A 102,199-nucleotide genomic window follows, 5' to 3' on the forward strand; every position below is an offset into this window, starting at 1 on the left:
ATCAAAATGACACAGCGCAGGCGTTACATTGAATAAAATTCTTTTTTTTCCACACATATATTTGAACACTGTAAAAAATTCAAAAATGCCCCTCCCCTTGACGGCTTCTTTATTGCAGCACATTTCTCTTCTTTTGTTTTCAGTGTCTCTTTTTCAAATGTCCGCTTGTTTAAAAAAAATAATAATAAAAAAAAAAACATTGTTGCATGTGCATTTTGGCAGTAAGACAAGTCTTGAACGAGCTGACAGCCGAGAGAATAGATGGGTCAAACTGGACAACCATGATTGTTGAGGTCCTTAAGAGTCTTGTGCTCTTCTTTTGCCCCACCCTGCCTATTCCTCACCGCCAGCACAGTCATGTGATGATCACATGCCGGAGGCTCCCAGTCCCATGCTGGCGGTGTGGCTCATACAGGGCAGCGTCTGAACGGTTTTGGGGAAGTCGTGGGTGAGGATTCGTCCGTTCTCTCCGCCGCTCCCGTTGCCGCTCATCCTGGTCAGGGTGGAGCAGCGCATGGCGTCGTTGATGGATTGCTGTGGAAACAAACAGTTCACGGTCAGTCTGCACGTCACATTTCTATGCATTTTTTGCATGCACTACATGTTAAAGTTTATGCAACAGAACTAGCTGCGTACAGACACTTTCTTTCACCTGTAGAAGAATACAAATAAGTTTGACATCACTATCTGAATGTGGTGCTGGTACACCAAGACAATGAAGAGAAGCAGTGGCTGTTAGGAGTCATAAGGTTCTACTTTTTACCACCTTTATCTAGGCCTCATTGATTTTCAAGAATGGTAACTTGGTGGTGGTGGTGGCTGATATGCACCAGTGTCCTAATTTGCAAAAGGAGGAGGAGCAGAGTGAAGTGTGGGTAGTTAGAATGGAAGATAGTCTTCTTGCATTGGTTCAATAGGTTCATTCTCCATGCAGTAAAAGCCAGTGATCCCAAAAAACGATCTAATGGTGTTGTGTGTGTGTGTGTGTGTGTGTGTGTGTGTGTGTGTGTGTGTGTGTGTGTGTGTGTGTGTGTGTGTGTGTGTGTGTGTGTGTGTGTGTCAGCCTGCCTCCAATACTCTATAGCTGATTAAACTGGGCAAAGCAAGCGCAACCTGGAGCAACCGGTGAGCGCTGCATGAGGACTGGAAAAATTACAGCGCGCTCTAATTGGAACAGCGTTGTTGTTTCTCTGAAGCCAAACAGCATAAAGGAACCTCTGCACTAATAGGCTCCTCGCCAATCTCATCTGCATACTGATCAGGTGCGTCTTTGTGGGCTGATTAAAACATACTCATGTAGAAGATCACTCCTTGTCTCGGCTCTCCCTTGCTCTTTGCTGATTACAAGAATGGCTTTGATGTCGGGTGAATGACTCAGAGGTTATTTGTTTGTAAGCTGAGCCACAAGGCAGAGGAGGAGAAACCTCACATCTCCAAAAATAAAAGGACAGAGCAACAAGTCTGTACTGTTTAACATTCTAAACACACAACATTTTGAGTTAAACCGTTCTGGGTTAAAACAATAATGGAACACATGTGAGCTGCACCAGACCTGCCTGATGAGATACATATAAAGGATGTTCACCACAATGGGCCCTGCATTTGCGAGACAGTCAGCAAAAAGAGAGGAAGGAGCAAGGGAGATGTTTGCTCAGAGTGACAGATAGATGTACCACTGTGATTCAAATTGCCTTCATACCTGAGCTGCAAAGTGAAAGTCCTTCACTTGAATTGTGTGCTGTGGAAATATTGTAAAATGATAATGAGTGTTGAAATGGTATTTAACAAGAGGCCTGACATTAAAAGGTATGTGCACTGGCTTTAAGGAAATTAAAATTCTCTATTGTTGTTAACCCTTTAACACAGAGCGTATAGCAGATGACACCTTGCATTACCGTAACTACACAATGGTAATTCACGGTTTCTAAAAGCTAACCCTGGATTTCCACTGGACGCGGAACGGCCGCGGAACGGTAGCGACGCGGTTGTGCTTCGTCCTCTGCCCATCGTCAATCCCCACCGGGCGCGTTGTGGCAGCGGCGCGGTGCCTTGGGAGCCAGCGGTGTTCACGGAAGATCGCGCGATAATCTTGAACGGACGCGAGTTCGCGAGATCCCGCTATAGACTGTGTGTATAAAGGAAACAACAACAACACAGCTTCTTTTTTTCATTCTCCGACGTGGAAGAACTGTTGATTTGGTGTCATAAATGATTTTATGTTTCTCCACTTCAACAATCAGTCTCTCGTCAAACATTGTGACTCTCCGAGACGCTCTGATTAATTGACTGTTGACCTGGCAGCACCGGTCATGACGTAATGTTGATGTGAAGTTGTGACAGGCTATGACCTGCATATTGTGTTTTATTTTGAAAGGGGGGCGGAAATGTTTTACTTTGATTTTGTGTCGCTTTTCCTGTCTGGTGCGAACTGCTCTGTTGGAATTTTACGAGGTTCAGCAGCGGCAACGAAAAAAATAGAACTGCTACTTATCGATATCGCTGCGGTGCCGCTTCTGGGAAGCTGCTGAGAAATGAGAGAGCGAGGTGGAACTGCTCTATTTGATTAGAATGGAGGCGATTTGCAACGGCGACCGCGCCGCTGCCGTTCCGCGTCCAGTGGGAATCCAGGGTAAGAGTTTGCGGTAGTTTCACTTGTGTTGTTGCAGGAAGCCAGCGAATCAGTGTATTTGTCACCAGAGGAGAGAGTTGGAAAAAGTTTCCATTTTTACATCACCCCAGAGAGTGAGAGTGAAGTATTGTTTTTGGTGGCTCTGTGTTTCTATGCTTCCACACTTGCACTTGCCAATATGACCAACAGAGGCCGCCAACAGAGGCTTGTTGAATGGATGCAGTCTGCCACCTCTGATTGCCTCGTTTGTCCTGTTTTTGGACTTTTAGACAAAGACTAAAACAAATGTTTAACATTTTAAATATGTGTTATACTGTTCAAATTTCAAATTTAACACACAAATCTGGTATTCATGAACAACTAAAGTGTCCTTTACAAATTTCTCTAAATACATTTCAAATTGTTGATACAGTAACATGCCATAAATTATGAATTACTGCCAGATATTGAAGGTTATTCTGGAAAAATGGATAAAAGCACTTACTAACAGGACATTTTCTGACCCTTTTATGGTTAAAATAAGAAAAAAAAAAAGCCAGACATTTTTGAGGCTTAGGTGTTACAGGGTTAAATGTGGATACATGAGATGACATAAAGCTAATGAAGTCTTCTTTATAAATGAAGTGTGATTGTTCAGGCATATTAAGGGGATGTGGTGTAAGTTAAAAACTTTACTTGTTAACACAAAAACAACAGGCAGAAGGGCAATTTTAAATCAAGTGTTTCAACAACACTGCAAGAGATCAGTGACAGAGACTGAGCGAGGGAGTGGCAGAGGTAGAGAGAGGTACAGGAGAGCGTTTGCACTGCGGTGGAAGCCTTGAGAGGCCCTACTGTGATCACGGGTTAGATGGGCGGAAGTGTGAAGAGGCGGATGTCATCATCATCATCATCAAGGCTTCATCACAGCATTTCCTACCCCATGGCTGTGCTCTGCTCTTATATCTTAACAGTGTTGTTGGCGTACAGGCCGTAGCTCTGCAACTCTGTGTAGGGGGCACCAGCACCACTGTCTAAGGCTGAGCAGTGAAAGGCCTGAGCGGCTGAGGCGGCAGCAGCTCGCGCTGTGGACACCTTCATTCGGCGCGACTCGGTCCTGGACTTGTAGCAGAACTCCACCAGTGCCACCAGCATGGCTAGGCCCAGGCCACCGATCAGGATGTAGAAGACTCCTGCCACATTACTGAGACTCAGAGCGCTCGTCTTGTCCTGGAGGGAGGAAGGGGGTGGGGAGGAAGAGAGAGGCAGCAGCGAGTGTTGAGAAGCAGTAGTGAGGTGGAACAAAGACAATAAATACATACATGTCATACACACACGGACAAACAGAAACAGGAAGTACGTTAGAGCCAAACAACAAATACACACCAGGGTTTCCTCTACATGTAATTGATTGTGGCGCATCGCCACGGCAGAAATAAAAAAAATAAATGTTTTAACCTTTTTTTTTAAATTTAGTTTTAGTTTATATTAACGCACATTATTGTATGAAATGTGAGTTTGGCACACAACATGGTGTTTTTCGTGAAATGTGACATCACGCTGCAATGCCTATCCTTATTTTGAAAAACCAACACCAGAACACCGGAGTCAACACCCGCCTGTCGAGCTGCGGCCGCGCGAAAGACGAAGAGAGTTGAGACAACAGTCCGACGTGGAGGGAGAGAAAAGGGTGAAAGAAAGGTACCTTAGCTAAGCTAGGTTATATTTGATACAGGTTTGTTCACAACATATTACCTACACAAATAGGTATATATATATATATATATATAATATAAAATATAAGTAAATGAACTAGTGGCCAAGACCGCAGACCTCACTCGCTCACTTGCGCTCTCTCTCCTCCCTCCCGCCCCGTGCCAACAAGGCTTCACGCTCTCTGCTCATACTGGTTTAAATGAAAAACAAACAAATGCTGAGTGCTGATTAAGAGTTTTGTGCAAGCAATGTAAGGTCCCGACTCTTGTCCCAAATATGACAGGCTTCATTCAGTGTACTGAATGAAGTGTAATACAGTATACGCATTATTTCCATCATTATTTCAGAGAGATTCTTATTTTTATTTTGTTTTTGTAACATTGACATGTGTTAAAGAGAGATTACTTTAGGCCTAATAAAGCATGTCGAGTCTTTAGTAGAGAAATATATTATTTTGTTGTAGATTTTTTAACTGTAAAACTGTAAAGTTTCTATTGATAGAGGAAACCTGTTACGTTTTAGATACACGTTTTGAACAGCACGACATAACGTTAGCTTAGGTAATTTCCAGGTATTTGTTTATTTAAAGATGTTTATTTGACTGTATTCAGTATGGACTAGTTTAGTTATTTATTTTTTAATTTCGTTGTACATGTGACAATGACAAATAAAGACCTACTACTACTTAACTGATATCTTTAAATTTGTTGTTGTTGTTTGTTGTTTTGGCCTAGTGATACTGCAAGATCCTGTTTTCAATTATTATGTTCAATTCATGTACCGGAAACCCTATAGTCAACAATGTATTTAGAAAAACATTCAGTTTGAAATCGTCATAATTTCACATTTCAAAATGATTGTAGCCGGCAGACCTCCCCACGGTTTAAAACAATCCTGGAGGAAACCCTGCACACAGTACACAGACTTTTACAGTCATACATGTAAAGTACAAGAATAGAGGACAAGACACAAACACACAAAACACACACACACAAAACAAAAGCAAAAGGAGGCCTGTCACACAAAGTTTGATTGAATAACTTTGGACTCTTGATGTTACGACACTGCGCAGAGAACTGGTAAAAGATGTTATACTTTTTTAAGTGATCGACTATATAAATTCAAGTTGAAATACCAACAGGCACTAAAGACCACAGAGTTTCTATAAAAATAAATACGCTATGACTTTTGTTTCACTTCTCCTTAGCTTATTTATTGTTATAGAAGTATATCAGGGGTTTGGAAAATGGGCAAGTTTCTGCTCTAGCTAAAAAACAGTGGGTCATAAAAATGCTGCAAAATGGATTCAAAGGCAGTTAACAGTATTCAGTCAGGGCTGGAGAACGTTCAGCACATTTAATTAGAAAAAGGAGACAAAAAAGGAAAGAAAATTAGCTCCCAGTGATTTATTTAATTGCACAGACCGTCATCAAATCAATATGAATTTAACAAAGGCTGCTGCTGTGATCGTCTCTGATCCTTCTCCAGTGGAGAACTTATTGTACGCTCCTCCCTGTGTACACATTCACAGCTGCATGTGTTTACCAGCTCGCTGTTGTCCACAATCGCCATTTTCAAATTAGATTTGGTACAACTCGATGCTAATTCAAAGAGAGCTGCACTGATGTTGCTTTATGAGACAGGCCCCACATATCAAAACAACAGACACTGACCTACATGTTTGACATTTGGAAGAAAACATTTCACTCCGTTATCATATTAAGTCACACTTCTCATACACAACTATTTTTCTTGATAATTATTATTATGTGAGGGGACAGGGAGGTACAGGGAAGTGCACAAACCCCTCACATCACATGCATTCACATGCAGCTACAGCACTTTGCTTCACGTTGTAGATCATTATTCTTTACTGCGATGGCTCTGACTTACATTTATGCCTACTTATAGTCGAAATGGAATCATTAAGACTGAAGTCAGTTATGCTAACAGGTGTTCATGGAGCAATGAGGACTAATGGGGATGTTTCTTTCACTACGTCCATTTGGGGAATACTTGGGGCCACATATAGTGATCAATGTCACATGGAGAGCTATTCTGTCAGGGTGGTAATACTTTATTATGCGTTAGTATGCACTGAAGCTTACAGTTGACACAGAATATCAGCCTCATTGATCTCTAGCTGACATTTATCCATTTAGATTAGATTAACGGATTTGAATATATTTGCATTTGGATATATTTATTTCATCTTTGGGTGGAATGTTATTTAGATCGACTCTGCCACATGAAGCGTTACAGTGTGATGGATGTATGGTTTTCATTTGAGGCCCCGTGTGTTAATCTATGTGCTATGTGGGCCGAGAGACTCAGAGACTAATCTCCTCTTAGGTTACATGTGTATTGTATTCCATTTTCACTTGTAACTGGAGTCGCATGTTTTTAAGCAGAGGGGAAAGCGGCTGCAAATAAAAGGTATCACACTGAAAAACTTCTTATTATAGGGGTGTCAAATTGTTTGCAACACAGCAATTCAATAGTTAATCACTTTTACATCACATGTTTAAAGGTGTATTATTTTGCAATTCACAACAAGTCCATATCAACATATGTAAAACAAATGTCCCTCAGTGAATCTTGATTGGAAATCAAATTGATGCAAAAAAAGTGACTTCATGAACTGGACTTTTAGATTTATTTGAATATTTCAAATCAAAAGAAGTGCAATAAGCCTGAAGTAACTCAGTGTCTACTTGAAAAAGTTCCAGTGTAAGTGCCTGCTCTGTTTTCTATAGAGAGCTCTGAATTATGGTCTGGCTGATGAATGAACCAGGCTGGTAATTCTGTTACACAGAGAACCAGCAGCATCTCTCTCTGCCTTTCAGCAGAGAAGCAGCTTCATTTATCGATGTACTTATTTTATTTCACTTCCTGACTAAGTGATTGATCTGTGCTCTTTTTCCTGAAGTCACATCGAATTCCAGTTTTTCTAGTTGCATACACCACACAACAATTATCCTTTTTACACCATCCCAATATAAGAAGAATCGAGGCCAGCCCTCATATGCGATTAAAGTATAAACGTTGACATCCATACTTATTGGTTTTCTTGCAGTGTGCTTGCCCCTGCATGGTACACTTAATCCAATCTAGCCATGCCAATAAATTACAGATTTGTATGGACAGAGCCAAGGTGTGTGTTTAAGATAATTGAATGACCTGTACTGTAGGTATGTGGGCCATACACAGATGTGTTGTTATACAGTATATAAACTATCGGTCATCTTGCCTGAGCCTTGCTTCCTGATAAGAGCTTTAATTCATGTGAACTTTTTTCTTAGTTTAAGGTTTATTTGTTAGTGTAGTTTTATTAGATTATTTGATGATCTCCAGCCTGATTGAGTCTGCCTGCGATATCTCCTAAAAAAAGGGGGGAACCAACCACATGCACCATGGCGGCTGTCTTTAGATTTGAATGTTGCGCTCCTTTTCAAGCAAGTTGTTCGACGTTACTCTTAGAAATCTGCAACAAGCACATTTTTCTGTCGCTGTGCATATGTTATTTGGATCAGTGGTCTGAATGGTTGAAGGTCTGTCCAATTGTGTACTGAGACTTTTTGATCTAAACTTCCGTAGGGAGGGGAGAGCACCCTCCCCAAACTCAGACTGAATCTAAAATGAGATTAAGCTGCAGTCTGGTATTAGCCAGGCTAATGTTCCCTCAGAGACAAGGCCCATCATAGCACATAGTTTGACACCTCTTTTCCAAAGTAAAAAGATGAGAAGGATAAAAAGCAAAGTCTTCTCTGTTGGTGAGAACTGCTTCATCGAACAGTGAATAAACCAAACACAGTGGTAGGCTTAGTGTGACAGATGGTCAATCCAGCAACGGATTTATAAACAAAGTCTACAGTGATAGTTATGGCAGATTTTTAGTAAGATCCAGAGTCCAAAGGCTGTGGCTCAACATGTCCAAAGGGAAAGTTGGTAAAGTCTGATGACCTATTGTCATCATCTGTCTCCCTCATGTCCAGCAAAGTTGTTTTTATGTCACTTTTTTTCCTTCTTAAGAAGGAGAGCTATACTGACATATTGCTTTCAGAGTGATTTATGTTTAATCTACAGTTGACACTCAAGGTCACCCAAACACCTGATGTGTGTGTGTATATGCATCTGCATGTTTGGGCGGTTGTAAAAATCTGTTTTTCAGAGGATTTATTCTACCTTGATGGCATGTGCATAACAGTGTAAATAACAGTCCAATCTCATCCACCACACAATATTTATTTACACTTTAGCAATAAACATTAAATCTGTGAAAACACAAGCTCATCAGTGGGAAGAAACAGACACCAGAGTACCACTCATATACTGGCCCGAATATAAGACGTGTTGTCCTTTAAAATTACACTTTAAAAGTTTAGGTTGATTCATATAACAGCACAGGGCCTTTTATTCACAACAGCAGATCTTGTTATTTTAAAACTTTGCTGGGATGTGTTGTTGCTGTTTTACATCTACATATACACTATAAGTTTAATTTATTAGTGGTAATAAAATATACATTTTTATTCCATAAACTCAAAACTTTATATTTATGGCCTGACTACAAGAGTTGGCAGATCGCTGTACATTATGACTTGTCATCATGTTCGTCATACAGTTTCATTTAATTCATTTCAGGCACTTTGCAGCAGCTATTACGCGCACAGCTGAAGGTTCTTCCAACTCTATCTGCGTGCTGAGGATGCTAAACATACTCTGGAATTAATTTTTTGAATGGTAAACTCTCTCTCTCTCTCTTCAGCAGAATACGTCTGAATCCTTCAGCTGTGCGTGACAGCACTTCATCGCTGCTGCGAAGGGCACAGATTTAAACTGTGAACATGTTCAGTGATCAATCGCAATCATCATCTGTCATGATCTCACTCAAACCAGCGCGCGGGAGGAAGCTGCGCGTCACGAGTGGAGATGCTCTGTATGCGTTCCAGCTGCAAGAGGAATGCACTGTCAAACTGAGGAGCCACAGAGTTCCTGTTGTAGACGTCAACCTTAGAGCAAACAGAGCCTCTCCATTGTCAAGCTCATCCGGCCCTGATGTAAATTTCCTGCAACAATCAATCAATAAAGCCAACTTTGAAGTAAAATCTCATTATAACGAGATAACTATCTTGTTATGAGACAAGGTTCAGATATTCTTTCTGCAACTGTTGAGTTGTGTTCATCAATGAATTCCACTTCAATTACTTTTTTTAAAAACTATAAAAGAATAAGATTTGATGATTTTTTTTTTTTTTTACATACTGGGATTTTGATGCAGTACTTTAGTTACTCACATACAAGTTATTTCATTAAGATTAGTCCTATTGTTTTTAAAAACATAATGCATCTTTATTTGGTGTATCTGTACATTCTCTGCTGTATTTAATGTCTCTAATCTTGTGACGGTCTTATGTTCGGGCCAGTATTGTCTTTGTACATTCTGAACCACACGTGGAGCATTGCTCACTTTAACAGAGGCTGAGGACAGGATTTTATGGCTAATCTAGGACCAGGGCAGGGTTGTGCTGGGAGGTGCTGTGGGGTGACAGACTTGGGTTGGAGACTAACCTTTCTTCCGGAGTCCTTGCTGCCACACTCCCCTTTATCGTACCACCATTTGTTTTTCAGTTTGTCTAAGACGGCTTGCTCATTGAGTTTCAACACCGCTAGGTTTACTGGGATTCTTCCAACCATAAGGAAATAACATAAATAACATATTATACCATGTTATTTTATGTTATTGATTCAGAAACATGGAGCAGCAAATACATACACACACGTTAATGCTTGAGCTTACTTATTGGTAAAAAAGAACAAGCACTTATCACAAACACCACACACTCACATACACACATACAGTATATATAAAAGCATAAAAATCATTAGAAACATCAGAGTCAAAGTGATATGCATTAATACTCCATCTAGCTTGGTTGTCTTGCTCCCGAAGGAGGTAGATGTGTATTACTATATCACTTTGGGTAACCGGCACACTGCTTACCCTCAATTATGCAACAGTTGTATCATTTGTTCAATAAAAAAGGGCATAAATGGCCACATTTGATAATTATAGCTGAAGGATATTAATGCAAATGGAGGAATCAGCTAGTTTAATTATAAGATATGAATCCATTTTTTAATTTTTTTTTTTTAGTTGTTGGATAAACCAGGGCGATGATACAAAATCTCTCTCTGTGGTTTTCATATTCAACCACCACCCTGCCTACTTTACTTTGCTTTCACTGCACCACAGAGAGATGAATGTTGCCTGAGTGGAAGAGCAGCGTGGGCGTGCTGGTTACCCATCTACCCACAGCCCCCCACGTCCAGCAGTGGGGGGTTACCCGCAGGGTTTATCAAACTGGCTCTGACCTTGGAGTCCCCGCCCCCGCTGCCGCATTCTCCCTTGTCGTACCACCACTTGTTTTTCAATTTGTCCAAGAGGCCCTGCTCGTTCAGTTTTAACACTGCCAGGTTTACTGGGTTTCTTGAAAATAATGTAAAACGATAGCCATTAGGAAACACTCTATGGGACAGATATAAAAAGATTGGTCGCATGGTGGTGGTGGTGGTGATTATGACAACACTAACTTTCTACGTCAGTCTCTCCTGCATTTTAACTACTGATATGAAGCAGAAGCACTGGCTTCAGATGCACATGTCTGATATATGTTAGTTGGGGCTGAAATGCTGAGCACCCACACAGGAGCAGAGTAAGGTTTTACCAAGCAGGGGCCTCAGAGGGAGGCAGAGCAGACACTGTAAAAGGAGATGATTTGGATAAAGAAATCTGCAGATGGTAATTTCCTTTCAGTAGCACCAGCATACAGGTTGTTATGGTAACCAATCTTTCAATATTTAACTCTTAAATGGTGTACAGTAAACCCATGTTGATTAATTCATATCAGGTTCACTTTCACAGCCAAAAGGAAACTGTATGGATTCCTAAAACCTGAAAAACTCATCCAAAGCATCTCCTCAAAAGCTGCTCTCTCTCCCTTTGGTGAGTGTGTGCGTGCATTTCCTATAGCTGACTGACCAGGAACAAAGACTTTCCCCATCCACCACTCACTGAAAGGCACAATCTGAGATCTGATTTTCTAAATGAAAGAAGTAGAGATTACGCCTTCACATTCTGGTCAGTTACTGTGTGCAGCAATTTAGTTTGGTGAGATTGTGCCTTTCGCAGCAGCAGGCGGGAGAAGAGTCTTTATCCTTAACGTGAAGTGCACGACACAGCTGCAGGGAACACAGGTATCCTCAGAGCTGGTAAAACCTCTGAATTCTTTCTTGGCTCAGTGAACTCAGATGGAAAGAAAGAAGTCAAAGTGAGTGGACATGAATGATCTGGAGACCTGCAGGTCATTGGTTAGTTTGGTTAGTTGGTGTCGAGGGTGAAGATGTCAGGAAGACTACTGCATGTTAGGTGAGATGGAGAAAACAGTCAGGCAGGCATGGAGGTTGGATGGACATGCTCATGTAAAGCCTGATTTATACTCTGTCATACGACACTTTTGAATGCGTGACAGAAATTGTCAGAAAAATACATTTCCCTCATGTCCTGTAAAATTTCCTTGTGTCGCGGAGACTGTCACAGTTTGTTGCACAATTCATCTTTCACCTGCTGGACCAAAACACCGTCTACATATTGCTCTGACATGTCCTCTTAGTATAAGTGGATTCCAAATCTCTCCCTCCTCAATTATATCAACAACTTCATCAAATCCATTGTCAAAACAAGACAAAATTATTACAGACATGAATTCAAATAAACGCGCTGACAGTGCTGATCGAGGATGATTGAATCCAAAGTGACAAGCGAAAGAGCCTTGGTTACCTTTCTACACTGACTCATTAAGTTTTGTCCGGCGACAATTATCAAACTTGTCGAGTGACGGCATACAAATCAGGCTTGAGAAATGAGGTCAGGAGCATAGACTGATCAGGAAGTGCTCTGTGAAGACAGTCCTGTGAAATTAAAATGCACCGTTATGTCATTGGATTATCTTTGTTTTCAAAGTGCACATTCCAGTTAGGCCTGCACAGCAAAGAAAGTTAATAAAATACTCTGAATGTGTATGTGTGTTTTTCATATATTCTATTATTCATGTTTTTCAACAACTGCCAACAACAAATGTCCACTTCAAATTACTTTTATGTGACGGCAGCACAAGAATAACTACTGTGTAGTTTCTGTCAGATCAGAGCGTCAATTATACTTGCAGTAAATTGCATTGCAGGCTTAACTGAACTCAACTCTTTGAATTCACAAAACATTCACTCATGTCTGATCGAGAGCGAATGGCACAATTAGTCACCTTGTACCTCAAACATAAAAAAACCCCCACATCTGGATCATTCTTATTTCCATCCCTTAACACAAACTGATCCTTTATCAATACGTGTGACCTGCCAGTGACACACAGAATCAGACATCAGTGAATGGAGCGAGTGATGCCCCGAACAATAACACACACAACTCAGTTAATAATTAACACAAAGAGAGGGAGATGATGGTGGCAATCCCCTGCAGTTATACAACTATTGTTACACTGGAGATTTTGAATGATTGGATGATATGACCTGGGAGCAGATCCATTTCAGCATTTATCATATTGCTAACAGAGCACTCACTTGCTCTACTGTATGAATTTAATAAGAGGCCCCTGAGCAAACATGGGAAGCACTTCTTGTCGCCGTGTTATGACCTTTGGCTGCAAACCAAGGTGAATCGCCAAATGAATTCTCAGCGACTTTGAATGAAATCTCCCCATATGGCTCCTTTCATTAAAATGAATGAGGCATATTAGAGGTAGATTAAAAGCTTCAGATGCCACCAGCTCCTGGCCTCTCTCTGTAGTTGCAGGAGAAATTTGAATGGGATTTTGGTTAGGATGTAAATGGAATGGGAAATGACAGCTGCTGCTTGCTACTGGACGTTGGCGATAGAGGTTCATCAAGTATGAATTATCAGTCATTACAGCAATTATCACATTTAATTTTGCAAATTTAAATTCAGGTCTGCTGACTTCACTCTCAAGGTGTGAGCCTGGCACAAGTGGGAAAGTAGCCATATGGGATTCTGGTCCATGTAGCTGCAATCTGTTTCTGGTGTGAGAGAGGTACATTTACATTTTCTCTGTGTGTGTGTGTGTGTGTGTGTGTGTGTGATTATGCTTCGGCATAAAAGACGCCACTCCCAAATATTCATGAAGGCTAAAGGGCAGCAGGCAAACAAGTGTGGGACATCACATAGTCCTACTTCACACTTGTGCTCATGCTCACAAGTCAGCTATGATGAGGCAAACAGCATACATACATGTGCAGACACACAGAGATAGCCTTCAGTAGAAGGAATGGACATGATGGAGACGTAAATGTCTGTGACACGTGCAAACTATGAACAAAAGAAGAAAAAAACTTGATGGATTATTGTAATACATGCCTTAAATATCAGACTAGGATGAATTCAAAATCTATGATGTTGAGTCGTTAAAACAGACAAATGATTAAATCAAAAATGCATGAAATCACAGAATAACTAAGTTCATGTATGAGCACGTGTTAGAACTGATCATGGACATATAAAAAGATGAAAAATGATGAGTCATGCATAAGCTCCAGTGAAAGAGCATGAACCCGCTAACAATGCAGTGGCAGGGCTTTACCTGAGAGGGGAGCCCTTCGGCGTGGCGATGCCGTAACCCTTTGAGTCCAGGTTTCCTCCAACCTTCATTGTGTCACAGGGTTTTCTCTGCTCTATATACTCGTTCATGGTGGACTCCAGCAGGTACGCATACTTGCCCTTGGACTTCCTGACTCGCATAACGCCCTCGTCCGTGGTCTTGACAAACACAGACGGGTCGGCCGCCTTCATGTAGGACCACATCTTCTCAAACACAGCGATCTTTGACCTCTGACAACCCAAAGTGGAAATCACAGATGATGGCAGGACAGAGAAAGACACAGTGTCAGTATGAATTTAAAATATGAATCTGGTGAAGTACTGGGAGTCAGCAAGCTCCCATTTCTAAGGCGGCATCTCCAGCAGATGAATACAAAATCCCAATATAATGTAGAAAGGTCTTTGTGTTAAGCCTCACTTTTTATGTCTAGCCACAGATATTTTTGAGAACTGCTGCTGTTCTTTTACTGCTTCAAACACAGAGATAAAATAAATACAAATAAAATACAATATTTGTAAAGAACTGGGCACTGAAATTCTCAACTTTAAGTCCATTTTTTAATTCTTGATTTGTCATGTTAATAAGCTACAGTCACGTCAGTATATCACTTATCACAGTGGTGTGCAAGTGAAGACAGTGCACCCTTAATTATCATAATTATTAATTGGAAAAAATGTTTACAGCTGGAAATCTTGTACTACCCGTCATATTTATTTATATCAATAACCATAAACCAAGAATATGCAGTTATTTAATACAAGTTTCTACAAAATTACTGCATACAAAATACAGAAAATACAATTCAAAAGCTATTTTTGGGCATTAAAAAGGGTCAATACTTCATAAGAGGGCACAAGCGATGTATCTGTACATGTCCATGACTCTGTCCATGAAATGTATTTGCTATGCATGTCATTTTTTCTGTATTTTCTAGCTGTTCTCACAACTGTTGTCTACAACATGTCAACAACATTATCATTATAATGTTCCTCCATCAGTAACAGCCAATGCCTTTTCCATCGCTCTATGCTGCTGTCAATGTCGTCAGAAGCAGCAGTAGCAGCAGCAGTGAGTCACTGCAACCTACAGTGCTACAACAGTAATGACAGCCATGCTGGATAAATAATATTATTTACATCATGCTATTGCGGTTAGAAATAATATTCTCTAAAATGTTCACAAAATATAATCCATTTTCTTTTTAATCATTTGTAATAGCTTGGAGTAGGATTCATAGTTGGTTGAGTCTGACCAACACTACATTCCACAAGGCACAAGGCAGTCACAGTAATATCATTTTATTTTACTGGTATTAGTCTCAAGGTTCACTTTCATGAACACTGATCGCTGTGAATAACAACCAAACATTTCCAACTGCTCCATCCTCACATTTTAAGTGTTCCAGTGCCAAAACCCAGGCTGGCTGAACAACACAGTGTACTTGTCACAGAGGTCTCAATTTCAACTAGAATGCTTTTCCGGGGGAACTGCAGAGTGTGCTTGCTCGGGTATATTTCACTAATGCGAGCAGCTTGTAACAGCTGTTTCTCGATTTATAGACACACAGAACATATTTGTATACCATAATATCTTCAGTAATTGTAATGATTTAACCGTATTTAGATGTGAAATGTAACACAACAGTGCCACCTAGTGTATAAATGCGTTAACATTAAAAGTGTGAGATGAACCTCTTTTTTCGCTACTGACAGATTCAACATGTAATCTCAAATGTTGCCCAACGCGAAAGGATGTCAATGGATGTATAAATTTGGTTGTTTTACCCAGTGGATGCAAAGCAACTTAATAATGTTTGTATGGGTAGAAATGGGTAATAGAAAGTTACAGCTTCGGCGAAATGGCCGCTGCCTACCCAGAATGCATTGCTAGTCTTTAAACACGGCAAAGCAACACAATAATACATAACCTTCTGTAAATATATTCATTTGTATGGTTTTATAGATGTAAACATTGGAATATTACTCTCCTATCAACTTTTGTGCTATCATCACAATGAAACAAGTTAGATTTGAACACCATGACCGTGAAATATATTGAATTTGCTGGGTATATATAACACATGGTTCTACATTATCAGTAAGCCCATACAAACCCATGGCATGATCCTGATGATGTGTAGCAAGGCAGAGCTGCACCTGTGACAGTAAACGGTTAGATAGTGTAGGTGCAGTGACGAAGGTGTACAGTTGCCTGGGTGTGGTCATGTAAATAAGTCTGTGAATTATCCATAAAATTTTAATGATTTTTTTTTTTTCAGATCTCCTCATATAGGAGTCCCGAGTTCATGTACAAAGTTTGGTTTCGATAAGTGAACGCTTTCCTGATATATGACCTAACTTCCTACACCGCCAATTTCGTCTGGCTGTGATGGGCAAATGCTTCCGAAAATCAAAAATCATTCTGGTTACTTTTGTGAGGCTTGGTCCAAGGATCATGTACGTCAAGTTTCGTGACGATCGGACACAATTTGTGACCTGTGAAAGTTTAGTTTTGACAATATGGAAGAACGACAAGTGGGCAGTACACCAGTTCAGGCCGGACGTTCCAGAGTTGGACCGATGGAGATATCTCAAAAGGGTTAGGAGCAGGAGCTGACCAAAAATCTGGCTGACAGGAATAAGAAAACTTAAGAAGGACAATAGTGTGCTGCCTTTCAGCAAGCACACTAGTAAATGCTCAAATCGCTTTTGTTCTTACCCTGAAGAATTCTTTGGTGGAGCCGGCATCCAGTGTTCCATAGGCGATTTCTGTCTGCTTGGCCAAATCCTCAGCACTTTCTATAGGAGACACCATCCTCTCCACTGTCAGGAAGGCAGCCAAGTTGGCAGTATAGGATGAGATGATGATAAGGGTGAAGAACCACCACACGCCTCCGACAATGCGACCTGACAGAGAACTAACAACAGAAGCACAGAACATTTGGTCAAATGAAGGCCAAGACTGCAATTTGACGTGACCATATAAACTTTAATTAAAAAAGACTTTCTCTTCTTATTATAACAAACAGAATCAATGCAGTGTCAGTGTGAGGTGACTTGGAAAAATGAACAGATGCGGTCGTTTTTCTGACTCAACACATTTTGCACACTATCAAGAAAATCGATCTTAAAACCTTGTGATGTCCACACCGTCCACAGAACATACATTGCATCACACGTGCCCTGCACTCACACACGCTCATCATTCCGCTGGGCTGGCAGAGCTTAGTCCAATGTGCTCAGGAAAGATAACCAGTTCCACAAAGACCCACTCAGCTTCTTGCCTGCCAATTTAATCTCACTTTAAGAAATGTGCCAATATGTTGCATGGAACCATGCACATTGTTGTGGATTAACACAGGGGAACTTTGTAGCCACTGCTCTAATTGCACTTGATAGAAAAAAAAAAAAAAAAAAGCTATGTTTTTGGTGCAAAATCCCCTGAGTAAAATCCCTGTCTTTCATCTCTGCACGTCTCTGCAACTTAGGAGAAGTCAGCCAGAACAGAAACAGCTGAAATCATGTTGCATTACATATCAGGTCCTCGGCACAGAGTGGTGGGGCTTACACAATGAAAATGACACAAATCTGAAACAAAAAAAAAAAGGCTTTCATGATTCACCTTTGCACCGTCAAGCCAAATGGAGCATGAACATGAAGGCAAGATTAAGTGCGGGGTGGGTGGGTGCCTTTGGTTTGTGGGGAGAGAAGCAAAACATAATCACTTAAGATGCTTTTCAGATGACGGGTGGATGATGAAAGAGCCGTCGGGGAGCAAGTAGAAAGCAAACACAGAATGGATGCCGAGCCTTTGAAAATCAGCCGGGAGACAGCAGAGCTGTCTGCAGTGTGTGTGTATTTCGACTTCTTCACTGATCACTGCACAAATGGGTGTGGGTCAGGTTACGCTCTGACAGTGAAGTGAGAAAATCAACATGTATTTCCAGTAGTGCTGTCAGTTAAACGCGTTATTATCGGCGTTAACACAAACCCATTAACGCTCTTTTTGGCCGAGGAAACTTTGTCGTTTTTTTTTCACATGGTGTTACAGCAACTAGTAACGTTAGAACACCTACAATACCACACCGGATCTAGCTAGACTGGAAACAAAACAACAGACACGCTGCGCGAGCCGGCCAAAGAGTAGTCGGCTCGTGTAGGTAGGAGTAAACGTTACATTTTGAGTGGATGGTGAGTCAAGTCACAAACAAGTTGCACACACCAGGTTTAGCCTGTAACATAGATTAGTTTGTCTGCCAGGGTGGTTCAGTCCGTACAATAAGAGGTGTAATAATTCATCTAAAATTATATTTTGGTTTGAACAAATACATTATAAATATTGGTTCTTGAAATTGCAATAAGCTGTATTGCAATTTAGATAAATTTCGATTAATTGTTCAGCCCTACACTGCAGTATTATGCAAATAACATTCACACAAAGCAAGCTGATCCACTTTTCTATGTTGATAAGAATATTAAAATGAGGAAAAATAATGGTACAAAAAGAAATCAAGGGACATTTAGAATAGATAAAATGCTCGATTAATTGCGATTAATAGCAAGTTAACTATGACACTAATGCAATTAATCGCGATTAAATATTTTAATCGTTTGACAGCACTAATTTCCAGACATCTTTGTGAATATTTAATACTTCAGCAAACTCTTCATTAGCAGGTGGCAATCAGAACTTAAAAATACTGAATATTTATATCATAACACCAATCAGAGTGTTCAAGAAAACGAAAGCCTCCCTGAGTTATTGAGGCTTTTTAATTTAGTTACTTAAAAACAGTATATCAAAAGATAAATTACAATTCCAAGTCCTGAATAACGTTATATAATTTCCTCCTTGGGCCATAACCTTTATCACCATAACATCTATCCTTTACATTTTGAGTTACGCTGCTCACAAACAGTAAGAGAGACAAACAAAGTCAAATATATAACCTCGTTGGCAGAGGCAACAAAAACTGAACATTGAAATCTTCATCACAGAGGACTCTTCATGGATTAATTGTAATAGACGACATGAGTGTTAAGCTGAGTCTATGTTTCTGTCTGATTCCAGGTTGGATCAACAGTTCCTCCCCTTTTTGCCTCTTGAAAAACTGATCACGTCTATTCCCACATGTACCCGCTCAGGTACACAGGTGTTAACTGACTGACCACAGCCGATCGTTTGACCCTGACGTTCCACAGTGTGAAAATATGTCAACAGGGTCAATGAAACATCTGCGAAAAATAAAAATGTAAACATTCAACTGAATATCACACAACAAGAGCTCATCCCTTCAAAGGGGGATGCACTGTGTTGTGATTACAAGTTCACATGAATGAAGCAATAGATGCAGAAGTAGCAGAAAACATGTCCAACTTAAGGCGTCTCTCTGGATTTAATTTGAAAGAAAGTACACACTGCTCTGGTATTTCCACAGTTAAGTGCTCTACAACCTGTGAAAGGGCACTTTTTTCACTTTAAGTGCAACGTTAATGCAGAAACGATATTAATTCATCAAGCTCATATTTGGTGTCTGACTAAATAGCATTGTTATTGTTTCTTCTGATAATTCTTTGTCTATTTTTTATTGAATATTCATGTTACGTAAGCAGAATAAGTGAGTGAGACGCAGGGAGAGATGGAGGGGGGGAGAAGTGGCAGAGATGAAAAGTGGATAACTGGATAGTATCACCAGAGGCTGATAAACTCCTCAGCTCTGACTGCTGTTCGCCTGCAGAGATGACAGTAAACAGCTGTCTAATCCTTTTCTCTCGGTCACCCTTTTCTCTTTTCTCTTCCTCTCCTTTTGATTTTCCTTCTCCCTCCATCCATCCTCCATGTCCCTGCTGTGCACTCTGTCTTCCTCTTGTAAGAAAAAAAAACACGGGAAGGTCTTCTTTGTCTTTCGGATTAATACATTCCTTAGGTTTATTACGTTAAAGGTAGTTAAAAAAAGATGGCAATTGTTCAATGGCAGCATGGTTTACCCTATGCCTTGCTTAGGCATACTCTATCTGGTGTTGTCTCTTCAGTCCTGTCTGAGTGCACTGCTTCCTCACAGTGAATTCTCCTAACTCAACATAGTCATACATACATTTGTATACATACAGTCAATGAGTATGCCCACCCACATGTGCAGATTGGCTGACTCAATCAGCCCCATCATCTCCAGGTCTGGGACCAAAGTCTCCTCCAACGTGTGATCACCTTTTTCTCTCTAACAGGATTCCGATGTTTTAATTAATTTCGTCTGGAGCCTCTTTAACCTTCTTTTACAATTGATGTCGTTGTCTCCCTTTGTATTCTAGAGACTGACTCTTACAGCAGAAGGCAAAGTGTCCGTCACTCCGTCAAGGGACAACGGAGACGGCAAGGGCTGCGATTGGTCCTCAGGACAGGCAGAGCGAAGCTGCTCTGTGCCGGGTCACAGTGTGCACAGAGCGTCCACACACGCGGGGCTTATAACCGCCGACAACGTCGCTGCCAAACTATAAATACGTCATATCTTAACACACACAGCACATGTTAAGACTCTAAATGGCAAATTTTTTCGCCTCAAATTATCTTAAAACTGCGTTCCGTGACACAGAAAAGTGAGAAACGGCCACTGTTTCAACAACAACAGTCTTTCTCTCTCTCTTTCTCATTCGGACGCCATTGCTCACTGTAGCCTTAAGCACAACAACCTTGTGCAGCGACCCCTACTGATCGGGAGGGAAATTGCAGCGCATATCCGTCACCACGACGCAGAAGTATGAAGGCTCGAGTGGTCTACGTGGTGACGTAGTCGGATAACGCATACGCAGTCGGAGAAGTATAATGTGGCCTTAAGTTGGACAATATTGGTGCAACCTCTAATGTTCGGCGAGACATGATTTCTTACACTCTCCATGCGCTCAAAGGGTTGACATGGGTTTGTTTTTTGTTTCAACAGCAATGCAGCCCAACACTGACACACTCAAGCACAAATAAATATACATGAATGAAGATGAAGATATACACAAATACACAAATAATATACTAATGGATAAAAAAAAACAAAACACCTTTATTTCTGGAAGACTTTGTGTATGTGTGCTGGTTCTACTCTCTTTGCTGCTTATCACACAAGAGCCAACTTCTGTGATTTGGTAAAACATTAACTAAAGCTGTCTTATTACAGTAAGGGGAATCGTACAAGCAGAAATGTAATTATATCATCTTGTTAAGGCAGTGATTAATCAATTATTCATTCTGTCTTTTTTATTGCATTACCATGAAAAGGAATGGAAGCAGCAAAGGGATGAGCTCAACAGCAGTGATGTACATATATAAACAGCTGCATATGTACAGTAGCATGGTGTGTATCATTAGTGCTGCAATGTTTCATTTTCATAAATTGATTTATGAAGTGGCTCGAAACGTGATCAGATTTTAAGGAGACTTTAAATCAACATCTACTCAATTCTGAATCTAGTACCCTATTTGACCAATTTGAAACTTCTTGTTCAATCCATTTCAATTTAGCTGTTCACAAACACATGGCTTCAAAAAAGTTAATAAGGCAGTCTAGGAAATCACATGCAATCTGATTTTACAACCTGATCCTAAAACAGCGACACCAGCGTAGAAGTAACTACTACAGAATAATGGAAACACGTCCATTTGTCTGTGGTTCAGTCTCGTATAAGCCTTGGTCTTCGTTGAGCCGAGAGAGAAATAATCTGCCCCTGCACCGACTTCAACCTCCAAATACGTTCCCCAGCAACATCTCTGACCTTTGCTTTTTGCTGAACACATCAGTTCCACTACATGGTGTGGGTTATGTCCCACAGTGAATCATCAGAATGAGTAAGATGGAAGGAAACAGCTGCTGTTGCGCCTGGAAACCAGAGGTTATGACAGTGGTGAGACTGAAGCGCAACAATGAGCTGACAGACAGCGGAACAGCCAAACTATAGACAGGTGATTATATCTCTCCCTCCTTCTCTACCACAAATTGTCGTCGTAAATATAGTAGTCCAGGTATATACTCTACTCAATATCCACTTCTTCTTGTTCAACTGCCCGTTTATCCAAATGACATGATAAAGAGAAGCTGAAGGTCAAACATCAGAATGGGGAAGAAGGGTGATTTAAGTAATTTTGTGCGGCATGGTTGCTGGTGCCATACGTACGCAAGACCATCTCTATGTTTTATAGATAATACCCAGTGAGCAGCAGTGAGAAATGGAGGAGAATGACCGCAGCAAATATTCACTCATTACAACCAAGGATTAACTATTTTAAAATAATCAACTTCAAGGTTTAACCTTGAAGGTGATGGGCTACAGCAGCATAAGACCACACCAGTCACATGCAGGTAACAACAGAAATGGCTGAAGAGTGTGGACATGTATATAGAATCAGTCTTTTATAAAGTACCTAAAAGGGATACTTGAGTAAAAGTATTTTTCCATAAAATGACTGGTAGGTGGTTAAAGTAACTTTTTATACTTGGTAAAAGTAAAAGTAACTTTTTATATTATTACTTACATTATATTGCTCAGTGGTAGGGCGAGTTGTCTTTCAACTGGAAGATTGTGGGTTCAATTCCTGGCTCTGCTAGTATGTGTTCTTGAGCAAGACACTTAACCTCATGTTGCAGCATGTGAATGGCAAAACTGTAGTGTAAAGCAGCTCATCAAGACTAAAACAGCTCTATATATATACAGGACACAATACCCACTCTTCTTCCCCTGACTTTATTTGGTAGTGACGAGTACCAAAGATAGATAAGGGAAATGCAGTGGCGTAAAAGTGGCTAGAAATATAAATAAAGTACAGATATGTGAATGTTGTACTTAAGTACAGAAACAAAGTATTTGTACCACATTACAACACTGTGTAGAATTGAATACTAGTAGCATACACTTTTGTGCCCAGGCCTTTTTCCACATGTGCATAATCAGTAAATCAAGTAAACAGGACAGCATTTCTGTCAGATTCATATCTTTATCCCATAATCTCCACCCACAGCTACCAGAGATTCTGCTGGAGCAGTAAACTCATTAGAATTCCCCTGGCTGGCCTCCTCTATTCAATATGGTAATTAGCAATGACTAATGACTTTAGCAAGTGTAAAAAATGAGCCATAATGGTCATATTACAATGGATTAGGAATTACAGAGATTTCAATGAGAGAGAAAATGGTGTCCAATTGTGGTGTGATTCTAAGACAAATTTGGGGAGTTTTCTGCTACACTGCTTTTTCTGCGTCTTATTAGCGAGACAGCTGTACGTTCTCAGTACATCTGATCAGACAAGACTTGCGTTGTGACAGTCGATCAGGGAGACAATCGGAGCGAGAATGTCTGGTCAGTGAAAAGCAGATACGGTGTATATTTACTGTATACGCATGCATACAGTACACATAAACGTCAGTGTTAAAACAAGTCTGAGGTGTTAGTATTATGCTGACTAATAGGTCGCTGCTGTGGTGAAGTGCCAGAAATGCCCTTGGCAACCACAGCTTACAAAAAAACATGACAGAACTGTGAAGAAAAAAACAACGATAATAGCCGAGCGTTATCTGCATCAACAACGCATCACAGAGCCTTCGCTTGTGTAACACAAAGACCTCTATAGTCTTCTCCCTCACAAACACTTGTTTTCCCCCAGTCTTTCTAAGACATGTGCACACAGTCTGTATATGCCGGGCTTATATGACAGGGCTTGTGTTAATTAACGCAACCTCAACTCCACCTCAGCTGCATGTAAATGTTACAAATAGAGTGTTATTAAGCCTCTGGATTCCCTACAGTCTCCTCAGCTAAAAAAAAAAGCATGTTAAAAACATGCATAATAATGTGCTCATGTCAGGGTAATTATCCGTATATCAAGTATTCATTAATGTAATTACCCTTTAATGTTATTCCATATAGGTCACTGCGGTTCCTGGAACCACACGCGAGAGGCCAACTCTGGTCCTCCGCTGTGGCTCTACAAGTAAACTAAGCTTAAATAAGATATGGAAAATGAGCTTTAGAGGCAACACGTGATGTGTTTGGTGAACGCTGGGCCACAGGAAACAGCCATGGTATGGAAATGCACTAATCTGATGCTCACGGTGTGCCTTCCATACATTCCATGTCATGACATGGCTGAATGAGGCTCTGAGGTGGGAGGAGGATGTGTTAAGGTCAGTGTATATTTAATTCTGGTGATTAGAAGACTGTGGTCTCAACTTCCAGATCCGTATCATAATCCTATTGTTACCAGGCTGCTTTGTGACGACACTAATTTAGATGTCCAGTGTATAAGAATTTGTGGTATGTAATGGTTAGACTGCAGAGTGAAACACATTCTGGACTCCTCTGCTCAATCCCACCGTTCCCAAACTACGGTGGCCTTTGCATAGCAGAAAGAACCTTTAAATTATTTAAACAACTCTCTCCACTCTCCCATTCTCTCTTACTCCACTCGTTCTGAACTAGAAAAATGTCAGACGACAGGCTGAGTAAAGAAAGCTCCTTAAGCACATACAAAAGGCTCTCTCTAAGGCTGAAATAGTTTTTAAAGGCATTATAGGAAAATACAAACATACTAGTAATTTCCACCAATGAACCCTCCTAAATATTACACACTATGGACCTAGAAAAACTGACAAAAGCATCGTTACTATTTGAAATGCACTGTAACGCTTAATGCATTTCACTTCATTCCTACTTTATCATGCAGTGGAGTCATGGCGCATGAACACAAAACAGTGGCTCTCCCGTTTCCGTGCTGGTGCAAAGGAATCGGTGTGTTTGAGATATGACTCAAACCTTCATATCTGTGCCTCTCTACACGCTCGCTGAGTGATATCATGGATGCTCTCTTAGCCTGAAAGAACATGAGATAAGTCAGCGCTGGTTGAGCTTCGAGGGAGCTTGCGAGGCGCCCACACACATACGCCCAACCTCTTAGTCACTCCCGCATGAAAACAGGCAACGAGACGCAGATACATCACAGCTGCTCACGGAAGATCAATACCATCAGCAGACACATAAAGTGACTTATAGGGTATTAAATCCGGATGTATAATAACAGAGAGGTAACGTGTTGGGGCTCGAGTGCTGTTCCACAGACCAGAGACACTTGATGTGAAGCTGCACTGTTATGAAGGAAGAAAATCTGTCTCTTTATCGTTGCCATGGCAGCACACTCTGCGCTCCGAACAGTACAGCTGAGCTGAGAGAGACTTTAGTCATCACACTCCTCCTAATCTCCCTCTCTCTGTGTTTGTGTCTATAAGGGCGAGCACCTCTATAGTAGGATCGAAGTGCCATTACCACAGGAAAGCTCTCATTTCAACTTATGGGCTCAAAGACACAGGCCTGCCATGTTTCAAAACTATCGCCAGTGTTTCATCCAGTTCCAGGCAGATTTCCCATAAGGCTTTGAGCCTGGTGTTTAATTCATAGTTGCAGAAAAGACATTCACATACCATCACAGCTTGATTAGAACAAGCAAAAAATACAAAATCCCTTGCTGCTGTGGAAACGCGCAGTACGTTCTCTCCTCTTTTGACTGTGTTTTAAATGCAGATTTGACAGCTCATACGCCTCTGAGGGGATGGTGTCCATGTCTGTGTACAAAGTGTGATGTCCCTGTGAAATCCTGAGGGCCTGCATGTGTGTGTGCGTGAGAGTGTGCACGCATGTATGATCAAAAGTTGCCTTCATGCCATTCCCAGATAAATAAAACATAAGTGATGCTGTGAACTAATATTAACCATCTCTTCATAAATAAATCATTCTCTCCCATCAAGTCTTCCCCAACTGCTTTGACAGCAACTTTCTCACTCTATAATTATGTAACTGTAGTGTGTCACACAATCTAATTTATTGTTGTTAAGATAAATAACAACCGCGTTATACCTAATTGATTCCTGTGCAAAATCAATAATGATTACAAGAAGCCACTTGGTTCGTCCCTGTGGGCTTGATTAGCAACCGCATAGTCACTCGCATCCAATCAGATAACAAACAAAAAAGCAACACATTTATGATTTCATGAACTCCATAATGGCACGTTTGTCTGGGAGGAAGGGAGTATTTTCCACGGATATGCAAAGTACAGAGTGTAATATCTGGCTACAAAGAAGAGTAGTATTTTATAATTCACATGGACACAAAATGGCAGCTGATGATACAAACACTATCAGGAAAAACAAGACAACATGCAGGACTTTCTTAGGTCTTTAATTTCATTTTATGTTTAATCAACTATTTTAACTCCACTTTTTTTTTTTATCGAACACTAAGAAGAGAATCGTTTCCACTTCCACTCTGAATGCACTATTAAGACTGACCTGAAAACAGCTAAAACCCAGATAGAGATCGACCTCGTCCCACAGTGAACGTTATGTTGTCATTATTTGCCTTAATTTCATTACTGCCCAGTGCTAATGAAGCTGCAAGCAGGGACCATTCTGTAATCACACCATAGAGAGCTGTTCAAGGACACACTGCAGCCAAGTAGAAAAGCATTAGCACGGAAATATTCTGTATAGAATTTATGATAAAACGATATCAACTCAAAACTTATGGGTTGCTATAGTAAATCGTCACCAACATGGAAAATAAACTAATTCTAAAGTAGATGTGCAATTATCACCTTGTCATAAGCACTGGCACGTCAGCAGTTCTATTAGTTACCATAATTTATTCTGTATAATATTTTTGTGAAAAAAACAGCTAGTGCTGTTACTGTGGTAGAGTGAGTCACCTTTCAACTCGAAGGTTGTGGGTACAATTCAAGCAGGATATTGGACATTTTGCCGATATCCGATATATGCTTTTCCCAGCGGCCAACTGTTGCCCAATTATTGGAATCGGCGGATCGTGCCGTTTGCCAATACCCGATACTAAAGCCAACATCTGCCAATACAGATATTGTGCCAATATATCGTACGTCCCTATTCATTATTGAAAATCTTAAAAATGTCATTTAAACATTGTATACCAAGGGCAGCGGTCTGCATTTATATAGCCCTTTTCTAGTCTTGATTAGCACTCAAAGCTGCTTTACACTGCAGTTTTTCCATTCATTCATTCATTCAGCAATGTATATGCAGCACATTTTTCACACATCTTTCATACCTCACGCCGGCACAGCCATCAGGGGCGAAACTAGTGTGGAGCATGGAGACTAGCAGAGCCAGGAATCTAACCCATAACCTTCCAGTTTAAAGACGACCTGCTCTACCACTAAGCTTGTGTGCGTTTACCACTCATTCATTGTGGCGATCATACACCTAAAGTTGCACACTGGACCTTTAATAAAAAACATTTGAATAAAATAATAAAGCACATTTCAATGTAAATAAGCAGATGCACATTGTGGTGGATTATTTTTGTTTTCTCATGTTTATCGCTTCAAAAATGAAAACAACCATCAAAAAATCCGTTTGAGAAATACAGACCCTCCCCAGGTTACCATCATACACCACATACACAATCCATTATTGAATGATTCTGACCGCCAGACTGAGAAATTGCTGTTGTGGCAGGCAGGGTGTGAGTGACAGAACTGATTTATTTCAGGCTTCAGTCATGTAACAGGAGCAACACAGGCACTGAGGAGAGGAGACAAGTCCACGGGGCCATGCAGTTCAGACATGCACATGCACATGCACATGCACATGCACATGCACACACGCGCACACGCACACACAAATATAACCATCTCAAAACACATCCACTGGAGGACCATCATGAACCCACGCCTTTTTACTCAATTTCTCTTCCTGCGGAGAGCTCCCAACTGACAAACTTTGTATGGAAACTGAGAGTCAAGTCAAAATCCACAAGGTCATGCTTGACACAGGTGGTTGCTATGGTAATATATCGTAGCGATGCTCACAGACTCACACCAGCTTAGTTTTATTTGAGTGTCACTGCTGGGCCCTGGGTGTAACAATTTGTCAGGCTGCATTTAACAACTCTGATTGTGACAGCTAACAAGTTCCAAAAAAACACACATATTTTATTACTGTGGACGAGATAAAAAACACTCTTGAAGGCACAACAGGCAGGATGTGTTTTGTCATTATTGATCAATAATTCCATACATTTCAGGGTAATTTAAATCAAGTAATCGGAGAAAGAGACTTGTCTCCAGGCTCTGCCAGGAAAAAATCTGTTCAGAGAGTGACAGGGCACTGTTGTACAACTACTCAGCGTAAAGGTTACGGAGATGAAAAATATTTCTTCAAGCACTGGCAACAGCTGCCTATGCTGATTTGTGCGTTTTGAGAATAAAATGTATTGAGATTTTGATGTTGTCCATTACTCATTTCCCACTAGTCAAAAACCTGTTAAATCCCAGGTACAAACATTTACCAGTGGGAATGTAAGACACAGGTGAAAACAGTGATTTCTTCTTGGCTGCTCTATTTTTAAAAGAGATTCATCATTTATGGTGCAACACTGTGACATGCACTCACCTCCTGGCCATCCTGTATATAACCCACTCATTTCCGTGTGAAAGGGGATTATGTCACATAATAGATAGGTCAGATCTCTCTGAATTTTCTGCTGTGTGACTGCAGGTGAGTCAGCTGATAGTCAGTTCTTCTGCAACATGAAAGGCTATTAACACTGATATAATACACCAAGACTCTCCTGTTCTTCTGGCAGAGAACAAGCATGTGGGTCATTCTCTCTTAAAACCATGACATGAAATGTGGAAGCAGAAATGTGAACAATACAAGCATTGGAGGAGAACTGTGGAAAGGATATAGAGCAGAGAAGACTGAGGTGAACAGAGAGAAAGTAAATGAGCGCAGGGATGGGATGATGGTGGTGCTGGTGCTCGTGATGGTGGGTGGGGGTGTGACTCTCAGAGTGCACGTGTCTGCAGAGATAAACGCAGGAAGGGTCCGACTGCATGCTTATTGGAAGGCCTGACTGACAGTGCTGACATTTAGACAAAAGCACAGTAAACAAGGTCTCACAGAGTGAAAAACAGCAAGAGGAGAGGAGACAATTGCGTGTTAATGCACTGTACATGTTTAATGTATGAATTTGTGTCTACAAAATTGCACGGAGCTGCCTGTAAGCCTCGACACAGAGATGCCTTTAGAGTGGGCCAATCAGATCCAACATTGCGGACATAATGGCAGACGGGGAAATTATACATACCTCAAGTCGTGATTAATCTAGGACAGAGTGGATCATCAGTGTTTTTCAATGACCTTTTGTCTCTTATTATAGAGGGAGAATTAAGCAGGATGTGCACTTCCAGAACATTCTGTTTCCAACTACAGGCCTTTGTCACAGTGGACATTTTGACATGTCACAGAAGGAAAAGCACAGGTGTTACCATGAAAATGAATAATGGCAATGAAATAATGTCATCAGCAACATCTGGTCTGTTCCCACTTCATGAAATGTCAAGAATGTCTGCTGTGAAAAATGCTTAGGATCGAAAATGCACTTAGTCACCTTTGAGACGATAAGTGGCACGACTGCACCATGGAATGTCTCGCTTTATAATTAGGCCCCATGTCATTGAACAGAGAGGTCACACCACCTGCATGAGACGCAAGGAGACCTAAAATAGACAGCTAAATTGATTTCTGACGACAGTTTTAACATCTATACCCATTTCAAAATAAAAGCACACTCGGGTTTCAGTAGGCATCCAGTGTGGCCCAGTACTATGATGATCAGGTAACAATTGCTGCAATATTTATATTCCACTACTATATTCACATGTGACTTTTACTTAAACACCATGAATCATGTGTTTGAAAGCCATGACACACTAACACAATACATTTTTAGTCCAATTAGAATCCAGTGTAAAGAAGAGGGAGAACGCTTCTTACAAGAACTACAAAAACACAGCTGAACACAAAGGCAATTTAAAGGAGCAGACAAAAACGTTTTTATCGAAGTTGACCTCTAAATATATACACTGACATGATTACAAAACTGATCAGTAAAACCAAATATCCAAATCTAATTACACACTTAAAATGGTTTTAAATACTGGTTTTGAATGATCTTAGCGCACTGTTTTCATCTGACAACACATGAACAATGACATGAACATGTCCTTCTAATCTAGCAGAGGAACTTGGCAGTGCTTTAGGAGTTACATCAACATGCATCTCCCTCTGTGAAATATCCGCTGTGCTAACTGGAGCAACTAGGTCACCCACATTTTCAGAGGGAAGATGTTTCCTTCAGGGCAGAATTCAGTGGGGTGAAACATTTGCTGTGTCGGTTTTTAAGACACAGAGTAGACAACAGCATTCTGATCACTACAGTGCTCTGCAGCTGCAGGTTCTTCATCTTTTACTACCCGACTTGGATTCTTAATATGAGCCCTTGGAGCTGCTACCTGAAACCTACATACACAAGCACTCAACATGGGTTTAATATCCCAAAATACTTTAACCCTAAGCTGTTGCTGTTACTGGGGAGACAAAATTTGTAATGAGTTTTGCCACATCGATGTCTTGATAGAAGGTAAATGGGCCAACAGCCTTGTTACAGTAATTATATGAGCTATGATTAAATGTGCGTTACAGCTGGGCAGATTTGCAGCCACACGCAGCTTCACCAGGATTTGCTTGCAAGGAACGATCTGTTTTGTCCTGTTTAAACAGTCAGTGAAAGGTCTGGCATCAGGGGAGATTGCTTCCCTCAAGCAAAAACAGATGCATATGTCATACAAATAAGCATTAATCCATGTGTGGTCGTGCACATGTATAGTAACACAAATTTCGAATACAAGTTATATATGAATATATGAAGAGAAACCACAAGGATCAGATTCACGGAAGCGTGTTTACATATCCTTCCTCCTTCTGTAATGTGTACAAGAAAATCAATAGTTATTTGATCTCTATTTTCAGTTCATAAGAGAAGAAAAATGAGACAAAAGGCATCATCCTGCATGAAAATCAGTAGTGTCTCTGATTTCAAAAAAGGAAATCTCAAGACAGGGCCTGTGGGAGTAGAGATCCAGAACCTACATCATGTACTGTTAAGGCAGCAGCACCCATGCGCCTTTTCTCCCCTCTGATATTTGTGCACCTTAAGAGCAAGGTGGAAACACATTCTGTAAATGTCACACAATGGAAGGCAAGATAAAAAAAAAAAGAAAAAGAGTTACACTGCAGCTTTTTTTTTTTAACCTTCATCCACTCAATCAGGAGAAGGCTGAGTCAACACCGCTGATGCTCCTCAGCAACACGCTTATAAATAAATACAGTCAGAACTGGCGGCTTTGCAACACAACACGTTTCCCTTTTGTTGGACACTGATCGGCTTACTGGATGCATGAGTCAGTTCACCCAACCGATCAAAAAAAACATTACTTAATGTGGTATCCAGCCATGCATGTTTCATTCCTTCATTCATTCATTTATTTATTGATTTATTTTATTTGCTCATTTCAGTACAATTTAGAATGGATTGTTTTGGCACCGTGACAGTTAAAAAGATAAAAAAGAATGGAAGTCTCTATTTGGGGAGATACAAGGCAATAGTTTGGCACTGACATGAGGCAGATAATGCTGCACTTTTCTTTATCTGTTTGTCCAATATAGAGTTAGTGCCAGGACACGATGAGAGTTGTCTAGCTTACTAATGCTTTGTTGTTTGGTTTAATCTGTACAAAGCCTGATCTAAACCAGAACTTGTTTATTTCCCCACTTTGATTCATGTACAGTTAAAGTAAATACGATTAAACGTTTTGCGTTATAAGCTTTAGATGTGCTCACGGGGGAATATGTTTACCATTGGACCAAGTGAGATTAGCTGTTCAACTTAAACAAATCATCTCTTGGCTCAGGATTCATTTACTATTCCAACATGAGTGATAATCTTTTAACCCTCAGAAAGAGAAAACGTGTCCAACTATTTCATTCAAGCCATTCAGCAAACCAAAGCCTCCATCCTCGCAGTCTAATCAATACATGGTGGAGACATTAAACTTACACAATGTCACCATAACCATTACCTCAGCTACCATCCAATGCCAACAATCTAAATATGCTTGTGAAAGGAGAGAATATACAACAGTGCTCCAGAGACCTATGGGCTGAATGAAGAGAGAGCAGAGAGCGATTGTGTTTGTTCCACAGTCAAAGCCAAAAACATAAGTAAATACACTGAATGAACTGAGACACATGCAAAGACACAATCTCCTCATGTGTGTCTTTCCATTGAGTGGAAAGCTTTGGTTTGGTACTGTTCAGCACATACATTATTTTTAAGCGTTTTCCATAAGGAATAGTATCAATATAACCAGCCCATAGTATTCCATACTTTGGCACCCATCCATCGGAGCAAAATGTTATGGTGAGGTCAGGGTGAAGCTAAACTGGCCACGACAGACAAAAAACCCTCACTTCTTTGCAGCCAGTGTAAATATCACATGGAAGTTACTCTAACAGATGTAAGAATATTATGCCAGCAAACAGCAGTCTGTTGTGTTGTCGTTCTTTGTTGTGGCACCAGTAAGACATATCTTGCTACCAAGTCAAGCCACAGCTCTCAGTCGAAACGCAAGCTTGACCCATTGCTTTACCATTCCAAACCATACTGTACCAAACCGAACAGTACTATGATGGAAACACTTTACACATTTTATCTATCTATAAAATCATCCGGACTAAATAAATCGATATCTTTAATTCTGTTTTGATGAGTCAAAACTACTTCTAACACTACTAACTTACTACGAGCATATAATTCTGCTATGTACTGTTTATAATACACAAATATATTTTTTAAATGCTTTAACAGAGGATGTTATTCTTTTTACATTGCTATCAAGGGTGAATTCTGTAACTGGTCTTGGTATCCACTACATTTCTGGCATTGTGACATCCATAATTTCCACACTTACTATACATAATGTATATGCAACTTAATATTTAAAAAGACAAGAAGCTCCATGTCTGACCTAACCTGTCTCTGCTGGTTCAGAGCCCACAGTGCTCATACTGACATTAGCTTCCCATCTCCCCGTGTCGGTCCCTCTGGAAAGCTCAGAAAGTCGACCTCAGTGTCTCTAATTTCAGACACTTAATGAGATTTTTAATTGGTGACCTTTGGAGGATGATTTCATAGCCCAGCTCACGAGAGCACTCGAGGGGAGCTAAACCTAACCACGCAATATTCCACTCACACCAGGGTCCTAAGCCTTTCAATCTAATATTTGCCTTTTCCCACGACTGACAGGTGTGCAGACAGAGAGATTGAGATGTTATGTTTTATGTTTTTCTAGTCCCACAGGTAATCACAGATTTGAAACATGGCACAAAATGTCTGAAAATAATGAGAATAAAAACGCTATGCAACTTGGCCACTTCATAAACTCCCTCTGCTGCTCTTCATGCAACTTTTATCAATGTTCTGCTTGACAAGTGACTGACAAAAACAAAATCTCAATAAACAAACCCCAACGGAGTTGAACAAAAAAAGCAATGCATTATTTTGAAGCGTTGGTGTCGCAGACAGAAACATACTGTACGTAGGTGGCGCAGAGTGCCTTCTCTTTGTGTGTCAACAAGCAAAAGGAAAGGATTCAAAGGACTGTGGATGGAGTGCATCAAAATGTATGAGCAGTTTTGGCCTTGGTTTCTTACCGTGGGGAGATGTCGCATCCTTGCTGCATGAAGGCGCCCAGTGAAAACCAGAGGGAGTTGAAGATACCAAACTCGTTGGTTTGCTCTGGGCTCTGTTGGTTTGTATTCTGCTGTGTTGGGGTCTGGCCCTGCTGCACTCCGTTAGAAGCTGAAGCTTGGGTGGGAGTCTGTGGCTCACCTCCCTCCTCGTAGTCCTCAGCGTGCCACTCGTACGGGCTGAACCGGCTGACGAGGAAGAGGACGACGCTCACGCCAATGTAGGCAAACACAATGCACATCCAGATCTCATAAGCCAGTGGGTCGAGGAATGAAAACACGCCCGGTTTGGATTTGGTGGGTTTCTTAATCATGATGGAGATACCCAGGGACATGAAGGGCTTGGAAAAGTCGATGACCTCTTCTCGGACCAGTGTGATCGTCAAAGGAGCCACAGCCACGTCCGCTTTCTAATGAAAGAAACGATAGTCAGCTGAATGGAACTGAACAACAACCAGTAATCTGTCATCATCATATTCTTAAGGCCTTTGCGGCATCAGTGGCAAAACAACAAAATCGCACAAGATTGCAACGTGAAAAGAAAGTTTACTTTTAATTCAAAAGTGAAAGAAAAAAATAATACTGAAAGACAGGAAGAACGGAGGAGAATAAACTTCACTTCACTGCTTCAGAAGCACTGCCAATTTTGAATGTCACGTTGTCAACATTATGCCTTCAGATATAAGTGTTTAGAAGTTAACCCGTCCGAAGCCCAAACTGTCAAAATACTAACCTAAGTCTGTAAAAAATATAAAGCTGCAATATTCTAGTTCTGATGTTTAGCTCCTGTTAACTGGATAGAGGTTTAAATAAAACTACGAAAAAGGCCAGACGAGTTTGTTGTGGGTAAAACAGTTTTTTGCAACACAGAATTTTGCTTTTGTGTAAAACAGACACTGTTTTAATGTCTTATTGATGCTAGAGATGTGTTGAATATAATGCACATATACAGCACGTATATCACGTACCACAGGACTCTGACATTCATTACAAAGTGTGGTTCTTTTCTTTTGTCTATAGACGTCAATTGGCTCCCGAACGTTCACTGCCATTGACGTCTATAGACGTCGCGTGACACTCTGGTGGAGCTTGTCTCTCAATATCAAACCTGTAAATTAAGTGTAATGACGAATTTAACCTGTAGATGGCAGTACTATAATATTAGCCCCAAAGTCACTGATCTGCTTGAAATGCTTCTTTTCACAAAAAGCTTGTTTTCTCCGTTTTTGGTCAAACATCCGTCACTGGTCTGTGTTTATCTACAAACCCAGACTAGACAAAATTCCCTTTTACAGCTCAAACTGAAGTGGGAAAGAGTGTTTTTGAGTTTTTGGCACCTGGTACCTGGAACCAGGTGACAATCCCCCCCCCCCAATCGATTTCATGCGGCCCCCCACTTAATATCATGTTATAATGAAAACATGGCTTACGACCTCACCTTCTTTTCACCAGCGAGGTGATTTTATAACAGTAATAATTAGACATTTGGTCATAATTATCCCATTAGTATCATATACAACATTCAATTACATATAATAATACACTTGTTAAGGCCCGAGCCACGATTGGCGGTGGCTGAAACGGCTCCTAGTACGAATTTTAATTACAGTTGTACACACTATTATTTATGTAATTTAAAATAAATGTCTGTTTTTTTATATTAATACAAAAATTAATATAAAAAGTATATGTGTGATATCATGATGCAATATTGTGAACAGTATTTTTTTTCCCCACTTTTTGTTCTCTAGGCCGGCCCCCTCTTGGCCACAATAGATGCGCATTGGCCCCCAGGTCATTTGAGTTTGAGACCCCTGATTTACAGTCTGTTCTTCAGCGTCAAAACCTTGTAGCCCTCAAAAAGTTAAAAGCTCTGGTGAAGATTTTGAAGTCCAGGGTGTTTGGGTGCATGTGTTTTACATGAATAATGTTATTATTAATAATAATAATAATAATAATAATAATAATAATAATAATGTTAATTACTATGTTCTTTTACTGTAACTGTGCTGCTGCTGCTGTCTGGGCCAGGTCTCCCTGCTTAAATAGGTTCTTGATCTCAGTGGGAATAACCTGGTTAAATAAAGGCGAAATAAAAAGAAAGAAAAGGAAAGTGAACATTTAATAATTCCAATTCATACTTAAAAGCTTTAGTTTTTATAGTGAGTAGCTCCCCTTCAGCCCAAAAAAAGCACAATTTCAATAATGCTGGAGTGATAAGTATGTTGAGTTTGACATTTTATGTTCCAAACTACATATGATGAAGTTATGTTGTGTCGTTTTTGATGTTGATGTCATTGTTTGTTGTCGTTGCATTGGTACGACATCACACTATGTATCTTGCTGACGCGGCCATCAGACAGAGCCCACACCCAGCCATTTATCGTTCCAAACTAAACCATGATGGAAACACAGCATAAGACCTCACAGTGCTGCTACTTTTTCAACCTTTGAATGATTGTTTTAATAACTGGTTCCAGAATAAAAGAAAACCCCAGTAAAAAACACATCATCAACAATGCAACACAAATCTATCTCGACTCACCCCATACACAAGTTCGCCCACCATGCCGTTCCACATCTTGGACTCGGTATCTTTGGCTCCGTACTTGCCGTCTGAAACTATCTTCAGTTTGTACTGGTAGCCCACATGTTTGGCAATCTCTGCAGCCAGCTCCACTATGTAGCCCTCGTATTTGTCATTTCCCACAAACTGCTCGTGGTTTTTCTTCAGCATCACATATGGAGACTCCTGTCAGATGAGAGCAAAAACATTTGTTTCTTGTCAAATAATCTATTTAAAAACCATGTCCAGGGTAAAAGCCAACATTTTTTATGATAAGAATTATTACAACTAACATTTGTGTGTGTGTGTAGTTTAGTTCAACAATAATACGCCTTCATTTTGAAGAGGTGGATACATCCCAGGCTTTAAAAAAAACATCTTACCGGGTCAAACATACTGTAGAACTATATAAAAGGTTTCTAATTAAATTCTATGAAATTACAAGGTGATATTTGGGCTTTGTTCCTTCAAGGTATGGTGTGTAATTTAAACACAAAAGGTGTATAAGGACTATCATCACTGAAAGGAAGGTTGATAAAATGGAGCAGACTGTGAGGAAGCAGAGGAATTGGGTTATTAAAGCTGAGGAGACGGGGAATCTGGGAGAGAGGAGAGTGTTTGTGTGTGTGCGTGTGTGTGTGTGTGTGTGTGCGTGTGCGTGCGTGTGTGTGTGTGTGTGTGTGTGTGTGAGCCATGTGGAGGGTGAAGCATACGCTGCTAACCTCTGCTCCAGGGCCAGGCTGTTCTTGTGATATCACGCTGACATTTGTACATCACACACTGATTGGGTATCCTGAGAAATTACAGCTGACATGACATCTGGGGCCTCCCTTTATTTTTCAGAAAAATGAATCTCACATAGAATTCCCATTAGTTTGTATTGTTCGCCGGCACGAGCTGGGCCTCAATTCCCGCACGTTGTTATACTCCCGCGCAGCTTCTAGCAAAGGCTGTGCTGAGCTGAGCAAATCCTGACACCATATTTCATCAGGGTCTGGAGACCGGGTTGGGGTTTCCTCTGTGAGTTACAATTATCTGGGTTCTTCGGCACTTTTATGCTTGAGGTGAAGGTAATCATTGTTGTACATGGGAACCAAAAGCCCACTAGGAGAAACAGAGAACCCCAGGGAGACAGTGGAGGAAAAGGTCTGGTACACATTGATTTGACAGGCTTTTCACACTCACACTTGCACTAAGAGAAATAAAAAAAAAACACTAAAGCAGACAGACACACATACACACACAAGCATACTGAACTGACAGTTGAATACATACACGCGTGTGTATGTAGAGATACGACATGGCATACAGAACGTCCTAGAGGACTTAGTCTCACTGACCTCAAATTGCTCCACTGAGATTCACAGCTACTCAACCATGTAATAAGTACTACACACATACACATGCAAGAAAAAACTTTAAACACACAGTATGTGGGAACAAATATAAACACACAGACAAAACACATGGACATTAGTTATGACTGATAGTATCGACCTGTTTTTAAGTTACATAGTCAATATTCTTGATAGAATGTTATACCAACTTCCCCGGTATACTTCGATGCTCATGCAGAGCGCGCCAAAGTGAGAGTTGCATAATGGGGACCCCGGTACAGGCATTGTAGACCATTTCTGAACTATGAAGCAACATGTGTGTGTCTTCATAGTTCAGAAATGGTCTACAATGGCTGTATTGGACGGATATCGGTATTGGTAGATACTCGCTACTTTTCACAGTTTGTAATCGCCTTTGTGTTTATTACGCTCCAGAACAATATCCATTTTTGTCCGGTTTCCTTTTTTCAGGAAAACTACAACATTATAAACTCAATTTCCAGAAAAGTTTTGAAAATATGACACTGAAAAGACACTCAAAAAATGTAGGACAGTTTGCAAAACTGAAAAGGTTAACATGGTCCATTATTAGCCGGGTATTACAGGTGAGGGCATTGAGACTGGGTATAAAGGGAACATTTAACAATGGCTTAACATTTGCAAGCAAAAACTGGCTCACCATTTCATGCCATTTTGTGCAAGAGAGTTCAGTCAGTCAGTTCAAAGACAATGTAAGATTGTTGAATATTTAGGTCACTGTCTGCAGTACATAACACTGTGAAAAGGGGAAATCTCAGTGAATAAAACCAAGGGCATAAACTGCTGCTGAATGCAAATGAACATGGAGTTATAAGACAGCACTGTATGAAAAAATGTAATACTACTTTAACACAAAGCTCAGCATGTGTAAAATAAAAGACCCCCCTGATTAACACTCGGGACCCCCTGAAAGCCTGTAAGACAAAATTTGACTTAAACTAGGGCTGGACGATTAATTTAATTTTATTCATGATTTTGATCGCTTCTCACGATCATAAAAACATTAATGCGGCGCACGGCGCAGCGTGTATGTGAATTCCTATGCTAGAAAAACACCTTGAATGCACCAGTGTTACGTGCAGCTGCAGCAAGCTTGTGACGTGTGTGGATCAATAATATGAGGAGCAACCGATTGAAAACATGGCAGAAAGGCAGCCTTTGATTGAGAAGAAAGGTAGGACAATATCAGTTAACTGGAAACACTTTGGCTTCAATTTGACGGACGTTGAGCAAAAGGAAATTGTTTGCAAAGTTTCTCGCGCTGTCATGTCTGCTCCTGAAGGCAACACGACCAACTTATTCAGTCACTTAAAGTTCAGTCATAAAGTGGTCTATGACCAGGCGGCAGTCAGCGCCACCGCAACACAGTCCTCTATAAAGGACACTCTTTACAATGCTGTCACATATCCTTTTGCATGTTGTACATTTTTTATTTAAATTAAAGTTCAGCAGCAGTGCAAGTAGATTGGTTATTTTTTGTTTTTATTGCTATCATTATTTAAATTTACTATAATCATTTTTTTTTTTGCTTGTTACTAATGTATTTCTGGCTGTTCTTTTAAATTATATTTAAAGTTGAGTTTTGGTGGTTCAATAAATACTCATGATTTCAATATCAGTCAAAAATAATTGTGACTAATATTTTTGCCATAATCGTCCAGCCCTAGTTTAAACATGTTACAGTGTAACTGAAAAACATGTCTTTTTTCCTAAAGATCTTTGTCATTTCAGTTTTACATATATGATCTACATACATAATACACTTTGCATGCTTTCGTATCCTTTATGACCAGACAAAATGTAAATTACTTTATTTGTAATTTTGTATTTTTAATGTTTTAATGAATTGCTTTCCAAATGGGCGCTGTGGAAAAGGCCCACACAATCCCACATCTGACAGGGAAAATAGCCAATACTGCAGTGTGGCACCTGGGGTGGTGCAACAAATGGGAGATGGGACCCCCCTGATTATTAATGGGTATTTCGCACACTGATTAAAGTATACTCAATTAAAGAATGTGTGGATTTTTGGAGTTAGAAAAGTCAAACTTAAATCATTTGCTATTGGATGTCACTTTCTTGGTGAAAGCACATAATAATAATAAAGTAAAAACTTACTATAAGTAAATCCAGTCATCGCCTGGTCTTGCTGTAAAGCCACAATTGTGAAGCATGTGTGTTCCATTAAATATATTTCTGCTTGACTCCTTTAGATTTCCTGTTAACCCAGGCTTGGTCTGAGTGTATCAGGCTGGAACAACAAGGATTTAGGGGGAGGAAATATGAGGCGATAACAGAGACCTTGGGAAAACAACATGTTCCCTCAAGCAACGACTCAGTGTGCACAAAAGTTTCAAGGTGCAAAAAGTCCACGGCTACTATTGTAGCCCAGTAAATACACCTTATCTTTTTCTAAGGCTTCAAGACAGAAAACCAATTTATTTTCCCAGAAAAGGGAACATTGATAGCAGATTATGTCAGAGACAGTTTTTTTTAGGTCTATTCTCTTGGAAAACATTTGCTTTTAAAACAGGATATTCATGTTATTTTAATTAGATGCCAGTTGACTACATAAGAGTCACATAGCTGCCAACTCTCACGCATTGGCCGTGAGACTGACGCATTTGATTGACTTCTCACGCTCTCACGCCACACCTCCGATTTCTCACGCTGAACTACACATCACGATTAAAAACGGTCCTGAATTAGAGTTTAGATTCTCTGAAGGTGTAAAAACCTGCGGACATGAACACATCATTTAAAAACCAGGAAGCGTATCGTCATTAGCAACATATCCGTTAATGAAAGCGGATCTCAGCGGCTCTGTTAGACTGTGGCAGCAGGTACAACAAGCTCCAGATGTGGGGAGGACGTGGACGTATGTGTACATTTATGGCTCACGATTTGAAAAAATGTCGGGTTTCAATCGCGCTCGCGCTCGTAATTACAGTTTATGTGTCGGCCTCGGACACAACGTGCACAGGACTACTCGCTTTATTGGGGACCAAAGTCCGCAAATGTTTGTATATAATATCAGCGCAAACTCTCTGGTATCAAACCACTTGTTTAACAAACACGAATAGAACAGCATTTTAACCATTTTGGTCAGAGTTTAATTACACCATACACAAAAACAGAGCTGGTTTATTCCAGTCCTACCAGTCCTACTACTTCATTTCCTCATCTTTGGGAATTTTAAAGAAAGTAGCAGAGCTTTCCTGTGTTCTTTTTATAAAGATCTCAGGCAGCTAAAAAACCAAACACAGTAATGTAGGAGCAGGTGCACTTTCTCTGGAGTGACCGGGTAGTTGATTAAGTGCGCTGAGAGTATTTAGATTAACAGTGTGAGAAGGATTATGTCAACTATAGCTCCTAAGCATCATGAAGAGGAACTGATTTCAGTCTTTGCTGCACTGTTGGAATTTTGCTTCACATGTCCCCAGCCACTATTATCTAACATACATGTGTGAAAGAAGAATCTCCTTTCCAGAGATTTGTAGAGATGCAAATATAGTATATCTTAAGAATAAAATTATGTTGCACTTCTACTATCTGTGTTGTTATTGGGCCTCTGTTTAGGCAAACAGTCTGTCTGCTGCATTTACTCCATGTGCTGATCTGAACCACTAGAAGCTGGGTATAAATATGCTGCATTCAAAAGGGTTTGTTTACTTTCTTCGCAAGAATAACACATCTGAACAGTTACACTTCACTCATGTCATAGTGATAAACTGTTCACTTTAGATTTTCTGGAATGTCCTGTAAACAACTTCCCACAATGTAATCTCGAACGCAGCCATAGATAAATTATGAGCAGCTTAGTTCCAGCTGATTTTACTTCAAAAGAAAGAATTTGTAAGAGCAAACATAATCTTACATGTCTATTTTTTGGGCCATGTGAAGCTCACAATTGCATTTGGACCTGCTGGCACTCTTATAAAATAATATTTAGTGAGTTAGCTGTGTTCATGTTAATGTTGGTTTTTATTTTAATTCAACAACTCACTTCCATTTATTTATAATCACTATATCTTTATAACAACTATGTATGACAGGATAGAAGCAATACCAGATGATTCTTATTGGTAATGTCACATGATACTCTACATTTTGTGTTTGGCTGATGCTACAAAAATCTAAAGAAAGCTTACAAAATGAGTTAAAATGAGATAGCACATATTAGAATATGCTAATGCTTCTACATTAAGGTTCTCTTAAGGGAAGCACACAGTTGAAATCTTTCACCCTCTCATGGTGAAGATCGGCTGCACACCCACTGCCTTGCACGACCTGAAGTCACTAACAGAATATCTAAAATCATGCGTGGTTGTTCATCATCAAACAACACATAAAGAGTGATGCTTGTTCTCATTCCAACAAGATTACATGGAGGACAACATGCCCAGAGATAAAAGGCATTTCCACTTCAAAAGTACAGCAAAAGAACCAAACCCTGCTCTGGAACATCCTGTACCTGCACAGACGTGTAAACTACCATCAGTATTATCCTCTGCTGTATAGCATTCAGATAATGCCTGCTATTGGATGTCCTTTCTTTTGACAAAAAAATTTGATTAAAAAAAAACCCCCCTCCCAATTAGAGTTTGTCAGATTGAATCTTCTTTCCTTTTCTCAATCCCAGCCTCCCTTGCAGTCCAGATATATAGCCCAGAACACTTCACACAACCTGGCCACGTCTTGTTGAACAGCCCAATTGTGGCATTTGAGCCACATAAAGAATGTGGCAGGAGAGAGAAGTGAAAGACACATTGACACTGCACAGTCTCGTAGTTTGTTCAGAATCAGCCGTTTATCAAAGATCGTCTTGCGTGATTTTCGTATTCCCGTAGTGGCCTCTGTTTTAAAACCACTTGAATGTCAGCTTCAACTGTTTTCAACAGGCCGGGTTTCTGCATGATGATTGGAGGAACTGTCTGAAAGGCGGAACCTGTTTTTGATTGACAGCGTTGCTGGATTCTGCGAGCTAAGTCTGTAGACAAATAGCTGGTCGTTGTGTCTTAATTGTTCGGCGATATAGCCCATTTTTGTTTGTACATACACACCGTAAATATTGTGTTTTCTTCTATCTTGTGTTCTATTTGTTCGTTTGCAGAATTTATGTTTCAATAACTGGGCCTGAGCTTACAACTTTAGCCAACTTCAGAATAGAAAAGGGCTTATCGTGATGACAACTGAGAAGCAACATCTATCAGCCTGTGCATACGTCCAACAAGGTAGCCACTGAAGAGCAGCTGTCTTTCGATACGGCTGTTGCTTCCATTTTATGCGACTTGCTCCACTGAGTTTCCCTGGACAAATACGGATCATTGGTCTGACAGGTTGTAGGTCCATCCAACTGCATACAGAGGCATTTACATCTACATCCGTTGGTTGCGCCTCAGAGAAAGTGGGAGATAACTCAACCTTTTCTAAACTTGTACTCAAACTCAAATGAGATTGAGATGTAGTCTGGCATTAGCCAGGCTCAGTAAATACATAATGCAATGCATTACTATTCCAGTAAGTCAAAGAAGCTAAGACACATTTCTGTACCGACAGCAGAAAGCGGTTCTGTCTCTGACTGCGACTCTGAGCAGGCGTCAGACAGATGGATATGAAGTTAGAGTTAAGAAAGGAATGAGATGAGGGAGATACAGACACATGTCTGCTGAGTTATACTCCGACTGTCTTAATCTCTGTCTCATCTCACAAAATCTGTCAAACCTCTCTTGCCTCTGACTCACCAAGATAGTGGTGACGATGTAAGTTCTGTTCTGGAGTCCGTAAGTATCGTTGCTGCCTCTCATGAAGCTGGCGGTAGTCACATACTTCTCATCTTCATTCCAGTAGCCAACCTAAAACAAGCAGAATATGTTACAGCTCGAAATAATAACAAAAACAATAATATAATAAAAACTGGCATTGCTTCATGATTCCATATCTACATTTGATTTAAAATAATTCATAAGATGTTCTACCATCCTTGTTGAGCTAACACATAATTAGTTAGCCCATTAAAATGCAAGGCTCCCAAGTTCATTCAGAAATTTGGAGCAGTTTTTGTTTCTTTAAAGCTCAATTGTCATTCTGATAAATCCATAAAGGTACAGCTCAACTGTGCAGTTACAACAACAAGAAAAAGAAAATAATAATAAAGTAAAGATGTGAATTCAGAGCTTCAGGTTTACCTTCTTGGGTCCAGATGGGGCCAGCTCCATGACACTCACGGTGTAGTTAGTTCGCCGACCTTTCTCATTGAATTGAATGTGACCAGTCAATCCATCTATGCGAACCTACAATGGAGTTACAAATATTGAATTAGTGACTTGCAGACTTGAGCTCACCTCAGTTAATAATATTTGCTGCCTTTTTCTCGTCTGCACCTGCGGCAGGCATTTGCATGTTGTGCTCACATGCGATGCATGTTAAGCACGCTTTTCATGTGCTTGTGTAGTTTTTGTTTGTGAGAGTTTGTGAGTGTGTGTCAGGGGTTCCTACAGAGGTGAATGACAGACGGTGTGCGTGCATGTGCACAGTGCAGAGTGTTTGTCTTGGCTGTGTGATGGAGTTAATTGAGCGAACACGGCTTCAATCTCCAGTCTATCCTCAGGCAGATGGCTGGAATGACTCGGAGCAGGCCGCTGCACAGCCACTCTCCAGACTGAGCCTCAGGCTGCTCTGTGCACATGCACACTTACACACTCGTATGGCCTTGCAAACATCTTGAATTTATCATACACAATGTGGATAGGGTTCCGGAGTAAATAATTAAAATATGAGATTTGTCTTTTTAATTAGGTTAGTAGAGTTTTAAATGTGAAATAATTCCCCTTATTCCTCAACCTCGTTTCAGACGCAAAAGTGTGCATTTTCATTTCCACTGCCAAATATTACATCTCTAAACCCAATTGCTGATGTCATATTCCATGATGATCACAGCTGAGTGTTATTGCCCGCAGGTTTTGTTTACTAGCCATGATGTCACATTTGATACTGGAGAGCTCTCCTACAACTTAATGTGAACTTTACACGACAGAATGAGACCTAATTTGTTCAGCCAGCACCAACTCAGGAGCTGTTAGCTAATGTGTCATTCAAGAATTTGTGCAAATGTGTGCACCGGTCCATGTATGTGCACGTATATGTGTGTGTGTGGCAGTGTATTTTTATGTATGTGCCCAGACCTGCTGCAGGGCTCTCTGGATGTCTATGCCTTGTCCCCAGGGAGCTGGTGGGTTGGCAAGACACTCTCCAGCGTTGCCCCTGCGAGAAATGTCTATCCTCTGTCTCCTTAGGTTTTGAAAGGCCGTGGACATGACTTTCACCCCGTCGTATGTTAGAGCACCTGTGTACTGCAAAAAAACAAAGAGAGCAGACAATTTCAACTGAAGCAATGCTAATAAAAACTGATAAAGGTCTTAGCTGAGGGGAGGTGAGGCATTTCGTTTTCACTCAGTGTGAACACAAAGGTTTAGATTTGGAATTAATCCTCTACCACAGCTGGTTGGACAGTTGTTAGAGCTAAAAATCAATAATCATTTAACATCATAAATCCCACAATCTGAATCAACAAACTCAGATAAGATTGCAGTTAATCTGCCAATGTATTTTAATGAAAATCCTTCCATGACTTTTTACCAAAATGTGACTGAAGGGCATAAAGAACACCCTTTCAGGCACCGTAAAGGCAGACTCACACAGAAAATCATTGAGCCAAAGTCTGACAATAGGACAGATAAAAATGAGTACATTCCCTTCTTGAAAAAACGAAAGAAAAAAAGATAATAGAAGGTAAAAGAAGAAAGGGAGAATAAATACGAGGCTGAAAGATTCTTACTTTGAGTCCACTCTTGGGCAATTTGGAGTCTTTATTGTCAAACTCCATCCACTGCTGGACGACACGACTGACGCTCGGCTCCGAGTTGTTGACGAGCTGGAAGCCGGTGATGTTCGCGCCACCTTTCCTCAGGTCTGTCAGGTCAATGTCGAGGAAACCCTGAGACGGGGAGAAGAACAGGCAGGGAGAATTTATAAATGTGATATCTATATTCCTGTGTAGAATGCTTATCGTGATGGAAGAGGAGTAGACAACTGGACAAGGCAGAGGAAAGAGGAAAACAAAAAGACCTTCAAATTTAGGGAATCGTGGGCTACTAAGCCCATGCGTACAGGCTTACTGATCCCTGAAAATCGCTATCAACATCTCATCTACCTATCTATATATCTCTGTCTGTTAACCACATAACTATCTGACAGGTCACTTAACAGGCTTGAAACATACATGACAATTAACTTACAAAGGGCACCAGTGTGTCCAGTGCATACTGTGATGTCATTTGGATAAGTAATGCAAGAAATATCAGATGAAATGCCAAAGATATCGCCTGTAAGTGACCATTCAAACACCAAAAATATACCATACCAACATTCCACAAAAACAGGCACATTTTAATGGGGTACTGCACGAGTTAATAGTTAATGGTGATGCACTAAAGTTCCTGACAGTGTGATGTGGGATAAAAGGAGCGGACAGAGGAATGGAGGGTGGAGTGAGTGGGAAAGAGAGGGAGAGACAGACAGACAAATAGAGGAAGAGAGAGAAGAACAAGAACAACAACACCAGACAGTACAGGCACAGTTTGACAACTTGGTACAATAACAGTAATGGTACTGACATTCATTTGAATCACAAGTTCAACAACTACAGTAATCATAAAGAACCACAAAAAGAAAGGTTTACCGAGCCTACAATAACTGCATCAGTTTGAGGTTATTTCCTGATGTAACAGAATGTGTGTGTATGTGCAGGGGTTGTCATTAGATGTGCTTAGGAACCCCCAGGCATAGATAGGGGCCTGAGGTCCAAGGACCCGCCATGACCGACCCATGGTTCCCTGGCACAAAGCCCCACCCAGCACCCAAGAGCCCAAGTGTCCAGCGTTGGCCTCCCATCCAGTGAGCCATCCGCCACCCCCCACTGCACCTTTAGGAAGATGTGTAGTGAAGAGCCATGGCAACCATCAGGCAGGGCGAATTGTGAGCTTTTCAAAAGTCCTAACAGATAATTTTCTCAGAGATTCTTTCTTATTTATATTCATAGGCCTTACAATAAGTTATTTCTGTCCTATTTAACTAGTGCAATACCCATTCAATATCAATCTGTTTTTAACCGGTATCTCTTGTTTTTCTGATCCAAACATCACCAAAGTCGACATTGCACACACTGGTGCCACCTGCCAAGTTTGAAGCCTGTCACCCTGACGTACAGACATATGTTCCTTGCATTTATAGAGATTTTGGTTTCCATTTATACATATGGACCATTTTAGGGCCCCCAAACCTCACACTGGGGACAACTGTGCTGGATAATTAATAATAATAAAAAAAAAAAAGCTGAACGAGTTGGAACCAAATGTGTAATTTAAAGGGCTGTATTCTCGTTACCTTTTGAACCCCCCCCCCCCCCAAAAGCACAAGGGTTAATTGCATAATGAAAATGACAAATTCTTCTTTTTCACTTAGATAGTTTATCCAATTGAGCAGACTCCATCCCCGTCTCTCCGGAGGGAGAGAGGGAAGAGTAGTGAGAAAGAAAATAGAAAACCTAATTTCATGGTGGGAGCAGTCCACCGTTAATCTCTGATAGAGTCAGAGTCTTCAAAGGCTACAGTTATCAATGGTAGGATCAAACCCAAATGGGCTACTGTGAACAATATAAAGGATACCTCAGGCAGAGGAGAATAGGAAAAAGGAGCGATTTGCTGTAATGGTATCTCCGACTTGTACTTTTCCCCCTGACTATTATGTGAGGAAGACATTCCTTAAGTTTTTTTTAAGTGAGGGAGAAAGGCAGCAGTGTGAGAGTCTTTCAGCAGCCAGTCAGTTAGTATGGGGAGAAGAAGAATCAGACAAGTGGGAATGGGTGAGGGAGCAAAGGGGAGAGAAGATTTGTCTAAGATTTAAGAGCAAAGGTTTTGACAGGTGAGGAGAAACGATGCCTCACTGGGTCGTTCCTGCTCACCAGGCATTCGTCTGACCACACACTTCTCCATCTTTTATTCTCTCCTCTATTATGATGCTATTCTTGTCATGTCTTTGTCTCCACTCTCAATCTCGATTCTTATTACTAAATGAAACGACTATTTGATAATTGATTAATGAGTTTGAGTGCGTACAATAAAACAAAGTAAAAAAAAAATTATAATAATATTAACATTGTAACACATGTTCCGGTTTCTTTGCGCCACATAACAAATACATTATTTTGGTTTGTGGACAAAACCAAGACTTTGAGGATAAAATCATCAGATTAATCGATTATGAAAATAATTAGTTGCAGTCCTACTCGACTGTGCATCTGTATCAAAATGTCACTTGTTTATATTCAGATCACTTCAGAAAATTAATTAACCAGAGAAATTAGGCCAAGCAGAGGTGTCTGGCTGTTAGGCAGAGCAAAGTTCAAATGTTTTTTTAATGCTTTTTATGGATGAACAAATTGGAAACAGAAAAGGAACAGTGTTCAGAGTCCTTCTAATGTGCCTGTGTGTTGCCAGGTGTCCATATTTCTCAGCTGAACGGACAGAGTAGTCTTTATTTCTGCTCCATGTACGAGCTAACGTAGTGCAGTGAGACGAAGAGGTTACTATAGAAACTAGCCTTTCCTACACTGGACTTAGTTGGGGTATTTCAGACAGATATTTTAATGACATTTAAAGGTTATATGAAAGACATTTTCAACATTCATTTGGCAACACCTATTCACCATGTGAAGTCAAGTGGAGTCATGGTGCCCTGAGCAGGGAGGTGAGCAGGGAGGTGAGCGGGGGGGGGGGGTTGTGAACTCTAGTTCGCTTAAAAATGTAGGTCTCAGGACATGGACTACAACGCAGGGCATTGTGGGTACAAATGCAGGGCATTGTGGGTATAAATGCAGGGCATTGTGGGTAAACACAACCAAAACATACGTGCATGCAGAATGATAGCCAGGAGAAATGGATGAGCCCATTGTTGCAGTGTATATGTGTCGTATGTTCACATAAAACAAAAATAAAATAAAAACAAGGCCGATAGGATTTGATGCAGCTCCCTCTTCTGCTCTTATGTGGCAGAAACAGAAGTTGCTCTGCATTAACCAACAGATGAGAGAGTTTTCATTGTTGTTGTCTTCTCTTCTCCTTCAGTAATTCTTGATGCAATGCTGCCTCAGGCGAGGAGGGGAATACGTTATTCAAAAGGTTTGGTTCGTTTCACTAAAGTGCAGAGTAAAAACAAACAAGGACCAGCTTTCGTGTGGCCCCGCCACTCAAATGTTCATCTCCGATATATGTATCAAAACAAACACCTTTATTTTGAAATTATGCAACAATTGCTCATATCGCTCACCCATACTGAAGAGTTGTTTTTCCTGCCACGAAGTGTTTGACTGGCCTCTGCTTACCTGTCTTGAAGCTCATGAGTCATACGAGTTTGAGACCCCTGGCCTAAAAATTTTCTCACTACTTAAGAATTTGAATGCTATGCACATTGTGTTTAAAACCTCCAATGTCATAAGCACCACTTTTTTTGTCATCAGTCACGGTGGACACAATTTCCTCCTACTGCATGTGTGCAGCATATAATATTTGCTAACATATAAATACCCCTCCTTTAGCCCTCCTTATCTTCATGAATTGGCACCCAAATGGATATTCTGGTTGAGATAATCTCTCTCTTTTGTAAACACAAAACACACAAAACCTGCCAACTACCAACCATGTTGCTGTTTAACAAGAAAGATTGCAGCTACGCCTTAAGCCCAATTTATACTCCTGCGCAAAGTGCTCTACGTAGGTTACGCAGAGCCCTCTGCGTAGACGGAGAGCCTGTCGGAGAGCCTCTGCGTCTCTGACTGCACAAAATATTATTATTTAAGTGTCCGTCACTCCGTCAAGGGACAACGGAGATGGCAAGAGCTGCGATTGGTCCTCAGGACAGGCCGAGCTAACGCTGCTCTGTGCCGGCCACAGTGCTTCAGTTTGCATGAAGGCCTTAGCAACACCTGAAGACCAGCAAGGTGGAGCCCACAAAGCATTTATTTTGGTTCTATTGGTCCTACTATCCTTGACGTGTTCAGCAAATTTTGCTGAACACCTCAAGGCACTAAATATAATGTAAAAGTATCGTCTCTATCACATTATGCTTAGTAGACACACAGCTGCAAACATAATGCACAAGAAAGTAAATTGGTAAATGTATGAAAACATGCATTAACAGTTTTTTTTTGATGCGCAAACCTTTTAATGGACCCATTATAAATGACAGACGCCACTTTGCCTATCAGCTATTATTACCCTGCAAGTCTTATCATTTAAAATTAAATCTGGAAAACTGGCCAGACAAGAGCCATTGAGCTAATCTAAAACCCCAGCAGTGAGAAATTGTTCAAGCCAGCAGCTGCATATTAATGCTGTTATTACTACGGCTTTAGTTAATGTCGATTTTCTCTTCATTTGGATGCATTTAGTGAGCGGGAACAGTGCTGTAGGGGTCGACAAACCATGTAGAGAAAGAGAGAGAGAGAATGCTAATGCATAGAAGTTTACATACATTGGCTGCCGAGACTTTTTACTTTCATGGTGATAATTCTGTCTCTGTCTATCACAGGTTTACTACTCGTGCATCACTGCAAGTCTACTTCTATTATGTCAGCAGGATTGACGGTGCAGAGAAAGAGCATATGGTTTAGCTGAAGAAAATGTAATATTAGAACATAAAAGACCATTTATGCCTGAGCTAAATTGGTCACATTTGAGAGCATTTGAGTTTGCCATAATCTATAGAGCAAGTTGTGTCTGTGTCTGTCTGTGTCTGTCTGTGTGTGTCTGTGACGTGCATATCTCGCTGACCATTAGTCAGATCGACCTAAGATTTTGGATATGGGTTGAGCACGGCCCGATGGTGTGCATCCTTGATTTTAAAGTTTTCGCTGATTTATCACGCTACACCAGGCAGGCAGCCGCTCATCAGCAGCAGCTGTGCTGTCTGGAGCAGGGAGGTGGGAGTGAAGAGGCTGTCCTCATGGCGGGTGAGACCTTTTCACACGGTTCACCGCAGAACATGGTGTTATACTGAAACGACGAGGTGTCCATTCACCTATATGCAAGCACATATTTCTTTAGCATTAGCATGCTACTATTTTGCGTTTAACTTGGCGAACCTGTTTCAAAAGTTAAGCTAGCGAGGCAATTAGCATTAGCCTAGCTAGCTGTTTTGTTACTGTCAGCCACACTGGAATCTCTTTAGTAAGCGTATTTGATTTGCAGTGTGCACATACTCCCTACGGGCACTGCACTAGTATACCAAATTTGAAGACATTTATGTTATATATTTATGTTATAGCTTTAATATAACACTGCATATTAACAGACAATTCATATTTCACTAAACACATAGCAAGGTTTTGTGATCAACAATCCCTTATACGAATATATAAACATACATAATATGTATTTTATATATATATATATATATATATATATATATATATATATATATATACATATATATATAAACATACATATAGGGATGCAACGGTATTAGGTATTTTACTGAACCGTTCGGTACACCCTGTTCGGTTCAATACGCAACGGCAAACAACGGTATTTCGGTACTTTTCAGTCCGTCAAAATGTATTAAAACACACAATGCTGCTTGATTAGATCCACTCAGGAGCAGAGACATGAGCGCAGTGCTGTGCAGTGAAGTTGGTTTGAAGTTGGTTTGTAGTTGGTTTGAAGTTGGATATTGGACTGACACTCGCTCTACAGCGCCACCCAGAGCAAGCCTCTCATTTACATCGTCATCACCTGTCTCTTTCACTTGGAGCAGCATGGTGTATCTGTAGTAGTTTCCATGAGTGGTTAAAATTGTGTTTATTCTTGTTGGATAGCACTAACCTTTATTTATTTTTAATTTGTGTGGTTTCATGTTTGCCGTTTCATTTGATCTGATAGTGCACTATTATTTAAATTAAATTTGTGGTTTGATGATATCTGTGCCCATTAATTATTTTTACAATGTAATATTGCCTTTGCTAGTCTGAGCAGTTTTATATTAAGATATCGAAACTGTACCGCTACCGTGGCCCCAAAACCGCGATACATACCAAAACTGTGGAGAAACTGTACCGTTGCATCCCTAATATATATATATATGTATATATATATATATATATACATATATATGTATATATATATATGTATGTAAAAGAAACATTCATAAATACAAATTCATTCAACACATAACATTGTGGAAAAAAAGATCTGCATGGATAAAATGCAGTGTTTCCTTACCAGGTTAGCCAGGATGTAGTGATAGCTCTTGGCATTCTTGCCTTGTTCAACAATCTGGAAGAAAAGGACAAACAGAGAATAAAATGCCTGTGATACAGAGGTAGAAAAACACAAAGTCTCTTTGTCTCAGGCACTAACACCCAAGATTTTGGGTGTTAGTGTGTGTAAGCGAGGGTAGGTCTCAGCTGTGTGTCTGCTACAGTATACAGCATTTGACCTTGTGCTCAACAGACAGAAACAGATTCAAAGGGAATCAGAGCAGAGGGACTGAACAATCTACTGTAAGAAAGAGAGAGGATAACGCCACAAATGTCAGCTTCCATCTTTGTGCAGCATTTTAACAGATTACCAGCTCCATTTAGTCAAAGTACATCTTAAAGAAAAGGAAGATTCTGGATGCAGTTAGAAACCTCTCCTCTTTTGTCACTTTTGTCACTCTACAATTTCCTCCTGAGCTCATTACTTGGCTTGTTCCTCTCTACCTCTCATTTCCTATGCTCTTTTTCTTCTCTTTAATAACTGCCTCTTCTCCTCTCTCCTCTCCCTCTTTGGTGATCTATGACAGTTTGCATCCGTAATGTTGCATTACCGCCTCCTTTAACCTTTACCTACATCGTCTACTTCTGTGTTTTACGGCTCTTCTCTCCTTTGCTGTCTCATTTTCTCCTTTCCTCATCTCATCTCTGCATCTATGACAACGATGGAAACGACGGCTTTGTTCCTTTGGCCAGACACAACAATATTATATATATATATCTATATATACGTATATATAGATATCTATATATTATATATATAGATATCTATATATATATACATGTGTATATTATGGCATGCCGTTCAGGAAATTAATCTTTGAATATATGGAATGAAACTTGAATATATTGAATGAAACCTTGAATATATGGAATAAAACTTGAATATATGGAATGAAACTCAGAATATATTGAATGAATGCTGAATATATGGAACGAAACCTTGAATATATTGAATGAAACCTTGAATATATTGAATGAAACTTGACCGACGTCAGACGGCAGTGCCTGCGGCCACCTGTGTAATGAGTGGATGCTGCAGCAAAAAGTGACAATGAGTCAGGCCGCTCGCAATCTCGTTGCAGCAATATTAAACAATGAGGACATCATTAAGACACTGGGGAATGCGCGTGAAAATCCTCCCGATACCCCCACTTTTTTTGTCAGCTTTGTGTCAGTAACGTGCCCAAAGCTGACAATGTGTCGCCGATCATCAAATACGTTCAATACTAAACTAAATATTCAGCCTGCATTGGTCTATGAATGTGGGTGATTCGTATTGTATCTAAACAATATATGAAGAGTTTCTCTTTCAGTTCACAAAATCTTTGTAGCCGCAGCAGCTTCTCCAGCCCCAGGAGAAGTGCAGCGTCAGAGCGCAGTGCCATTACGCACGGCCATTCACTGTTTACCTTCATTAAATCACCTGAAAACTATATCAAGCTAACCATACAGACCTATACACACATAGCAGAGTGTTCTGTTAATAGTTCTTCTTTTTTTATGAAGGATTCGCTGTTACCAGGGCTCATCATAGCTGCACCGAGATATAGAATATGATCTATATCTTTATATGTAATCTACTGAGAGCCCTCATCTAGTTTTAAATAAAGCCTAGCTATTCTTACCCTTTTTGTGTACGGGTGGAGATTGTACACAGGGGCTGTTTTGGGGCACTCGTGTGAGGTTGAAGGCATGCTGAGATTGGCCTGATAAGCAGCTGCCTGGCATGTTGTAGTAGGTCTGCCACGGTTAAAGAGGGAGCGAAGTTCTTCGTCAGAAGAACAGGAAGGGTTATCGGGAGGATTTTCACACGCATTCCCCAGTGTCTTAATGATGTCCTCATTGTTTAATATTGCTGCAACGAGATTGCGAGCAGCCTGACTCATTGTCTTTTTTTGCTGCAGCATCCACTCGTCACACAAGATGGCCGCAGGCACTGCCACGAAGTCTGACGTCAGTCAAGTTTCATTCAATATATTCAAGGTTTCATTCCATATATTCAAGGTTTCGTTCAATATATTCAGAGTTTCATTCAATAATCAAGGTTTCATAAAATATATTCAAACTTTCATTCCATGTATTCAAAGATTAATTTCCTGAACGGCATGTCATAGTATATATATATGTATGTGGGTATGTATATATATATATATATATATATACATACACAACATACAAAAAGTTTGTGACTTGTCGTTATGCTTTTTTTTTTTTTTTGAAAGAGCCCAAACTGACTCTTGCTTAAGCCTCAATCTTAACCCTCGGTGCAAACAAGCAATCATTTGCTATCGTTTACTTTTCAGTAAGCCGTGGTGTGTGGTAACTGTCAGCTGAATATGTCCGTGGTTGTGGTATTTGTATGAGTATCATCTTATAACTAACTGACAACCTAATAACTTGACTGAAAAACAGATCGTAATAAATAATCGTGATGTAAACGCGTTCTTCTTCTTATTTTTTGGAGTTGACAGACTGGACACAGCTTTGGCGTTATACTGCCCCCCACAGTCTGAAGACGTATCTGCATTTAAGGGGTGTCCCATTTCTAATTGACAAAATAACCCTCAACACTTGGTTTTGAGGGCCAGTTAAGATTAAGGCTAAATCCCAATTCCACCCCTTCCCCCTCCGCCTTCCCCCTACCCCTTGTTTTTGCGTGTTCATGTGAGGGGTAGGGCTGTCTCAAGTAGGGGGAAGGGGGAAGGAGTGGAATTGGGATTCAGCCTAAGGGTTTAGCTTGAGGGTTAAGATTGAGGATAGGAATTGGAATTGGCCCTTAATTTTAGAGTTAATTAACTCTGTACCCAACTAATGGAAGTATAAATCAATTAATGTTTCCTGCAAGTAATTAGTAAATATAATGCGTTACAAATCATTCTCCCCTCCCTCTACTGCTCTTTTCGGTATCCATTGAGAGCTTTTATTTGATCTTTGTTATATTTAAATAACTTACAATAATCTGCTTTTTTCACATCTGACAATACCATCACATAATGTGCTCAGTCAGGTCTGACTTGTGCACAAGCCCCTTTTTTATACAGCCTATACCATCCATCCCTCCTCCACCTGCACTGCTGCCACTCCCTAACTGTGGGAGATATAGGTCAACTAAGCACATAAGGTCACGCTGAGAGCTCAATAGTTTTGTGCCAGAACTGGTTTATCCACGTTGATTGACGACATTTCAATCCACATAGAACAAAAAGGGGGAAAAATAATTGTCAGCGCCAATATCTAGACAGTCTGTGTCTACAGCTTGGCTTGATCAGTGAACCATTTTTGACTCTTTCAGTTTGATCGGGCGTCATTTCTCATGCAGTGCACAGGTGGGACTGATTGTCTGCCTCTATACAGCAGTTTGGCAGTCAAATTAATTTCTGACATGTAAGAAACGACCAATGTCAGGCTAGTAGTACAGCCCCGAGTCAATTCACCCAACTTCAGGTATCCTCCCCGTGCACGTGCAAGGTGACGAACCTTGACTGACTTCTACTACTATTCTACTATTACAACATAAACAAGCAGAACTAGATGCTGCCTTTAGCTGCCTGGCAATATTATATCTTTTTAAATTATGGTTCACCTAACTATCTATCTGTGTGCTTTAAGATAACTATTTGAAAAACTGTCAATAGCCAGGATAGTCCACAGGGGCTGACAGTGTGAGCATTTACTGGTCAATACTTGGAAATGAGACCATACAGTGTGTGCCATTGAGGTCTGAGTCAAAACAATAACAAAAGACAAAAGCGTAGTTTGATGGTGTTGGGGAAGCAACACATTCATGGGAATTGTTGTACTGCAGTCTGAGTTTTCCCTGTAAAGTGTGGGAGCTTCGGCGGCAGAACAGCAAACACCAGTGAGTCATTGTTATCCAATAATGACACACAATAAAATGGGAAAAAACAACAACAAAAAACAAAAGAAAAGACTAACAGACTAGCAGTACCAAATGTTTCATTCCTCAATCTGTTATAGGGGGTTACCTTAACATAAATCTCATGTTTTTTTATGGTATATTACAGTTTTTCTCCATTGGTTTGGCTCTTTTCTTGAAACAGAATTTACATTCTCAAAACAACATGAACAAATCTCCAAACCACTTGGCAATTGTCCACAACAGAATTGCATTTCTCATTCATTTCATCAAATTGCAATTGTCTTAGTACATCGTTGCACATGATTAAGTAATTGGAGCACACAGTTAGCACAGTCAGCCTTCATTTAGCACAGTTTCCAAGAGAATAGATCTTGTTGATCTAAACTGATTGTCGATTCTCAGTCGAATGGTTGTTCTCTGCAAAACATGTCAGCATCATTTCATTGTGTAAGTCATCACTTGCACAATAGTGCGTTCAATTGTCAAAATTAGTCAAGAACATAATACCATGAATACTATATATGAATCTCTTGGAACATTTGATAAATTTATCATAATTGACACACATTATTGTTTGATCTGATCTGTCATCTGAGATTTGTGAAACTCCTTCTTTGCTGGCAAAGTTCTATTTTCACCTGACCTTGACCTCAATTACACAGAAGCTCCTAATTTTCTTGGACCACCTTCATTCTGATTTGATCCCTGAAAATGAGAGGTCTGGTAGGGCCTCACCTACCAAAGTATGCATTTGTGTGGGACAATGTGAATTTCCTCCATGGCTTCGCTCATCAGGGCCCGGTTCACTACTCATCCAAGGATGGTCATGGTGTTCCTTCCACCTTACTCTCCTTTCCTCAGTCCTATTGAAGAGTTTTTCTCTGCTTGGCGGTAGAGAGTGTATGAGCATCAGGCTCAAAATCAGAGGTCCCTGCTCCATGTGATGATATTACAGTCGATCAGTGCAGGGGATAGTTGTGACATGCACGCTGTTTCTTCCCTCGCTGCATCACAATGGAGATTATACTCTGTGATGTGAATGAGAATCTGTGGCCAGACAGACAGCAGTGTGTGGATGGCCAGGAGGGCGAGGACAGAAATGTCCTCAATAAATGTTAGTTTTGAATCTCCAGCTTTATTTTGTTTATGTGTTTATATGACAGTATATTGAATATATACTATATTTTTTTTTTTCGCTGATGTATGGAAGTTAGTTTATATGTGTGAATAAAAATGGTTACAATTTCCTTGGCAGTATGAGTGCAATGTGTGATGTCAAACTTTGGAGGGGACTCTTACCATAAAATCCTAAAAAAAAAAAAAATCAGTATTCTTCACAATTATATTCTGTTAGCTAGACAAAAAAAAACTAGTACATTAACCCTTGTCAATGAAGGACTGGGCTAAGACTGAGAGGTGGACATAAGGGATTATTCAATGGTCCTCTGCCACAGTGACAAAACATCTAAACATTTTGACTTGCAGTGCTTACACAATGCCAAATGGACAATGGATTTTGGGAGCACTGACTATTTATATGAGAAAGAAATGTAGTTTTGACACATAAGTCTCTCCCAAAACTGTTTTGGGAGAGATATGAGCTTTTGTAGGTGAACCATGGTGTTGTGCTGAACCATCCAGGTTATTTTGTTTTAGAGATCGTCTAGTCTGGTTCGAGAAATGAGCCAAACCAATTGAGAAGGATCTTTTGCCTTTTGGTGACACTGACTATTTATATCAGAAAGGAATTTAGTTTTGAAGCATGAGTAAACAGTTTTGGGAGAGATATGCGCTTTTGCAAGGGAACCATGGTGTTGTGCTGAACTGCAAGACTGTTTTGCCAAACGATCTTAGAGTTTTGAAAATGTAGTTTCTGTTTCAATAAATCAGCCAAACCAATGGAGAAAATAACAAAAACAATATTTCTATCACTGTACAGCGCATGCAAAGCTTACATGAAGCTGCTGTTCTGTACAACAAATGTTTATGAGTGCCATCACACTGGGAAGTCACATAAAATAAAGCCAAGTGGGTAACCCTAATTTAAAGCATGCATCATTCAATTAATAACCCTAACACAGAATAAAGACTTTCACTGTCCCTGCTCAGGCATTATATTCATAACCTCACTCCTCTTCATCTCAGTGAGCACCATCCCCTGTGAACACTTTGTAGAGTGTGCTCATTTGTTTGTCTTGTGTGTGTGCGTGTAATGATGCTGTAGGTCATGACAGAAGGTGGCATTTGTTATTAATGGTGACCCCAGTGCAAGACGAGCCCCACGGCTGAGCCCCGGGCAGGGAAAATCTAGAGGGAAGGAGAAGAGACACGCACACACCAGCGGTGCCACCAATGCAGCTGATACCAGGGAGAAGAAAAAGAAACACACACACACAAATGGAATGGAATGTCAAATGGAAATGCTTAGAATGTGAGTGGCGTTTAAATTACACATGCAGATCTGAAGAGTCTTTCACAGTTCAGCCCTGAGAGAGAGATGGCGGTCATTTTTTTGTCTCGATGTACCGCTTCCATCACAATAAATGTTCTCTGAGGAGACTACGTCAACATTCAGCCTCCATGAGAAGTCACCCTCAGGATACTGTCAGTGACTTTATCCCGAGGGAATCTGTGTACTGTATGAGACCGACACAGGAGTGAGTTTAAAGGGCAAAAAAGAGGCAGAGGAGAGGGGGAAGCAGATGTGCGGGTGATTGATGGCGGTCATCTGAATGGAGAAGTTCTCCAGCTCCTCTAAACTGGTCAGATCTCATGCAATAACCTTAACTGAAGACACCGGGTCATCAATAACATTCACACAGAGCAGACAAGGCTGTGCACATACAGATGGGGACTGTTTGTATGGTGTGTGTGTGTGGGGGACACACTATTCTATTTATTCACAACATCTTGGGGTTTACCATCTTCTTTACAGTGTCCTAATCAAGGACTTTATTATTATTATTATTATTATTGTTATTATTATCACTGACCATATATTTATTAATCACATGATTACATTCATTATTAAGTGAACAACAATGTTCACAGAAAAACACAAAAAAAAACTAAATTCAAGTGTAAATGAGCTCCTTAGTGTTGGAGAACGTACTATTTCACCAGTTGTATCTTCTGTTATCAAATGCAGCAAAAAGACAATCAGAGTAAATGTCATCATCCGTGTATTGAAAGCTCAAACAGTTGCTATGGCGACCTGACTCAGGCAGACCACTGTTTTCATGGGAGCTAAAGCGATCAAAGCAGTTCTGGCAGATAATGTGTGTGGGTTTTACTGAGCTGAAACATGTGGCATCATCAGAAATGCAAAGAAAACTGTTTTTTTTGTGTGGTTATCATATATCATTATCATACCAAGTCCATCCAGGATTTCTATAAAATTCATGTGTAAAGATGACACAGGCAGGCTTTTTTCTAAATACTTATCTTAAAACAAATGCACACGCATGCATAATCATTATTCTAAAAGACTGAGGCTAAACCTTACAGATATATACATATGTAAAACAGTATAAATCTAATTAGTCCTAGTAGCCTTTGTTAAGTGGGATTAAACAGCCATTACGATTACTTTGCTTTTTTTTTAAATTGGCATCCATGATGATAACTTGGGGAAGCAAGTAAACACTTTCTCAATGTCTTCGGAAGTAATGCATGATCGCAAGAAAGGAGATAAATTGTAATTATTTGCGCATGTTTTTTTTTTGTTTTTAAAGGCAACAAAAACAGTATTTACACCTTTATGTACACCTTTTAACATGCACAGACATCCAAACCAGAGCCAACATGCCCGGTTACGGTTGCTAGGCTGGGATTGGACAAAGTGTGTTCAGGGGAGGATACCAGATTCTCTTTTCCTTTCAATAGTTCAGTGGTGAGTGAGTGATTATGTTATCACAGAAGAACTGCCGACTTCAAATGCCAACGCTGCGTTATTTATCGCTCCTGTCCTCAATGCTCCAGGAGACCAAGCGCAGCAGAAAACCGCCAATGAAACTCAACTTCTCATCTACACTGCCTCTCTTTTATTCATCCGTTTCAAACATACAGAGTCTTTTTCTGCAGTAGAAGTATTTTATACACCTGAATGATATTATACAATATTTCTGCAAAAATAAATAAATACATAAATAGACAAAGAACAGCTCTCTACCTTTTTGAGGATGCCGGTGAGTCTCTCAGTCTCACAGTCGATGATAATTTGGCCCTCCTTCCTCTTGTCCAAATCCTGGAACACTTTCAGGAAAGAGGCCTCCGTCATCGTCTCCACATTAACCGAGGTCACCTGCCAGTTCCTTTCTGCTGCCGTGTCCAGAACCTTTTGCAGCACTGACAGTCCTGGCAGAGAGAAGAAAGGAAAGAGCTGACACACTCTGTGGGAACTGTGCAGGAAACAAACCCTGGGAGCTACCTGTGTGGACATTTACAGCAAAATGGCAGCAAAAAGGAAGATGTAATGACCCTCCAGCTCTATCAGCGCCTGTTGTGATTGTGAGTTTCACCTGTTGTTTGTCTGGCAGGTACCTGGTGGGTGGAGATCATTAGTGCAACTGGGAGCATCTGACCAGTCTCCCTGTTGTGTTTAAGATCTGACAGGGACACTCATCACGCTCCCTCATCATCCAAACTCCAGCACCAGGTTTTTTTTTGATTGTTACATTCAGTATGTATTTTGTGTTGCTTTAATGTCATTTATTAAAATCTATAAACATTCTGTTGAAACAATGCGACTCTTGAATTTTTCCTCATGAGCCTTTATCTTCTTAATCATCACTTATCTTGGGTAAGTCATTGAGTGACATCATCACATATACGACAGAACCACATGCTGAATGATTGCTTGGTAATAATACAACACTATGTAAGTGCTTTTCTAGTGTTTTTGATGAACACAAGTACTTTACACTACACCTACATGCAACATTTTTATTCATTCACACGCTGCCAGGCGCACTTTAGGGTTAAGTGTCTACATTGGCATGTAGAATATATAGCAGGTGATCAAACCTTAACAATCCAGTTGGAGGACGACCCACTCCAACACACGAGCTGCCCCACTACTTGTAGTTATAATGAGAGCAAATTGAAATTGAAATAACTTGAGAACAAAACAGCTGGGCAGAAAATCAAACTATTTGTTGTTTGCTTATCCATCATAATCTATACCTGTGGCTTCAGTGATCAAATAGTATAAGTGGGACAGTCCATTAAACATCCTGACATGTACAGGTGTGTTTTTCCAGCTCATGCAGTGCTGGGGCTAAATAATCACTTTCACCCTCACAAATCAGCCCCGTGCATCATCGCTGGCTCCACACTCAGCCAGCATCACGCCCTCCTAGCACCAATTACAGGTGCCGCTACTCAATTACACTGTCACCAATACACTGCTGAGACGGTTGGGCATCATAGAGAAAGAGTTAGAGCAGCCAATGAGCTAGGGGCTCATGCTAAGGCAGGAAATAAAAGGCGATTAGAGAGCACATTGATCTTAAGCTCAGATTTACAATCTGACTCACTGCTGTACTGCTTCGCTCCTGGCAGCAGACCAATCAGATTCCTCTGTAGCTGGCAGCTGCGGTTGTTCCAGAGAGTAAATAAAGTAATTTCACCCGCAGCAGACTGTCAGCCATTACCCAAATGAATTACAGCAATTACAAAATTTAGAAATGTAAACTAATACATGATGAAGCTGCATTTTTTTTTTTCATACACTCAGCATGCACTGTTAAAGCCACTGTGGGCCTAAACTCTGTGCTTTACATATCCTTCCATGCTCGTTTGTTCACATACATACAGGCACTTTGTGCATTCTGAGCAAATTTGAAAATGGCTTATTCCACAACAACAACAAACACAACCCAGGGCCCGTCAAAAGAAGGATGAGAAATGCAGTCACAACCTGTGAAAGATGATTGCCGGGCTTTATTAGAATGCACACCAGCTGCTCTCAATGCTGCCTGTTTGACACCAGGTCATTACGCAATAGAAAGATGGATGGTGGTTCACCTCCGCATATGACCACAATACAGTACAGGTATATAAATTAGACACCCAGAAAAATATGTAAGGGATGTTGAAGAGAAATGATGCACGGAAAGGTGCAAAGAGACATAACACCTTCCATGGTGTTTCCTTCCTTTCAATGTTGCTCATAAGTGAATGACTGTAATCCTCTGCACTGACAGATTCAATAGTCACTGTGAAAAGATGATAGACTCGGAAACACAGGAACCAGTTAATCACGACCATGAATGCACTCTAGTTGCTGAGGAGAAAATACAAACATCACTGAAAAGGAGTCATGGGCTGGTGGTTTCAGCACCATGGACAGCAACGTTATAGAAATACGCCATGTCTTTTTTGTTATCTCTCAAATCTTTTGGTCCTTCTCTTTAATCATCTTTCATCTCTCCAACCATCTGTGTGTTCCTTTGTTTGAGAAATTGCGTGTGCATTATGTACATCATGTTCCAGCACCTGAGTTTACAGCTGGGCAGCAGTCAACATGCACTAAAATTAGTGCTTGAATCTCATTAGTACTTGGTAATGAAGATGTTTTGTGCATAATGCATTACACAGAGCTGGAGTGCACTATCCTTCAATGTTTCCAGTGTTGTTGAATGACTACAATTCATATCTCTTCAAAATCCTCCATCTGTGTTTTTTCTTTTTTTCATTCCTCCCTCCTTCCTTCCTTTTTTTGGTTGGCTGTGTATGCATTAAATATACTCTTCTTTAAATGTAGCCATGTGCCCTAATGCTGCCCTATAAATCAGAGCCAGTGTGACAGGGAGGCTCGTAAAACTAGCCAAGGTAAAAATGGTCCTCCAAAGGCATCCTGGAAGAGAATAATATCATAATAGAATCAGGCTCTCATAAACACCTTTTTGGCCAGAGGCATTACACTGAGAACCTGGGAACCAGGCAATCAAGAGAAGCGAAAACAACACTTGGGGAAGCCATTACCTGAATATTGTTTATGATTGGTTTAATGGCCTGTCAAATGTGTTCTCCCGTTCTTGTCTTTTGAAAATAAGAACAAGAGGCACATTTATTAGCAGATGCTGTGCAGTAAGACAGCAAGACAGATGTTAAAAGGAAGATGATGAGAAAGTGATAAAGCGGCATGAAGCATGTCTACATCTTTATCCTCCATCAGATACTCTGATAAGCACTTAAAACAATATGAATATCAAAATATATTATATTGGACATCTTAACCAGAAGGTTGCTGGTTCAATCCCGGGCCAAGGGCTGCCCCTGAGTAAGGCACCCAATAACCCATTATTTGCCGGGCATAGATAAGTGCTGGCCACTGCTCCTGGCTTGTATATATTCCCTACTGGTGTGTAATAAGGATTATATGCACATTTACAGTTGAGGCCAAAATTATTAGCCCCCCAGGAAGTATGGAACATTTTCCTAAAATTCTTCCCAGTGTTTGCAGCATTGATAAAACTTGATATAATCAAACATTTGCCAGTGCTATTTAGTAGCTTTTGGTACATTTTGGATATAAAATAAAGTTTTAGGTTTGCTTTATATCAAATATAGTGAAAAATAGGGTGGTCAAAAATATTAGCCCCCATGTGTATTTTTGTTTTTAAAACACACCTAATTAAACAGTCAGGTTTCAAACCACCCCTATGTAGTCAATTGGCTTCCGGGCAACACCTAAGCATTCAATCAGCATAAAAGGACTCCAAGGAACGGGGCACCTGTGCACATTGAGAGGGATTACTTTTACTCATCATGCCAGACAAAGGAAATCAGTCTTGAGCTCAGAAAGAAGATTGTGGAGGCTCATGAGAAGGTGGAAGGTTATACTGCCATTTCCAAGTGTTTCACAGTGTCTAGAACCACTGTACGTTGCATCCTTGCCAAGTACAAGGAGACAAATTCAGGAAAACACAAACCTAGGCGTGGTCGTAAGCGCAAGATTTCAAGAACTCTGGATAGGAAAATTGTCCCCCGGACAGCTGCCAATATGATTGTTTCTGACCTGGCCTCTTCTGGAGTTGATGTTTCAAGGAACACAGTTGTGAGGGCTCTTCATCATGGTGGGCTTCATGGCCATCGTCTGAGAAGAACCCCTTTACTCAAAGAGTGGCACATCACAGCAAGACTGAAGTTTGCCCGTGAACATTTGAAAGGTAAAGATGAGTTTGGAAGTCTGTGCTTTGGTCTGATGAGACTAAACTGGAACTGTTTGGGCACATGGATGTGGCATATGTTTTGCAAAGAAAGGTAGAGGCTTTCAACCCAAAGAACACAGCTTCCACAGTTAAATGTGGTGGTGGGAGTATCATGCTGTGGGGCTGTATTGCAGCCTCGAGCACAGGGGGCCTTGTTCGGGTGCATGGCATCATGAAAAAAGAAAATTATGTTGAAATTTTTAGGAATAATATGCAGAAATCTGCTTGTAGTCTATCCTAAGGTTGTCTCTGGGTCTTCCAACAAGATAATGACCTGAAGCACACATCGAAATTGGTCCAACAGTTCCTGAAGGATATCAAAACCAAGGTCCTGGAGTGGCCCGCACAGAGCCCAGACCTCAATCCTATTGAGAATCTGTGCAGGTGCTCAAGGTGAATGTTGATGCTTGGAAACCACACACTTTGGACCAGTTGGAATGGAAGAATGGGCCAAAATCCCTCAGGAGACTTGCGCCAACCTAGTAAAGAACTAATCTTAGAGGTTGTTGTCAGTTGTGGCTCAGAAAGGGTACACTATTGACTATTAATGGGCAGGGGGCTAATCATTTTGGACGTCTCATTTTTGCCCTTTCTTGTTTCCATTCAGTGTATCAATAAAATATTCTAATCAAACTTAGTGGACATTTTGTCTTTGTTATTTTGGAAACAAATGCAATATAAACACTTGTTGTTAATGGTCATTCCCAGAGAGAAATCAAGTGTTTTGTCTCATTTCACAAGGGGGGCTAATAATTCTGGCCTCAACTGTATCACGAATTGGTGTGTGCAAAAATGACTAAATATAATTCTTAACCATCACAACTAAATGCCTAATCGAAACCCAATTTTAACCCTAAAACCAGGTCTTAATCCTCAAAAAGCCCATTAAAGATGTGTGGACGAGCCAAAATGTCCCCACAATGACAAGGTAATAATGTCCACAAAAAGACAGGTTTGTTTGACCATTGGTCCACACAGCCTACTTAAGACATGTACACACACCCACACAAACAGACACACACGCACAACACAAATTCTTCACAACTCAATATGATGTTTCTTAAAGGCTTAAAATAACCCAGTAGGTGACTGCCGCACAGTATCCAGGCAACCGAAGACTACTGATATGGAATTCTCTGGCTCCATCCTACCACTCAGTCACTAAGGGGTGATCCTGCACGCACATGTACATTCACATACACATGGTCAAGCGCCAAAAATCAGAGCACCTGGTACTGATGGCATGGAATTATGGGAAAGTTACAGCTGATTGGCTACATGGGGGAGTGTGCGGAGGAAGCAGGAGGCTGACAGGTGTGCTGCTTTATTTCTGTCTGCCTCTGCAGGACGCTATGAAGATGTTTAAATTTGAAACTGCAGCGCTTTATTTGGACATTCTGCTATAAAGAAAACTGTTGTGACATGAGTTAACATGGAGGAGTGCTGGATGAAAGGCTTAATCTTCTGTTCCATTGTGAGCTCTATCTGCTAGACTCTGCAGGTCAATACATCTTTTCTGTGTCCGCTGTCTGTATACGTGGACGACAGTTGACAAGAAATGTTCTGATGGCTGTTCATTGCTGCACAATGGCAACAATTGACCCCATTGCTGTCGCCATGGCAATCTGAAGACCACTAATGGTCTGGTACAGACTGAAGCTGTTTTTGTGGAACTTGTATTTGTACTGAAGAAATGGTAGGAAATACATATTTTAAAAGAAATGACGAAACACTGAAAGACCAAAAAAGTGATGACGATGTACATTTCTTCAATATCAAAATAATAAAATATAAATATATATAATAAAAGGTTCAATGTATTATGATTGATATGTTTATGCAGTGTGCATAAACTGTCATTTATTATCTCAGTCTCAATGAATTGAGTAATTGTTTGGTCAATAAACTGTGAAAAAGTGTTTTTGAAACTTGTAAATGACGATGTTCGAAAATGTCTTGTTATTGTCCAAAATTCAGTTTTAAGGATTTCTTTGTTATCAGGATCAAGGAAACCAGAAAATATTCACATTTAAGAAGCTAAAAAATCAGAAAATGACAATATTCAGTGTTTTCTCCTAATCATTCGGACATGATGTAGTCGGAATCGACAAAGCTCCTCCAATCGGGTGGCTGTTCAACAAATCCGAGATAAGGGATTGTCAGGATATGTCAATTAACCTCAGCTGAACAAGTTGGTTGCAGGAAAGCAGGGACACATAAATGACCATGGAGATTTGCTGTGTGTAGTCAGGGATTTGTTAATCCTGCTGCTCAATCCGCTCAGTCAGCTGTCACTCCGATTGGAAATAAATGTGAGTTACAGTTATTCATAATCCTCTGGATGTGTTTTACCTCGGTTTAATCAGCACACATTAAATTGTGACAGACAAATTACCTCATTGTAATAGTCTTTATTATTCTTATGTGGGTTTAACGAAGACTGATGTTCATATTGCTGTCAATGGATTGATCAAAACATTTTTCTATTGCAGTTGTCGAGAGGACTTGAAATGCAAAATGATCAGGACAACAACATAAAAATGTATGTAAATAATACGCCCATTTTTGGATGATGTTTTATCTTTGATACTTAGAAGGGCTTTCAGATGAGAAAGAGGTCGGACCCCTTGGCTTTTCCTGACAAGTACCTGCACGAGAGGTATTGATTTTGTGGTGATGGTATCAATTACCTGTGCTGACTGCTTGATCCCAAAAGTCAGCATCACACAGCACAAAGCTGTGCACTCACCTCACCACAGATGCAGCTTTACAAGTTGCTTAGTTTCTTAGATTGGAGATGTGGAAAATATGAATATAGGCACGAATTGATGCACTATCCCAAGTGTATCTGTATATTTTCAGATAATGTCAGTGACTCACATCTTCATCCCCTTCTCTGCCCAGAGAATATCGTACAACATTAAAAATTCTACAATGTTGCCAGTAACATCAATTCCAGATTCCACAAAACACATTCCCTTCACAGTCACAGTAGGATAAAGCATCACAGCTTTCCCCCTCGTGCGATTGGTGACTGGACTGCACACAGATCTGCATCAAACATCCCTCAGGGAAACATGAAGGAGATTTTTCCACTGCAGAATGTACAACTCTGAGAAGCAACTCATTGAATTGCAAATATGATGATTTCAGTGGAGCAGTTGTTAGTAAGTGAGGAGCTCATTTTGCAAAAACAAACAAGCACAACTGAGAAAAACATGTTTTATCTTTTTATATGAAATTCCATAGTGCTCACCTCAGTTTGATCAATATTACCAACAAGGTGACAACAGTTATTTTGCTCAAATGAGCTCTGTAATATTAAGCTACTTCAGTCTGTCTGCTCTTGTCTACCAGGCTATTTCTCTCATCTTGAACAGCGGTTAATAGTGTTTCATCTCTGCATAATGTTCCCATTGCTTGGCAAAAAATAAGCGGTATGCATCAATGAATCTGCAATCAACCTCAGGGTCTTCAAAAGTTGTGAATGTGTACTTAGTTACTCCTGGCTTGAGCAAGCCACACCTTATGCTCCTGGATTGTGGTTTTGTGCAGTGGACTAAACCAGGATGAACCAGGATGAGCAACGCTCTCAGATATCTTGGATACCTTAATTCTTATTTTGTGGAACATACCCTTGATTGTAGCATTCATCGGGCCGAGGCACAATTATGGACTACATCTCCACAACATACAGTGCCTTGCAAAAGTATTCACCCCCCTTCGTGTTTTGCTGCCTCACAACCTGGAATTACCATGGATTGTTTGAGGATTTGCATCATTTAATTTACAGAACATGCCCACAACTTTGAAGATTTTGATTTTGTTTTATTGTGAAGCAAACAACAAATAGGGCAAAATAACAGAAAAAGTCATTGTGCATAACTATTCACCCCCAAAAGTCAATACTTTGTAGAACCACCTTTTGCGGCAATCACAGATCCAATGAGCAAGGATCACTCCTGTGAAGATTGACCTTTTCCTTGCAACGAAAATAAAACCTTGTGGGCCGGCAGAAGTTCTCTATTTCATTCTTCACCAGCAGCAGAGAAATTTCCACAACAGTATTTAACACAATCTATCTGTCCCTCAACTCGGACCAGTTTCTCAGTCCCACCTGCTGAAGAACATCCCCACAGCATGATGCTGCTCTTTGGGTGATGTGATGTGATGTGTTGGGTTTGTGCCAGACATAGCGTTTTCTTTGAGTTCAATTTTAGTCCCATCAGACCAGAGCACATTCCTCCATGCATTTCATCCCACATGCCTTTTAGTAAACTCCAAATGTGCCATTTTGTTTCTTCTGGCCACTCTGCCATATAGTCCAACTCTGTGGACAGATACTCCAGTCTCTGGTTTGTTGTTGTGCCATGTTCTTTCCATTTGGCTATGATAGATTTGATGGTGCTCCTGGGGATCTTCAAAGATTTGGACATTTGTTTATAACCTAACCCTGACTTGTTCTTCTCAACTACATTGTCCCTCACTTGCTTGGAGAGTTCCTTGGTCTTCATGGCAGTGTTCAGTTAGTGATGCCTCTTGCCTAGGTGTTGCAGCCTCTGGGGTCTATCAAGAAAGGTGTGTATATGTGCTGACAGATCATGTGACACTTAGATTGCACACAGGTGGACATCATTTTTCTAATTATGTGACTTCTGAAGGTAATTGGTTGCACCAGAGCTTTTTATGGGCTTCATAACAAAGGGGGTGAATACATATGCACATGCTAATTTTCAGTTTTTTATTTCTAAAAAATAGTTTTATGTTTATGTTTTTCTCATTTCACTTCACCGACTTAGACTACTGTAAGTCACATACAATTCAGATAAAAAAACAAACAAAAGCAAAATACGTAAAAATTCAATGGGGGTGAATACTTTTGCAAGGCACAGAAAATCACTACAATGATCGACAACGGTAATAATAACAATAATAATAATAATAACAAGAAGAAGAATTAAAAAATGCATTTCCTACCTGAATCTGAGCTGTACATGTATACAAACTTGTTCCATCCATAGTGGTCGATGACACCGACCAGGGCGTCCTGCAGCTCAGGCCTCAGCTGGATGACAAACTGGTTGGCCGTCTCGATCGGGAAGGAAGGTGTGACAAAGCACACATGCAGCGCTCCACAGAACGACATGAGCATGTTGACGGTCTTTCTGTCGTACAGGCCAATAATGGCGTACACACCTTTAGAGAACTGGGAGCAAACTGTGAACAAGAGAATAGACGAGAAGGAAAGTTACTCTCTGGACTTTCCTCACAGGATTATAGAATAAATAGATGATTAGATGGATAATATGAGGATAAAAAAGTGTAAAAAGGGAAGGACAGACACAACAGCAAACATAAACATTTATGTGCGATTTTTCAAGTGCGGAGTAAGCTCAAAGTTGAGAAGAAGCAGAAGTGCAGGGATTTAGATGTGTGGTGAATAATGTATCTCTCGCGCTCCCCAGTTTGGGGATCCAAAAAAGTTTATAAAAGGCAGATTGTGAGGTGAACTGGGAGAAGAACCAGAAAGCACAACGGGGGCAGAAATCGGTTCAAAGGAAATCAATTCTCACAGTAACAAATCAGGGTCAAAAATACAGTCAGTCCAAACAAGCGAGCAAGTCCAATAAGCGACAGACAGGAATCCAAGAAACAAAAAACATGAAACAGGTCAGATCTTGTAGACTATCAAACTAAGAATCAGGGAGAACTTGGCAAAAACACAAGACAATGTGACAGAGGGAAGATGAGCGTGAGGTGGTGCATGTCGATGGGAACTAATGAGCTGCAGGTGAGGAGAAGGGGCGTGGAACAGCAGGTGAGGGGAATGAGCTGATGTGACAGGTGAGTCAGTGAGGAGGCACAAGTATTGTGAACTGTTACACAGATTAATTATTATTTAAAAACTTAAACATTTAATGGCTATTAAAAATATCAAAATGGCCATCCTGGGCTGCACCTTGTGGTCGTGTGATCAGAATGCAGTCAGTCCAGACAGTCTCGGTCACATGACAGCTCACATTCAACAGTAAACAAATCTCTGGCGTACATCTATCTATAAAGCAAGTTGTGTATGTTTGTCTGTGTGTCCGTCTGTCTGTGACAGGCATATCTCGCTGACCCTTAGTCAGATCACCCTTTTGGGTGGTTAGGGTTAAGATTTTGGATATGGGTTGAGCATGGTCTGATGGTGTGCATCCTTGATTTTCAGGATAGTAATTGGATTTTTTCCCTGATTTATCATGCTGCACTTTCCCTGATTGTCAACACCAGGCAGGCAGCGGCTCATCAGCAGCAGCTGCGCTGTCTGGAGCGGGGAGGTGGGAGTGAAGAGGCTGTCCTGATGGTGGGTGAGATATTTTCACATGGTTCAATGCAGAACATGTTATATTGAAATGACAAACAGGGGTGTGATTTTTCTGATTTTTTCTGCCTGAAAATGAGCCTCACGTGAAGAACAAGCAGAGTGGACTTTACTTCAGAGACTCATTTTAACAATCGGGAGTTACGTAAACATGACGTCACATGCGTCATTCTCCGGTCAGTTGCCATGGAAACGCGTCATGCGTTAACGCTGTATAGTGCCCAGTACTATATATTATAAATAATTTTAATGATTTTTTTGTTATCATGTAGTAATCGTGAAAAATTGAGGTAACCAGTAGGGCTGCAACTATGAATTGATCGATTTTAGAGAGTTTTTTTTAACAATTAATACAATGATCAATGTTCAAGCCTTCAATTTACATGTGTTCTGCTGATACAAGTCTACAAATCACAAATCAATGTAATGCACTATTAATTGTGTTGACAATGGTAATTTTAAACATTCTACGGTCGATTTCACAGCATTAGTCAATTTATGTTTCTGCAACATAATATAAAAGTCTAAGCTGCTTTACTTTAAATTAGATTGAAATATATTTCCTCATGTGGAAGAGGAATATGAGCTGAAATGATACCAGTAATCAGCTGATTGATCCCAGCTTCTTTGTTGTGTAAATACACAGATTTTTCCTGTCCTTTCATCGAAAAACATTTGATTTTGGGTTTGTAATTTTATTTAATTTAAAAAGGCTATAAAATGATATGAAAACCTTTTTGTCTGGAAATTAGAATGATAACTTTAACTATGTTGGATCATTTAACAGAGAAAAAAAATAAGCATAATAAAGTAACAATATTTGCTTGCCGTGTCCATCTGAAAACAGACCGACAGCACAAGAACATGTGAGGAAAGAAGTGTTTATCCCATTAAATTCACTTCGGAATTTTTTGGAGGCACTTCTTTGCATTTCCAGTCATACTGTATCCTGTTTGCTGCCATCTTGTTTTACTCATGTAACTTTGCTGTTGCCTCTGTCTGTCTTGACATTAAAAGAAACACTTGATAAGGTTGCTGGGCAACGTGTCATCTAAATACTGCAATACAGAGAAACACAAAGTCACGTGTGGAGCTGAATCAGAACTGTGTAAGCTCATTTTACAATGTAACAAACAAGCACTACACTCTAATGCAACACAAATGGAACAAGTTACTTGTAACCCCATGTTGAAATAAACAAATTCAGTGCAATCCAATTCAATATCGTCAGCCAAAAATAACACGAATGGCTATGTGAATTCAACCACTCACTGATATGCAAATGTTGCCTTTTGGTCCATCTGTGTAACAGCACTCTGTTTGCTTTCACCAAGAGGTGGAGGAGGTGAAGGCAGCTTAGGAGTAGAGAGGTTAATCAATGCATCCCCAGGGTTCCATTGACATTTTACTGGCAGCAGGAGACAGCTACCATCTCTCATTAGCTTTTTTCCCCCAGCCTGTCCATTTCTCCTTCCCGCCATTGCCCGCCCGTCACTCCTCACACTCTCAATTCCGTCACACCGTCTAATATCTCAAAATAGCTTCGCTGCATTATTGTCAGAAGTATGTCCTCTGTGTTTTCAACCTCGCTGTGGGCCTTACACGCCTCAGTATTTTCCAAACAGATTGAACTCGCTGCCTGGTGCGATAGGCCAGCCCGCTGCTAGGAGCTGAGGCAAAGACGGAGCGAGAGAATGGCCCTCACCCAAAACGCCTAACCTGTCACAGACCTGCACCCTCCAGGCAGGCACGGGTGTGTGTGTGTGTGTGAGACGGAGACAAATGGAGAGTGAGAGCTGTATCACATTCACATACGTGTGTGTGCACACGCACACATGCAAACACATGCTCCAAAAGCCTGGTGACTCACCCCACTTAAAAAAGCACTGAAATAGACATTTTGCGCTCTGCCACACCGGCTCAGCAACAGAACTATCTCGCTTTCATGGTCTGCACACGCTCTCACTGGCAAATGGACACACTCTCTCAGCTATTCTCTCCACCAGCAGACAGTGAATTCCACCTAACCATTTTCTAGGACCAATTTCCATGCAGTGGTCCCCATGTTCTGCTTGGATAAAAGGTAATGATGGCTTGTTTGACTTTTTGTGCAGTGTCCCATTATGCTGGCCTGCAGCAGGTTACCATATTTCACTGAAAAGGAGTCATTTCTCACACCTTCACTCTGTCTAAGGACAAGAAGCCATGTGGCACAGACCTCCTGCTCCGAGCTGGCAAGAGAACCTGGTGCTCGTCTGGTTAGACATGAGCGTGACACAGAATATTAGTGTAACAGACAGCTCAGACAGCAGAAAGAAAGAGAGGCATGTTGTGTTGTGTGTGTGTTTGTGTGTATATGAAGCTTGTTAGTGATACTCCACAAGTGTAATGACATTCAAGGTAGGGCAGAGACACCTTAAGTGACCTCTAAGACCTCAGCAACACCTGTCCACCCTGGCATTCTGTGTCTCTTGTCACAGTTACAGCTGCTATGGCGGCATGACTGGGGTTGCCCAGGCAACAGCAGGAATTACAGTTGCTCAGAGCTGCTAAACGACTTTTGAAAGGAGTGGGAATTGGGCAAGTGTATGGACATTTTTTTGTCATAATTATTTTTCCCCCTTGAGGAATCAGCTTATTTGCACAACTGACTCAGCGTTGCAAAATCCTGGGATAATATCTGAAATTTTGGATGATTCGCAGGGCACTTCCACTGCACCACATTCTTATTTACGCTAAATTTCCAAAAGTCAACAAAACCCTTCAGCGTAGAGACGTACGGCGGCTCACTGGGACTGTCCTTTGAGATCTAAACGTTTCCTCTGACTGAACAATGAGTAGATTTGCATTCAGTGAAATGCAAATCCACTCATTCAGATCTTTTGGTCAGCAGGAAAAGAGGGAAGATAAAAACTCAAATCCTAAAGGGAGTGAAACTAGCACAACAGGAGGAGCTGTCAGAAACAAATCATGCACCCACTGTCTTCCCTGCTCTGTGTTTCCTGTGCCCTGCAGCTGTTCCTCTGTTTAGCATGAGCCAAATATCAAATGACAGACGTGTCTGTGCCGGCTGCACAGAGCGTGTTTTTATGACAGCTGCTCCTGAATCTGAAGTTGTGGATGATGGGAGGTAGGGCTGGGTGGTATGACCAAAAATATATATCACAGTATTTTTCAAAATTCAAACGGTTTCACGGTATCTGACGGTATTTCATGCATAATCAGGTGTCCACAGCATTTTCTACTAGTTGAGAATTACTGCAGTAGACAGTACACAGTCAAAATACAGAACATTTACTGTGCAAATAAACATGTTTTTAAACAATTCCCCATGCATTTTTGATATTCCAAGACATGCTTACTTGGGCTGTAAAAATTGCTCAAAAATGATATTTGAATATTCCCTCTTAAAAAAACACAGATATTCGAATATATTCTCATAGTATTTGCATCCGGGGGCTTTCAATCAGCCAGACTGTCAGGCGATGACAGCATGACGTCACTAACAGGACAAACTAACAGACATAACTACCTGTAGATGTAGTTTATTTATGTTTAAACATATTTCACAACATATGACCTACACAAACATAAGTAAATGAACTAATGACCAAGAGCGCAGATCTCACTCTCTCACACTAGCTCTCTCTCTCTCTCCCGCCCCATGCCAACAATGCTTCACGCTCTCTGCTCATACTGGTTTAAATGACAAACAAACAAATGCTGAGTGCTGATCAAAAGTTTTGTGCAAGCAATTTAAGGTCCCGACTCTTGTCCCAAATATGACAGGCTTCGTTCAGTGATTGAAACAAATATACAAACAATATATTCGGTGTGAACCGCCCAGCCCTAATGGGAGGGCTGCTAGAGGGAGAGGCAATTCTACATGCTTCCTACCAGCTATGAATGTTAAAAAAGCACAATTAAAAAAAAATAAAAAATAAAAAATAATAATAATAATAATAATAAATCCCACACTGCTTTGGCCTTAAAAATATCTGCTTTCAACCTCATTAAAAATAGAGCTGGAATTTGATAGATTTTTTTATTTTTCAGAATTCAAATTGACTGGAGGCCAAAGATGTTTCAAACATGAGGATGGAAAACATATTCTGATATTAAAGTGAGACTGCTTAAGAATTTGACTGCTTAATTAAACATCAGTATCTGCCTGACATATTGGCAAATGTATGTGTAAATGGATGCTGTCAAGGTGCCCTTGTGCTGCTTCCCTGCTGCTCCACTGGAGCTCTCATCCTGTGTATAGTACAGAGATATTACAAGGCAGCTCTTCCGTGTGAATCAGTGATTCTATTCTCAATAGCTCTGTGATGCTTGATAAGTAAAAAAAAAAAATATACATGTATATGTGTGTGTGTGTTAAAAAGGAAAATCAATACAGTTACACTGAATTGTACAGAGAGCAGATGCAAGACACATTTTCAAATGCTCTTTTGAGGAGATACACACCCAGGTGAGTCAAAATCAATACAAACACATTCAGTAAACATGTATTCCAAGCCCACGGACTCATGTGATCATATGAACAGTACAAAGACACTGCACAGAACATGTACCCCCACTCATACACACAAACACGCGCAGGAGGAATATAAATGTTCTACTATTACTGTCCTTTGGGACTCACATGCTATTATCCTGCAACATTAAGGTCAGAGGAAATTTTGCAGCAGTAGGAAGCTGGGATCAGCTGGAGGGAGCATACTGATTGGATGGGTTTTGTTCAGTCATCCATAAACGTCTCTTTCTTTAATAGAGCTGCACCACTGTGGACTGGCATGTCCAGTGCCTTCACAAAACATGATATCCAATTATGAAGCCGTTCATTTCACCCACTGATCAACTACACACACTTCTGTATTCTGTGTATTTTTTTTTTTTTACCATCGAACTCCAGCAGCATGAAATCCTGTTGTTTTTCTTTTTTGGCATCAATGAATAATGATTTTTACAAAGGAACAGTGAGCAGCTACATCAGTGAGGCTGTCCTCCACCTCAGCATGACCCTGACAAATAGATTTCCGAGAGCAACACAGCACTTCTACAAATACAACTAGGATCATAATATCTGCCCACTGTCACCCATATCAACACAATACCACAGCTTTCAGACAGCTTTTCAGCCCGAGGAATCAAACTCCATTTGTTTCATAACACTAACTGAGAAACACTACGTTTGTTTTACTGAATACATCATTTTGTAAATTAAAATACCACAATTTACTAAAAATGCCCATGATAATTGCACACAACCCAAGGTGACATCTCAAGTCTTTTTGTTTCAAACGAATTGTCCCATAAGAATTTTAATCACTACGATATTTGAAAAGACAGCAAAATCTCACATGTCAATCACAGCTTTGGCCCCAAGGAAGAAACAGCTTGTCAGGCAGTCGTTCATCACTTTCCTCAAGTCTTTGTTCAGTCATGTTATTTTATGAGTCCTGTGTTTGAAAACCTTGTAACACAAACGTACAGATCGACAGTTCACCAGCAACCCCCCTGACCTGTGAGCTAAACGTGACCTAACGTTCAGTTTGCTGTCAGACAAGGTCTAAAACCGAGTTAAAGATGTGAACATACACTTAAGACAGCTTACGTTTGCTGATGTAGATTTTATTATGTAGATTGTGCAATTCTTTTGATCCTAGCCCACCTGTAGGTGAGATGCTGACTATGTATCAGAAACTTAGGCCTTGTTGAGACTGCAGCCCAAAATCAGATTTTGAAGCATATACATACAGATTGTATCACGATATCTAATTATTCCAAAGCTGACTCAAACCACATAAAGAGATGGTTTCGATTTGTGATTCTGATCGGATCAAACGTCTCGGTCTCTCGGACAGGATTTCAAAGTGTCCTCCCCTGCAATTCCACTGAATTCATATCCGTTGCCGAGCTGCTCTCTCGTTGTTCCATCAGTCCGTTGCTCCCTTAGAAAAAAACGTGAGTGTTCTATTTTTGCCGGACGATAGAACACAACGCTTCAATTCAGAAGTCAACACGAGGGGGACAGGAAGTCAAACACCGATACAACATCAATCTTCAGTTTTTTTCAAATATACACACATGCAGTGGAATCCTACAGTTCTGCAGCAGGACTTGAGCAACAACAACAATGAAGTAGATCAGAAGTTAAATGCAGTCTTAACAAGGCCTTATACGACTTAAAAAATCCACTTTCAGTTTAATCAATTGCATCAGCTCAAATGTTCTCTTTTTTCTTCTCTCCTTTCATGGTGATTAGAGTCTTACAAGAGGATTTCACCATAAAAACCCATCAATGGTTGACGGCAGTGTCATGGCAATAATATGTATTTTATCAGTATTATGTAGACATGTAGACATAATACCAATATTTCATATATATGTTGATAGACAAGTATGTGATCCAGGTGACAGGGCTGGTCTTGCCATCTTATGTATAAATGAACAGTGCAGATAAAGCATTTTGCATATTTAGTTTAAGGCAACCCAAAAGATGAGAGGTATAATAGGAGCAGCGAGGCTGCTGTCACATCAGGCGGTAATATACACCACCTCCGCAAGGGTGAAGGGTCGCTCAATCAACCACAAAGCACTTTGAAAGGAGATATACAGTACATGTGACACCAGACACTGGAAGACACACAATGATCCTACACTCAGCCACCCATGGCTAATGACTGTCAGATGATGTGTGTAATAAAAACAGAGAGCATGCTGTCGTCCCACTGGGCTAATCAGTTATATGTTAATGAGCAGACCAGAGAAAGCTATTGATAACTCACACATGTGCATGCAGTCAGGGCCTTAATGCTGATTTGATATCATCCATCCAACAACACTAACAGCACTCTAAAAAAAAAGGTCTCACTGATTTTGACAAGAGTGGGTCACACACACAGCATGTGCTTGTGAAGAATCCCGCAGGTGATGGGTGTGGGAGGCCCACTCCATGGGCCCTCCAACACATGACATGACTCACACAGCGCAATCAGTCTCCTGTACAGAGGACAGAAGCCTAGGAGACGGAAACACAGCACGAGTGTCGGTCTGCATGAATGTCTCCACAGATGAGCAAGTAGAAGTTTTCTCTGGGATCTCTTAAAAATGACCCAAAATCTGCTCTGGAAAATATATTCAATGACTATGCGCTGTGATAAGTGGTCAGTGAACAATAAAGAGGAAGTTTAATCTAGGGATAGATCTAAAAAAAATGTCCTGTGTACATTTAACATTTACCTGTAACTACAAAGATATTCTTCTGTATATTTGATCCAACCTTATAATATGTTTTATTTGTCTCATTTGTCTTATTAGAGACTTTCAATCTTCTGAATCTTGTAATATATTTGAAGCACAGACATGATACACTATGCACATAGGTGGCCAGCCATGGCAAACCCGGTCACAAGTCTACCGAGGGACATTTTGAGCTTGTCCCTCCCATTTTGTGCTTTTTTACATATTCTGAAAGTGTTCTTCTAAGCTTTCCAACAATGTCCAACACAAGCAAATCAGATAATATTTGAAGAAGATATGGTCATTTGAATGTAGGCACTCCTCAAACTGCTTTAGGGAGAATTTTAGCCTCAAAGATGTACACCTTCTGAGAGCCAAGAGACAGAATCATCACATTTACATAGAACCCCCTCCTGGTCTAAGCTATCTCACATAGCTGGACCCGGAAGTCAAATGCTGCGAAATGAGACGGTCTAGCCTACCTCTTCTTCTTCTACTTCTTCTTTACGGCAGGCGGTAGACGACGATTGCCGAGTTAGCGTGCCGTCACTAATCGGCAAGCCGTCACCAATTCTTTCTGATTCCCGAAGCTCTACTTTATTAGTATTAGTGTTCGTAAATAGTCTACTTAATTTGAACTATCTCTTCTTCACCGTTTCCCCCGATACCGGGGGCAGCGTCAGATACAGCAACAAAAGCGTCATGAAAACCATGTCTAACAAACACAGACATGCTGCATACCCACAGAAAGGTCAGAAACTCAGCTAAAAGCTAATATAAACCATTCTTATGTTCACGAAACACAGTTAAAACACCAAAGGATCAAACCAGCAGGGGCGAAAAAAAGCGCACTCATTGAAAAGCGGCACCGGAGCGATTATGTAAACAAAAAAAACACGTGTCGGCTGGACAGTGGAGAACAAACAGATTCCAGCGGTATCATTTTTATCACTCTACGACCAAGATTCACGGATCCAGCCCCAAAATAAGAGCAAAACATCAACTGACTTTCAAGCAGAAATGTTGTCTTACCTTTGCTGTTTATCAAAACAAGTTATTTCCACCGGAACAAAACCACTTCTAATAAAGAACTACACTTTCCATTATGCTTTGGGAACAAATCCCGGTGTGATTGATCATTACGGAGCAACATTAGATCGTTCTGATTAGATAAAGGCGAATGTCCTATAGAAACAGTAATAAAAGTCACTTTGCAGCCATATAATCATATCATAATTGTATAGGGTATAATCTGATCTGTCACTGTAGATTAAACCAGCCATATGTACAGTTAGGTCCATAAATATTTGGACATTGACACAGTTCTCTTTATTTTGGCTCTATGCGCCACTACAATGGATTTGAAATGAAACAAACAAGAAACAAGCTTTAACTGCACACTTTCAGCTTTAATTTGAGGGTATCTACATCCAAATCAAGTGAACGGTGTAGGAATTACAACACTTTCTAGTTTCTATATGTGCCTCCCACTTTTTAGAAGTAATTGGAAAACAATCATAAATCAAACTTTCATTGTTTAATACTTGGTTACAAATCCTTTGTAGTCAATTCCAGCCTGAAGTCTGGAAGGCATAGACATCACCAGTCACTGGGTTTTATCCCTGGTGATGCTCTGTGAGGCCTCTACTGACAGTCTTCAGTTCCTGCTTGTTGGGCATTTTCCCTTCAGTTTGGTCTCCAGCAAGTGAAATGCATGCTCAATCAGATTCAGGTCAGGATTCAATTGGACTGCTTTTGTCAGCAGTTACATCATCAATAAACACAAGGGAACCAGTTCCATTAGCAGCCATACATGCCCACGCCATGACACTACCACCACCATCCTTCACTGATGAGGTGGTATGTTGTTGACCATGAGCAGTTCCTTTCCTTCTCCACAGTCTTCTCTTCCCATCACTGTGGTACAAGTTGATCTTGGTCTCATCTGTCCAGAGGATGTTCTTCCAGAATTGTAACGGCTTTTTTAGGTGTTGTTTGGCAAATTCTAATCTTGTCTTCCTGTTTTTGAGGCTCATCAATGGTTTGCATCTTGTGGTGAACCCTCTGTATTCAATCTGGTGAAGTCTTCTTTTGATTGTTGACTTTGAAACACATACGCCTACCTCCTGGAGAATGTTTTTGGTCTGGCCAACTGTTGTGAAGGGCTTTTTCTTCACCAGGGGTCGTCCACCACAGTGGTTTTCTGTGGTCTTCCAGGTCCTTTGGTGTTGCTGAGCTCACTGGTGCGTTCTTTCTTTTTAAGAATGTTCCAAACAGTTGATTTGGCCACACCTAATGTTTTTGCTATTTCTCTGATGTGTTTGTTTTGATTTTCAGCCTAATGATGGCTTGCTTCACTGACAGTGACAGCTCCTTGGATCTCATATAGGAAGTTAACAGCACCAGATTCCAAATGCAAATGTCACTTTAATCAACTCCAGAACCTTTACCTGTGTCATTGAAGATGAAATAATGAGGGAATAGCCCACAATTGTCCATAAAATATCTTTTCAGTCAATTGTCCAATTACTTTTGGTCCCCTAAAAAGTGGGAGGCACATATAGAAAGTGTTCTCAACACCGTTGACTTGATTTGGATGTAAATACCCTCAAATTAAAGCTGAAAGTGTGCAGTTAGTGCTGTTCGTTTCAATTCAAATCCAGTGGTGTATAGAGCCAAAATAAAGAGAACTGTGTCGATATCCAAATATTTATGGACCTAACTGTATATTAAGTACTTAAATCTGAGCCCAAACTAAAATTTACAGCAGTAAATTAAACAGTAATCTAAATCCAAGCTCATCAGATATAATACAATGGACATGTCACTGTACCAGGAGTCATTTTCCCTTTATAGAGCTTGTCATGTAGTTTACCTACTTCACAACAGAAAGTAAACATAATCTTGTATATACACCTATACATATATAGATGTATATATAGATATATATATGTATGTATACGCATACACATACATACACATGTGTATACACACATATATAGTTTTATTAATGAGCTGAAAAGCTTTATCTAACAATCTAAGAAATGTTTAAGCTTTAAAAGTAGAGTAGTAAGTAGTAAGGTGTGTGTGTGTGTGTGTGTGTGTGTGTGTGTGTGTGTGTGTGTGTGTGTGTGTGTGTGTGTGTGTGTGTGTGTGTGTGCAAGAGTGTGATCAACCTCTCTGAGCAGAGAACGTTGCTGAATATTACATATTTTTGACTTTTTGTTTGAAATTATTCCAATTTGGCAGGGCGGTTAGTATCACATTTTTTTTCTGAGGGGTGACAACGGAATACTTGAAATGTATTCAAGGAATTATAGAAAAAATACACACATGGAATATAAAAATGGATCCTTTGATTTAAAAAAAAAAACAAAAAAACAATGTATATACCAGCACGTCAACACTCTAGTTCAACAAATCTATTTCAATCTGTCAATTTAATTTCAAATCTGATTGAATTGTACAGTAAAATAAAAACCTGATCACGCAAACCAACAGTTCTTTTGTGGAAAGCAGACTTGAGGCTTGTATTCAATGGGGTAAATTATTTTTTGTCTCTTTTTTCGTCAGCTCACCATCCGATTCAGCTCTTTAAAAGAAACATGTCCCACTTAGTGCCAGGCATGGATAATTTCAATAAATTTCCATAATTAAAAGTTCACAAATGATTGCTCACAAATGCTCTGCTGTAAGTCCTTCCATTTAATAGATTCAAATCTGCAGTAGTCCAGTGGATTCAGTGGTACGACTGTGAAATTGGTTTGGAGGAATTGCTAATTAGGATTAGGACAGTGAGCGGCAACAGGCTTGTTAGCATAGCAATTAGCTTTAAGAATTGCTAAAGCGGTAGTAATGCTGCAGCCAAGTTGTGAAATGACACTCACCAAGTGCGGGGATTGAACAAAAGTCTAGAATCACCCAATGGTTTCCTGAAAACCAGTACTAGTACTGAAGAGTTTGTTTGGATTCAAAAGTTTATTTGCAGTGATCAGCTCAGTGTCAGGTTGTTTCCTCCAAAATGAGGTTTGACTCTTCTCAAAGAAGAGGCAAGTTGCAGTTGATTGGGTCACGGTGAGGAACAGGTACAGCAGCTGGTTGGTTGGCAAAACAGACTGGCAGCTAGAGGAGCCAAGCTTGCTGAATGGGGTAAAAAATGGTGGACCAACCAAAACACATACCAATTATTCAATATTCTGGGGTGACAAATCTGTTGCATATCTACTGATATTGCTTACATTTCTAACCCAAACAACATCAAAGTCAGCACTGAAAACACTGATGCCCTTAAGAAGTAACCTGCCAAGTTTGAAACCTGTCATGTGACACATCGGACAGTTATGCAATAAACAGTCAGACAAACAGATGTTCCTTGCTTTTATTGATAAAAGTTGGTGTTTTTGCATATTCAGGAAAAGATGCAAAACAGTTTTTTTTTTTTATTTGAAGGAGACTGGGTTTTGCCTCAATGCTTTCCCATTTGTTTTGAGTGCCCATATGCCCCATGGAGTGATGAGCTCCAGAGAGGTGCACTCGCTGTTCCCCTGTATAAACAGCGTCAGCTCCTCCAGCTCAAAGGAGATTTAGAGCCTGTGGAAGTGCAATAAAACTGAGTTTATGTCACTGCAGCCACCAGTGTGTGTGGGGAAGAGGAGAAACAATCATAGAGAACGTGGATGAAAAGAGACTGATAAAAAGAAAAAAAAGTAATAGTTGAGGCAAAGATGGAAATGAGATGATAAAAGTAGAATGTAGCAAGGAGGTGGACGGGAAGACACTATAATATTAAGCTCCCACCACTGGGAGCAGCAGTGATGAGAACAGATGACCAGCCAACCGTTCTCAGATTAATGTTGGAGAGTGTTGGATACTCATGAGAGATTACATTAGCTGAAACATGGGGTAATGGAAGGTTAATAAGGATGAGCCAAAATGCAAGTGTGTCCTGAAAATGTAGATGGGGGCAGACAGAAGGCGAAGTCGGTTGCGGTTGAGTAGAAGAAACAGGAGCATTAGTGCCTGTGAGAGGAGATGATAGGAAGACTGCTGCGCAAAAAGAGAACAGATGCCAGCCTAGCAGTGGGAAATGGGAACCACACGGTGAAATCTAGATTTCTCCTATTTCCTCTAAGTAATAAAACAATGGCACTGCATCGCCTCATTAAATGGGTAATCGAGGGTGTGAGAGCACTCCCCTCAGCTCTGAACATCTCTCTCTCTCTCTGCCATCCTGTGTCATAGTCTCTAACCCTCTCACACTAGGCCATTGTCACACCTCCTCCTCACTGTTTCACACCACGCTTTCAATCTGGTTTGCCAAGGAGCACAGCCACATGCTGAATAAATGCTTACCCGGGCAACAGGTCAAAAACCCAGCCCAGACCAATTCCTTTCTGGGGGGTGTGGAAACTCCAATTATCTCCTTAACAATCATCCCTTCGCAATTATCTCCCCATCTGCGTATCAGTGTCGACAGGTGCAGAGGGACGGTCCCGCTCACACGCTTTCTTTTCCCCAGCAGAGGAAGTGATGGAGCTTGATATGCGAGGGAGTAGGTGGTGGACACACAAGATGAATGCTAATTCATGAGGATTGGCTGTAGAAATTCCAGCCAAGCCACTGGAACAGTGTTTTTGTGGGACCTGAGCAGAAAATTCTAAACTCTATTAAATGACCATTAATATGTCAAAGACCCTGAATATGTCATTAAATACCAAAGCAGAATATTGTCTTGTTGGAGAAGCTGGAACCAGCAAAAGCAATCCCTTTGATAAACAACTTAAAAACTGAAGCATTACTATGCTCTTTTGGAAATACCATAGATAAAATACTCACAACAGAATTATTCTATTCATTCACTTTCATTCATTCATTCACTCTCAAATTTCAACTCCAGCTGACATCGGGCCAAAGGCAGGGTCCAACCATGGACAGGTCACAAGTCCATCACAGAGACAAACAATCATTCACACTCATGCATTCACACATATGGCCAAGTTAGAGTCTCCTACTAAATCCCAACCTGCATGTCTTTGTACTCTGGAGTACACAGAGAACACAGAGAACTCCACACAGCAAGGTCCCCAATCAAACCACCAACAGGTGACAAGTTGTAGGAATTCTCTTAATTTCGGTTTGTTCAAACTATCTTGTGAATCTGCGACCTTCCTGCTATGAGGCAAAGATGCCAAACATCAACCCATCGTGTGGCCTCAGAGATACATTTTAGTAAGGCCCAAGCACTAAACTTGTGCTAAGACCTGATTGGAACTGTAGTGTTTATTATTATTCTACCATCAAATTAATTGCATATTATTTTAACTGTTATTTCACATTGATATTAAAACCAAATTTACATGGGAGACCAATTTTTCCTTTTTTTATCTATCCATTTAACCATACACTGTCTATTATTTATACACTATGATGATGAAGAAAACTCATAGGGTAATAGTTTTGGATGAAAGTGAAATAAATTGATTTAATTGTACCATGTATCTTACCGCCAAACAGCATCTAATTTATAGTGTTTTTAATATGTTTCCAGAGTTACAATCCATGAGTATGAGTCAATGCTGATTCAACTTAAATTATGGCAACCTATGTGGAAAAATCTGTCTGCAAGAGCCTACTTTTATTTCCAAGATTACTGAGGACAATTGTTTTCGCTTGAAGGAAGGTTGTGTCAACAGGTTTTTTGCCAAAAATTCACAATATTGGTTTGCAAACGCACCCCTATATGCATTTACATCAAAATAATATCCATCCTGCTCTAATGCTGCAGTCACACCAAACGTGGAGAGAATTTAGGTTGCGTTGCATAGCAACTTTGCCTGCAGGATAATTTGTGTTTACTCCATCGTCTGTCCACTGATTGGGACTTGAGTGAGTGATGCAAATAGATATAAACTTGACACAAACAACGTTTGCATCTTGAGCCACAATACAATCAGTTAGCTCTATAGCTAGAATAATTGTAAATGGCTTTGCATGTTTTTCTATTTACGGTTGTTTACGGTTTGTTTTCCATGTCCTGTTTGGCTCTCCAACAAAGTAACTGTTGCAGGTCTTTGTGAGCATCTGCGCTGCTGTGTGTGTGTGGATGACAACAACAGCAGTCTTTGTTGTCATTGTAAGAGCAATTGCACTATGTCACACTGTTTAATATGCTTGTAGGCAGTGTTCCTCATTACAGTACACAGATGCTCCTGAGATGTACTGTACGGCAAAAAAGAGACTCTGCTTCTGTCTCCACTGCAAAAACATGACAACTGCCATCATCTGGTAATCGTCCCTCCACCCTGCAGCACGAAGCCTGGGCCTCGTTCTCAAACACATTGTTTTCTAATTGCCAGCCCCACACGTCTCAGCTCAGACCTCCACATCGCAATTGTCATTTCCTCCAGAGATGACAGATTTGTGCTTTTAAGTTCTTGCAGAGCCTGGATGAATACAGAAAGAATCAGAGCAGGCTGAGAAATGCGATGAGAACAAACGGGAACAGAGTGGACACAGCCATCTGTCATGTTTGTGTGATTATTTGGAGAACTACAGGTGTTGGTGTTGCTTAGGGCTTTTTTCTTGTCTTCACAGCTGATTTCTCCAATGACAAGCTGCTGGATGGCTTCTGTGGTTACATTTAAAGATTCAGTGTGTAGGAATTAGTGACATCTAATGGTGAGACTGCAGATTGTAACAAATGACAGATTCTTCTTCTCATACCTCCCATTTCCCATGGATATCAAGTACCTACAGCACAGGGGCCTTTGTACACCAGAAAGGAATCATTCGTCATTTGCATAGTAAGTTACTTGCAAAAAAATGCTCTTAGTGGTTTGTCCATTTAGGCCGCTGTAGAAACATGGTGTCACAACGTGGCGGCTCCTGTAAAGGACGATCCTTGCCTCTGTTGTGATTTAAGGTATTAATTGGTGGGAAAATGTGGATATAAATGATTAATTAATGTTAGTAATTAATTATGTTATACATTTTCTTAAAAATATCAAACGGGGCACCACTCCTCTCAAAGAGAGGAGAATGACAGAAGGACTGTCACTTAACGACCTTATAATGGCTCTCAACTATCAGTTTATCATTAATTAATAATAATCAGATTAATATTAATTAAGATTACATTTAGGAAGGGAAGGTGTGAGGTTGTACACTAGCTTCTTTCAATTACCCTTGTCACAAACAAGCAAACACAAAATACAGAAACAGTACTTTAAGATAAAGGTTAAAATTTATTAAAGCAATAAAATGGATTTAATTATAACAAAAACAAACATTAATCCTCTAATCTAAACTAGCTACTGATAAACTGTTTGAATATGAGCATAAAAAGGGACATGGATATGAGTGCAGGAATGTGTGTGTGTATAAAGAAAAGGGGGAGTGTCACTCTTTGGTAGCTGAGCTGGTGACAGCGTGGGAACTAGGAAGTAAACAAAACAACGCCAAAAAGTAAACAAGAAGGAGGGGAAGAGAGAGGAAGTAGTGGAGGAGTCTCTGACGTGACGGTTGTCACGTCGACGCTCCTCCCACTTCCAGGTTACTAAAACGACCACTACTTCACGTAAAATGGCGTCACTCGCTGTTACCCCGAGGCAACGTGAGATGCCGCTTGTGCTCCGATTTTGTCACTCAGCTCTCCGTCTCACCAGCAGGGGCGCTGAGTGAAAGAGGAGGGTTGAGGGAGTCAACCAGTCAGTGGTGACGCGGAAAATTTAAAGGAAAGTGAGGCTGATCAGAAAACTCCTGTTAATGACGCAGTATATCCGGCGATGACCGACTTAAACTGCGACTTTAACAGATCAACGGAAGTTTTCCTCTCACTATGTGATCACGAACTGTGTTGAGGACACAGGGGGACGATCCACAGAGATAGAGGGGAGGCGCGCGGGAGATTTATCTCGATCACACAGCTTAGCTGGCGTTTGTCCAGTTAGTATGTAGTTTTACAGATCGAGTGAAATCTTCTATTTGCCCGAGCGGTTGCGCTCCGCCCTGAGCAGCAGCGCGAACGAAAGGCACAGAAAACAAATAATTGATTTCCGTGATTTCCACCAGTGAACAGTTGTCTGCTGCTGATGCAATGCACCGCAGTGGCTTGTGTCCATTACAGACTGGACCCCCTGTTGGGTCAGGAATTTTCTTTGTCTTCAACATGTGGTTTTAGGCTTTTGACCCCAAACTTTTCACCAGGCCTGAGTTCAGGCTTTTACGACCCCAACTTTTCTGACTAGGCCTCATCTAGGCTTTATAACTTTCCAGTAGGTCTCAACAGTCTACAATGGCTAGGCCCAACACCTCACTACAAATAAAACCTTTTTTTTGTGATTACACACAGTACAATCAACTTCTGCCAAAAAACCCTTCTAAATGGTACACACTGGACCTTTAAGTGGCTCTTAAAGACGGCCATATCAGAAGGTTAAAGGAGATTAAATGACAGATTGCTTAATTTCCTCTTCCATGTATCTCCTTTATCTCTTCCTTCACCCTTGCTGCATGCCCGTGTCACCTCTTTCTTTCCTTGGCAAAACACAAGTGTGCACACAACACACAGAGTCAATCCCTGTCCCTCTTCTGCTCCACACTCTATCTCTCTCCGCTGCTGGGAGAGCAGTTTTGGCCGATCTGCATTGATTGCTGTGGGCCAGTCTCGATCCCTGGCACCAAAAAAAAAAAAAAATCAGAGTCTTCTAATTCATCAAACCAGCACCTGCCAGACTGTAGCCCAAGAGAACTACCATCGGTTGCTTTTTTTTCTCCTCAACATGATCCCCTTTGTTTTCTCCTTGACAAATGACAGTCATGTCCCAAACAGTCAGGAGGGAGTGGTGATCTGCTATCAGTCCGACTTCTTCAATAACACACTGAGCACGCAGTAATCCCTCGGAACATGTCCTGTGGAAGTCGGTCACCCCAGCTGCAGTCAAGCACAACTGACACCAAATATTCAGGATGGAAATGTGGGTAAAATGTAGAGCAAATGAGGTATGTGGAGGGAAACATGAAAACAAACAGACAGACAGACATTTCCTTTGCAGTTTCTCTGAGTAATGAGTACTTTTATGCATTACAGTGCTTAGAAGAGCCAGTTCAATTCTCTCTTCTCCCCCCTCCCCCCCTGTGGGGTTATTAGTACATATTTATGTTCACAGCTACATGGAGTGATAGGTTTGGATGTGGTGCATTAAATAATACATTAAATACATCAGCTCAGGCTTTCTCCCTTTCTCTCTCTCTGTGTGTGTGTGTGTGCGTGCGTGCGTGCGCGTGTGTGTGCGTGCGTGCACTGACACACTTAGATTCAGTAGTTTGATCATGAAACAGGACTGAGGAAGAAAAGTTGGGGCACACTGATGTAGCTGTAGTTGTTTTTTCATGCATGTGAAAAGGTGGTTTTGGTTTATTACTCATCTTTATATACTTTTGGACACAAAAATGCAGCACCACAGAATATATGGGTAAATAAAGATATACAAATGTAAACATTAATACTCCTGTGAGCTGTTAAAAAACATTTAAATAAAACTAGGGAAAACATGTCCATCACTGATTCACCATATAAAAACACCATTGATGAAGTAGTACATATGCCCTATTGGAGAGCTAACCAGCCAAAAAGGTTGGGAGGCAAAACAGAAAGTGTATGCACTGAAGCAGTACATCAGGAAGTCTGCTTGGTTAGTAATTCATTATAGCTTTCAAACAGGTTTGGTTAACCTGGTGGTGTGTTTCAAACCAATCGGACTTCCTATGCTTTCTGCCCTGTCAATCTTCTCTTTTACGATGAAGCAATCATACATTTGAGTGGTAAGTGCTTTAGTAAGTGTTGTGCAACTTCCAAGTTCAGTTCACACATGTTCAAAGTGAACTGTTCATGTTTATAGTTCACCATTTTCAATTTTGAACTGGTTCAAAGTTCAGTTCATTTTTTTAGGTGACAAATGAAAATGAAAGACTGAACTTGTTTTTCAAACTATGACTTCAATCACTATGCGTAAGTAAAAAAAACCCAAAAAAAACAGCAGTGGCAGTCATTAACAGACTCTATATTTTCCCTTTTTTCCTGTTAAGAGGAGTTTCACCAGAAAGATCAGAGATCTGGGATTTATTTACCTGCGTTTTGGCTTGCGATCTGGAGGTGTGCTTTGTTCGACACTCCGGTTTTAAGTAAATTAAGAAACGTGAGTGCCGTTCCTATCATAGTATTTAATTGCCTTGTTAACTTGTTAAAGCTGCCAGCAGTAATATGTGGATTTTCACTGTCATATCTCACCTTGTTTAATGTGTACTGTGTGCTTTCCTGCCACTTTAAAGCTGCTTATGTGTAGCTACGCGTTGTTTATGAAGGTTAGTAGTATTCTGGTACTTAATTGCTCGTTGAGAGCCGACATGTGCGCCGTGTGTGGTGAGCGCTCTTTTTCAATACTCACTTAGTCAATGGAGGGCGGTGTTAAATTATGTGCTCCGTGTTCAAGTTCTTTATTTACAAATGTGTTGCGTTCAGTTCAAAGTTCACAGAAAAATGAAGTGTTGGCTTTTAACTTAGTCAAGCATATGTCATATATTTCAATTTACATTTACATTATTTGAAATAATAGATTATTTGTGTTAAATCTCCCGGTGTCATAGAAACACCCTGAACTAGCATGTGAAAACAAATCCTCACCAAAGTAATTGGCTGCGAAGCTGATGCCCCATTTCTTCACTGTTTGATGTGAACTGGTGCAGTATTTTTTTTTTTTTTGCAAAATCCTGCTGACAAATGTTAGGGAAGAATTCGACAACTTGAGGAAAAGAAGTCATAGCATTCACCTGCCTGCCTCTACACTCTTAGACATAAAAGTGCTTAGTAGAACCATATAAGGATCTTCAGCTTGTATTCATAGGAGAACCCTTTTTGGCTCCAGGTAGAACCTTTTTATAAAGGTTCCACCAAGAACTCTTTTAAAACCGTTTATTCAGGAAAGGGGTTTTAAATGGTTCTCTGGATCAAAATGGTTCTTACTGGAACCATTAGTGTTACCAAGAACCCTTGAAAAACCCATTCATCAGCAAAGGGTTTTTCAGAAGCAAATGGTTCCAGAAAGAACCTCAGCCCTTTTGGAAGGACCCATTTGGAACCCTTATTTCTAAGGGCCTGATTTACTAAAGCTTTGCGCGTGCAAAAATGTGTGCAAACTGAATTGCACACGCAGATTCGTGTTGATGCTGATCTACTAATAGGGCGCAACGAGGAGCACATCCCTCAGACGGGCAAAATAGCACTCGCAACCCATGTAGCGTTCTTGCCTTAATGCATATGCAATATGGGGCGTTTACACGCTACTTTGCGTGTGATGGGAGGAGAAAATGTAAATATGTTATTTTAGCACGCGCAAAGTGATTTATCAAACCTGAAACTGATTGCGGTGTTTATTTTAGCGTCTATATTTAGCACGTTTGAAAGGCAGGTCTTAACTGGCACAGCGGTGCGCGCACATGGCTGCGGTTATTTATAGTTATATTATATTTGTAAATCAGGAAATTACGCTTTTCCAGAGCATGTTCAACTACGCGTTCACAGATCACGCACATTCATTTCTTATTTGGTATATCTGAATAAATTAAATATAGATATCCATAGGAGAAATGCGTGTTTGTACTGGTATGGGCTTACCTTGGTCTGCAGTTTGTGGTTCAAGGAGGGGCCGTACCTATGTTACCCGGTTAAGACCGGAGGAACGGGGAACCCCGCTTTACCTTAACGGGTCCAGCTCTAACCTGGTCTACTCTCGGTGCACGGCGAAGCGCAGGTGGCACAGTGCGCGAACGTCACCAAAACCTCACAGGCAGGTTACCCTAACCCTAACCCTTCCAGTTCCAGACACATGCAATAAATAATCACAACAATCACTATTTAATGTAACTATCTGAATCAGCTTTAGATATATCATCTATATCGATTGTCCCGTCGCCTCTGACGTCAGATCGAAGGCTGTTGGCGTAATGGAAACTAGGCCTGACTGAATGAACACAGATGAAACAAGGGACGGACTGGGACTAAAAAGCCGTTGTGATGATCCGCTTTATTTGTTTATTTACTTATTGACCAAAAAGTCACACATCCATTGAAATTAGACCTATGTGTAATCTTGAGAGAAACAGCAGAACTCGCTCCCTGGCAGCTGTCAGTGAGCTGCAGGTGAGTCAGGAGGAGAGCGCAGCACGTTCTTTTTTTTTTTTTACGGCAACATCCATAGTCCATAGTTTTCTTTGTTTGATACGTCAGGTAATGATGGAGCTGTCCAAAATACCGATGCAGGATTAAAATAATAATAATAATGTAAAAAGGTCCTATGGACCCGGGGAACAAGGATGTCATATGCCTCGATCCCAGTTATCTGATCATCGCAGAACGTCACTTTCTGTTCAGTGGCTTCAAATGTCATTCTGCGATTCCGTTGAGTCTGCTCTTTCTCCATGTGGACAACTCTTGACTAGCGCAAAATCCTCATTTAAATTGGGCGGTCTTAACCGCCTCTGCGCCTGTAGTCAATTGCGGCCGCAATCTTAGTAGTTCACCCGCAAAACGTAATCCAGTCTTTCTGCTCGCGCAAGCAATTTAGCGCTCTCTATTTGGAATCTTAGTAAATCAGGCCCTAAGAGTGTACCGCAAACTGCAAACTCTCTGTTAAAATGATTTACGAGGCTGCTGTTATTGTACACGACTGTAAATGATAAGATTGAGGACGCTGCAAAAACATGGCATTCCAATATTACGTCTTGCCATGATGTAAATCTGAAATAAATTGCAATACTTAATAAAAATGAAGGAATTTTTGCCGTAAGTCTGTTCGGAAAGTTTCTAAATTGACTAGGGAATAAAAACTGAGAAAAGATTAAGATTAAAAGAAGATGTGTGCAAACAATCTTCTTGAACTTGCAAAATTATGAAATTAACATGCAATTTTTTTTCTCCTGATCTCTCTTATTTCATGTCAGTCATTCATAGTGGTATTGTAGGTGATTATTTGTATTTATACACATGTTTGTTTTCACCCGTTGGCATTTTTGATTATAAATCTTGAATCCAACAATGCAGGATTTGATTTACCTCTAGCGTTTGACCACCCCTGGACTTGACCTCTAATCACACACTCTGTCTGTGACATAGACCTACATACATCGAATCATCCAAAAGTAATTCATATCTGTCCTGCCAGTGTGCCTGGAGGGAAGCAGCCCCCACCTCCACCCTCCTCTCATCTGTGCCGTATTGATCAGCTGAGCAGACCTCCATGTGGTGCTTACTTCATTGATCACGGCTACCTCATAGATCCACTTCTAGTTCCCTTTAACTGACCCTCAGAGACCTGAGGGAAATACTATCGCCTACATCACACTGACAACACAAATCTTCTTTTCCATGAACACTAATTAGTCCTAATGAAAGGTTTATAATCAGAACGGCTGAACTGGACAGGAAATCAAAAGTGAGTTATGGAATTGTAAAGATAAATTGTAATCTAATTTCAAATCCCCATGTCTGAAATGCTCAAGTTTGTAGCTAAGTTTAATATCCTACGCGAATTGTTAAAAAAAATAATAGCCATATAAATAAAAAGAATTTAGAACAGCTAAAATGAAGTGAGTTTAGTCCATCATACACGTGTAACATATCAAAGAGAAAAGTAGATATTGTAGGCGTGAGCCTGGAGGGGATTTGACATGAAGCTAGCAACTCAACCACATCCTTATTATAAACCCAGTCAATAGCAGATTATGGTAATGTGATATCAAACTAAGGGGAACGGTGACTAATATTCTCCTTGTACACACAGCATCCCTGGCAGTTATTTTTAACCACTGGAAACATAAAAAAGGAGCTAGTCCTGCAATCACAGGCACCTATAGAAGAAGAAGCATCTTCCATGACTATCACAGCAGTTCTACTACTTATCACTTGGTTTACGTAGGTATCTATCTATCTATCTATCTATCTATCTATCTATCTATCTATCTATCTATCTATCTATCTATCTATCTATCTATCTATCTATCTATCTATCTATCTATCTTTTTCTTTTTTTCTTTTCCCAGTCTTCCACATAACACCTCTGCCCTTATCCTCTTGCTCTTTAGGCAGGATGTGCATGTGTGTGTGTGTGTGTGTGTGTGTGTGTGTGTGTGTGTGTGTGTGTGTGTGTGGTGGAAGGCCTTGCTTCAGGAGGAAGTGGCTGGTTCATAAGAGCCAGCTGATGAGTATCACCCTCATCCGGAAGCTCCATTCATCCCTTTGCACAAGGGCCCATTCACCCGCTGCCTTTCACACTCGTGAACCCCGAGAGCCACAGTCACGCGCACTTACAGAGGTGAACTGTCACTCACTCAAGACATCCTACACAGATGACAGAGTGGGCATACACACACATACACACACATACACAAAGCCATGGCTTACTAAATAAAAAAAAATCTAAACAGATCTAGGCTGCTTTTCTCATCTGCCTCTTTAAAAACAAGCCCTGGAGCTGTGCTTTATTTCCTCACAAATATGTCTCCATGGGCTCCACAGCTAAACACTCTTCCAGAGCAAGTGACATGCGGCAGGGTGAGGTGTTGTTTTCTCCCTCCACTGTGAATCTTTCTGACATGCATTCACCACGGCCTGCCATCATTCCTTTGGACTGCAGTGACATGAGTGAAAGAATGAAGGAAATATATCAGATGTGATGGCATCACTCCGAGGACAGAGAGGGAGTGGGTGATGATAGCGACCACATCTAGGAAAATCGCAGTACTGGCAGTAGGTACAGTAAGTTTCCATCACCAGAATCAGTCTTGAAAATATTGCATATATGCTTGAATGAGGTGGAAAAGTTATGATATATCTATAAAATGTGGATGCAAATGAGCACAGAATGGAAAGAGTTATAACAGCAAATAAAAGAAGATGTTTAGAAATCATGTGAAGGAAACTACGCTCCTGCTTTCACATTTCCCTACACTGGAAAAATAGAGGAGACAGTTAAAAGAGTGGGTGAGAGGAGAAATATGTGGACTGATTAGGAGAAGCACAAAATTCTTCCACTTAGTGCAAGAAGTAAATATTACTGCAACTAAACATGAGAAAATATCAACAGCTATTGTTGCATTTTATTTGTGTCAAGTTGGAACGCCATAGCAACTGACTGATCAAACAATAATCAGGATAATGGATTTTTGTGAAAATTGAAAGCATCTCTTTTATAATGATTTCCATATCCTCTTATTTTGATGGAGTTTTGAACTGAGAATGAGATTCATTAAATTAAAGTAAAGCACCAATGACTCCCTATTGTCCTCTAACAACCTGTGTGAGCTGTTGTCTCTCCATATGGGCACACGTTGTGATTGAGACACCATCCCTCCCTCAGGTTTCATCCACTAGCGACGCCATTGGAAACGCTCTTCCACAGCCAGGTATTCACTGGCATTCTCTTCTGAGCAGAAGACCATCACATTAATGAGGGTGTTTACATTTCATTACACAGCTCTGCCTGACTCCCCGGCCCAGGTAGCTTATGGAGGCGGGGGTGTGGAAATAATGGTTTCCAAATATTTTTCACAGCTATTATTATTACATATTTATCAAGTCAGCTCTGCAAAGAATGCACACCATGAAGCCAAAACTCTGGTAAAGATCCTCTTCACTAAGTCTGGTTTTATGAACAGGTTTAGGAAGACTCTCTGCTGTGAGACTGCATTTTCTTTTACAGATAGTGTTGAATATTCAGCGGCAACCACATTATATGAAAACTCGGACTCAGAATGCAATTTCAGCCACTGTCCAAATCATGTTTTTAGTCAATTATTTTTATTTAATCGGTGAGCTACGACTGAAATCTGTGACTACACACACATGAGCCAGTACAGATAAGTTATTAGAATTCCGGGCAAGTGGAGACATCACAATCACTGTCGGACAGAAGTAAGTAAACATCGGCTACTGAGGCAACGTCACACAGCTGGCAGAGAGACAGGAAGACAGTGTTGTCAGAGGAAATCTCCTCGAAGTCTGCGTCTTCACGGAAATGAGTGTGAGTGTGAGAGACTGACAGGGGTCGAGATAAAAGACTCTCAAAGGATTGGTTGCAACTGTCTGTCGATTATTTTCATAATTGATGATCTGTTGATAATTTTTCCAGCTTATCGATTAGTTGTTTTGTCTATTGCAGAAACATGGTGTCAAATGTTGAGCAATGTTTCCCAAAACTCAGATTGACAATCGCCTCAGACCAAACACATTTAGCTTTTCCATCAAAGAGGAGGGAAAAGCCAGAAAGTAGCCTACTCTCACTGAATACGACAATGATCAAACAAGTTGGTTATTAATGATTATGGCTCTGTGAATTCATAATGAACAAAAGTAAGAAGTAAGAGCTCAGGTGCGCGGGTCCACTGCTCTGACTCAGTCACTCAGAATGATTTGTTGTACTTTTCTTACTGACCGTCTGTTGTGCAACAAGTTGTCATCTTCTAAATAATAATTAAAAAGTCATTATTTCACCTCACATCAATTCATTATTATACTCTGAATCTCTCTGTACACATAGTCATTGACAAATTAATGAGCAGCCCAGCTCCAAAAAGTTAAAACATAGCTCATACTGATGCTGTGAGGATTGGGATAAGGATGTATTATTATTTGTGGGTGTTCTTCCAAAGGAAAGAAGAAAAAAAAGAGATAATCGGATTGTGATCCGCGGCTAATTACAACTGCATTTATTTTCTTCCTTTGTTCACATCACTGGAGAGAAATCCTGGCTCTGGGCTCTCAGATGCCTCTGTTGTTTTTTTCTACCTCGGTTTAAAGACGGAAAAACACACTGGGGTCAAAAATGTGTTATATAAAATAAAATAAACCTTTCGTTACACGACTACCATCTACTGCTGCTGCTGCTGATACTGCTTTGAAATCCCTGTGGCGTGATCGGAGCGCAACAAAAAAATCACGCTGCAATCATGCAGAGGAAGAGAATCACGTCCCACGCAACAGTTAATGATCTAATCTAATAAAATATGAATGTGTTTGCAGTGTCAGGCCTTATCGTGCACCTCATATAAGCAATAATACCTTTATACTTATATAGAGTTTTAATGCGCTCTTGCGCATGAGTGAATCAACAGACTGAGAGGAGGTGGAACAGCCTGGACACACACACATAACATGGCAACACAGAACACACACAGAGAGAATCATGTGTTTCTCTGTGAAATGTAGCACTTACAGGCATATGTCATGGAGAAGCTGTTCCCCATCTTGACCATATCCACCTGCGGCACCAGTTTGGGGATGTCCTGGTGTTGCGAGAGGGCAAAGCGAAAAACCTCATATTCGTGCGATTCGGTTGGGAACAATCCTCCTGTTGAGCAGCAGAGACGCAGGAGTTGATGTCGGACAAAGGAAAACACACACGCACACATTAATGGTGATGATAATAAAGACAACGATGGAAAAAAAAGCGACGCGTTAAAGTGGAAGTAAATGCCGGAGATGCGGCGCGTCATTCTCACCTATATTGATGTTACTTGGGAAACTTGAGCTTGAACCCAAGCACACCCCCAGTAAACTGGTGTAGAGGATGCTGAAGCTTCGCTGCATATTTCCTTTTGCATTGGCGAAGGGGAAGAGAAGAGCCGAAATCCACGCATGGGTTTGTCCGCGCGTCCGTGTGCGTGAAGTTAAATCCCCCGCTTCTCCTGCGATCGCCTCCCGTTAGAGCAGCATTTACTCCGACATCGATTCAGCAGCGGCGAGACAATTATCGCAATGGCGGGAGGAGGCAGGCTCCTTCCTCTCTCTCTCTCTTTCTCACTCTCTCTCTCTTTCTCACTCTCTCTCTCTGCTGATGCTCCCTTGTCCTTGGTTGCTGTTGCATGAGACGGAGAATGACTTCAGCAGGAGCCGTGCGCGCGCTGCAAAACAATGCGCACCTCTTGACAAGCTGCTGAGCCTCAGTGTCGATTTTGACGACGTAGTTTCACTTGTTTGCTGCTCGGAGACAAAAATCTCACTAGAGAAGAGATACTGAATAATATTCCAAAGCTAAGAAAAATGGAGAAAACTGTTTTGCACAACACGTGTTGTTCCAACATGGAAAAAAAACGTTTGAGCACTATGAAGTGGACTATAATAGTCACTACATTACCCCCCAAAACTGTATTTTTTGCAGGGTGTACCCTCACAGTGCTCCCACAGGTCCCGCACAAATCGCACGGGATTTCACAGAAGCCCATTCACAGCCCTGCTGGCACAATAGCCTACATATTACTACATATCCGTGCTGTATATTTATAATGTCCCCTGGAACGTTTTAAAAAGCGCACATACACCCACGTGTAATTGAACCCATTTGCACAACATTTTTTTGTTTCCCAAAATCCAAGATAAAAATGTTTGGAAAACAATGTGATGCGAAGTTTACCTTCAAACTAAAACAAGTATTTGATCAAAAGGTGATTACAATAGAAAGAGTGTGAGTCTGTGTGTGTGTGTGTGTGTGTGTGTGTGTGTGAGAGAGAGAGAGATAGAGATAGAGAGAGATTGGAGGTGATTCATTTGGTTTAAAGCTGCAGTGCGTAACTTCTGGTAATTTTAGTCCTCCTCTCAATTTTCCATACTTAAGAAATAGAGATGTTCATTGTGGTGAGGCCTGGCTCAGGTTAAACCATTTTAAAAACATGAATGAATATACGGCAAATGGAAGCCATTTATATTTTAAATATTTTTTAAATTGAACAGTATAAAACAGTAGTGCAACAACAACTTAACTAAATAAATCTAGAAATAAATTCCAGCTGCTAAAGTCCTGCTGCTAAAGTAGACATATTATCCTATTTCTCCAAGTGGACCTAGTTCCCTGGTGTCCTAATGAACATGTCTGTGACACACTTTGGTCAATATACCCCTAAAGCAGCAGGAAGCACCACAGCAGTTCAATCACAGCCCTGTTCAGAACGCTCACTTTTGAGTGCCTGTCTCTTGCAGTTGGTCCTTCTTTTCCTTCATGTTCTTTAGCGTGACACAGCATCAAATGTTTGATTAAGTTGCTGGTGTTAAAATTTGCAACACTCGTGCCACCCCTCGATATTGCTTCTTGTATATGTTGCATGTCGCAGTCTTACTGGTGGGAGCATCCAGTGTGAAATACTGCCAAACCACCGACATGATGCGCTAACGTTAGCTCCTTAGCTAACGTCAACTGATCAATTCTTCTTTGTGCCTCTAAAAGCGCAGCTGCCGGTGGCAGCACAGGGCAACTGTTTTAAGAGCGACGAAGAAGAACTGTGTCAGAGCTAATAGAGCGAACCAGTAAACGGATTCATATTTCTAATAAGTTACGTAGTATCGGATCATTGCCTGGACTCCAGGACTCGCCGATACTGATGCCGGCATTTTCAGCAGTATCAGAGGCATTTCCGATACTGGTATCAGAATCGGAAAAACTCTATTAAGAAATAAGAAGTAAGAAATAGTATTAGATAAATAGACACTAATATTGACACATCTTGACTGCTGATCACTAGTTTGGTCTGGTGCTAGTGATGGGATCGGCAGTTCATTTGAGTGTACTGAATCCCTAGAATCCGTTCATTAATATGATTCGTTCAAAAGATTTGTTCACCGAATCGCTCAGTGCTTAGCAGGAGCCCAGTGCCCTGCTACGTGACTCACGTCCTCCCTGAGTGCAGTACGTTCGCAGGTCAGTGAGTGAGTGACAGCGCGAACCAGTTCATGTCCTCAGCCACAGTTCTCCAGTTCTCTGTGTGTCAGTTCGTTCGTGAATGAGATTCACGTCCTCAGCCCACAGTTCTCTGTGTGTCAGTTCGTTCGCGAATGGGATTCACGTCCTCAGCCCACAGTTCTCTGTGTGTCGGTACGTTCGCGAATGAGATTCACGTCCTCAGCCCACAGTTTTCTGTCTGTCAGTTTGTTCGCGTTAAAAAGTACATTATTAGTGCTGGGCACGTTAACGGCGTTATGACGCATGACGTCTGACTGGAAAAAGACGTGCGTAAACCTTTACGTGCCTCCCGATTGTTAAAATGAGTTTTTCGTGCTGCGGCAGTGGAGTCCATGCACCATTTACCAGTTAGCTCCGTTAGCTGCATTAGCTCCTTTACTGTCGGTTAGCGCGCCTACAGTGGAACTGGAGCGGTCTGTTTGTTAAAGGAAAAGAGCAGCGCTAACAAATAACCAGTGTACCTGTGTACTTCGTATGTGTGCCTCTGTTTTTAAAGTTTAGTGTTACTTTAGAGACTCATTTCAGCGATCGGGAGTCACGTAAACATGACGTCACATGAGTTTTTTTCCGGTCAGTTGCCATGGAAACGCGTCATGTGTTAACGTTAACGCCCAGCACTATATATTATAAATAATTTTTTATGACTTTTTTTGTTATCTTGTAATATTCGTGAAACATTTAGGTAACCAGTAGGGCTGCAACGATTAATTATTGATGATTTTAGTGAGGTTTTTTTTGTTTGTTTATTTTTTAAACAATTAATACAAGCTTTGTGATTTTTTAGCTTCTTAAATGTAAATATTGTCTGGTTTCTTTGTAAACAGGGTTAAACTCTTTTCCATGTAGGCTACTGCACTTTATTTTCAATTTTTGAAACAGTACAATGTGCATAATTTGTTATGTCATGTGCCTCCTCATATCATATAAATAATCATGGTGGGCCGTCATGGCCAAAGATGCCCGGGCCATTTTTTTGGTCCCAGTCCAGCCCTGGTACGTTTGTTAACGAGTATAAAAGTATTATTATTATTATTTTTAGTATTCCTATTATTATTATAGAGGCACATAGAGGGTAATAATAATATGCACATATACATTTGTTATTATTTTAAATCTTGCAGCTATTGGCAAGTCTCTCTTCTGTGTCTCCTCTCCTCTCATTACTTTATGTGTACCTAAGTCTGTTAATGGTGTGTGTGTGTGTGTGTGTGTGTGTGTGTGTGTGTGTGCGTGTGCATGTATGTGCGCGTGCATGTGTGTGTGCGTGCGCGCTTGTTTTCAAGTGGCTTAGCTTGACTCAACATTAGCCGTTAGCTTGGAGAAAAGGATGCCAAATTGTCACCCGTTTCTGTAGAAGTCTTCTACAATAGACACACAGCAGCGCACCACCGCGACTGTTTCACTGAGGACATCAATCCATGACAGTTCTGTGTTCGCAAATCAGCACAAGCTGTGAACGTGATTTACGTTCTTCTCCATGACAGTAGTCTGTGTCAGTACGTTCACGAAATCATGAGTGAGTCAGTGAGTGACAGCACGAACGAGAGCGGCAGACAGTTCTTCCTACTAGTCCCTCCCCGCTTGGCGCACGTTGGCTGGCGTCGTTTGCCGAAGATTTACGAGTGAGTGAGGGCGTCGTCAAACGACTTCACGAGTGATTCACAGAACGCGGCAGTTCCACTCCCGGCCGCCACGTTCACTGCTGAGCTCAACTGAACTAAGAAAGGAACGAATCAGTTCATGAAGTGATCCCAGTCAGTTCGTTCACTCAAAAGATCAGTCCTTTCGAACGAAGTACAAGTAGAGTCGTGTCAAATCGAGTAAAGCCTAGTCATGATAGATCTCTGTTATGGAAAAGCACCAGTTTTGATGATGACACAAGTGTTCTAGACATGTCTTGCTTTCTTTTTATATGTTGTTGTTTTATACTATATCTATGTTTATATGTATTTATGCTCAGGGAAGAGTAGCTGCAACCTTAACTTAATGGCAGCAAATGGGAATCTGATTAATAGAGAATTAAAGAAATGAAAACCTGACCGAGGGAGTGTTTGTGCGTTTACAGCATCAGCGCAGCATTTATCCTGTCAAACTGCTGTACAACCAGTTTTTTTGCCAGCCCCAGAATTCACTTCGAGAATTGTTTGCGGAAACTTGTGTTTGTGTTTTTTAGTCATACACTCCAACCTGTTTGCAGCTGTCTCACTTTACGAGTGCAATGTTGCTACTGCCTCTGTCTGTCTTGACATAAAGTGAATCACTTCCTTTGTGCAGCAGTGCAACATTGCAATACGATTTCTAAACACTGCTACACTGAGAAACAGAGAGAGTTGTGTGGGTCTTATCGGCTTCATCAGCGATGTGTCAATCTATTTGACAATGACTTGAATGTAACAGACATTTGTTTAAATTTAAAAGTTACACACTGAGTTATTGTTATGATGTTGGATGGCCACTTGTCTAAATGTTCAGAATGCATGCCTGCCTAAGGCTACAATGTGTTAAAAACATGATCACCACTATCTTGTCATTTTTCAAAGATCTAATTTTTAAAACAGTGAAACAATGCATTATCTCATTGTACAATGTAGAAATATCTCCAAATCTCTGTATCACAATTGATGGTTATGTTATTGTTTTTAGTAATTAAGAACATAACTAACAATACGGATTATGTACAGGTAGTCTTCAGCACAGACCAATGTGTGCCCTGTTTTTGAAATCTGCACTTGGATCCAAGTTGTGCAGTTTCTTCAAAGAATGATTAGATGTCTTGATGTAAAACGAGTCACTCCCGCCTTTGCCTGTATTAAAGAAAAATGTGTGAAATAAGCACGATAGATGAATCACTGGCAGGATGGAAACATCTTCCCCAGGTTTTACTGTTCTTTGTTTGTCACCTGAGAAATCTGTTCTCACTCACACAGAGCTGAAAGCACAAAGCAATTTGAACGGCACCGAAAAAGCTCACTGTGAAAAATTGGCTTAATAATGCATGGCTTAATAAACATTCATTTCTTAAACTGCCTTAGTTAAATATGAAATTTAGGAATTCAGAAAACGAAAGTGCTTTTGCGTTCTCCCCCCTCCCTCCCTAACACCAAGGCAGGACTGGCAAGCAGCTGATAAGGGAGGTTATGATTTAAACCATGTATTTACTGGCAGCTACATCCAATTATTTCCTGGCGAGAAAGGTACATCCCCTTCTCCCCCCCCCCCCCCATTGTACACACTGCAAAATTAACCAATACTGAAGATATTCACATGAGATTGATAACAAACCACACTGCGGTGTGATGCCCTGGTGCTTGTTTAGAAAATGAAGTGGTAAATCCTGCCTTTGACACAATTAGGATTAGGGATGAGCTTATTTATCAGACTACGGCAGAGTACTCTTTTTTTTCCATTAAAATCACTTTCAACACTCATTGTTTCCAACATATGAAGGCAGGAATTAAGGATTAGAGGCTTATTCTGAATAATATGTCCAGTTTTTCAAATTAAACAGAAACACTTCTGATATATATACATATATAAATTACTGACTACCTGTGGCTGCAGCGTTTTTCTTGAGCAATAGAAATGTAGTAGGTAAAAGGTTATCTAATGAATGATGTATACTAGCAGAATTGGAAATTGACCACACCTTTGTTTATGAGAGGTTAGTTTATGAAGGCTTTCATTAAAATAACAACCTTTGATTTAAGATATTTATCATCTTAATTCAGTGTTTG

At 40.6% G+C, this 102,199-nt stretch overlaps 1 protein-coding gene across 1 annotated transcript; it reads right to left on the bottom strand.

The window, feature by feature from the left end:
* Window positions 1-366: 366 nt before the first annotated feature.
* On the bottom strand, window positions 367-96,322 carry gria1a (glutamate receptor, ionotropic, AMPA 1a; the record flags this gene model as incomplete). Its single annotated transcript, XM_083891606.1, has 16 exons — window positions 367-534; window positions 3,704-3,838; window positions 10,700-10,814; window positions 13,996-14,243; window positions 16,732-16,930; window positions 33,629-34,074; window positions 36,210-36,416; window positions 43,351-43,461; window positions 43,795-43,899; window positions 44,791-44,958; window positions 45,444-45,602; window positions 51,940-51,993; window positions 60,029-60,213; window positions 69,051-69,290; window positions 95,949-96,083; window positions 96,235-96,322. 16 exons carry the CDS (start codon window positions 96,320-96,322, stop codon window positions 367-369), a joined length of 2,763 nt encoding a protein of 920 aa, XP_083747732.1.
* Window positions 96,323-102,199: the final 5,877 nt, after the last annotated feature.

This window comes from Microchirus variegatus, assembly GCF_963457635.1.
Source record: "Microchirus variegatus genome assembly, chromosome: 6".
Classification (NCBI taxonomy): Eukaryota; Metazoa; Chordata; class Actinopteri; order Pleuronectiformes; family Soleidae; genus Microchirus; species Microchirus variegatus.